The following is a 144,179-nucleotide window of genomic DNA, read 5'->3' on the forward strand; positions in this document are numbered from 1 at the left end:
CCCCTCATAGTACGGCAGTGTGTCTGATGGCGGGTGTGCACCACCACCGTCAGAGACACTTGATTGCACTATGAGGGACCCTGTGCCAGTGCCCGCGCCCTAGAGTCGGCCTAACCACCTATCCAGGGCAACGGCACTCGCACGGTTGCGAGCGCTAGGTGGTGACCCCGGCCATGGGGGAAAGGGGAGGCAGCCCAGTTAGGGAGGTTTACAAAGTGGTCTATGTTGATGTTGGACATTCAGCTGATGCAAAAGGCGAAATTGGTCAAGTCCCAGGAAGAGGAGGACCAAAGCAAGCCATTTTGCTGTCAACCTATGTGTCATCAGGGGAAGGTGGTACAAAATCCTTGGAAACCCATGCATGGTTCATTTTAATGAAGGTTAGATCATCCACATTTTGGGTTGACAGACGGGTCCTTTTTTCTGTCAGGATTGATCCAGCTGCACTGAATACTCTTTCCGATAGCACACTTGCAGCTGGGCAAGCGAGCTCCTGTAACGCATATTGTGCCAATTCAGGCCAGGTGTCCAGTTTAGCGGCCCAATAGTCAAAGGGGAAAGACCTGTGAGGGAGAACATCGACATGGGAGGAAAAGTTGTTTGTAACCAGTGCTGTCTCCTGTCATTTTCCATCGATGCAGTATAACCAGTCGTGTGAGTGGGACTTCAAAAATCAGTCCACAACATGGTCATGAAACCTCTGTCTCCAACGCCACTTCTGATGTGTGCACCACGAACACCTCTTCCAAGCTGCCCCCTGCCCCTACAGCTCGTGTGAGAACCATCACCGCTGCTGTGTGCTGGGAATGCCTCAACCAACCTGTTTACCAGAGTTGCTTGTTTGTTAGCCAATATTAGGTCAAGGTTCTCCTGTGGCATGATGTTTTGGAATTTGCCTTTATAGCGTGGATCCAGGATGCTGGCCAACCAGTAGTCGTCATTTATCATTTTGGCAATGCGGGGGTCCCTTTTTAGGATCTGCAAGGCATAATCTGACATGTGGGCCAATGTTCCCGGTGTCAATGATGTAGTGCGACTGCTGGGTGGAGGAGCACTTTCTGGCAAATCCACATCCCTCCAGTCACGCACAAACCCTGTACCAGACCTTGCCAAGCCAACATTTTCTCTGGACACATGAGAAGCATCCTCCTCCCCAAAATAATCATCCCCATCATCACCCTCCTCCTCCTCTTCCTCTTCTTCCTCCACCTCGTCCAGGAGAGGTCCCGGAGCAGACAATGGCTGACTGTCATCAATGATTCCCTCCTCCTCTTCCTCCTCGTCAACCTCGGCTGCAGACGCCTGCTCCTTAATGTGCGTCAAAGTTTGCATGAGCAGACGCATAAGTGGGATGGTCATGCTTATGATGGCATTGTCTGAGCTTGCCAGCAGTGAGCATTCCTCAAAATACTGAAGGACTTTACAGAGGTCTTTCAGCTTTGACCACTGCACACCTGTCAACTCCATGTCTGGCTTCAAAGTGCCTGTCCAGGTATCCTCCCACAAATGCATTATGGCCTGCCTCTGTTCGCACAGCCGCTCAACCATGTGTAGGGTGGAGTTCCACCTTGTTGCAACGTCGATAATTAGCCGGTGCTTGGGAAGGTGTAGCAATCGCTGCAGCTTCTGCATACGACTGGAGTGTACAAGCGATCGGCGGATGTGCGAGCACAGTTTCCGAACCTTCTGGAGCAGGCCTGTTAACTCCGGAAAATTATTGAGGAAGCACTGCACCACCAGGTTCAAGGTGTGAGCCAAGCAAGGTATGTATCTGAGTTTTGAAAGGGCTATGGCTGCCACAAAATTATGGCCGTTATCACTAACTACCTTGCTTGCCTCAAGATGTATACTGCCCAGCCATGACTCAGTTTGTTGCTGAAAGTAGTCGGCCAGTACCTCCGCGGTGTGTCTGTCGCCCAAACACAGCATCTTCAACACAGCCTACTGATGCTTTCCATTAGCTGATTGATTGGGGGGCACCTCGTGTGCAACACTGGCAGCTGCGGATGGAGTGCTGCTGCGACTGCGCTCTGGGGACGAGCTTTCGTTTCTGGAGGAGTAGGAAGGTCGAACGCCAACAGCCAACTCTTTCCTATACCGTGGGTAAGGCAGCACTGTCCCACCAACGCTGTCCCCTGTGGACCCTGCATCCACCACATTAACCCAGTGCGCAGTGATGGACACGTAACAGCCCTGGCCATGCCTACTGGACCATGCATCAGTTGTGAGGTGCACCTTTCCACTCACTGATTGCTTGAGTGCATGGACAATGCGGTCCTTCACATGAAGGTGGAGGGCTGGGATGGCTTTGCGAGAAAAGAAGTGGCGACTGGGTAATTCATAGCGTGGTACTGTGTAGGCCATGAGTTCGCAGAAAGCTGCGCTTTCCACCAACCGATAGGGCATCATCTCTAACGAGATTAGTTTGGCAATGTGGGCGTTCAAACCCGGTGTACGTGGATGAGAGGATGAGCACTTTCTTGTCCTACTCATAGTCTCTGGCAGGGTGAGCTGGACTTGAGAGCTGCCTATGGTGGAACTAGCGGTGGACAGGGTGGACTGAGAGAGGGTTGATGATGGTGATGGAGTTGGTGTTCTTTCTGATGGCCTAGATTCAGTCTTTCGTTGATATAACATTGTGATTCCCTGACAGCTTTGGCCTTGCAACGACACCTCAATATTTGCTGCTGTGCTAATCGGTGGGCTGACAGTGGGGGAAGCAATGTAGCGTTGCTGACTACCTTCTTTGGGAGCATTTGCACATGTGGTACTTGAGGTTTGTTGTTCCATGCATGCTTGCAAGTGTATGGTGGTTAAAAGTCTAAGCATGCAACTGGTATTCAAATTTTTCAGATTTTTCCCTCGGCTAAAGGTCTTTGCGCACTTCTTACAGATAACCTTTGCCTGATCATTAGGATTTTGTTCAAAAAAGTGCCACACTGCACTCTTCCTAGTATGGAAGACATTTTGCGACCTGGCACGCTGTGCTATTTTGACCGTCTGGCCAAGCAGTCCAGCAACTCTTTGGCTTTTTGTAACCCGTTTTTGGACTGCTCCGTGCCTGCCAGATAACAGCTGTTGCGATGTCGATGCCTGCTGAGGATGCTCCTCCTCCTCTTCTGAGCTATTGGCAGTGGCACCCTCTTCCCCTAATGGATGCCAATCTGGGTCAACAACTGGGTCATCCATCACCTCCTCTTCAATGTCATGTGCACCTTCCTCTGTGTCATCGTGTACGGTGGTGTACGGTGGGAAGGGGCACCTGAGTCTCATCAGGGTCAGAATCTTGCTCAGTACACTGCGAGGACAATGTCGTGCTCTGAGTGAATGTATCAGCAGAATCATCTATCAGTGGCTGTGCATCAGTGCACTCCATGTCAGATTCATCTTGGCCTGGGTAGTTCACCATTTCACTTGATAACCCAGGCATTGTATGTGAAAACAGCTCCATGGAGTAATCTGTAGTGAGGCCTGCCGCATCCTTCAATTTTGGTTGGGGTGAAGGACACAAAAAAAGGTGTGGTTCATGACCATGAGCCTCCAAAGACAACTCAGTGCTTTTATTTTTTTAAAAGTTCAGAAGAGGAGGCGATAGAGCTGGAGGCCAAGTCAGCAATGTAGGCCGAAACTTGTTCCTGAAGCTCCGGCTTTAAAAGCGGTTTACCTACTCCCTGAAAAGGGAGCCTTCGAGGCCTCGTGGACCCAGATGATGACGCAGGCTCAACACCTCCTGTATTAGGTGTTATTTTGCTTTTGCCACAACCAGCAGATCCACCACCAACACCATCATTACCAGCTGGCAACCCCTGCCCACTAACACGGCCTCTTCCACCACACTTCCTCATGTTTTTGAAAAATGTACCCAAAATTCCACCAACTATATGGAACTATAAAACAAGGTACAAGGTTTATATAGGACAGGGGAGAATTTAATTCTCCTACCACTTCTGGACACTGATGTATTGTGTCAGGCCCATTGTATATCACACTACTGTATCACAGGCTGAATTTGACAGGTGTGAAAAATGTTATATAGGACTGGGGAGAAATGGAATGTCCTTACACACTTCTGGACACTGATGTATTGTTTCAGGCCCAGTGTATATCACACTTCGTCTAAGGAAAAAGTGGAGGGTGGGCCAGTGCTCACAGTGACCAGACCCCAGTCAGCAGATGATGATGAGCTCAGCTGCCAGTTTCTGCTGACGAAAGTGTATTGGATGACGAGGTCCTTGACCCATCATGGCATGCTGAGGGGCAGCAAGCAAGTAGGGATAGCTCAGAGGAAGAGCTTGCAGGTGTGGCGCAGCGTGGCCGTCCATGTGGGAGAGGAAGAGGGAAAAATTGGTTGTCGGCTCCCTCAACTTCAGCACGTGTTAGGAGCAGGGCTCTTTTAAAGAGCACAAGGGGTGCGCCCAAGAGTTGTGGTGCATGGGCATTTTTTAACCAAGTTGCAGATGACGTTAAAGTAGTCAGATGCAAGCTTTGTCGACAAACTGTGCGGAGAGGGAAGAACATCAGCAACCTTAATACCACCAATATGTTGAAGCATGTCAGGAAGAGCCACCCTGTGGAGTGGCAGCATCACACCCAAGATGATTCGCCACCTGCAGCTGGTCCCCCACCTTCCACCTCTTCAGCCACAGTGGCCACCTCTTCCTCCAGCTCGCAAACAGCTGCTCCCGCTTCCTCGCCAGAATGCCAGGGTGCATCTGCAGGCAGTGTTGTACGGCGGTACACTGTCTGTACTTCGTCAGCATCCCAATCGCTGGCATCCTCACACTCCCAATCCAGTGTGCAGCCATCTGTCACACAGGTGTGGGAGAAAAGGCGTCCATACTCTGCAAAACACCCACGAGCATAGGGTATGAATTCTCGCATTGACTAACTGCTTGCAGTGGAAATGCTACCATTCTGGCTGGTGAGCAAGCCAGCCTTTATCGATATGTTGGAGTTTGCAATCCCACAATACAGCGTTCCTAGCCACTTCTGCTTCAGCAGGCAAGCCGTCCCCGCCCTGCAGCAGCATGTGCTACAAAATGCGGTTAGTAGCAAGGTCCACCTGACCACTGACGCGTGGACCCGTCAGCATAGCCAGGGACGCTACATTTCCATCACCGCCAATTGGGTAAATGTAGTTGAGCCTGGAACTGAAGTAGACAGTGCAAGTGCACGGGTCCTGCCAACTCCACGGATTGTAGGCCTCTCCTCCGTACAAAGTGACTCCTCCTCATGCTCCTCGTCAGACTTGCCTGCACCCAGATGTACCACAACAACCGATTTCAGCACTGCATCGGCCAAACATCAACAGGCCATGTTGAAATTGGTTTATCTGGGTGATGTTACCCACACTGAAACCGAGCTGTGGAACACGCTCAAGGAGCAGAGCGACATGTGGCTTGTGCCGCTCAACCTCCAGCCAGGTATGGTGGTGTGTGACAACGGCCGAAACCTGGTCGCGGCTCTGGGCCTAGGTGGTCTGACTCACATTCCATGCCTTGCCCATGTCCTAAACTTGGTGGTGCAGAGTTTCCTTAGGAACTATCCTGACCTTGAGGAGCTGCTGCACAAAGTCTTATACGAGTGCTCTCATTTGCGGCATTCAAGCATGGCTGCATCGCGCCTTTCAGCCATGCAGCGCAGATTGGTCCTGCCCGAATACCGCATCATTGTTGACCTCCCCACCAGGTGGAATTCGACTTTGTATATGCTGCGGAGGTTGTGTGAGCAGCAACCTGCAATTATGGAATTGCAGCTGCAGCAGGCGCAAAGTAGGCGACAGACATCTCATCCCTCCCACTTTACAACCACATGGGCATCCATGAAGGACATATGCACCATTTTGAAGTGCTTCGAGGACTCCACTCTGATGGTGAGCACGAATGCTGCCCTACTCAGCCTGACTATTCCCCTTATATGCCTTATAGAATCATCACTTAAAGGACTAAGGGATGACGTTTCTCTGGAGGAGGAGGAGTATGATGAGTCACTTACACCAACCAGGCAATCTTCATTGGCCCGGTTGGTACAAAGCTCTGTGGATACCACATAAAGGTCCAGGCAGGACACAGCAAGTGAGGAGGATGAGGAGGACTATGAGGATGAGCCAGAGGAGGAAACTACACAGCGCTAGTGTTGAGCATTCCGATACCGCAAGTATCGGGTATCGGCCGATATTCACTGTATCGGAATTCCGATACTGAGTTCCTATACTTTTTTCATATCGAATACCGGAATCGGAAGTTCCCATAATTCTATGAGCCCGCTCGATTTGATTCAGCCAATGGGAATCCTCAGAAGTGTGGGCACATCCTGTTAGGCATGTAGGCATGTTAACTATTGGCATGGCTGTGATTGGCTGCTGAAATGATGTCATGATGCACTATAAAAGCCGCCGCCGCCATTTCTGTTCACTCTACTGTGAATTCAGTTAGGGACAGGCTGCTGTTGAAGACTGTGAGGGACAGTTAGAAATAGCGATTATCAAAAAAAATTGTGCTTTACCCAGGCTACATAAACCACCACTGTAGCTTTCTTTTGCCTAGCAGCAGTGTTCTCAGCTGTCTGCAAGGGCTGTGTGAGTGCAGCTCACGCTGTGTAGTGGGTCCTTCAGCCACGTCTGGTTGTAGGCCGCCCAGCGTGTGTCACTGCCTCATACATATTTTTCTTTTATTGCTGCTTATTTTTCATAAATTCTATCTAGTGTGCTTCCATCCGTATCCATATAGGTTGGTTGCAAACACTAATAGTAGACAGCGGAGCCTTTCTGCAGCCTTTCAATGCTAGTGCCCACTTATCTGCACTGTTCACGGCTGTCTGAGAGGTCTCTGACTGTGTGTGAGTGCAGCTCATGCTGAGTAGTGTGTCCTGCAGCTACGTCTGGTTGTAGGCCGCTCAGCGTGCGTCACTGCTTCACACGTTTTTCTTTTATTGCAGCTCATTTTTTATTCTCCTATTAGTGTGCATCCATCCATATCCATCTACATTGGTTGATTGCAAACACTATATAGGAGTAGATAGAGGAGCCTTTTTTCTGGCTTGTGCCCTTCAGCTGCAGCCAGATTAGTATTACCCAATTTTTTTGGAGCCTCATCTTTTGCATTGTAGGTTACCTTCCTGCATTGTAATAGCTCCAAAAAGTTTGTGATACTATCACTTTCAAATCTTTGGTCATATCCTTTTAGTTTTTTTTCAAAAAACAAACAAAATAAAGTTCACTACATTTGACAGTTGTGTAGGCCACATTAGCTCCTATTAAAGTGTAGTCCACACACACTTCATAAAATTAGTGTTTCTTATACCTGTTACCAGCTGTTCAGGAATAAGCATACTACGCCCGCACTTTGTACTTTTCTGCCTATCTTTATCAGTCTAGCAAGATGGAGTAAGGCACGTGGGTGTGGGCGTGGAGTTTCAGCAGGGAGAGGATGTGGGGATTCTGTAGGGAGAGGACGTGGGGATTCTGTGCCTGCTGCGGGCACCAGTGAGTCAGCATCCCCCAGTTTTAGCAGGCAACAGTCCTTTATGCGCAGCTTTGTAGGACCTCGCCGTACCCCACTGCTGCGGAAGGAACAAATTGAAGCCGTTGTCGGATGGCAGCTAACGCATCGACTTCAATGACTTCCATGTCCTCTCAGGGCCAGAGCACCGAAGAGCAACCATCTGTCTCTTCACCACATGCCAAAGTGCCCAGGCAGTCAGAGAGCCCTAATAATAATCTTTATTTTTATATAGCGCTAACATATTCCGCAGCGCTTTACAGTTTGCACACATTTTCATCACTGTCCCCGATGGGGCTCACAATCTAAATTCCCTATCAGTATGTCTTTGGAGTGTGGGAGGAAACCGGAGTGCCCGGAGGAAACCCACGCAAACACGGGGAGAACATACAAACTCCTTGCAGATGTTGTCCTAGATGGGATTCGAACCCAGGACTCCAGCGCTGCAAGGCTGCAGCGCTAACCACTGAGCCACCGTGCTGCCCTGGACATTAGCCATCACAGTCTCTACTTCTGTTCTCTGAATCTGTTGACTTGGAAAGAGGGGGGCCAGCCAAGCAGCATTCAAGAATGTGAAGAAGAGGGAGTATGCAGTGATGCGCAACTTCTTTGTCCCTCGGAATCTCAAGAGGCGGGTAGGTCAGTGCCTATGGTCAGCACACCTCAGTACGCATCAGATGTTGACGAGACTCAGGTGCCACTTTCTGGTGCGTACGGTGCTGGCGAGACAACCCAGGAAAAGCAGGTGTTTGAAGAGGGGAGTGTAGATGATGAGGTCCTTGAACCATCATGGCGTGAGGAACAGGAAGGTGGTGGGAGTAGCTCTGAGGATGAGATTCCCCAAACGGCCAAAACAGGAGGGAGAGGGACGGGGCAGACTTGGTTGCCTGTAGCCTCCACTTCGGCACCCGTTAGGAGCATTCCTCTTTCAAAAGGCAAAACGGTCGCTCCCAAGACTTGCAGTGCGTGGTCCTTTTTTGACACAGTTGCAGATGACATTTGCTTTGTCAAATGCAAGCTGTGTCATCAGAGAGTCAAAAGAGGGAAAAATGTCAGCAACCTCAAAAGCACAAATATGTGGAAACATGTGCGGACCAAGCACGAGTTGGAGTTACACAGACACACTGAAAACGTAGGCCAATGTACAGCACCACCTACCACCTCTTCAGCTCATGTTGGGGCCTCTTACTCCAGCTCACACACAGCTGGTTCGGCTTCCTCACAGGATCGCCAAGGAAGAACCTCTGGCACTGTTGTCTGGAGACCCAGTGACATTCCACCCACAGCACCAAGTTCCCAGTCCTCCTCACACTCCCAGGCCACTCTACAGCCATCGGTAGCACAGGCATGGGATAAAAGGCGGCCATACTCTGCAAACCATCCCCGAGCACAGGCTCTGAATGCTGGCATTGCCAAACTACTGGCACTTGAAATGCTCTCATTCAGGCTGGTGGAGACTGACACCTTCCGGGACTTCATGGCATTGGCAGTCCCACAATACACCGTGCCCAGCCGCTTTTATTTCTGCAGGCGAGCTGTCCCTGCCCTGCAAAAACATGTGGAGGGAAAAATACAACATGCGCTACTAAATGCCGTCAGTAGCAAGGTCCACCTGACCGCCGATGCGTGGACCAGTAACCATGGACAGGGACGATACCTTTCCCTCACTGCCCATTGGGTCAATGTTGTGGAGCCGGGTACAGATCTGGAGAGTGGCGCTGTACGTGTTCTGCCAACTCCACAGATTGCAGGAATCCAGTCTGTACACATTGACTCCTCCTCCTACTCAAGTTCCTCAGAAACAGTGCAGCAGGAGCCCGTTACAACCGATATGAGCACAGCCGCGGCCAAACGTCAACAGGCCATACTCAAATTAATTTCTTTGGGGAATCGAAGCCACATGGTGCAGGAGCTCTGGAATGCCATCTAGCAGGAGAGCGACGTGTTATTTGTGCCAGCGAATCTCCAGCCGGGCTTGGTAGTGTGTGACAATGGCCGAAATCTGGTGGCAGCTCTTGGCCTAGGCAACCTCACTCACATCCCATGTCTGGCACATGTGCTCAACTTGGTCGTGCAGAGCTTTCTGAGGGACTATCCGGATCTTGATGCACTGCTGCACAAGGTCCGCATAGAGTGCGCTCACTTGTGGCGTTCCAGCATGGCAAGATCGCGCCTTGCTGCTCTGCAGCGCCGATTACGCCTTCCGGAACATCGCATCATATGTGACCTACCCACCAGGTGGAATTCAATGTTACATATGTTGGAGCGGTTGTGTGAGCAGCAGGCAGCAGGCATGGAGTACCAGCTGCATCAGACGCAAACAAGTCGCACTGTGCGCCGGTCACACTTCAGCACCACTGAGTGGGCCTCTATGAAGGACATCTGCCTCGTTTTGTGTGCCTTCGATGATTCCACGTGGATGGCAAGTGCAAATGATGCACTAGTCAGCATGACTGTCCCCCTTATCTGCCTGCTTCAAAAAACACTGCAAGCACTAAAGGAGGAGGTTTTGGAAGAGGTTGAGGATGAGGAGTCCCAAATGCCATCTGCTTCTGGACAGTCTGCGCTACGTGGTTCCTCACAAAGGCCTAGGCAGGGGACACTTTGTGAGGAGGATGAGGAGGATGAGGAGGAGTCGATGGAGGAGGAAGACATCTCTCCAGAGGAGGGAGGTACACAATGCTCTAGTCGGTATGTACAGCAAGGATGGGGTGATGCACAGTAGGCAGAAATGACGCCTCAAGCAGGGTAACAGCGTTTCTTTGGCAGTTGGGAGTCTGCAGCACATGGTTGATTTCATGCTGCAGTGCCTGAGAAACGACCGCCGCATCGCCCACATTCTCAATACGACTGATTATTAGGTGTACACCCTCCTAGATCCTCGCTACCGGGACAACTTACAAAGCCTTATACCACCGTTGAACCGGGAGCGTAAACTGCGGGAGTACCAAGACACACTGGTGCAGTCCATCATGTTCTCCATTCCACCCGACAGCAGTGCTGCTAGTGCTTTACAAAGCAGCTCTGTGCGTCGAGGCAGTGGAGGAAACTCGGCACAAAGAGGGAGCAGAGGCAGCGCCTCAGCACAAGGCAAGACCACTATGGCCCAAATGTGGCAAAGTTTTGTGTGTCCGCCACAATTGTTTACACCATCACAGACGGCTCCAGTCAGCAGGAGGCAACATTTCCGTCAGCTTCATCCTTGGCTCCAACAGCGCCAGTTGGTGTTCAGAAGTGCCGTCTTCACAGAGAAAAACACACTAGCTCCTGTGTTACTGTGGTTCAGTAACGCCAGCTGCTCCCCTGCTGTGTGGATGACAAAGTCTCCTGCTGCCTCCAAAATCACACAACATCTTATTTTTTACTCGCTCCAAGTAGGCCTCTGCCTGCTCCATGATTGATCCTGGGCTTCAACACAGCCAGTTGTTGCTTGGAAGTGCCGTCCGCACAGATAGAAACACTCACTCCTGTGTCAGTGGGGTTCAGTAACGCCAGCTGCTCACCTGCTGTGTGGATGGCAAAGTCTCCTGCTGCCTACACACTCACACTACTACTGATTTTTAACCATGCTCCACTTAGGCCTCTGGCTCCACTGTCTCTAGTATTTCCCCTGGCCTCAAACGCCGCCAGTTGCTGCTCTGAAGAGGCGTCTGCACTTTCCACACTTGTTCCTGTGTTACTGGGGCTCAGTCACGTCAGTTGACCCCTGATGTGTGTCCGGCAATGTCTCCAGCTATGTCCACATTCCCATTACTAGTAGTGGGAATGTGGACAGAGCAGGAGACCTTGCCGGACACACATCAGGGGATCCACTGACGTGACAGAGCCCCTGTAACACAGGAACAAGTGTGGATTGTGCAGACGCCACTTCAGAGCAGCAACTGGCGTGGTTGGAGGCCAGGGGAAATACTAGAGACAGTGGAGCCAGAGGCCTAAGTGGAGCACGGTTACAATCAGTAGTAGTGTACAACCGATATAAAACTTGCTTCAAGTAGGCCTCAGCCTGCTCCATGATTGATCCTGGGCTTCAACACAGCCAGTTGTTGCTTGGAAGTGCCGTCTGCACAGAGAAACCACATGCTCCAGTGTTAGTGGGGTTCAGTAACGCCAGCTGCTCCCCTGCTCTGTGGACGACAAAGTCTCCTGCTGCCTCAAAAATCACACTACATCTTATTTACTACTCGCTCCAAGTTGGCCTCAGCCTGATGTATGATTGACCCTGGGCTCCAACAATGCCAGTTGCTGCTCAGAAGTGTCTTTGGCACGGGTACTCCCTCCTGCCCAGCCTGGTTCCAGCGCGCCTGCTGTTTCTGGGTAGTGTCAACGTCACTTTGCCACCAATACGTTGCCCTGTCATGTAGCGGTCGGGTTAGCCAAGTCTATGGTGCCTGCAGTTTCGGTGCTTCCTATGTGGGCTGTGGGTTCTGTTAATAAAGGCTGGTTCTGTAGTGCCAATAGGACAAGCACCCCCTGTTGAACTGTGGGTTTCTGTAACTGCGTCCTGCTCGCGGCCTTGCAACTTTGTTGATTATGGATAGCTTGTGCCACCCATCTGGGTTCCAGCACCATCAGCTGGTTCTCGGCAGTGCCTTTGGCCTAGGTGCCTCCTCGGTATCCAAGTTCTAGCAACGTCTGCTGGTCCTTGGTAGTGCTTTGGAGCACAGGCACCTCCTGCTTTGTAACCGTGTTCCAGCACCATCAGCTGGTCCACGGTTGTGCCATTGGCTCTTGTTCCTTCTGCTGCCCCTCCGGGTTCCAGCACCATCAGCTGGTCCTCGCTAGTTTCATTTGCTCTTGCAGCTTCTGCTACCCATCCGGGTTCCAGCACCGTCATCTCGTTCTCGGCAGTGCCTTTGGCCTATGTGCCTCCTTCTCGGTATCCGAGTTCCAGCAACGTCTGCTGGTCCTTGGTAGTGCTTTGGAGCACAGGTACCTCCTGCTTAGTAACCATGTTCTAGCACCGTCAGCTGGTCCACGGTTGTGCCATTGGCTCTTGTTCCTTCTGCTGCCCCTCCGGGTTCCAGCACCGTCAGCTGGTTCTCGGAAGTGTCTTTGGCACAGGCACTCCCTCCTGCCAAGCCTGGTTCCACCACGCCTGCTGTTTCCGGGTAGTGTCAACGTCACTTTGCCACCAAGACGTTGTCCTGTCGTGTTGCGGTCGGGTTAGTCAAGTCTATGGTGCCTGCAGTTTCGGTGCTTCCTATGTGGGCTGTGGGTTCTGGTAATAAAGGCTGCTTACGTAGTGCCAATAGGACAAGCACCCCCTGTTGGACTGTGGGTTTCGGTAACTGCGTCCTGCTCGCGGCCTTGCAACTTTGTTGATTATGGGTACCTTGTGCCACCCATCCGGGTTCCAGCACCATCAGCTGGTTCTCGGCAGTGCCTTTGGCCTAGGTGCCTCTTTCTCGGTATCCGAGTTCCAGCAACGTCTGCTGGTCCTTGGTAGTGCTTTGGAGCACAGGTACCTCCTGCTTTGTAACCGTGTTCCAGCACCATCAGCTGGTCCACGGTTGTGCCATTGGCTCTTGTTCCTTCTGCTGCCCCTCCGGGTCCCAGCACCGTCAGCTGGTCCTCGCTAGTTTCATTTGCTCTTGCAGCTTCTGCCATCCATCCGGGTTCCAGCACCGCCATTTGGTTCTCGGCAGTGCCTTTTGCCTAGGTGCCTCCTTCTCGGTATCCGAGTTCCAGCAATGTCTGCTGGTCCTTGGTAGTGCTTTGGAGCACAGGTACCTCCTGCTTAGTAACCATGTTCCAGCACCGTCAGCTGGTCCACGGTTATGCCATTGACTCTTGTTCCTTCTGCTGCCCCTCCGAGTTCCAGCACCGTCAGCTGGTTCTTGGAAGTGTCTTTGGCACGGGCACTCCCTCCTGCCCAGCCTGGTTCCAGCACGCCTGCTGTTTCTGGGTAGTGTCAACGTCACTTTGCCACCAATACGTTGTCCTGTCGTGTTGCGGTCGGGTTAGCCGAGTCTATGGTGCCTGCAGTTTCGGTGCTTCCTATGTGGGCTGCGGGTTCTGGTAATAAAGGCTGGTTCCGTAGTGCCAATAGGACAAGCACCTCCTGTTGGACTGTGGGTTTCGGTAACTGCGTCCTGCTCGCGGCCTTGCAACTTTGTTGATTATGGGTACCTTGTGCTACCCATCAGGGTTCCAGCACCATCTGCTGTTTCTCGGCAGTGCCTTTAGCCTAGGTGCCTGCTTCTCGGTATCCGAGTTCCAGCAACGTCTGCTGGTCCTTTGTAGTGCTTTGTAGCACAGGTACCTCCTGCTTTGTAACCGTGTTCCAGCACCGTCAGCTGGTCCACGGTTGTGCCATTGACTCTTGTTACTTCTGCTGCCCTCCAGGTTCCAGCACCATCAGCTGGTCCTCGCTAGTTTCATTTGCTCTTGCAGCTTCTGCTACCCATCCGGGTTCCAGCACCGTCAGCTGGTTTTCGGCAGTGCCTTTGGCCTAGGTGCCTCCTTCTCGGTATCCGAGTTCCAGCAATGTCTGCAGGTCCTTGGTAGTGCTTTGGAGCACAGGTACCTCCTGCTTAGTAACCATGTTCCAGCACCGTCAGCTGGTCCACGGTTGTGCCATTGGCTCTTGTTCCTTCTGCTGCCCCTCCGGGTTCCAGCACCGTCAGCTGGTCCTCGCTAGTTCCATTTGCTCTTGTTCCTTCTGCTACCCATCCGGGTTCCAGTACCGTCAGCTGGTTTTCGGCAGTTCCTCAGCCTTCTTGTACCTTCTGCTACTTTTCAAAGTTTAAGCTTGTGGAAATGGTTTTTGATTCTCATTCTGGATCTCCCTGACAATGACCCTGAAGACGACGACTCTGAAGACCACACCGAAGAATACCAAAAAGATGACCCTGAAGGTGACCAAGAGGACAAAGAACATGAAGACAACCCCCAAGATGCAGAACAACAAGAGACAGAAGACCAAGAAGCATAAAAACCAAAAGCAGAAGAACATTAAGCATAAGACTAAAAATCTGAGCAAATTATATTATCTAAATTATAAACAGAAGAAGACTAAGCAGTGTATGGGGGTGAGTCCGTTCCTCCTCGTGGTGCCCCTGGAAAATGCCTGCTGCTGCAGGCCAAACTGAACGCGGACAAATCCTGTTGTAAATCTTTTGTGACAGGCAGAACGGAAGGTGTAATCTTCAAACTTTTATAGATAACAACTAAAAGAATGCCTGTCACAAATAAGAATATGATGAAGACGAAGAATAGGAAGAAGATGAAGAAGTAGAATATGAAGAAGAATAATAGATGAATAAGAAGAATATGAAGAATGTAAAAAAAAGAATAATAGGAAGAAGGAGAAGGAGAAGAAGAAGAAGAAGAAGCTGAGGATCATGAAGGAGAAAGTGTGGGAGAAGTAAAAAAGAAGGTGAAGAGCATGGCAGTAGTGAAACATACATATCTGACAAAATATTAAAGAGGTTAACATAGTCAATATCTTTGTAACTACGAACGTCTTAAAAAAAAAAAAAAAATTCCTGCTATTCCATTTGATTGGGCTAAACCTCTGTGGCTTTAATGTCTCCTACACCTCCCACAATACATTCTACATTATTATTAGTTGTTTTTCTTCATGTAGAATTAACCTTCAAGGAAAGAAAGGGTTTTTTCAATTCCGATATTTCTGTTCCATTGACTTGAATGGGACTTCCGGGATCGGAATCGGTAATACCCGATACTTTTTTTAGATCGGCCGATCCAATCCGATCCAATATTTTTCAATATCGGGTGGTATCGCAAAACACTACACAGCGCTCTACTGGTAGTCACCAGATAGAGCATGGATGGGGTGATGCAGAGCAGCCAGAGCACATTCCTCCAGCTGGTGACAGCGATGCATGGCCAGTTGGCAGCCTTCAGCATGTGAGTGACTTCATGCTGCAGTGACTGAGAAATGACCCACGCGTGGCTCGTATTCTCCACACAAATGACTACTGGGTGGCCACCCTCTTAGATCCACGTTACCGGGACAGCCTTTAAAGCCTAATTACACCATTGAACCGGGCACGTAAAATGCAGGATTACCAAGATGCACTGGTTAATTCACTCATGTACTCTTTTCCACTGCATAGCAGTGATGCGCGTGCACTAGCAGGCACATCAGTGCATCCTGGGCCCAGCGGAATCCATTCAGAAGCCGGTAGCAGAAGCAGTACATCTGCTATTGACAGGTTCCGTATACCCAACCTGTTCCAACGGTTTCTGAACCCGCAAACAGTTCGGGCACCATCAGCACAGACAGTGCAATGCCCTAGGAGGCAACGTTACCGTGACATGGTGGCACAATACCTCTCCACCCCTGTCAGTGTGCTTCAGGATGGATCTTCCCCCTTCAAGTTTTGGGTCTCCAAGTTGGATACATGGCCCGAGCTTAGCCAGTGCCTTGGAGGTCCTGGCTTGTCCTGGTGCCAGTGTGATTTCTGAACGCGTCTTTAGTGCAGCTGGCAATGTACTAACAGACCAACGTACCCGACTATCCGCTGCAAATGTGGACCGGCTTACATTCCTAAAAATGAACTAGGCCTGGATTTCTGGTGACTTTTTCTGCCCTGGGCCAGAGTAGACAGGTTACATGCATGGTTGGTAGCAGTATGCATGCTCTGTCATGTGCCTATGTTGCACACAGCATCATCTGTTATGCCCGTGCTCTGGCCTCTACTACCAACATCTAGCACCTAGTTCTGTGACTGACTCTTTCACCTCATACTGTTTTCCATGGGCTCTAGTACCGCCACCTAGTGCCCATTTCCGTGACTGCTGATTTCACAGCATGCTTTGTTTCTGGGCTCTAGTACCGCCAGTCAGTGCCCATTTCCGTGACTGCTGATTTCACAGCATGCTGTGTTTCTGGGCTCTAGTACCGCCAGCTAGTGCCCATTTCCGTGACTGCCACTTTCACAGCATTCTGTGTTTCTGGGCAGCAATACCACCAGCTGTACCTCGTTAGACCAAAGTGGAAAAAAGGATGACAGATGCCAAACACCTATAGGCAGAAGCACAAGAGGCGGGATCCAGCCACGGCGGCTGTTTCCTGGCAGTGAAGTGCGGACACAGGTGCCTCCCCCGAGGGGTAAACCGAGTTCCAGCATTGCCAGCTCGTTCTCAGGAGTGCCCAAGGGCGCTGGTACCTCCTGCTCGAAACCGTGTTTCGACAACGCTCGCCGTTACAAGGTTGTGTCCGCCGCACTGTTACACGCCCCTGTCGTACATCATTCCGGCTCTGTTTGCTGTTATCCATGGTGTTGGCAGTGTAGGAGCCCCCTATGTGGACTACGGGACCTGGCGCTCAAGGCTGATCTCGACAGTGCCAGTAGTCGCTGCTCCTCCCCTGCTGCGATTGCGAAGTAAAGAAGACTGTGTCCAGGTTGCGGGCGCAAATGTGGCTCTTGCACCTTCTGCCGAGAAGACATTACTCCGGTAGAAGACCCAAGACAAGAAGACAGATGCAGAAGACCCAAGACAGGAAGACAGATACAGAAGTCCCAAGACAGGAAGACAGATGCAGAAGACCCAAGACAAGAAGACAGATGTAGATGTCCCCATACTCCTGTCTTTTTGCTCTTGAACTTGCGTCATTGTGGGGGTTTTTTTGGTCTTCTCAGCAGTGCTTTTGGCTTATGTCACTAGTACATTGTGGTATCTTGGCTACAGTAATGTCAGCTGTTGCCCAGTACAGCCACTGGCACTTTTACTTTCTGATGCTTATCTGGGTTCCAGTAACGTCAGCTGGTTCTCAGTAGAGTCAATGGCTTAGGTCCCTCCTTTGTGGTATTCGAGTTCCAATAACGCCTGCTGGTCCTTGGTAGTGTATTCTGGCACAGGTACCTCCTGCTTAGTTAACGGGCTCCGGTAACGTCAGCTGGTGCCCGTTAGTTCCATTGGCTCTTATGCTGATTTCTGCTGCCTATACGGGTTCCAGACACACCAGCTTGTTCTCTCAAGTTCCTGTGCCTACTTTTACTTCTGTGTATTTCCTCTGGGTTTGGGACATTCTGCGACCAGCCAATAGCAGAATAACCATAGATGGAGTTTTAGGAAGCAGTAGTAGCAGATGTACATGAACCAAAAGCAGAATATCAATATGCAGAATTACTGAATAACAGTAATATAATCAGCAGAAGAAGACTAAGCATGGTTTAAAGGGAGTGTATCCGTTCCTCCACGTGGTGCTCCTAGAAACTCCCTGCAAAGCAAGGTGTGCTGAACGCGGACACATGTCAGTCAAAGGGCATATTGACACCACCACAGGCAGTTTTAAATTAATAATGTAAAATCACTAACTCTAACCCTAACTATCCCTAAACCCTAACCCTTAACCCTTAACCCTTACCACTAACCCTAACCCCTAACCCTAACCCTACTAACCCTGAACCTTAACCCTAACCCGTAACCCTGCTAACCATAAGCATAACCCTAACCCTACTAACCCTAACTCCACTAACCATAAGCATAACCCTAAACTCTAACCCTACTAACCCTAACCCCTAACCCTAACTCTACTAACTATAAGCATAACCCTAACCATAAACCCTGACTCTACTAACCCTTACCCTAACCCTACTAACCCTAACCCCTAACCCTACTAACCATAACCATAACCCCTAACCCTAATAACCCTAATCCCTAACCGTAACCCTATTAACCAAAAGCATAACCCTAACTAACTCTAACCTTTAACCCTTACCCTAACCTGTTATGAATGAGTCACCGGAGGAGGAAAAATCAAAAATGCAAGCTAAGTACAGAAAACCAGAGAGGTTGGTAGCTAGCAGATTGCAGACCCCTGATCCTATTCACAACAACTAGCAGTAGCCGTGGAGCGTGCCTACGGTGGTCCTAGATGCCTCGTCACAGCCGGAGAGCTAAATAAGCCTAAAGAAAGAAAGGGGAAATCTAAACTGCCCCAGAGCAGACCCCAAAGCAATAGACAGCCCCCAACATGTATTGACGGTGAAAAAAGATGAAAACACAAACACAGACAGAAAGACAGGCAGAGCAAACGATGGGGCCCAACTAACTAGAAAGGACAGGAAAGAAAAGCAACTGTCTGCAATCACGCAAAAACCCTGCCAAAAATAATGTCCAACACGTCTGATAGAAAAGGCCCTGAAGTCGCTAGACTTCAAAATCACCATATCAGCACTCAGGTATTTTCTGAAAACAGAGCCAAGAGATCAACTGATCAGAGACAAAAATGGAATTCAGCCAGTCCCAGCCAGGGCTGGCTGAACACAAACACTAAGTAAACCAGACAAAATCTCATGGAACAATAGCAGAGCAATAACTTAGCTTTGGAAGACAGGCACTGAACTGGAGGCCAGAGCTCAGAGCAGAGAAATCACCAGCAACCCAGGACCAGTTTTCCTGTTACAGCTTTTGCTCTGTGCATTTTTCTAGCAATTTTTTTGCTCCTCTGCCTCTGCAAACTCCTTCCCCATTATCCTGAGGTGTTTACTCTCCATTTTATCCATTATATAGCACTGTAGTGTTCATTTTGTAATTCCAATTTTTTTTCTCCCATTGACTTGCATTGATATTGGAAATCGGAAATTCTGATATCCGATATTTTTCAATATCGGAAATCAGAATTCCGGTACGATATTGGGCAATATCACTCATCCCTAGCTATAACTCATTTTCCCTCATCCTCATATGTTCCTTGTGAAGGCCTATTTCAATCGGAGTTTAAACTGTCAGCTCTTCTCCCTTCTCTGGAGATATTTTATGGATTTTAGCCTTTCTTTATGACTGTACATATGTGGCACCCCTGAGGGTTCAGTCGCCTCACAGGTACTGCACCTCCTCCTGAGATGTAGTATCCCACTCCCCAGGTAAGATGGTAGCACCTGACCAGACTGCAGCACCTACATCCAGCATAGACACCTTAGAACAGCAGAGCACCATTTATGGCAGTTGCTTTGGTTAATGAAGGGTGCTGGGTGGTGGGAGGAGCTTAGAAACACTAGAGGAGAAAGCTGACAGGAAGTTAGTCAGTTCCCCTTCGGGGGAGGGATGGAGATAGGACGTGTTTGCAGCAGCTCCCTGTGAGCTGGAGCTGTTGGCAAGGAAAGAGAAAGAAGGAAGGATCAGTTGTTCAGAAGGAAGATAGATAAGAACGGAACGTGAGGAGGAGAGACTGGGGATTAGGGCTAGTGCAGAGCCCTTTCCTAAGTTTAATGCACCAAAGCCGGGTGCCAGTATCGGAGGCTGTGTGTGATACTAATGATCCTACAGCAGAAACCAGAGGAATAGAAGTTGTGACCACTTTATTCCCACCAAAGACTCGAAGACACAGTAGCACCGTGTGTAAGCCGGGACATGATTGTAAGGAGTCCCCAAAGCAGGCTACAGCTACCTGTCATACAAGTGGAGTTATAAGTAACATCAAGAAAGAGGAACTTGAGTGTAATTCAGAACTAAAAGTACTTCTGATTAGCGCTAGAAAGGAGACGTTCAGGAAAGGCACACGAAAGGGAGTGCTGGAAGGGTGTACTCCATCTGCCTGGGAGTTGGCTAAGCCCCTGACCTGGAGGCTGCGGCACTGAAGCGGGCACCTGTCTGTACCAGAAACGTGAGTAAAAGAATTTGAACTGCATTCAGCTGTGTTATTGCCTCTTCTGCACCAACCCACTCAGCACTGCTACATCTCTGTGTCTTACACTACACCATCTACCTCAACACCTACTACTACTGCCCTGGGACTACAGCTCTACCTGTGGAGAGCTATTCCATCTTTGCTGCCTTATACCATCTGTCCCAGAGGATCTGTACCACAGCATTGGCTTAACACCTTCACTGCCGAGCACCACAGGTGGCATCACAAATTATCTACATATAAACTTTATTCAGCTTCATTCCACCTATTTTACATTGGACGCCCAGGGTCATGGACCGAGTCGCGGCCACCGCAACACATCCCTTTGAGATGCCAGCCCGGTACCGAGTAAGTGAGACCCCACATTTTCCCTGGGGATGATCCACATATATTCCATGCGTTGGAGTCTACGTTCACTGTGAATCCCCCACTAACTGGCCTAGTAATGAAAGCAGCTGTGGCCTCGTCCATCACTCGCCAGTCAAATGCATATTTGTCCTGATGATTGGATCAGCAGAGTGTTATTCCCATACAAATTGGTGGCAGTGGTTGGATCTGCATGTTCTCTCTGCTGTTCCCATGACACTACCCAATATTTTTCATAATTCTGTGTTTTATCAAAAAGTAACCAAATTTTCAAAATATATCAATCATTGTGGTAAAGACGAATCCTATTGCATCGCAATCCTGCCCCTACCTTGTCACAGAGGTTGACACCCTAATATCAGAAATGGCTCTCCACTCTACAGATGAGTGAACTAGTGGGGGAGGAACGGCCCCCGTCGAGTGTCCAGGCCGGAACCAGAGGAGCCGTCATCTGGGTTCCGGGGGAAACTGTTCCCGGGGGACAGGATTCGAGGACGGACCGTTGTGACTGACAGGTGGGCTGGGGGAGGGACCAGTATAAAGGAGGCGGGGAATTCCCCAGACGATGAGTCAGCAGACCGGGACAGACACAGCAGGAGAGCGTGGGAGCGACTGCCAGCTAGAGCGACTCACCAGCGCCAGGGAGGACGCTGACTGAGGACTCCAGAGGGACGGTATCCAGAGAGCCGTCCGAGACTTGTTGCCCCTCTCCAAACCGTGGCCATTGCGGCCCCAGCACGGCCTGCGGCCGCTGTCGCCTCCCCTCTGCCCGCAGCCTGTTCCCTGCCACCCATGGCTGCCCGGCTTTCACCAGTGGCCGGGGCCAGCACTGAGCCGTCGGCGGCCACGACTTTCCCGCTCCGGTCCGCAGCAGGAGCCGGGCCTCTCTTGATCGCGGACTCCCCGTCGCAGCCGTTAGCTGAGCAGGTGGCCTGTCACTCGCCACTATACATCGCTGCCGCCTGCCCAGGTCCAGGCGCTGCGACCCATCCGTCCAAGGACTCCGCCAGGGCCTCTGGGGCTCCAGTGTCCTCAGCGCGCTGGAGAGTGCGAAGACTGCGTCAACACCTCAGCAACTGGGCACAGCAACTATTTCGTCGAAAGACCACCAGCCCGAACGGCGAGGGACATCTGGACGGCTAAGTGGACTCTAGAGTTAAGGACCCGTAGTCGGCCAAACCGCGGCCCTATAGAGACCGGCCGTTGAAGGGAGTAGTCGTGTGCTGCGTTACTGTGTTTGCTTGTTTAGAGCCCCTGCTGTTGTGAGTTCATTTTCCCCTTCGTCACTGAGGTCTGGTGAACTCCCTATTCTGGTAAAGGAAGGTAATGAACCTGATTATCAGGCACCTGAGCCTAATGATGATGACTGGCTGAGTGGAGTCACTGACTGGATATAAGGCTGCCGACGCCCTTCTGCCCTGCGGGTGATTTCTCTGTGGACTTCTAGGACACCAGTCTGATTCCTGCTCCTCTAAAGCTAAGTTTTCTGCTTTGCCTTTTTGCATTTGTGTTTTGTTTTTGTTTGCCTTGCTTTTCTGGATTCTGCCATTCCCTGCTGGGGTGAGCTGAATCTCCTTTTGCCTGTTGCTCTGTCTTCAGAATATTCCTGAGTACTGACATAGTCTTTTTGAAGCCTAGTGTCTTCAGGGCCTTTTTCACTGTCAGTCTGTTGGCTCTTATTTTCATAGGGTTTTTCACAGATTGCAGACAGCAGCCTTCCTGTCCTTTCCTATCTAGTTAGCTTGGGCCCCGTCTTTGCTCAGTCTATCTTTCTGTCTGTGTTGTGTTCTTTCTTCTTGCTTCACCGTCATTATATGTGGGGGGCTGCCTTTTGCTTTGGGGTCTGCTCTGGGGCAGTTTAGATTTCCCTTTCTGTCTTTAGGCTATCTAGTCCTCCGGCTGTGATCGAGGGGTCTAGGGCATCGTAGGAACCCCCCACGGCTACTGCTAGTTGTGTTGATAGGTTCAGGGGTCTGCAATCCGATAGCTGCCAACCTCTCTGGTTTTCTGGACTTAGCTTGCATTTCTGTTTTTGCCTCCTACGGTGACTCAATCATAACACCCTGCGTGGGCAACCTGTGTTACCCCTGTTTCGGTGATCAGGCCGTGACTGAGGAAAGTCCTTTCAAGTCCCATAAACGTGTTCTTAAAAAGCACCGTAGTTGTCTCATGACTCGACACTGCATCCTGCGTACCTGCGAGTACCACATTTGGCGTAGTCGGCAGGATGCAGACTTTGAGCGCAGATGGTGGTGCACCTGATCAGAGTAGGGCTGCGGGCGCTGCGAAAAATGGGAGTCCCCGCTCCAGCATCTCCCTGGGGGCTATGCTAAGTAACTTGCCCCGGTTTTCTGGCTCCGATACCCTATTGTGGAGCTGGACCGAATGCATGCGGGGCCTCTTTCGTATGCACCCCATGACCCCCGATCTACAGGCTGAGGTGGCCCTTATGGCGCTGGATGGGGAGGCCCGGAAGTCGGTTATGTTGAGACCCCCGGGGCGTCGCAACACCTTCCCCAGGGTCTTACAGATCCTGGAAGAGACCCACGGGGATCCAACAGACGTGGGGGAGTTGAGAACCTGGTTGTTCAGTCGGATGCAGGGGGAGGGGGAGACCATCACCCAGAATATGAACGCCCTCCAGGAGCTACACACCACCATAGAAAGGAAGGACAGAATGGGGGTAGGGCCCATCAACATTACATTGCGTGACCTCTTAGTGACTGGACTCCGGGACCCGCTAATCAAGCAGGCAATGTGGGAACAGGTCCAAGTGAACCCACGTTTAGCCTTCTCCGAAGTGGGGAGTCAGGCCCGGGTGCGAGAGCAAGAGCAGGGAATGACGGCTCCTGTGGGGAAAGCCCAGAGCATGGAGTCCTCCATAAGCGTGATCGAAGAACCTCAATGGGTTGAGGAAATGAGACAGGAACTGAAGACTATCCGGGGTGAGCTGGCTGAAGTGAAGAAGAGAACAGAGCCTGCGCCCGGCCGACCTGACTGCAAGTCCGGGCCTTGGGGGCCTCGCAATACCCGGGGTGGCCGAGCCTCACCGCCCCGGTGTTATGAGTGTGGAGAACCGGGCCACTTCGCACGGGAGTGTCCACGGCGTGGGAGATACCCACCCCGGCGGACATTAAACTAGAGGACTCCGGGCATGGGGGACGCCGCTCAGAGCCGGAAGCCACAACGAGGGGTTGTGGAAGTCTCAAAGAACTGGTCGCAAAGTGCCCACTAGTATGGGCCGAAGTTGAGGGTCATGCTGTGCGGTGCCTAGTGGATATGGGGTCGCAGGTGACGACCATGCCGGCAACTTACTTCTGGCAGCATTTCCCGGAAGCGGCAAGGCCCCAGTGGGGGCCTATGATACGACTAGTGGCCACAAACCAACTGCCGGTACCCGTTGCCGAGGTGGTGTGGCTTCAGATGACATTCTGTGGAAAATTCCTTGGTCACCGGGGAGTGGTCCTAACCCAAGGAGAGACTAACGACTGTCACCCGATCATCTTGGGCATGAACATACTGCGGGAGTTCGGCAATCTACTCCTCAACGATACCACGCAGGAGACCCTAAGTTAGTGGGGTTCTCACACGGCTCAGGGGCAGGTCTTCCAGCGGTTGGTGCGGGAGGCGCGAGTGCTCCAGGAGTGTCAGGAGGGTGAGGCGCTGGGCAAGGTCATCGCACCGGCGGCCCCTCTGCTCGTGCTTCCTCCGGGGCAGACGGTGGTGGCTCTGCCGATCTGCGCCCTGATACCACTGGAGGGCGTGGAGGTGCAGGTGGAACCATGTTATTCGGAGCACCTGCACCCTGGCATCCTGGTGGCCCGCTCCCTGGCCACAGTGCGGGAAGGGACTGTCTTGGTACGTTGTGTCAACCTTGAAGATCAGGATATCGCCCTGAAGCCCCGGGCTGAGATGGCCAAACTAGTGAGGCCATTGGAGGAGATGCTGCCGGACCCCGCGGTCCAGTTGAGGGTGCAACCCGAAGATCCCTGGGCAGTGACGGTACAAACCCAACAGGCTGCCGCATCCTCGACCCAAGAAAAAGGTCGAGTCATCCTGGAGAGAATGCGGGCCGAACTGTCCGGCCTAGCGCCAGCCCAGCTTCTCCAAGAAGTGACACTTCTTGGACAATTTTATAGTGTCTTCACCAGCCACGAGGACGACTTCGGATGTACTATGGCCATCATGCATGGGATCCCCACGGCAGGAGCGGCCCCCATCCGGGAGCGATATCGGCAAATACCACTGCAGCTATACCAGGAAGTGAAATCTCTGTTTGCCCAAATGCTTCAGAAGGGGGTCATACGAAAGAGCCAAAGCCCTTGGGCAGCCCCTATTGTCCTGGTTCAGAAGAAAGATGGCACTTTGCGTTTTTGCATGGATAATTGGAAGTTGAATGCCTGCACCATCAAGGATTCGTATCCACTGCCCCGCATAGAAGAGTCTCTGTCCACCCTGGGGAACGCAACGTACTTTTCAACCCTTGACCTGGCCAGTGGGCACTGGCAGGTGCCGATGTCGGAGGAAGACAGGGCCAAGACGGTATTCATCCTTCCCATGGGACTGTTCGAGTTCAATCGGATGCCATTTGGGCTGGCCAACGCTCCAGGAACTTTCCAGCGGTTGATGTCTAGGAGACCTCAACTTTGAAGCTAAGTTGATATACCTGGACGATATTATCATCTATTCCGCCACGTTCGAGGACCACCTGAAGTGGTTGGGGCAGGTGCTCGGCCAGCTGCAGAAGATCGGGTTAAAGGTAAAGACCCAGAAATGCCACCTGTTCCGCACCCAAATCGAGTACCTGGGGTATACCGTCTCGGCGGAGGGCGTCCAACCATCCCTGGAAAAGGTCGCTGCTGTCCAGGGGTGGCCTACCCCCGAGACAGTGAAGGATGTGCGGGCCTTCTTGGGGCTGGCCGGCTACTACCGTCGGTTTGTGAAAAATTTTGCACGCCGAGCTCGAGCCCTGCAGGACCTGCTGAAGGGGGCTCCCGCCGGGGCAAATGGTTGGAAGACCCAGTGGCAGCAACCGCAAGAAGATGAGTTTGAAGATCTTAAGGCTGCGCTCTCGAACGCCTCGGTATTGGCATATGCGTATTTCTCGCAACCGTTCATCCTACATACCGACGGGAGCCTTCAGAGACTAGGAGCTGTGTTGTCACAGGTGCAGGGCGGCCGGGAGAGAGTGATCGCCTATGGTAGCCGGTCGCTGCACGACTCAGAATGCAACCCGGACAATTACAGCTCCTTTAAGCTCGAGCTCCTCGCGGTGGTGTGGGCAATAACGGAGCGATTCGCAGAGTACCTGGCGGGCTCCGAGGTAGTAGTGCGGACCGATAACAACCCGTTGGCCCATTTGGAGAACGCCAAACTGGGGGCCCTCGAGCAACGGTGGGTGGCTCGGATGGCCAAATTCAATTATAATATCATCTACAAATTGGGAGCTGAAAACGTGCACGCCGATGCGCTCTCCAGAATCCGACACACCACCCCAGGGAGAAGTCGAGATGATGAATTAGAGGCAGACGAGACACCGTTCGCCCTCACCACTGCCGTGCCTACAATCAACATGCAGGAAGCGCCTCATCCGGGACTCCTAGGAGGGATGTTGGAACAGCCGCGACAACTGGATCCAGCAGCAACAAGAAGATACAGAAATTAGACTCCTGCGCCGATGGGTGGCCACCGGTAAATTGCCCACGGGCGCACAAAGACATACTTTGACCCAAGATATGCTGCTGATGTTGCGCGAGTGGGAAAAACTAGCCATTAAAAAAGGACTTTTATATAGAAATGCCACGTCACGAACCACATCAGCTACGATATGGCAGGTGATCGTGCCCGGAGCCCATCTCAACCAACTGGCCCGGGAAGCCCATGAAAAAGGGGCTCATTTTGGTGCTCAAAAGACTTTACAATGGCTACAGCAGATAGTGTACCACCCATGCTTGCACGCTGCTGTAGAAGAAGTTTGTCGAACCTGCCGTTCGTGTGAGCTCGCTAAACCCCCGCGCAACTAGCCCCGGTGCAAACTGTCACGCCGTGCTCACCTGGGAGCGGGACCTCGGTCCCGACGTCATCTCTTCCGGAGCTGCGGTCACTTCGGGGGTCCCGTAGGGTGCGCACGCGCAGCTCTCGTCCCCGGGCCTCCTCCTACATGTCACGTTTGCGCTTGCGCGCTCCTGTCAGTGCTGTATAGGGCTCGGTCCTCTCTATGGTAATGGAGGACCTGACCCGGAACCTGTAGTGGTCATGTGCTTTCTGGCTAGGTCCTGACCCGGAACCAGTAGTGCTATATCAGACGACCTCCCCCTAGGGGAGGCGCCTGATTATTGTTGTGCTTCCTGGCTTGGTCTGCCGTGTCCCTGCCTGGCTGTGCGCTGTACTCAGGTCCTCTGCCTTGCACTCTGTTGTGCCTCTTGGCACACGCTCTGAATCTGCACTCTGCTTTGTACTTGGTTGTGCCTCCTGGCACACGCTCTGACCCTGTGTTCTGTCTCGCACTCGGTTGTGCCTCCTGGCACATGCTCTGACACTGTACTCTGTCTCATACTCGGTTGTGCCTCCTGGCACACGCTCTTACCCTGTACTCTGTCTTATACTCAGTCGTGCCTCCTGGCACACACTCCGATTCCGTGCTCTGTCTTATACTCAGTTGTGCTTCCGGGCACACACTCTGATCCTGTACTCAGTCTCTTACTCTGTTACACCTCCTGGCACACCTGCTGCCTGACTCAGTGCTCTGACGTGCTCCTTGCATGCTTCCTGCTTCACTCACACCCGGACGAACAAAGTCTCTGTATACCACGTGTTCCCGTGTCCACACTTTACACGTTCCTGCAGACACCCACACCCACTCGTGTCTCCTGTGAGCCGGCCACCTGGTGCCAGCAGTCGTGGTGCCTCACCCCCTGGGGCTTGCCCCTGACACTCCCTGTATAGGGGGTGGTCTTCACTAGGTCAGCTCGCCCTGGGAGGGTTGGTGTCACGACCCAGAGGGTCCACTCCAGGAGTCGTCACACAAACTATTGTAACATCGGCCCCTCTGGAGCTTCTTACGGTGGACTATCTAACCATAGGTCCTGCCTATCAGGGGTATGCACATTGCCCCATTATGGTGGACCATTTCATCAAGTTTGCCGTGGCCACCCCCACCCGAGACCAAACAGCTGAGTCGGCCGCCTATGCGATTTGTAAGAACTTTATTCAAGTACACGGCTGTCCACAACGAATACATTCAGACCAAGGGGCGTGCTTCCTGGGAAAAGTCATGGAAGAGCTACACCATCTTTACGGGATGATAAATCACTGACTACGCCATACCACCCGCAGGGAAATGGAGCTTGCAAGCGATTCAATCGTACGCTAATCCAAATTCTGCGCACCCTAGAGAGCGACCGCAAGGCCCGCTGGCCTGAATATGTCCCCGAGCTGGTGTGGGTGTATAACAATCGAGTACATCTAGTGACTGGTTACACCCCCTACTCATTGCTGTTCGGATGAGAAGGCAAAGGCATTACGGAGGTGGAATTGAACCCGGAGGAACCACAACCCTGGACCAGGGTATCCTCATGGGTCTGAAACCACCGGTATCGGCTGCAGACCCTCCACCGTATCATCCATACGACGCTCCAGGATATAGAACACCAAGGAGGAGCACTACCCCCACCCATTGACTTTCAAGCCGGGGATCGGGTACTTGTACTTGATCAACCCCCCCCAAAACAAGTTAGAACCCCGGTGGGAGGCGAACCAGTACCGAGTATTGCGCCGAATAAGCCCTGACGGGCCTGTGTACGAAATACAATCTGAAGGAAACAACGTGCCCCTCACTAGGGTTGTGCACCGTAACATGTTACGACCATGTATGTCTACCGATCCCCCGCGACCCGAACCGACCCCCCAGGTCCTTGACCCCCTGCCTATGGTCTGGGACCTGGATGACACTACCGTAGACCCGGAAATCCCACTAGAACCAACTAGTCGACCACCCTCCACCACCCCAGAAGACTCCACTACACCCGAGCTTCGATGCTCCGAGCGGTCAACAGCTGGCAAACCCCCTGACCGTTACGAACAGGACCAGTTCGTATGGCGACAAGGACTGTCATCCCAAGGAACTAACCCGAGTCTACAGAAACCCTCGCCTGAGGACTGGTGAGCATACAGGGCTGGGGAGTGTGGGAGGAACGGCCCCCGTTGAGTGTCTGGGCCTGAACCAGAGGAGTGAACTTGTCCGTTAGCCTCATAGGATCGTGCCCAGTGTAAACTCGATCTTCCAGCATATAACTAGATTGTGCTAAAACAGTGTGGCCATCTCCGGAGGCCCTATTTGCTAATCAAAATTGTTTGTGATAAAATTGTGCTTCAGTGAGAACTCAGAAGGCCAGATTTCCATGTGAAAATTGTTAGGCCTAATATTGGGGTGCAGCCAGGAGGCCTAATTTGCTAATCCAAATTGTTTGGGATAAAATGATATTTCAGTGACAAATCAGAAGGCCAAATTTCCACTTAAAAATCATTAGGCCTAATATTGGGATTCAGCCAGGAGGCCCAATTTGCTAATCCAAATCGTTTGCGCTAAAACTGTGTTGCAGTGACAAACTAGAAGGCCACATTTCCTCTTAAAAGTTGTTAGGTATAACAGTGTTGTTCAGGCACACTATCTAAGAATATATATAGTGATTGTTCATTTAGTGACAGATGACTGACAGTTGTGGGCCTTAGGTTGTGAAACAGCAGGTTACAAGAGGGAAAGGGTACATACAAAATGAATGGCAAAAAGCAATGTCGTGATGGAAGGGGGGAATAGGCTTGGTGTTCATGGGTTAGGTGTGATTGTTAATGAAAACTCAACTGAACAAACACAGTCTCATCCTATCCAAAGACCACTGACAACATCTGTTACTGTACTGGCTACTTGACTCCCTTTCTTTGGCAGCCACACAGTGGTACGCCTTGTAGATGAGGGCCAGAAAGAGCATAAGCTCCAGTGTCAGGGCAGGAAAAAGAGGATATCTCTTAGAGGGAGGAGTGAGAGAACAGAGATGATGATCATGAGGTTGTAGATCTCACTTGGTGAGAACCCAGAGGTACACAGCTGAGTAGCTCAGCAGAGGAGGTGGAGGAGGACGAATACGAGGATCTTACATTGTGCCTTCCCACACAGACATGAAATGATGCAACCATGACAAGCAGTGGATCCTTAGCCCCAACTCTGGATGTGGCCAGCACCAGTCGCAAGTGTGCAGTTCACAGGGCCGGCAAGGGTTGATATCTGATACCTGATATCTGATATCTGATACCTGACCCTGATACCTGACCCTGATACCTGACTGATACCTGACCCTGATACCTTATATCTGATACATGATACCTGATATCTGATACCAGATAACTGATACCTGATATCTGATATCTGATACCTGACCCTGATACCTGATATCTGATATCTGATACCGGAAATCTGATACCTGATATCTGATATCTGATATCTTATACCTGAAATCTGATACCTGATATCTGATATCTGATACCTGATACCTGTTACCTGACCCTGATACCTGACTGATACCTGATATCTGATACCTGATACCTGATATCTTATACCTGAAATCTGATACCTGATATCTGATACCTGAAATCTGATACCTGATATCTGATACCTGATATCTAATACCTGATAGCTGATACCTGACATCTGATACCTGACATCTGATACCTGATATCTGATACCTGATACCTGATATCTGATATCTGATACCTGACACTTGACTGCTATCAAACATCAAAATGCTTTTCAGATACAGTACTTGAGTGGTTTATTTCATAAGGGAAGACAAAGGATCCTTTCACTACCAACAGAGTTGATGGTTGAGTGGTTATGTTTCTGGTTTATGGAATAAAAAATGTGAGTTTGAGTCCTGTGCCTGTGAAAATCTTTTGTTTTTTTATATGTCACATTCTTCACTCTTCAGAGAGATGTTTCACTTTGAGTAGAAAAAGTCAAATATCATATGTCAATATGAAAATCAAAATGATCTTTCAAATCATTGAGAGTACTTAGATTTCATAGGCAAAGAAAATGAAAGCACATTATCACTTGGACTTGTGTAAAGGTACTGTCACACTTAGCGATGTACCAGTGATCCCGACCAGCGATATGACGCGGTCAGGATCGCTGGTACATCGCTAAGTGGTCACTAGTGAGCTGCCACACAGGCAGATCTCACTAGCGACATCGCTGGGGACGGGGGTCGCTACTTACCTGTCACACCAGGCGATCCTGCGTCCTCCCGCCCGGCTCCACGCGTCGCTCATCGTCACAGCAGGAAGCGCCGCAGGAAGCTGACGATGAGAAACAGTCCTGAACGTTGTCGCGCGATCAGCGATAACCAGCGGGGGAGCGGTCGGAGGTAAGTATCAGACACCGCGATATCGCTAGTAATATCGCTATAACGTCACATTTTATAGCGATATTGCTAGCGATATCTCTTAGTGTGACATGCCCTTTACAGTGGAAAGGCTGCTGTCTTGAGAGTGGGGTGTTTCATAATTTCAAATCCCATGTTGGAATTTTTTTTTCAGAATTATGCAGGTTAACATACAAACTCCAATCATGCTACACTTTTAATATCTGACATTCTTATTATCTTCCTCTCTTGTAATAAAATAATCTATAGTCTCAGGGTGAACTTTCTGCATTCCACTTTTAATATCTGACATTCTTATTATCCTCCTGATTTCTAATTAAATAATCTATAGCCTAAGGGTGAAGCATCTGCATCAAACATAGTTTTGGTTTAAAATAATAAGAAAAATTATAAAAGAAAAAAAATGAAGTTCCACTGCAGGGGTTTGAACTCACAACCCCTTGTTTATAACCCTACACACATTACATTACCACTAGAGTTGAGCAAAACAGGTCGAAAAAATTGAAAAGTCGCCGACTTTTGGTAAAGTCAGGTTTCATGAAACGAAACCCGACCCTAGGGTGAGGTCGGCCACGATGTCGGCGACTTTAGCGCCAAAGTCGCGTTTGAAATGATGCTTTAGCGCCCTTTTTCAGCCAATCAGGAACAACGCACACTGTGGACAACGTGATGAGATAGGCAGCGGTTCTCACCTTCTTTGAGAAGGACATACAAGTGATTGGCTTGCTTTGGGGGGCATCACAGGGGGTATAAATGGGCATGCATGCCGACCACCATCTTACTTCTGCTGATCTCAGAATAGGGCTAGCTGCTGCTGCTGCTGATTCTGTAGGGAGAGCATTAGGCAGGGAAGAAGAAAAAAAATCTGCTGCTGCTGCTAGCGATTTTGCCTGTACAACACACCAGTCACTGTGCAGTGCAAGGGGAGACTATATTTTGGTGGATCAGCTCTGTTGGTTGTTAGGCTGCCTTACAAGGCTACCTGGTAGCTGCATTGCTGTTTTCACACTGCTCTGCAAACTGCTTTTTTAAAAGCAATCCTTTTTTTCTTTTGTCCTGATGAGGTACTGAGCGTACATTTTTTCACACCGTACAGCGGTGTACGCTCATCACACAGTACTGTGTAACGGCTGTTATCACGGCCAAATTGAAGCTAAGTGTGTGACTCTGTAAGGATAAGTCGAGGAGTTGTTCTGTCCTTACAGACCTTCACTCTAGGGAGATTCCAATCCTGCCCTGTCCTATATAACATTTTTCACACCTGCCAAATTCAGCCTGTGATACAGTGGTGTGATATACACTGGGCCTGACACAATACATCAGTGTGCAGAAGTGTGTAAGGACATTCCATTTCTCCCCTGTCCTATATAACATTTTTCACACCTGCCAAATTCAGCCTGTGATACAGCCGTGTGATATACAGTCATGGCCAAAAGTATTGACACCCCTGCAATTCTGTCAGATAATACTCAGTTTCTTCCTGAAAATGATTGCACACAAATTCTTTGGTATTATTATCTTCATTTAATTTGTCTTAAATGAAAAAACACAAAAGAGAATGAAGCAAAAAGCAAAACATTGATCATTTCACACAAAACTCCAAAAATGGGCCGGACAAAAGTATTGGCACCCTCAGCCTAATACTTGGTTGCACAACCTTTAGCCAAAATAACTGTGACCAACCGCTTCCGGTAACCATCAATGAGTTTCTTACAATGCTCTGCTGGAATTTTAGACCATTCTTCTTTGGTAAACTACTCCAGGTCCCTGATATTTGAAGGGTGCCTTCTCCAAACTGCCATTTTTAGATCTCTCCACAGGTGTTCTATGGGATTCAGGTCTGGACTCACTGCTGGCCACATTAGAAGTCTCCAGTGCTTTCTCTCAAACCATTTTCTAGTGCTTTTTGAAGTGTGTTTTGTGTTATTGTCCTGCTGGAAGACCCATGACCTCTGAGGTAGACCCAGCTTTCTCACACTGGGCCCTAAATTATGCTGCAAAATTTGTTGGTAGTCTTCTGACTTCATAATGCCATGCACATGGTCAAGCAGTCCAGTGCCAGAGGCAGCAAAGCAACCCCAAAACATCAGGGAACCTCCGCCATGTTTGACTGTAGGGACCGTGTACTTTTCTTTGAATGCCTCTTTTTTCTCCTGTAAACTCTATGTTGATGCTTTTGCCCTAAAAGCTCTACTTTTGTCTCATCTGACCAGAGAACATTCTTCCAAAATGTTTTAGGCTTTTTCAGGTAAGTTTTGGCAAACTCCAGCCTGGCTTTTTTATGTCTCGGGGTAAGAAGTGGGGTCTTCCTGGGTCTCCTACCATACAGTCCCTTTTCATTCAGACGCCGACGGATAGTACGGGTTGACACTGTTGTACCCTCGGACTGCAGGGCAGATTGAACTTGTTTGGATGTTAGTCGAGGTTCTTTATCCAACATCCGCACAATCTTGCGTTGAAATCTCTTGTGAATTTTTCTTTTCCGTCCACATCTAGGGAGGTTAGCCACAGTGCCATGGGCTTTACACTTCTTGATGACACTGCGCACGGTAGACACAGGAACATTCAGGTCTTTGGAGATGGATTTGTAGCCTTGACATTGCTCATGCTTCCTCACAATTTGGTTTCTCAAGTCCTCAGACAGTTCTTTGGTCTTCTTTCTTTTCTCCATGCTCAATGTGGTACACACAAGGACACAGGACAGAGGTTGAGTCAACTTTAATCCATGTCAACTGGTTGCAAGTGTGATTTAGTTATTGCCAACACCTGTTAGGTGCCACAGGTAAGTTATAGGTGCTGTTAATTACACAAATTAGAGAAGCATCACATGATTTTTCGAACAGTGCCAATACTTTTGTCCACCCTCTTTTTTATGTTTGGTGTGGAATTATATCCAATTTGGCTTTAGGACAATTCTTTTTGTGTTTTTTCATTTAAGACAAATTAAATGAAGATAATAATACCAAAGAATTTGTGTTTGCAATCATTTTCAGGAAGAAACTGAGTATTATCTGACAGAATTGCAGGGGTGTCAATACTTTTGGCCATGACTGTATGGCCAAATTGAAGTTAAGTGTGTGACTCTGTAAGGATAAGTCGAGGAGTTGTCCAGTCCTTACAGACCTTCACTCTAGGGGGATTCCAATCCTGCCCTGTCCTATATAACATTTTTCACACCTGCCAAATTCAGCCTGTGATACAGTGGTGTGATATACACTGGGCCTGACTAGAGTTGAGCGATACCGTCCGATACTTCAAAATATCGGATCGGAATGGATCGGCCGATCTTTAAAAAAAGTATCGGTATCGCCGATGCCGATACCGGAAGTCCCATTCAAGTCTATGAGACTTCCGGTATCGGAATTGGAAAAACCCTTTCCTGCCCTTGTACAGCCTCTCGGGGGTCTGTACGGGCCTTCCGGGGGTCTGTGCCGGCCTGCCGGGGGTCTGTGCCGGCCTGCCGGTGGGCTGTGCGGACTGCCCGGGGTCTGTGCACCCTGTGGGGGTCTGTACCGGCCTGCCGGGGGGCTGTGCCGGCCTGCCGGGGGGCTGTGCTGATGTCCGGGGTCTGTGCAGGCATCGTCCGATGGGACTACAAGTCCCATCGGGCGATGCCTGCTACCATGACAGTGATTGACACATTAGCCAATGATGGGACAGTAGTAGTCCCATCATCCGGCTAATGTGTTAAATGTAAAAAAAAAAAAAATACTACATACATACATACTACATGCATGCTACATACATACAACATGCTACATACATAGTACATATATACTACATGCATGCTACATACATACTACATGCTACATACATACTACATATATACTACATGCATGCTACATACATGCTACATGCTACATACATACTACATACATACTACATATATACTACATGCATGCTACATACATGCTACATGCTACATACATACTACATACATACTACATGCTACATACATACTACATACATACTACATACATACTACATATATGCATCATACATAGTACATGCTACATACATACTACATATATGCATCATACATACTACATGCTACATACATACTACATACATACTACATATATACTACATGCATGCTACATACATACTGCATGCATGCTACATACATACATCATGCATGCTACATACATACTACATACATACTACATATATACTACATGCATGCTACATACATACTACATGCTACATACATACTACATACATACTACATACATACTACATATATACTACATGCATGCTACATACATGCTACATGCTGCATACATACTTCATACATACTACATGCTACATACATACTACATACATACTACATACATACTACATATATGCATCATACATACTACATGCTACATACATACTACATACATAATACATACATACTACATATATGCATCATACATACTACATGCTACATACATACTACATACTACATATATGCATCATACATACTACATGCTACATACATACTACATACATACTACATATATACTACATGCATGCTACATACATACTGCATGCATGCTACATACATACTACATGCATGCTACATACATACTACATACATACTACATATATACTACATGCATGCTACATACATACTACATGCTACATACATACTACATACATACTACATGCATGCTACATGCTACATATATACTACATACATACTACATATATACTACATGCATTCTACATACATACAACATGCTACATACATACTACATACATACTACATGCATGCTACATACATACTACATACATGCTACATGCATGCTACATGCTACATATATACTACATACATACTACATACATACTACATATATACTACATGCATGCTACATACATACTACATGCTACATACATACTGCATGCATGCTACATACATACTACATGCATGCTACATACATACTACATACATACTACATGCATGCTACATACATACTACATGCTACATACATACTACATACATACTACATGCTACATATATACTACATACATACTACATATATACTACATGCATGCTACATACATACTACATGCTACATACATACTACATACATACTACATGCATGCTACATACATACTACATACATACTACATGCATGCTACATGCTACATATATACTACATACATACTACATACATACTACATATATACTACATGCATGCTACATACATACTACATGCTACATACATACTACATGCATGCTACATACAATACATTCGTACAATACATACATAGACATACAGTACATATAACATAGAGTAACATACTTACCAATACTTGTCACATTGTTCCCCGAAGCCATTGTCGTCTACGGAATAAATATTAACATAACAAACCACAAAAATACTCACCCATGATCCAAAGCAGTCCACGAGTGTGTCCCACGACGATCTTGGGTAGAGAACTGCAGCATCAGCTGATGCTGCCGCTCTCTACGGGCTGCAGGAATCCAATGACGGAAGGTAGGTATCCTTCCGCACTGTATTCCTCCGCCACTTAAAAAAAAAAAGTCCCTAGTCTCACTTTATGGTAAAAGCTGTGTGGGAATTTCCCACACAGCTTTTACCATAAAGTGAGACTAGGGACTTTTTTTTTTAAAGTGGCGGAGGAATACAGTGCGGAAGGATACCTACCTTCCGTCATTGGATTCCTGCAGCCCGTAGAGAGCGGCAGCATCAGCTGATGCTGCAGTTCTCTACCCAAGATCGTCGTGGGACACACTCGTGGACTGCTTTGGATCATGGGTGAGTATTTTTGTGGTTTGTTATGTTAATATTTATTCCGTAGACGACAATGGCTTCGGGGAACAATGTGACAAGTATTGGTAAGTATGTTAATCTATGTTATATGTACTGTATGTCTATGTATGTATTGTACTAATGTATTGTATGTAGCATACATGTAGTATGTATGTAGTATGTATGTAGCATGTAGTATGTATGTAGCATGCATGTAGTATGTATGTAACATGCATGTAGCATGTAGTATGTATGTAGCATGCATGTAGTATATATGTAGTATGTATGTAGTATGTATGTAGTATATATGTAGCATGTAGCATGCATGTAGTATGTATGTAGTATGTATGTAGCATGCATGTAGTATGTATGTAGTATGTATGTAGCTTGTAGTATGTATGTAGCATGCATGTAGTATATATGTAGTATGTATGTAGTATATATGTAGCATGTAGCATGCATGTAGTATGTATGTAGTATGTATGTAGCATGTAGTATGTATGTAGCATGCATGTAGTATATATGTAGTATGTATGTAGTATGTATGTAGCATGCATGTAGTATGAATGTAGCATGCATGTAGTATATATGTAGTATGTATGTAGCATGTAGTATGTATGATGCATATATGTAGTATGTAGTATGTATGTAGCATGTAGTATGTATGATGCATATATGTAGTATGTATGTAGTATGTATGTAGCATGTAGTATGTATGTAGTATGTATGTAGCATGTATGTAGCATGCATGTAGTATGTATGTAGAATGTATGTAGTATGTATGTAGCATGTAGCATGTATGTAGCATGCATGTAGTATATATGTGGTATGTATGTAGTATGTATGTAGTATATATGTGGTATGTATGTAGCATATAGTATGTATGTAGCATGCATGTAGTATGTATGTAGTATGTATGTAGCATGTATGTAGCATGCATGTAGTATATATGTGGTATGTATGTAGCATGTAGCATGCATGTAGTATGTATGTAGTATGTATGTAGCATGTAGCATGCATGTAGTATGTATGTAGCATGTAGTATATATGTGGTATGTATGTAGCATGTAGTATGTATGTAGCATGCATGTAGTATATATGTAGTATGTATGTAGCATGTAGCATGCATGTAGTATGTATGTAGTATATATGTGGTATGTATGTAGCATGTAGTATGTAGCATGCATGTAGTATGTATGTAGTATATATGTGGTATGTATGTAGCATGTAGTATGTAGCATGCATGTGGTATGTATGTAGTATATATGTGGTATGTATGTAGCATGTATTATGTATGTAGCATGCATGTAGTATATATGTAGTATGTATGTAGCATGTAGCATGCATGTAGTATGTATGTAGTATATATGTGGTATGTATGTAGCATGTAGTATGTAGCATGCATGTAGTATGTATGTAGTATATATGTGGTATGTATGTAGCATGTAGTATGTATGTAGCATGCATGTAGTATGTATGTAGTATGTATGTAGCATGTAGTATGTATGTAGCATGTAGTATGTATGTAGTATGTATGTAGTATATACAGTATGTGGTATGTATGTAGCATGTAGTATGTAGCATGCATGTAGTATGTATGTAGTATATATGTGGTATGTATGTAGCATGTAGTATGTATGTAGCATGTATGTAGTATGTATGTAGTATGTATGTAGCATGTAGTATGTACTGTATGTAGCATGTAGTATGTACAGTATGTAGCATGCATGTAGTATGTATGTAGTATGTATGTAGTATGTATGTAGCATGTATGTAGCATGTAGTATGTATGTAGCATGCATGTAGTATGTATGTAGTATGTATGTAGCATGCATGTAGTATATATGTAGTATGTATGTAGCATGTAGTATGTATGTAGCATGCATGTAGTATATATGTGGTATGTATGTAGCATGTAGTATGTATGTAGCATGCATGTAGTATGTATGTAGTATGTATGTAGTATTTTTTTTTTTTTACATTTAACACATTAGCCGGATGATGGGACTACTACTGTCCCATCATTGGCTAATGTGTCAATCACTGTCATGGTAGCAGGCATCGCCAGATGGGACTTGTAGTCCCATCGGACGATGCCTGCACAGACCCCCGGACATCAGCACAGCCCCCCGGCAGGCCGGTACAGACCCCCACAGGGTGCACAGACCACCGGCAGGCCGGTACAGACCCCGGGCAGTCCACACAGCCCCCCGGCAGGCCGGCAGAGACCCCCGGAATGCCCGAAATGACGGCGCATCATGATGCGCACACACCGCGCATCATGATGACGTCATTTCGGCTGTCAATCAACTTTGAACTTCCGATTCCGATGCCCGATATTGAAAAAATATCGGATGTCGGTATCGGAATTCCGATACAGCAAGTATCGGCCGATACCCGATACTTGCGGTATCGAAATGCTCAACACTAGGCCTGACATAATACATCAGTGTCCAGAAGTGTGTGAGGACATTCCAATCCTGCCCTGTCCTATATAACATTTTTCACACCTGCCAAATTCAGCCTGTGATACAGCGGTGTGATATACACTGGGCCTGACACAATACATCAGTGTCGAGAAATGTGTAAGGACATTCCATTTCTCCCCTGTCCTATATAACCTTTTTCACACCTGCCAAATTCAGCCTGTGACACAGCGGTGTGATATACACTGGGCCTGACACAATACATCAGTGTCCAGAAGTGTGTAAGGACATTCCATTTCTACCCTGTCCTATATAACATTTTTCACACCTGCCAAATTCAGCCTGTGATACAGCGGTGTGTTATACACTGGGCCTGACACAATACATCAGTGTCCAGAAGTGGTAGGAGAATTAAATTCTCCCCTGTCCTGAATACACCTTGTACCTTGTTTTACAGTTCCATATAGTTGGTGGATTTTTGGGTACATTTTTCAAAAAAATGAGGAAGTGTTGTGGAAGAGGCCGTGTTAGTGGGCGGGGGTTGCCAGCTGGTAATGATAGTGTTGGTGGTGGATCTGCTGGTAGTGGCAAAAGCAAAATAACACCTAATACAGGAGGTGTTGAACCTGCGTCATTGTCTGGCTCCACAAGGCCTCGAAGGCTCCCTTTTCTGGGAGTAGGTAAACCGCTTTTAAAGTCGGAGCTTCAGGAACAAGTTTTGGCCTACATTGCTGACTCGGCCTCCAGCTCTATCACCTCCTCTTCTGAACTTTTAAAAAATAAAAGCACTGAGTCGTCTTTGGAGGCTCATGGTCATGAACCACACTTTTTTTTGTGTCCTTCACCCCAACCAAAATTGAAGGATGCGGCAGGCCACACTACAGATTACTCCATGGAGCTGTTTTCACATACAATGCCTGGGTTATCAAGTGAAATGGTGAATTACCCAGGCAAAGATGAATCTGACATGGAGTGCACTGATGCACAGCCACTAATAGATGATTCTGCTGGTACATTCACTCAGAGCACGACTTTGTCCTCGCAGTGTACTGAGTCAGATTCTGACCCTGATGAAACTCAGGTACCCCTTCCCGCATACTATACCACCGTACATGATGACACAGAGGAAGGTGCACATGGCATTGAAGAGGAGGTGATGGATGACCCAGTTGTTGACCCAGATTGGCATCCATTGGGGGAAGAGGGTGCCACTGCCAATAGCTCAGAAGAGGAGGAGGAGCATCGACATAGCAACAGCTGTTATCTGGCAGGCACGGAGCAGTCCAAAAATGGGTTACAAAAAGCCAAAGAGTTGCTGGACTGCTTGGCCAGACGGTCAAAATAGCACAGCGTGCAAGGTCGCAAAATGTCTTCCATAGTAGGAAGAGTGCAGTGTGGCACTTTTTTGAACAAAATCCTTATGATCAGGCAAAGGTTATCTGTAAGAAGTGCGCAAAGACCTTTAGTCAAGGGAAAAATCTGAAAAATTTGAATACCAGTTGCATGCTTAGACATTTAACCACCATGCACTTGCAAGCGTGGACGGAACACCAAACTTCAAGTACCACATGTGCAAATGCTCCCAAAGAAGGTAGTCAGCAACGTTACATTGCTTCCCCCACTGTAAGCCCACCAGCAAATATTGAGGTGTCATTGCAAGGCCAAAGCTGGCAGGGAATCACAATGTTTTATCAACGAAAGACTGAATCTAGGCCATCAGAAAGAACACCAACTCCATCACCATCATCAACCCTCTCTCAGTCTGCCCTGTCCACCGCTAGTTCCACTATAGGCAGCTCTCAAGTCCAGCTCACCCTGCCAGAGACTATGAGTAGGACAAGAAAGTACTCATCCTCTCATCCACATACACTGGGTTTGAGCGCCCACATTGCCAAACTAATCTCGTTAGAGATGATGCCCTATCGGTTGGTTGAAAGCGCAGCTTTCTGCGAACTCATGGCCTACGCAGTACCACGCTATGAATTACCCAGTCGCCACTTTTCTCGCAAAGCCATCCCAGCCCTCCACCTTCATGTGAAGGACCGCATTGTCCATGCACTCAAGCAATCAGTGAGTGGAAAGGTGCACCTCACAACTGATGCATGGTCCAGTAGGCATGGCCAGGGCCGTTACGTGTCCATCACTGCGCACTGGGTTAATGTGGTGGATGCAGGGTCCACAGGGGACAGCGGTGGTGGGACAGTGCTGCCTAGCCCACGGTATAGGAAACAGTTGGCTTTTGGCGTTCGACCCTCCTACTCCTCCAGAAGCGAAAGCTCGTCACCAGAGCGCAATCACAGCAGCACTTCATCCGCAGCTGCCAGTGTTGCACACGAGGTGTCACCCTATCGATCCGCTAGTGGAAAGCGTCACCAGGCTGTGTTGAAGATGATGTGTTTGGGCGACAGACACACCGCGGAGGTACTGGCCGACTACTTTCAGCAACAAACTGAGTCATGGCTGGGCAGTATATATCTTGAGGCAGGCAAGGTAGTTAGTGATAACGGCCGTAATTTTGTGGCAGCCATAGCCCTTTCAAAACTCAGGCACATACCTTGCTTGGCTCACACCTTGAACCTGGTGGTGCAGTGCTTCCTCAATAATTATCCGGAGTTAACAGGCCTGCTCCAGAAGGTTCGAAAACTGTGCTCGCACATCCGCCGGTCGCCCGTACACTCCAGTCGTATGCAGAAGCTGCAGCGATTGCTACACCTTCCCAAGCACCGGCTAATTATCGACGTTGCAACAAGGTGGAACTCCACCCTGCACATGGTTGAGCAGCTGTGCGAACAGAGGCAGGCCGTAATGCATTTGTGGGAGGATACCCGGACAGGCACTTTGAGGCCAGACATGGAGTTGACAGGTGTGCAGTGGTCAAAGCTGAAAGATCTTTGTAAAGTCCTTCAGTGTTCTGAGGAATGCACACGGTTGGTAAGCTCAGACGACGCCATCATAAGCATGAGCATCCCACTTATGCGTCTGCTCATGCAAACTTTGACGCACATTAAGGAGCAGGCATCTGCAGCCGAGGTTGACGAGGAGGAAGAGGAGGAGGGAATCATTGATGACAGTCAGCCATTGTCTGCTCCGGGACCTCTCCTAGACGAGGTGGAGGAAGAAGAGGAAGAGGAGGAGGAGGGTGATGATGGGGATGATTATTTAGGGGAGGAGGATGCTTCTCGTGTGTCCAGAGAAAATGTTGGCAAAATGATGAATGATGACGACTACTGGTTGGCCAGCATCCTGGATCCACGCTATAAAGGCAAATTCCAAAACATCTTGGCCCAGGAGAACCTTGACCTAATATTGGCTAACAAACAAGCAACTCTGGTGAACAGGTTGGTTGAGGCATTCCCAGCACACAGCAGCGGTGATGGTTCTCACACGAGCCGTAGGGGCAGGGGGCAGCTTGGAAGAGGTGTTTGTGGTGCACACATCAGAAGTGGCGCTGGAGACAGGGGTTTCATGACCATGTTGTGGACTGATTTTTCAAGTCCCGCTCACATGACTGGTAATACTGCATCGATGAAAAGTGACAGGAGACAGCACTTGTCAACTATGGTTACAAACTACTTTTCCTCCCATGTCGATGTTCTCCCTCACAGGTTTTTCCCCTTTGACTATTGGGCCGCTAAACTCGACACCTGGCCTGAATTGGCACAATATGTGTTACAGGAGCTCAATTGCCCAGCTGCAAGTGTGCTATCGGAAAGAGTATTCAGTGCAGCTGGATCAATCCTGACAGAAAAAAGGACCCAAAATGTGGATGATCTAACCTTCATTAAAATGAACCATGCATGGGTTTCCAAGGATTTTGTCCCACCTTCCCCTGATGTCACATAGGTTGACAGCAAAATGGCTTGCTTTGGTCCTCTACTTCCTGGGACTTGACCAATTTCGCCTTTTGCATCAGCTGAATGTCCAACATCAACATATGCCACTTTGTAAACCTCCCTAACTGGGCTGCCTCCCCCCTCCACCATGGCCGGGGTCACCACCTAGCGCATGCAATCGTGTGAGTGCCGTTGCCCTGGACAGGTGGTTAGGCCAACTCTTGGGCGCGGGCACTGGCACAGGGTCCCTCATAGTGCAATCAAGTGTCTCTGACGGTGGTGGTGCACACCCGCCGTCAGACACACCGCCGTACTATGAGGGGCCCAGTGCCAGTACCGACGCCCACGAGTGGGCCCCCCTTGCTTGGGCAGGGTCCCAGCATTTTCAATCTTTACCTCTCCCTGCTCCTCCGCTGTGTAGTCTGGGCTGTCAAATCCATACTGGGCCTGACACCATCTGAGCCTGCCTCCTGATCTATAGACATATATTTTTAATATGTAAACTGTGCTATCCATCCATGTTGTCCAGTGATACGGTACCATTTCTCACCTTTGTGCAATCACGTTTAATCCATACTGGGCCTGAGAATGGCTGGCGAACTGTTAAGCAAGCTACAGCACCTGTGGTTTGCACACGTAAGTTTTTCACTTTTTCAAGAATGACGGATAGGCCTAATTCTGGAACTGCTGTTGACCTGCACTTACTGGGAAATCATCATTCATGGGTAATAATTGTAATCCCAGATCCCCATCAGTAACGGTGCTCAGCGGGTTATTTGCACCTGTAAGCGACACACGCTGGCCCTTTCAGTATAGCGCGCATGCAGCCACAGACATGTGAAGGCATGACACACCAGTTATTGGCCAATCTCACGTGCCAGAGCCTCGCGTGTCCCTCTAGTAAGCTGGACGCGGACCGCGGGGGCATGACGGAGTCTCGTTCGTTAACTGAATTAAGCTTGCAATGTGTGCATCTTTTCGGTTGCTGGATGGTTGAGGTTGCCCTTGTTGAATCAAATTACGCCGCAGGCTCCACTCCTGGTGGTGCCCTTCTGGACATTCCTTTAAGGTTCAGCTTTGCAACCATACTGCCCACATAAAACAAACACTTTGCCTTCATGGATGCTGTTTGGAGGGTCATGACTCGTGGGAATAACGCCACCCAATCAGTTAACCTGCTAGAGAGATCCTTCGTTGCTCCCAAGCATGACATCACACTCCCTAGGAGGAAGCTAATGCCACTGTGGCGACCGTACTCCGGGGGCCGCCACAAGTGCACTGATGCCCAGCCACTGCTCGATGATTCTTCTGGTACCTTGACCCAGACCACTACATTCTCCTCGCACTCTACACAGCCTGAATCTGACCCTGATGAAACTCAGGTTACCCTTCCCATATACTGTTCCACCTTACACGGTGACAAAGAGGAAGCTGCAGATGAAAGTGTAGGTTCGGCCCACCCGCCGTCAGACACACCGCCGTACTATCAGGGACCCTGTGCCAGTGCCATTGCCAATGAGTGGGCCCCCCCTGCTTGCTCAGGATCACAGCACTTGCAAGGTTGAAATACTTACCTCTCCCTGCTCCACCGCCATGACGTCTTCCGCGTTTCCTGACAGTGATATTCTGATCAGAGAGCGCAATGACATCACGTCTGTATGCCCTCTGCCTAAACAGCCAAGTGCAGTGAGATGGAAGATGGGGACGATGAGGAGTCCAGACTAGTACAGGGATTCCCTAGCGAGGAGACTTATTTCATTGTTTTCAATGTTGGGACAGCAATTTTTGGGGAGCACTATACTCTGGAGAATGATAGATGGGGCCCACCATACACTGGAACATTGCAAAGGTGGACATCAGACACTGGAGCAGCATTTACAGGGCCCATTATACACTAGAGCGTTAGAAATGGGGCCCATTATGTATGGAGCATTATTTGGGCCCATAAGACAGTGGAGCTTCATCCATGGGGACCAACATATACTGTAGCATTATGTGGAGCTCATCATATACTGTTTCAAACATTATATGGGACCAATGATTCTGTATGGAGAAATAGATGGACCTCATTACTCTGTATGGCACACTATGCGGTGGCCATAATACTGAATGGATTAATATACTGTCCATTTTTGGAGCTATTGGAGAATTTAAAATGGATATCAGTCATGAGATGTAAAAAGTTAAGTATTTTTCATTGTAGTATACCACTATTTCTCTGCCGTATCGAAGCATCATGAGTTATAGTATGTGTAAAAGGGGCGCTCTTTGACCTAGGGCACATGAAAACCTGGAGCCAGCCCTACCCCCCCACAACTTTAGCCAAATAACCCCCATTTTTCAGTGCGTAACTAGTATTATGAGGTAAATAAAGGGTGACAAGCTTCAGTAATAAGAATTGATGCTTTTGGCATTCAAATGGACACTGTAAGCGTGTTTCCTGTCCTCCTCTCACTGCCGACTTTTCTTCCCAATTGACTTACATTGGGTTTCGTGTTTCAGTCGGACCCCCAACTTTTCCCTATAGTCGGCCGATTTCGTTCAACCCGACTTTTGCTTAAGTCGGGTTTCGCGAAACCCAACTCGACCCGAAAAAAGGCAAAGTCGCTCATCTCTAATTACCACTACACGATATTGGGAACTGTGCAGTTTTGGAGAATGAGTCTGATACTTGACTTCATTCAAACATCAAACGTCAAAATTTTTTGGTCTGATACCTGATACTTGACTTCATCAAACATCAAAATGTTTTTGTCTGAGACCTGACACTTGACCAGTCAAAGATCAAAATCAAAATGTTTTTCAGATACATCTCACTACAGTACTTGCATGGTTCATGTCATAAGGGAAGAAAAAGGGTCATTATTCACCCTGTTGAGCTGTTGGCTGAGTGGTAAAGCAACTGGTTTATGAAGTAGGAACTTGTGGGTTCAAGTTTCCACATTGATTTTTTTTTTTTTTTTAAATAGCGGATTACCACACAAAATCAAATCATGCTACACTTTTAATATCTGACATTCTTATTATCTTCCTCTCGTAATAAAATAATCTATAGTCTCAGGGTGAATTATCTGCATTCCACTTTTAATAGCTGACATTCTTATTATCCTCCTGATTTCTAATTAAATAATTTATAGCCTAAGGGTGAAGCATTTGTATCAAACATAGTTTTGGTTTAAAATAATAAGAAAAATTACAAAAGAAAAAAAAGTAAGTTCTACTGCAGGAGTTCAAACTCACAACCCCTTGTTTATAACCCTACCCACATTACATTACCACTACACTATACTAGCAACCATACAGTTTTGCAGAATGAGTCTGAAACTTGACTTTATTCAAACATCAAAATCAAAATGTTTTTGTCCGATACCTCATACTTGACTTCGTTCAAACATCAAGTATCAAAATTTTTGGTCTGATACCTGATACTGACTTCATCAAACATCAAAATGTTTTTTAGATGCAGTGCTCACACTGTTACAACCAGTTGTGTTGATGGTTGAGTGGTTAATCTTCTGGTTTATGGAATAGAAAATGTGAGCTCAAGTCCTGTTAAGGTCCTTTTTTTTATTTATGATGTCACTTTCTTCACTTATCAAAGAGATGTTTCACTTTGAGTAGAAAAAGTCACCTATCATATGTCAATATGAAAATCAAAATGATCTTTCAAATCATTTAGAGTGTGCATACATTTCATAGGCAAAGAAAATCAAAGCACTATATCATTGAAGCTTGTAGTACAGTGGTAAGGCTGCTGTCTCAGGAGTGGAGTGTTTTCTGAGTTCAAATCCCATGTTGACTTTTTATTTTTTTGCAAATTATGCAGGTTAGCATACAAACGCCAGTCATCCTACACTTTTAATATCTGACATTTTTATCATCCTCCTGATGAGCAAAGAGTTTCAGACATTCAATGGCTGCAAGCTCATAAGCACTAGGGGTCTCACTAATCCACTGTATGGGAGGCATGGTCCTTCTGTTGTAACACAAACAGGAGCTCTGAGTGTGTCCTCCACTATCTGGCTCTGCAAGGGACGTGCACGTGTTCATTGCCATCTCACAGATCTGCGGAGCATCGGTTCACCTTTTCCAAGTGTTGTGTTTTTAAAGTACCATTATATCTACAACCATAATTTCTCAAAGACTTTTCCTAAATTTTGTAGTCAAGCTAAGTGAATTCTCTAGCTAGCTTTCTGTTTTTTCTTAAGCAGTTCCAATGATCGGCAGCTTCTCTGAAATACTGAATCATTTTACTTCTTTTCAACAACAGTGATCTTGCTTCTAATTGTTTCTGTTCTAACTTAGCTTGTCTCATGACTTTTTATTCATTAATCGCACAAGGAAATTTCCATTCTCTATCAAATATGTAGCAGCATGTCTCCCCCATGTCAGACTAGGGTTTTTAGAGCCCAATAGACGAATGCGAAGGGTCACCCTTAGGCTATGTGCACACGTAGCATTTTTATTTGCATTTTCGTGGCTTTTTTTACATGAGGAATTGCCGCAAAAATGCAAAAAGAACGCATCCCATGCAATCCTATTGGATTCTGCAATGCTGTGCTAATGCTGTGTTTTTTCCCACTGTGGAATCGCATAACGGAGAAATGCTCATTCTTTTTGCGGAATTACTGTGATTACGCATGTAATCATGGCGATTCCGCACCCATAGGAATGCTTGAGATATGCTTACTTTCCGCATGGGGCTATTGCCCACCATGCGCAAACAGAGTGGATCATGTGTGGATGGTACCCATAGTCTGCAGGAGAGGAGACTCTCTTCCAGGCCCTGGGTACCATATTCCTGTTAAAAAAATAATTAAAAAATAAAAATCGTGATAAACTCACATTCTGGCTTCCCGCGCAGCCGTCCCAGTCATCGCCATGCTACCACCAGCTCCTGTTCCCAGTAATGCATTGCAGCAAGGTCCTCTGATGACGTAGCGGTCTCGCGTGCTGCTATGTCATGAGAGATCATTGTCGCAAGGCATCCCTGGGAACAGGAGGTGCTGGGAGCATCGCGAGGACTGTGATGGCTGCGGGTGACGCCGGAAGGTGAGTTTATCACGATTTTTTCTTTTTAACATTATATCTGTTCCCTATTGATGCTACATAGGCAGCCTCAATAGTAAAAAGTTGATCACACTTGTCAAACACTATGTTTGACAAGTGTGGCCAACCTGTCAATCACATTCCAAGCGATGCTTCAAATCGCTTGGAATGCGCTTGAATTCCGCCCACGAAAATCGCGTGAAAAACGCATGTAAATTCGCATGCGTTTTTCAAGCAGTGGTATTTGCAGAAATGCTTCGGAAATTTCCACAGCATTTCTGCAACGTGTGCACAGTGTTTTACCATCTGAAATTGCCTGCACTATTACAATATGTTTTTTTATTCCATACATCAAACAGCATAATAGAAAAGCAATCTAATTGGCTGATTTAAAATTTGTTTAGTGACTTCTCATGTGTGAAAATATTAAATAAAAAGTGTTCAATAACGTATAGACACTATATAGTCATATAATTAAAACGTAAAGGGTGTGTCACAAAAAAAGAGCTCTCACACAGAGCCAGAAATATAAAAAAGTGATATATTTTACAACATGGCAATGAAAAAAGCAGAATAAAAATGTTGTTAGTTTTTCTTTTTTACTAGTAAACACAAGTAAAGCTGTACTTGTTGTTGTGTTGCTGTAGTCATACTAACCTGGAAAAGGATATTAATCAGAACCTGTCAGCAGGATTATGTATAGTAACCTACACACAGTGTCAGGTCAATTGTGTACTGAATAAAATGATACCTTGGTTGATTAAATCCTTCTAGTTGGTGTTTCGGAATCTTTATTTTCAGTTATGAGATTCTTGTGTCCTAAGGTGGGGTTCATGTATGTGGTGCTGTGATTAGGTATTCATAATGCAGACTGCTGTCAGCTCACTGATCTCTTGGCGATCTCCGAGTCCTGCTACTGCACAGGTGCGTGCCACACCATCTTAGAAGAGGACTTTTTTATCTACTCTACCAAGATGGTGACGCTGGTACATGCGCATTATCAGCTGTTGGATCTCTGTACAAACCAAAAGATGCTACTATGCAGGCATCCCGGGCCCCAGTTACAGAATGAATAGTTTTACCTCACTCAAGTAAATCTGTAAAAGGTATTAAGTGCACAGTAACCATAACCATAACCACGGCCGGCACCTGCCTACATAATCTTTTATTTTGCTTTTTAATCAGTATGTGATTGTATTCATTATGTAAACTAGGGCGCCTGTCAGTGACGGATCAGTGAGCTGTCAGCAGTCTGCATTATGAATATCTAATCAGAGCACCACATACATGAACCCCGCCTTAGTACACGGGCATGTCATTAACACAAACCTGAAAATAAAAACAAAAAAAAACAAGATGGATTTCATCAACCAAGGTATCATTTTATTCAGTTTACCAGCGCCGCCCTGACACTGTCTGTAGGTTACTTTGCACAATCCTGCTGACAGGGTCACTTTAACAGGTCAGAACTAGTGTTGAGCGACTTTGGTCGGATCGGGTTTCATGGAACCCAATCCGACCAAAGTTGCTCAACTCTAGTTAGAACACATAGGGAACGGCATAAAAATAAAAGCCATTAAAATGTTGCTAAATTTAATTTTCTTTTTCAAATTGCACCTCATTTTTATTTTTTTTTGTGAATGCTCATTAACAAATGTATTATTGTTGATATTTTTTTTCTGTATCCTTTACAGGTTATATTTTTTATTAAATCTTTACCTCCATTTCTTAGGTATCCACTTATGTTATTTTTAAGTCCAAATTAATGTAGTTTAACCCTGTAATCCCCACCAATCTGTGTTTATATGCCGGTCACTAACGTCATGTATATAGCACCTTTGAATAATCGTTACATCGTATTATTATCTCTCATAAGTCAGCCTTGCTGCTATTTTAAATGCACAAATAAGCAGAACAACATATCTGGGCAGTTTAAGCACTTCGCTGGCACTGTCAATAGCAGCTGTTGCATTTAAAGAGGTTTTCCTTTACTAAATTCACCCCTTTTTTGTCGTAACTGATCCCAAGTAACACTTTCCTAGTATACTTCTACTAGCTGACCTGCTCCTGAAAGCTCATCTCTCTGTGGCTCCTATATTCTTTGGTTGTTGCTCTTGCTCTGTTATTTCCAATCTGGGGACCAGAATCATAGAAACTGAGCAGGGCACATCACTGGTGTTGGCGGGGTACCTTTCGGTGAGTGACAGCACTCTGGGTCTGCATGCTCAAATCATACTTCACTCTCCTCTCAGCAGGGCCGGACTGGCCATCTGGCAATTCTGCCAAATGACAGAAGGGCCTGTCTGGTCGTGTGCTGCCTTGTCTGCTAAGATGTTAACAGAGTCGGTATTAGGCTACTTTCACACGTCCGTCGGTAAAAGTCCAGTGGCGTGCGGCGAAAAGCCGGACTGTCAGAACTGGGCAGTAACGGAGGCACCGGAAGTAGATGCGGCGCAACTTACGGCGCCTGAAACTGGAGAAACGAAGTCGCTGTAGTACGGGGGATGATAGAAGGTAGCTGCAGGAGAGAGAGAGAGCTCTCTGGGCATGCGCAGAGGGCAAAAGCCTTAATGCGGTGGCCGGATCATGGAGGAGACTGATCCGGTGGCCGGATTTGCTCATTCACATTATACCACAGAGCGGGGAGCACCGCATCAGCGCATGTCCAGCTTTTTTCGCTGGATGAAAAAACGTTGTTGCTCGCGTTGTGTCTGGCCTCCAGAGCCGAGATTTCACCCGGATCCGATAAAAACCGGAAGAAACACAAGCAACTGCGGCGCGATCCATCGCAAGTTCTAATCAATGAGAAAAAAACGCATCCGGTGGTAAAAAAAAGGATCCTTTTTTTACACACATGCCATATCGCACCTGACGGCTAAAACCAGATGTGTGAAAGATAGAGTTGAGCGAAACGGATCGAAAAATTTCAAAAGTCGCCGACTTTTGGCAAAGTCGGGTTTCATGAAACGAAACCCGACCCTTGGATGTGGTCGGCCACGAGGTCAGCGACTTACGCGCCAAAGTCGCGTTTCAAAAGTTTGTTTTGCGCTCTTTTTCAGCCAATCAGGATCCACGGACACTGTGGGAAACGTGATGATATAGGCAGGGGTCACCACCATCTTTCAGAAGGGCATGCAAGTGATTGGCTTGCTTTGGTGGGCGTCACAGGGGGTATAAAAGGGCGTGCACGCCGACCGCCATATTACTTCTGCCGATCTTAGCATAGGGAGAGGTTGCTGCTGATTCTGTAGGGAGAGCGTTAGGCAGGGAAGAAGAAAAAAAAACTGCTTCTGCTGCTAGCGATTTTGCCTGTACAACACACCAGTCACTGTGTGTGCAGTGCAAGGGGAGGCTATATTTTGGTGGATCAGCGGTGTTGGTTGTTAGGCTGCCTTCTAAGGCTTCCTGACGGCTGCATTGCTGTTTACCCACTGCTCTGCAAACTGCTTTTTTAAAAGCAATCCCAATTTTTTTTTTTGTCCTGCTGAGGTACTGAGCGTGCATTTTTTCACACCATACAGCGGTGCACACTCCTCACACAGTACCGTGTAACGGCTGTTATCACAGCCACAGTGAAGCTATCTGTGTGTCACTCTGTAAGAATAAGTCGAGGACATGTTCCGTTCTTACAGACCTGCACCTTCTAGTTTTGTCTAGCTTTCAAACAGTTAAATATATTTGCTGTTTGATCACATTCAAAACTATAGAGAGACAGCGTGTGTCAGTCCGTATACTTAAAAAACACGGAGCTTGACAATTTTACGTACACTGGACAGCCGTGTACGTGCACGCCCCTCTCAGTACCGTGTAATGGCTGTTATCACGGCCACAGTGAAGCTATCTGTGTGTCACTCTGGAAGGATAAGTGGAGGACTTGTTCCGTTCTTACAGACCTACACTCTAGGGAGATTCCTATTCTGCCCAATTCTATATACACCTTGTAGTTTGTGATACACTAGCCAATTTCTGCCTGTGACATAGCGCTGTGATATTCAGTGGGCCTCACACAATCCAAAAGTGTCCAGTGTCCACTAGTGTGTGCAGAAATTCAAAATCTCCGTGATCCTGTAGTCACTTTTTTCACACCTGTGCCATCGAGCCTGTGACATAGCGCTCTGATATTCAGTGGGCCTCACACAATCCATAAGTGTCCAGTGTCCACAAGTGTGTGCAGAAATTCAAAATCTCCCTTATCCTGTAGTCACTTTTTTCACACCTGTGCCATCGAGCCTGTGACATAGCGCTCTGATATTCAGTGGGCCTCACACAATCCATAAGTGTCCAGTGTCCACAAGTGTGTGCAGAAATTCAAAATCTCCCCTGTCCTATAGACACCTTGTACCTTGTTTTACATTACTATATAGTTTGTTGGATTTTGTCTACATTTCTACCAAAAATGAGGAAGGCTGGTGGAAGAGGCCTTGGAATTGGGCGGGGGTTGGCAGCTTGTAATGATGGTGTTGGTGGTGGATCTGATGGTAGTGGCAAAAGCAAAATAGGACCGAATGCAGGAGGTGTTGAGCCTGCATCATCATCTGGCTCCACAAGGCCTCGAAGGCTTACTTTTCTAGGAGTTGGCAAACCGCTTTTAAAGCCAGAGCTGCAGGAAAAAGTTTTGGCTTACATTGCTGACTCAGCCTCAAGCTCTATCGCCTCCTCTTCTGAAGTTGTAAAAAATAAAAGCACTGAGTCGTCATTGGAGGCTCATGTTCATGAACCACACCTTTCCTTGTGTCCTTCACCCCAACCAAGATTGAAGGATGACGCAGGCCATACTACTGATTACTCCATGGAGCTGTTTTCACATACCATGCCTGGATTATCAAGTGAAATGGTGAATTACCCAGGCCAAGATGAATCTGACATGGAGTGCACTGATGCACAGCCACTGATAGATGATTCTGCTGGTACATTCACTCAGAGCACTACATTGTCCTCACAGTGTACAGAGCCAAATTCTGACCCTGATGAGACTCAGGTGCCCCTTCCCGCACACTATACCACCATACACGGTGACACAGAGGAAGGTGCACATGACATTGAAGAGGAGGTGATGGATGACCCAGTTGTTGACCCAGATTGGCATCCATTGGGGGAAGAGGGTGCTGCTTCCAATAGCTCAGATGAGGAGGAGGAGCATCCACAGCAGACATCGACATCGCAACAGCTGTTATCTGGCAGGCACGGAGCACTCCAAAGACAGGTTCCAAACATCAAAAGAGTTGCTGGACAGCTTGTCCAGAGGGTCAAAATATCACAGCGTGCTAGGCCGCAAAATGTCTTCCAAAGTAGGAAGAGTGCAGTGTGGCACTTTTTTGAACAAAATCCTCATGAGCAGGCCAAGGTTATCTGTAAGAAGTGCGCAAAGACCTTTAGCCGAGGGAAAAATCTGAAAAATTTGAATACCAGTTGCATGCTTAGACATTTAACCACCATGCACTTGCAAGCATAGACACAACACCAAACCTCAAGTACCACATGTGCAACTGATCACAAAGAAGGTAGTCAGCAATGCTACATTGTTTCCCCCACTGTAAGCCCACCGGTTAGCACAGCAGCAAATGTTGAGGTGTCGTTGCAAGGCCACAGCAGTCAGGGAATCCCACTGTTATATCAACGAAATACTGAATCTAGGCCATCAGAAAGAACACCAACTCCATCACCATCATCAACCCTCTCTCAGTCCGCCCTGTCCACCGCTACTTCCACCATATGCAGCTCTCAAGTCCAGCTCACCCTCCCAGACACTATGAGTAGGTCAAGAAAGTACTCAGTCTCTCATCCGCGTACACTGGGTTTGAACGCCCACATTGCCAAACTAATCTCGTTTGAGATGATGCCCTATCGGTTGGTGGAAAGCGCAGCTTTCCGCGAACTCATGGCCTATGCAGTACCACGCTATGACCTACCCAGTCGCCACTTCTTCTCTTGCAAAGCCATCCCAGCCCTCCACCATCATGTGAAAGACCGCATTGTCCATGCACTCAAGCAGTCAGTGAGTGGAAAGGTGCACCTCACAACTGATGCATGGTCCAGTCGGCATGGCCAGGGCCGTTACGTGTCCATCACTGCGCACTGGGTTAATGTGGTGGATGCAGGGTCCACAGGGGACAGCGGTGGTGGGACAGTGCTGCCTAGCCCACGGTATAGGAAACAGTTGGCTGTAGGCGTTAGACCCTCCTCCTCCTCCTCCTCCAGAAGCGAAAGCTCGTCCACAGAGCGCAGTCGTACGAGCACTCCATCCGCCGCTGCCACTGTTGCACACGAGGTGTCCCCCTATCGAGCAGCTAGTGGAAAGCGTCAGCAGGCTGTGTTGCAGATGATGTGTTTGGGCGACAGACACACCGCCGAGGTGCTGGCCGAGTACTTGAAGCGACAAACTGAGTCATGGCTGGGCAGTGTACATCTTGAGGCAGGCAAGGTAGTTAGTGATAACGGCCGTAATTTTGTGGCAGCCATAGCCCTTTCAAAACTCAGGCACATACCTTGCTTGGCTCACACCTTGAACCTGGTGGTGCAGTGCTTCCTCAATAATTATCCGGAGTTAACAGCCCTGCTCCAGAAGGTGCGAAGACTGTGCGCTCACATCCGCCGGTCGCCTGTACACTCCATTCATATGCAGAAGCTGCAGCGATTGCTCCACCTTCCCAACCACCGCCTCATTATCGACATTGCAACAAGGTGGAACTCCACCCTGCACATGGTTGAGCGGCTGTGCGAGCAGAGGCAGGCCATAATGCATTTGTGGGAGGATACACGGCCAGGCACTTTGAGAGCAGACATGGAGTTGACAGGTGTGCAGTGGTCGAAGCTGAAAGACCTCTGTAAAGTCCTTCAGTGTTTTGAGGAATGCACACGGCTGGTAAGTGCAGACGACGCCATCCTAAGCATGAGCATCCCACTTATGCGTCTGCTCATGCAAACTTTGACGCACCTTAAGGAGCAGGCGTCTGCAGCCAATGTTGACGAGGAGGGAGTCCTTGATGACATTCAGCCATTGTCTGCTCAGGGACCTCTCCTGGACGAGGTGGAGGAAGAAGAGGAGGAGGAGGATGATGATGGGGATGATTACTTAGGGGAGGAGAATGCATCTCATGGGGCAAGTGAAAATGTTGGCGTGGCAAGGTCTGGTACAGGGTTTGTGCGTGACTGGAGGGATGTGGATTTGCTAGAAAGTGCTCCTCCAAAAAGCACTCGCAGTGCATCATTGACACCGGGAACATTGGCCAACATGTCAGATTATGCCTTGCAGATCCTAAAAAGGGACCCCCCGCATTGCCAAAATGATGAACGATGACGACGACTGGTTGGCCAGCATCCTGGATCCACGCTATAAAGGCAAATTACAAAACATCATGCCACAGGAGAACCTTGACCTAATATTGGCTAATAAACAAGCAACTCTGGTAAATCGGTTGCTTGAGGCATTCCCAGCACACAGCAGCGGTGATGGTTCTCACACGAGCCGTACGGGCCGGGGGCAGCTTGGCAGAGGTGTTCGTGGTGCACACAGCAGAAGTGGCGTTGGAGACAGGGGTTTCATGACAATGTTGTGGACTGATTTTTCAAGTACCGCTCACACGACTGGTAATACTGCATCGATGGAAAGTGACAGGAGACAACAGTTGTCAACTATGGTTACAAACTACTTTTCCTCCCATATCGATGTTCTCCCGCACAGGTCATTCCCCTTTGACTATTGGGCCACTAAACTGGACACCTGGCCTGAATTGGCACAATATGCCTTACAGGAGCTCGCTTGCCCAGCTGCAAGTGTGCTATCAGAAAGAGTCTTCAGTGCAGCTGGATCAATCCTGACAGAAAAAAGGACCCGTCTGTCAACCCAAAATGTGGATGATCTAACCTTCATTAAAATGAACCATGCATGGGTTACCAAGGATTTTGTCCCACCTTCCCCTGATGACACATAGGGTGACAGAAAAATGGCTTGCTTTGGTCCACCTCTTCCTGGGACTTGACCTATTTCGCCTTTTGCATCAGCTGAATGTCCAACATCAACATATGCCACTTTCTAAAACTCCCTAACTGTGCTGCCTCTCCCCCCCATGGCCGGGGTCACCACCTAGCGCACGGCACCGTGCGAGTGCTGTTGCCCTGGACAGGTGGGTAGGCCGACTCTTGGGCGCGGGCACTGGCACAGGGTCCCTCATAGTGCAATCAAGTGTCTCTGACGGTGGTGGTGCACACCCGCCGTCAGACACAGCGCCGTACTATGAGGGGCCCAGTGCCAGTACCAATGCCCACGAGTGGGCCCCCCTTGCTTGGGCAGGGCCCCAGCATTTGCAATCTTTACCTCTCCCTGCTCCTCCGCTGTGTAGTCTGGGCCGTCAAATCCATACTCTGCCTGACACCGTTTGAGCCTGCCTCCTGATGTATAGACATATATTTTGAATGTGTACACTATGCTATCCATACATGTTATCCGGGGATACGGTACCCTTTCTCACCTTTGTGCAATCACGTGCAATCCATACTGGGCCTAACACCGTCTGAGCCTGCCTCCTGATTTATAGACATATATTTTGAATGTGTACACTATGCTATCCAAACATGTTATCCGGGGATACGGTACCCTTTCTCACCTTTGTGCAATCACGTGTAATCCATACTGGGCCTGAGAACGGCTGGCGAGCTGTTAAGCAAGCTACAGCACCTGTGGTTTGCACACGTAAGTTTTTCATTTTTTCAGGAATGACGGTTAGGCCTAATTCCGGAACTGCGGTTGACCTGCACTTACTGGGAAATCATCGTTCGCGGGTAATAATTGTAATCACAGATCCCCATCACTAACGTTGTTCAGCGGGTTATCTGCACCTGTAAGCGACAAACGCTGGCCTTTTCAGTGTAGCGCACATGCAGCCACGGACATGTAAGGGCATGACACACCAGTTATTGGCCAATCTCATGTGCCAGAGCCTCACGTGTCCCTCTAGTAAGCCGGACTCGGACCGCGGGGCATGATGGAGTCTCCTTCGTTAACGGAATTAAGCTTGCAATGTGTGCATCTTTTCTGGAGCTGGCATGGTTGAGGTTTCCCAGGTGGAGTTGAATTAAACTTAGGCTCCACTCCTGGTGGTGCCCTTCTGGACATTCCTTTAAGGTTCAGCTTTGCAACCATACTGCCCACGTAAAACAAACACTTTGCCTTCATGAACGCTGTTTGGAGGGTCATGACTCGTGGGAATAACGCCGCCCAATCAGTTATCCTGCTAGAGAGATCCTTCGTTGCTCCCAAGCATGACATCACACTCCCTAGGAGGAAGGTAATGCCACTGTGGCGACCGTACTCCTGGGGGCGACACAAGTGCACTGATGCCCAGCCACTGCTCGATGAATCTGCTGGTACATTGACCCAGACCACTACATTCCCCTCGCACGCTACACGGCCTGAATCTGACCCTGATGAAACTCAGGTTACCCTTCCCATATACAGTTCCATCTTACACGGTGACAAAGAGGAAGCTGCAGATGAAAGTGCAGGTTCGGCCCACCCGCCATCAGACACACCACCGTACTATCAGGGGCCCTGTGCCAGTGCCGTCGCCAATGAGTGGGCCCCCCCTGCTTGCTCAGGATCACAGCACTTGCAAGGTTGAAATACTGTGCAGTGAGATGGAAGATGTGAACGACGAGGAGTCCAGACTAGTACAGGGATTCCCTAGCGAGGAGACTTATTTCATTGTTTTCAATGTTGGGACAGCAATTTTTGGGGAGCACTATACTCTGGAGAATGATAGATGGGGTCCACCATACACTGGAACATTCCAAAGGTGGACATCAGACACTGGAGCAGCATTTACAGGGCCCATTATACACTAGAGCATTAGAAATGGGGCCCATTATGTTTGGAGCATTATTTGGGCCCATAAGACAGTGGAGCTTCATCCATGGGGACCAACATATACTGTAGCATTATGTGGAGCTCATCATATACTGTTTCAAACATTATATGGGACCAATGATTCTGTATGGAGAAATAGATGGGCCTTGTCATGAGATGTAAAAAGTGAAGTATTTTTCATTGTACTATACCGCTATTTCTCTGCCGTATTGGAGCATGATGAGTTGTGGTATGTGTTAAAGGGGCGCTCTTTCGCCCAGGGCACATGAAAACCTGGAGCCAGCCCTACCCCCCCACAACTTTAGCCAAATAACCCCCATTTTTCAGTGCGTAACTTGTATTATGAAGTTAATTAAGGTTGACAAGCTTAAGTAAGAAGAATTGATGCTTTTGGCATTCAAATGGGCACTGTAGGTGTGTTTCCTGTCCTCCTCTTACTGCCGACTTTTATTCCCCATTGACTTACATTGGGTTTCGTGTTTCGGGACGACCCCGACTTTTCCCTATAGTCGGCCGATCTTGCTCGAACCGACTTTTGGAAAAGTCGGGTTTTACTAAACGAATCTCGACCCTAAAAAACCAAAAGTCGCTCAACTATAGTGAAAGAGGCCTTATTAAGATACTGATACTTATAAGAGTTGTGTGAAAGCACAAAGTTGCTGACTGTCACTTACCCAAGCAGGCCCTGAGTATCATTAGAAATATTGGTCTTGTAGTAAATCTTGCTTTCCTCCTTGTATGGTAATATTAGTAATATATCCCCATCTGGTGCTTGAGGACGGGGACAGCATGGGCCTGTGTGATTTCAATTGCCAGGGCTGAATTTCAGCCCCAGGCCGTACCTGGTTCTCAGCCTGGAGCTTGGTTAACAGTAGGGTGCCTTCATCTGACAAGTGCTGCAGATTACTAGATAGTATCTCATCGGGTTTGTCTGCATAAAGCAGTTCAATGCTTTAGCAGACTCAGTCAGCACCACCCATGACTCTGCTCCACACCAGGCTTCACTCTCGTCTGTCTGAATGCTGGCAAGACTTGAGTAGACAAACCATATGATATACTGTAATGATTGGCACATTGCAGGACTTGTCAAATGAAAGGACTGCTCTGCAAAACAAGTGTCAGTCAAGGAGAGTGAAGTCTGATCTGCGCAGGCTTGAACTTACAGGAGCAGGGTAGGTAGTATCTAGTACATGTATATTTGCTTAATAAGTTAAAATGTCCACATTGAAATTTACGATTGTTACTTCCAATAGGTTGCACTAGCGTTCTAGTCCTCTTCCTCTATCAAGAGACTATTTGCATATTTGCAAAATTATATTTATAAAGCGTTAGGGCAAATTAAATAGGGTGACATTTATAGAGGAAAATCTCTATAAGTAATTTTCAGGGAGGAAATCCCTTTTCCTTCCCATTAGAACCCCATGACTAAAATGTCAAGCAGCCTGGGAGGAAAACAAGGCAGTAGGTCTGGCTTGGGTATATGCCTATCATGTGTCTGATGGTGACTGCCACTATAGCTTTTCTTGAACAAAAAAACTACATAAACCATATATCTCACTGAAGTCTTCTTTTATATTAGCAAAATGTGTATGCCCTCTACACCACAGTATTTCAAGACACTTTGGCAGTATGTAATTTCCAAAGGCAGGTGTCATACCTTTATAAAACAGGTCATACACATGGAGTGCTGGCTTTTGACCTAATTGAAGAAAAGTTATAATCACCTGTATTCTATGATGCTACATTTTGAACAACTCCACTTCCTTTGTCAAGCAAATAAAGCATCTGCCATGTGTACGGTAAAAACTGCAAACACTTGATGAGGCATTTGTAAGTTGTCACACATGGGGGCCAGAGTTACGTAAACCATGCTGAGACTTTTCTTACAGGGGTATCAGCCATGGTTGATAAGAAAATAAAAAAAAAACAAGGCATTTAAAAAAAAAATAAAATACAGTAACTAAAAACTAATGTGTTAATACATACTCTTGTGTTCTGACACTTCAAGGGATATTTAAAAGGGTAGCTCAACCTTGGAGCGAAAGCACAACTGTGCAGCAGTGCTTCTGAGAACACTCTGCACTTTCAGCGTTAAAGGGAACCTGTCAACAGTTTTGTGAACTATCAGCTAAAAAAATCACCTTATTCACCATCTGCTATGCTTTCCAAATATCCTTATACAATCCCCTGACTCCAATTGTATGAAGCAGAAAACCTTTTTTAATTTATCCCATGCTGCATGGTAATCTTCCCAGTCCAGTTTAATGGGCGTGGTGTCGGGCCTCTGCATCCCTCCCCCCGGCTTCTGCTCGACATCCTCCTGACATGGATAACGATCTACATCACCATACAACATGTAGCACCTTCTCAGAAATATCGCGTTTCACACCTGCACAGTTTGCTTTGCCCAACTACGGGCAAAGCTGAAAAGCAGAAGTGCGCATGCAGTGGCAAATGTAGTTCCTGTAAATGAGCCTGATGTACGTGTGTCGGTGCATGACACTACTGTTTTTCAGCTTTACACGCAGTTCAGAAAAGCATACTGCACAGGTGAGAAATGCAGTATTTCTGAGCAGGCATGAGATGTTGCACAGCGATGTGGATGATGCAAGAGGTGTCATCCACAAAGTAGAAGGGCAAGCAACAGCCAATGGGAGGGATTAAGAGGCCCGAAAACACGCACATTGGACAGGACTGAGACGATTACCATACATCACGGAAGAAATTAAAAATGGTTTTGTGTAGTATACAAGGGGAGTCAGGGGATTTTTAAAAGGATTTAGGGATTGCAGCGCTGATGCTTGAGTAAGAAGATATTTTTGGCTGCTATGTCACAAAACTGGTGACAAGTTTCATTTAACTTGCGCTACCCACCAAATCCACTTCAAGGTTTAAGTACCGTTCAATATCCATTGTGCATACCCATTCTCTTCTCTGTATGGAAATACAAAACCTAAAAAATGAATACTGAGGTTATTTGGACACCCACAATAAATCTGAAATTAACCATCTAGCAGCCAAATAATCAGGGTGTATTTCTGGCTATTGTGAGGCAGGGACTGGTGTTATTTGTGAGGATGGCTCTGTGTTTCCCCCAGAATGCACTCAGAAGCGTATTAAGGACGCGGGATTACTTTGCAGTCTGAGGTATAACTGTGGTTGCAATGTAGAATAAAAGTGAGTGTTGGCTTTGGGCAAGCTTTTTTTTCTATGCAGTTGTAGAAAAACCTGTAATGGGCTTTCACTTTGAAACAGACTACAGGAAGGAAGTGGGGTTGGTACGTTTAAAAAAGCATGAAGCTGGGTTTTGGTGTGTCAGTGTGGAGTTTGTAGCGAACAGAGGATTTGGCTCTGCAAAAGCTTAGCTTGTGTGAGTGGTCAGACTTACAAAAAACTCTCACGAGTCTCGCACATCAATACCTGGCGGTGCCGCCGGCACTTGGGACCAGAGTGTGCGGCTGCTTGTATTTCTATGCAGCCTCACACTACGTTCCCGAGTGTCGGCGGCGGTGCCGGTTATAGAGGAGCGACACTCTTGTGATTTTTTTGCAAGTCTGATCCCAGCCTAACACAGAGCCCAGCAGAGTGAACTCCTGGCACCCCGCATCAGGATACGTTGGTGCAATTGCGAGTTTTTGACAATGTTTTTGCTGTGAACTTTCCCACAGGTCACTGCCTGTCAAACTGCATCCACCATGCTGAACTACACTATTCTTGTTAGCTGATCTTATCTTTGTTATTAGAAGGCACTTTTACAAAATGTGACTGTGCAAAATATGGAAGAAATCCATGTGACTTCTGAATTTTTGTCATGACCCATTAAGTGCAATGTTTTCATAGTCCTTATTTGCAGGCAGAAATAGCACATGATTAGTGTTGAGCTTTCCGATACCGGGTATCGGGTATCGGCCGATATTAGCTGTATCGGAATTCCGATACTGACTTCCGATACTTTTTTCATATCGGATACCGGAATCGGAAGTTCCCATAATGCTATCAGCCCGCTCGCTTTGATTCAGCCAATGGTAATCCTCAGAAGTGTGGGCACATCCTGTTAGGCATGTAGGCATGTTAACTATTGGCATGGCTGTGATTGGCTGCTGAAATGATGTCATGATGCACTATAAAAGCCACCACCGCCGCCATTTCTGGTCACTCTGCTGTGAATTCAGTTAGGGACAGGCTGCTGTTGAAGACTGTGAGGGACAGTTAGAAATAGCGATTCTACCAAACATATTGTGCTTTACCCAGGCTTCATAAACCACCACTATAGCTTTCTTTGCCCTAGCAGCAGTGTTCACAGCTGTCTGCAAGGGCTGTGTGAGTGCAGCTCACGCTGTGGAGTGGGTCCTTCAGCGTTGTTGGAGCTCAGGAAGAGGCATGGAGCAGGCTGAGGCCTGATGGTGTGGGCAGGTGGAGGCAGCAGGACACTTTCCCGTCTCCACAGCAGGGGAACAGCTGGCATTACTGATCCCCACTAACACAGGAGGTAGTGTGTTTTTGTCTGTGAAGACGGCACTTCTGAACACCAACTGGCGTTGTTGGAGCCCAGGATGAGGCATGGTGCAGGCTGAGGCCTGATGGTGTGGGCAGATGGAGGCAGCAGGACACTTTGCCGTCTACACAGCATGGGAACAGCTGGCATTACTGATCCCCACTAACACAGGAGGTAGTGTGTTTTTCTCTGTGAAGACGACACTTCTGAACACCAACCGGCGTAGTTGGAGCCCAGGATGAGGCATGGAGCAGGCTGAGGCAAACTTGCTACACGTTTTAGAGAGGTTGTAGACTACTAATGATTGTAACCGTGCCACACTAAGGCCTCCGTCTCAACTGTCTAGTATTTCCACTTGCCTCCAAGCCCGCAAGTTACAGTTCTTAAGTGGCGTCTGCACAATCCACACTTCTTCAAGTGTAACTTGGCCTCAGTCACGTCAGTTGATCCCCTGATGTGTGTCCGTCAAGGTCTCCTGCTCTGCCCACATTCACATTACTAGTAGTGTGACTGAGGACTGAGCAGGAGACCTTGGTAGACACACATCAGGGAATCAATTGACGTGACAGAGCAACATTAACACAGGAACAAGTGTGAATTGTGCAGACGCCACTTCAGAGCATGAACTGGCGGGGCTGGAAGGCATGGGAAAAACTAGAGACAGTGGAGCGGCAGGCCATAGTGGAGCACGGTTACAATCTGTAGTAGTCTACAACCTCTATAAAACCAGCTGCAAGTTTGCCTCTGCCTGCTGCATGCTTGCTCCTGGGCTACAACAGAGCCAGTTGTAGCTTGGAAGTGCTGTCCGCACAGATAAAAACACTTGCTCCTGTGTTACTGGGGTTCAGTAATGCCAGCTGTTCCCCTGCTGTGTGGATGGCAAAGTCTCCTGCTGCCTCCCAAATCACACAACATCGTATTTTCTCCTCGCTCCAAGTAGGCCTCAGCCTGCTCGGAGCATTGATTCTGGGCTACAACACAGCCAGTTGTAGCTTGGATGTGCTGTCCGCACAGATAAAAATACTTGCTCCTGTGTTAGTGGGGTTCAGTAATGCCAGCTGTTTCTCTGCTGTGTGAATGGCAAAGTCTCCTGCTGCCACCCAAATCACACTCCAACGCATTTTTTCCTCACTCCAAGTTGGCCTCAGCCTGCTCGGAGCATTGATCCTGGGCTACAACACAGCCAGTTGTAGCTTGGAAGTGCTGTCCGCACAGATAAAAACACTTGCTCCTGTGTTAGTGGGGTTCAGTAATGCCAGCTGTTCCCCTGCTGTGTGAATGGCAAAGTCTCCTGCTGCCTACAAACTCACACTACTACTGATTTTCCACCATGCTCCACTTAGGCCTCTGCCTCTACTGTATCTAGTATTTTCCCTGGCCTACAACCCCGCCAGTCGCTGCTCTGAAGTGGCGTGTGCACAATCCACACTTGTTCCTGTGTGACTGTGGCTCAGTCACGTCAGTTGATCCACTGATGTGTGTACGGCAATGTCTGCCGCTCTGTCCCCATTCCCATTACTAGTAGTGGGAATGTGGACAGAGCAGGAGACCTTGCCGGACACACATCAGTGGATCTACTGACATGACTGAGCCACAGTCACACAGGAACTAGTGTGGATTGTGTACACGCCACTTCAGAGCAGCAACTGGCGGGGTTGGATTCCAGGGGAAATACTAGAGACAGTATAGCCAGAGGGCCAAGTGGAGCCCGGTTAAAATCAGTAGTTGTGGACAACCAATATAAAACTAGCTCCAAGTAGGCGTCAGCCTGCTGCATGATTGACCCCTGGGCTCCAACATCGCCAGTTGCATCTCAGAAGTGTCTTTGGCACGGATACTCCGTCCTGCCCAGCCTGGTTCCAGCACCGTCAGCTGGTTCACGCCAGAGCCTTTGGCCTAGGTGTCTCCTTGTCGGTATCCGAGTTCCAGCAACGTCTGCTTTTCCTTGGTAGTGCTTTATAGCACAGGTACCTCCCGCTTATAAACCTTGTTCCAGCACCGTCAGCTGTTCCACGGTTGTGCCATTGGCTCTCGTTCCTTCTGCTGCCCCTCCGTGTTCCAGCACTGTCAGCTGTTTCTCGGTAGTTCCATTGACTCTTGCAGCTTCTGCTACCCATCCGGGTGCCAGCACCGTCAGCTGGTTCTCGGCAGTGTCTTTGGCACGGGTATTCGCTCCTGCCCAGCCTGGTTCCAGCACGCCTGCTGTTTCCGGGTAGTGTCAACGTCACTTTGCCAACGATAGGTTGTCCTGTCGTGTTGCGGTCGGGTTAGCCGAGTCTATGGTGCCTGCAGTTTCGGTGGTTCCTATGTGGGCTGCGGGATCTGGTAAAAAAAGGCTGGTTCGTAGTGCCAATAGGACAAGCACTCCCTGTAGGACTGTGGGTTTCGGTAACTGCGGCCTGCTCGCAGACGCACAACTTTGTCAATCATGGGTACCTTCTGATACCCATTCGAGTGCCAGCACCGTCAGCTGGTTCTCGGCAGTGTCTTTGGCACGGGTACGCCCTCCTGCCCAGCCTGGTTACAGCATGCCTGCTGTTTCCGGGTAGTGTCAACGTCACTTTGCCAACGATACGTTGTCCTGTCGTGTTGCGGTCAGGTTAGCCGAGTCTATGGTGCCTGCAGTATCGGTGGTTCCTATGTGGGCTGCGGGATCTGGTAAAAAAGGATGGTTCCATAGTGCCAATAGGACAAGCACCCCCTGTAGGACTGTGGGTTTCGGTAACTGCGGCCTGCTCGCGGACGCACAACTTTGTTAATCATGGGTACCTTCTGCTACCCATCCGGGTGCCAGCACCGTCAGCTGGCTCTCGGCAGTGTCTTTGGCACGGGTACTCCCTCCTGCCCAGCATGGTTCCAGCACGCCTGCTGTTTCCGGGTAGTGTCAACGTCACTTTGCCAACGATACGTTGTCCTGTCATGTTGCGGTCGGGTTAGCCGAGTCTATGGTGCCTGCAGTTTCGGTGGTTCCTATGTGGGCTGCGGGATCTGGTAAAAAAGGATGGTTCCGTAGTGCCAATAGGACAAGCACCCCCTGTAGGACTGGGTTTCGGTAATTTCGGCCTGCTCGCGGACGCACAACTTTGTTAATCATGGGGACCTTCTGCTACCCATCTGGGTGCCAGCAACGTCAGCTGATTCTCGGCAGTGTCTTTGGCACGGGTACTCCCTCATGTCCAGCCTGGTTCCAGCACGCCTGCTGTTTCCTGGTAGTGTCAACGTCACTTTGCCAACGATACGTTGTTCTGTCGTGTTGCGGTCGGGTTAGCCGAGTCTATGGTGCCTGCAGTTTCGGTGGTTCCTATGTGGGCTGCGGGATCTGGTAAAAAAGGCTGGTTCCGTAGTGCCAATATGACAAGCACCCCCTGTAGGACTGTGGGTTTCGGTAACTACGGCCTGCTCGCGAACGCACAACTTTGTTAATCCTGGGTACCTTCTGCTACCCATCCGGGTGCCAGCAACGTCAGCTCGTTCTCGGCAGTGTCTTTGGCACGGGTACTCCCTCCTGTCCAGCCTGGTTCCAGCACACCTGCTGTTTACGGGTAGTGTCAATGTCACTTTGCCAACGATACGTTGTCCTGTCGTGTTGCGGTCGGGTTAGCTGAGTCTATGGTGCCTGCAGTTTCGGTGGTTCCTATGTGGGCTGCGGGATCTGGTAAAAAAGGCTGGTTCCATAGTGCCAATAGGACAAGCACCCCCTGTAGGACTGTGGATTTCGGTAACTGCGGCCTGCTCGCGGACGCACAACTTTGTTAATCATGGGTACCTTCTGCTACCCATCCGGGTGCCAGCAACGTCAGCTGGTTCCTGCCAGAGCCTTTGGCCTAGGTGCCTCCTGGTCGGTATCCGAGTTGCAGCAACGTCTGCTGGTCCTTGGTAGTGCTTTGGAGCACAGGTACCTCCTGCTTAGCAACCGTGTTCCAGCACCATCAGCTGGTCCACGGTTGTGCCATTGGCTCTTTTCATTCTTCTGCCACTCCGGGTTCCACTACCGTCAGCTGGTTCTCGCCAGTTCCTCAGCCTTCTTGTAACTTCTGCTACTTTTCCAAGATCTAACTTGTGGAAATGGTTTTTGATTCTCACTATGGATCTCCATGACAATGACCCTGAAGACGACGACACTGAAGACCACACAGAAGAATACCTAAAAGATGACCCGGAAGAAGATGACCAAGAGGACAAAGAACAGGAAGACAACCACCAAGATGCAGAACAACAAGAAACAGAAGACCAAGAAGCATAAATAACAAAAGCAGAAGAACATTAAGCATAAGACTAAAAATCTGAGCAAATGAGATTATCAAATTTATAAGCAGAAGAAGACTAAGCAGTGTATGGGGGTGAGTCCGTTCCTCCTCGTGGTGCCCCTGGAAAAGGCCTGCTGCTGCAGGCCAAACTGAACGCGGACAAATCCTGTTGTAAATCTTTTGTGACAGGCTGAACAGAAGGTGCAATCTTCAAAATTTTATAGATAACAACTACAGGAATGCCTGTCACAAATAAGAATATGATGAAGAATAGGAAGAAGTAGAAGTTGTAGAAGTAGTATAAGTAAAAGAAGAAGAAGAAGTTGATGAAAAAGATGCTGCTGCTGCTGCTGAAGATGATGAAGGAGAAAGTGTGGGAGAAGTAAAAAAGACGGTGAAGAGCATGGAAGTAGTGAAACATACATATCTGACAAAAAATTAAAGACTTAGTCAATATCTTTGTAACTACGAACATCTTTAAAAAAAAACAAAAAACCTGCTATTCCATTTGATTGGTCTAAACCTCTATGGCTTTAATGTCTCCTACACCTCCCACAATACATTCTACATTATTATTAGTTGTTTTTCTCCATGTTGAATTAACCTACAGGGAAAGAAAGGGGTTTTTTTTAATTCCGATATTTCTGTTCCATTGACTTTAATGGGACTTCCGGGATCGGAATTCGCGATACCCGATATTTTTTTTAGATTGGCCGATCCATTCCAATACGATATTTTTCAGTGTCGGGTGGTATCGCTCAACACTAGTTACAACACAGAGCAGCGCTGTGACCAGGACAAAAAAAAAAGGGGCGGTAAGTAAGACCATAATTTGCTTCTTACTCCTCCTCCTGACTCACCACGCTGGCTCGAGATCCTCGCCCCCGCTCATAGCGCTGGCTCCCATCTCTTGCTAACTTCTTTTCAGAAAACGCAGCTCAAGTTCTCTAACATTTTGAGTGGAAAATTGTGCATCTTACAAAGGAACAAATATGGTTAATTGTATGCAATTTGTAGAATTCAGAACTTTTATTATTCCTGTGTATAGTCGTGATTTGCATCATATTTTCTCTACATTAATGTACTTTTATATATTTATGTTTTGTTTTAGATTTATTTACAAAAGTATTTTTACACACTTTAAATTCTGCACTTATATCCGGCAATAGCATTTCATTCATTACATACCAGTTTCATTGGGCATGTTCACAAATAGACTGTGAGACCGAGGTGTTATGATTGAGTCACCGAGGAGGAAAAACAAAAAGCAAGCTAAGCCCAGAAAACCGGAGAGGTTGGTAACTTAACGGATTGCAGACCCCTGATCCTATCCACAACAACTAACAGTAGCCGTGGAGCGTACCTATGATGATCCTAGATACCTCGTCACAGCCGGAGAAATAAATAAGCCTAAAGAAAGAAAAGAGGAAATCTAAACTGCCCCAGAGCAGACCCCAAAGCAATAGACAGCCCCCAACATGTATTGTCAGTGAAACAAGATGAAAACACAAACACAGATAGAAAGATAGGCTGAGCAAACGAGGGGGCCCACACTAACTAGAAAGGACAGGAAAGGAAAGATGCTGTCTGCAATCACACAAAAGCCCTACCAAAAATATGTCCAACACGTCTGATAGAAAAAATCCTGAAGTCGCTAGACTTCAAAACCCTATATCAGCACTCAGGTATATTCTGAAGACAGAGCTAAAAAGAGATCAGCTGATCAGGGACAAAAACGAACTGAATCAATCAGAGACAGAAACTGAATCCAGCACAGCCCCAACCGGGCCTGGCTGAACACAAAAAACTAAGTAAACAGACCAAAACTCATATGTACAATAGCAGAGCAAAACTTAGCTTGAGAAGGCAGGGATCAAACTGGAAACCAGAATCCCCAGGCAGGAGAAATCACCAGCAAGAAAATAGGGAGTCGGCTGCCTTAAATCCAGTCAGAAACCCCTGATGTCCAATCGCAGTCCTCCTCCTCAGGTGGCAGTTCTTTGCCATTTAGATCAGCTTCGTTACCTCTTGTCACCAACAGAGGGAGTCCAGATAGAGAACTCACGACTCCTCTGTCAGCACAGCCAGCTACATCACCCTCACCAGAAGCCAGAGGCAAACCTGAAAATAAGTTCACAACAGTACCTCCCCCTTGAGGAGGGGTCAACGAACCCTCATCCATGCCACCAGGCTGATCAGGATGGGACCAATGGAAAGCATGAACTAATCTATCGGCATGAATGTCAGAGGCAGAGACCCAAGAATTGTCCTCCTGGCCATAACCCTTCCACTTGACCAAATACTGGAGTCTCCGTCTAGCCAGACGAGAATCCAGTATTTTCTCTACCTCATATTCCATATTACCTTTAACCAATACCGGGTCAGGAGGTGCTGCCATAGGAACTACTGGCTCAACAAACCTCTTCAACAACGACTTATGAAACACGTTATGGATCTTAAACGTAACAGGAAGAGCCAATCGAAAAGAAACCGGTTTAAGAATCTCCAAAATCTCGTACGGTCCAATAAATCTTGGCTTGAACTTTGGAGAAGCTACCTTCATAGAGATATTCTTAGATGACAATCAAACCATACCACCCACTTTAAACCGGGGACCAATGGTCCTATGCCGGTTGGAAAACCGCTGGGCCTTTTCCTGGGAGACAGACAACTTATCCACCACTTGGTCCCAAATTTGCTGCATTCTCTCTACCACAGTGTCAACACCTGGGCAAGCTGAAGATTCCACTTGCCCTGAAGAAAATCGAGGATGAAACCCAAAGTTACAAAAAAAGGGCGACATCAAAGTGGCAGCACTAGCTCTATTATTTAAAGCGAATTCGGCCAAGGGCAAAAATGAGACCCAATCATCCTGATCAGCGGATATAAAACATCTCAAATAGGACTCCAAAGTCTGGTTTGTTCTCTCAGTCTGCCCATTGGTCTGAGGGTGAAACGCAGAGGAGAAGGACAACTGAATTCCCAGCTTGGAACAAAAACCTTTCCAGAATCTGGAAACAAACTGAACTCCTCTGTCCGATACAATGTTCTCAGGAATCCCATGCAACCGAACCATCTTTTGTAAAAACAAGGGTACCAACTCTGAGGAAGATGGCAACTTTGGGAGTGGTACAAGATGGACCATCTTAGAGAATCTATCACAAATCACCCAGATAACAGTCATTCTCTGAGAGACGGGAAGATCAGAAATAAAATCCATTGAAATATGGGTCCATGATCTCTTGGACACCGGCAAGGGCATCAACAACCCACTAGAGCGAGTACATGGTTTAGACCGGAAATGCGTCCCACAGGACTGCACAAAATTCCTGACATTATGAGATAAGGCGGACCACCAAAAAGACCGACTCACCAAATCTCTGGTACCAAAAATACCTGGATGACCAGCCAATGCGGAGCAGTGAACTTCAGACATCACTCTCTTCCTCCACTGGTCAGAAACATACAATTTTCCCATAGGACTACGCTCAGGTTTGCCCTCCTGAAATTCTTCCAGAGCACGTCTCAAATCGGGCGAGATGGCAGAAAGAACTACCCCCTCACCTAAGATGGTAGTAGGCTTGGTCACAATAGGAGAATCAGCAAAGAAACTCCTAGAAAGGGCGTCTGCCTTAACATTCTTAGTGCCTGGAAGAAAGGAGACCACAAAATCAAAACGCGTAAAAAACAAGGCCCACCTAGCCTGTCTAGGATTCAAGCGTTTGGCCGACTCAAAGTAAATCAAATTCTTGTGATCAGTGAGGACCACCACTTGATGTCTAGCTCCCTCCAACTAATGTCTCCACTCCTCAAATGCCCATTTCATTGCTAAAAATTCCCAATTCCCCACATCATAGTTGCGTTCAGATGGGGAGAACTTTCGGGAAAAGAATGCACAGGGATTCATTTTAGACGTCACCAGATCTTTTTGGGACTAAACAGCTCCTGCACCAATCTATGAATCGTCAACCTCTACCTGAAAAGGAAGTGAGACATCAGGTTGTCGTAAAACCGGAGCAGAAGTGAACCTCCGCTTCAGCTCCTGAAAGGCCGAAACGGCCTCTGAAGACCAATTCAGCACATCAGCACCCTTCTTAGTTAAATCAGTCAATGGTTTGGCAATATCAGAAAAATTAGCTATAAATTCATGATAAAAATTAGCAAAACCCAAAAACTTCTGGAGAGCCTTCAAAGAAATGGGTTGAAACCAATCATAAATGGCCTGTACCTTGGCAGGGTCCATTTCAATAGTTGACGGAGACAAAATAAATCCCAAAAATGAAATCCTCTGTACCCCAAAAAGCCACTTCGATCCCTTAACATACAGGGAATTCTCCCTCAAAATCCGGAACACTGTCCGAACATGTTCCACATGAGAATCTCAATCACTGGAAAAGATCAGAATATCATCCAAATAGATGATCAAAAACTTATCCACAAAGTCCCGGAAAATATCATTCATGAAGGATTGGAAGACAGAAGGGGCATTAGTGAGCCCAAAAGGCATCACCAGGTACTCAAAATGTCCCTCCGGAGTATTAAACGCCGTCTTCCATTCATCCCCATGCTTGATGCGAATAAGATTATACGCCCCCCTGAGGTCAAGCTTAGTAAACCAACAAGCACCTTTAACTTTGGAGAATAAATCAGAAATCAGGGGCAATGGATACTGATATTTAACCATAATTTTGTTGAGGGAACGATAGTCAATACAAGGCCTTAATGAACCATCTTTCTTGGCCACGAAAAAAAAAGCCAGCACCTAAGGGCGAAGAGGATGGTCTAATGTGACCCTTCTCCAACGACTCCTTAATATAAGATCGCATAGCCTTGGTTCGGGTACAGATAGATTGAAAAGTCGACGCTTGGGAAATTTACACCCAGGCCTCAACTCAATTGCACAGTCATAACTCCAATGAGGAGGCAAAGATGCAGACTTACTCTCACTAAATACATCATAAAAATCAGCCAAATAGTCAGGAACATCATGTGACTGGGGAGAGGTGGAGAAAACAGGAGTGTCGCCAAGAGTACACCGACAACACTAACTCACCACAGACACAGATTTCCAATCCAAAACTGGATTATGGATTTGCAACCAGGGAAAACCCAGAACAATGGAATCATGCAAATTATGCAACACCAAAAATCTGCAATTTTCTTGGTGGTCTGGGGTGACCTGCATTATCACCTGAGTCCAAAACTGAGGTTTATTCTTCGCCAAAGGAGTAGCATCAATACCCCTCAAAGGAATAGGTGTCCGCAGAGGTGTCATAGGAAAACCACAATGCTTAGCAAAATCCAAGTCCATCAGATTCAAGGCCACTCCTGAATCCACAAAAACCTTAGTGGAAAATGTGGATAAGGAGCAAATCAGAGTAATTGCCAGAAGAAACTTGGGTTGTACACCACCCACAGCAAAATGTGTGTGCAAAACGTTTCTCTCGTCTAGGGCAGACAGAAATAATATGAGAGGCATCTCCACAGAAAAAACACAGCTTATTATGCCTTCTAAACTCCTGACATTGCGCCCTAAACAAAACTCTATCACATTGCATAGGTTCAGACATGTGTCCAAAAGGTGGCAACACCTCTCGTGTAGCCGATCAACTTGAATGGCTAATGACATAGAATCGTCAAGACCAGAGGGAACAGGAAATCCCACCATAGTATCTTTTACGGTTTTCTTCCGAAAGAGAGCTGCCAAGGCACCATCATTCCATGTAGTAAGGACCACCCACTTTCGGAATTTTTGACAGTATAACTGCAGAGTCCTGACACTGGTTCAATGCCAATAGGGCTTTCTCAGCTTGGTCAATAGCATTAGGTTCATCATACTACAACCCCAAGAAAAAATGCATCCACATTAAGAATAGGATCTTCAGGTGTCAAAGAAAACGCCCAATCCTGGGGATCGCCGCGCAGCAAAGAGATGACAATTTTAACCTGCTGCGCAGAGCTCCCCGATGAGTTAGGCTTCAAGGCAAGAAATAATTTACAATTCTTAAAATTCAAAAATTTAGACCGATTCCCAAAAAACACATCAGGAGTAGGGATCTTTGGTTCAGCAGCATGTGAATGAGCGAGATAGGCGGAAATTCCCCGCACTTCAGCAGTGAGCTGCTCCACACGATCAGACAATTGCTTAATCTCCATTAAGGGAAAAAAATCCTCCTACGGCCTCAGAGAATAAGAGGAAAAAATATACAAAAAAAAAAAATTCTGACACTTTTTGTTTCCTTTTTTTTTCTTTACAATTCCTTCCTGCTTTTGAGAACCCTAGAATCTGCGGTATGGCTGGTGATTCTGTTATGATTGAGTCACCGAGGAGGAAAAACAAGCAGCAAGCTAAGCCCAGAAAACCGGAGAGGTTGGTAACTTAACGGATTGCAGACCCCTGATCCTATCCACAACAACTAACAGTAGCCGAGGAGCGTACCTACAATGATCCTAGATGCCTCATCACAGCCGGAGAACTAAATAAGCCTAAAGAAAGAAAAGGGGAAATCTAAACTGCCCCAGAGCAGACCCCAAAGCAATAGACAGCCCCCAACATGTATTGTCGGTGAAACAAGATGAAAACACAAACACAGATAGAAACATAGGCTGAGCAAATGATGGGGCCCACACTAACTAGAAAGGACAGGAAAGGAAAGATGCTGTCTGCAATCACGCAAAAGCCCTACCAAAAATATGTCCAACATGTCTGATAGAAAAAATCCTGAGGTTGCTAGACTTCAAAACCCTATATCAGCACTCAGGTATATTCTGAAGACAGAGCAAAGAAGAGATCAGCTGATCAGGGACAAAAAAGAACTGAAATAATCAGAGACAGAAACTGAATCCAGCACAGCCCCAGCTGGGGCTGGCTGAACACAAAAAAAACTAAGTAAACAGACCAAAACTCATATGAACAATAGCAGAGCAAAACTTAGCTTGAGAAGGCAGGAATCAAACTGGAAACCAGAAGCCTCAGGCAGGAGAAATCACCAGCAAGAAAATAGGGAGTCGGCTGCCTCAAATCCAGTCAGAAACCCCTGATGTCCAATCGCAGTCCTCCTCCTCAGGTGGCAGTTCTTTGCCATTTAGATCAGCTTCATTACCTCTTGTCACCAACAGAGGGAGTCCAGATAGAGAACTCACAACTCCTCTGTCAACACAGCCAGCTCCATCACCCTCACCAGAAGCCATAGGCAAACCTGAAAATGAGTTCACAACACCAAGGCATGTCTATGTATGCTGAAGCATATTCATTATGTTGTATACATGTGCAAATTGAATCTTAGACTATTTTTTTAACATGAGAAACGGCCATCCAATCATTACACATTCCTTTGTTGATAGTCATTCCTTCCCAAAATACTGCATTGCAATACAACATAGCCCAAAAAATAATCTCCCTTTCATAGTGATGGACTATACAGATACTATGAATATTATTCTTCTTACTTATTCAGATTAAAACAATGCATATCAAGACCGCACAGCTCTCATCATCAGGCATTTGCCTGGCGGTAAGCGGTACATGTTAGTTTAATATTAAGGAAGAAGAATAATATTCATCAAATCTGTTGAGTACAGTACATTAGAGTCATCTTTTTTTGGTTTGATTTAAACTTTTTTTAACATGTAATGTTATATACAGGGTTGGCCATTTACAGACAATTGCCTTCAGATATGTGCAGCATCTGAAACAACGAATACTGGAAGCCTGTTCTGGCCTTTCTTCTGCGGTGTTGCTATCAGTGTGTCAGGAGTGGGAGAAGAGGGTTGCATTGACAATCCAACACAATGGTCAGCACTTTGGACACATTTTATAAGTGGTAATAAACTTGTAACGATCTCATGAAATAATAAAGTTACGTTAAAACCAGGTACACCATTGTTTTTCTTGTGAAATTCTCAATAAGTTTGATGTGTCACATGACCCTCTTCCCATTGTAAAAAAAATTAGTTTAATCCAAAATGGCCAACTTCAAAATGGCTGCCATGGTCACCCAAGTTTTCCCCCTCCCATACACTAATGTGCCACAAGCAGGAAGTTGATATCATAAACCATTCCTATTTTATTTCGGTGTATCCTTATAAATGGCCCACCCTCTACTTCATTAGGGAAAGATATTTCTTTGCCATAGAAACCCGGAAATAGAGAATTTTTTTGATAAAAACTATAACACCATTGTTTTGGGAGTCAATCTTCAGTGTGTAATGTGCACAGGCTTCCAGCTGCCTCTTATCACTGCCCCAGTCCCTGACTATGTCCAGGCCATATGCCCCATCACTGCCCATCACCCTGTCCATCTGACGGGTTATACACAGGCTTGTTCTGCACTGGAATATTGAATCCTGACGACAGATTCTCCTTAAAAACACTCAGTTAGTGCCTTGCTGAGAAAGACATTAAGTCTTTACCGATTTTGTTTATATGTGTTAGATTCCAAATCCTGGTATTTATGGTAAGCATAAAAATGCTCATTCTGGCAGATGATTAGTATTTTAGTGTAGAATGACCACCAGCACTTGAGCACAACCGCTATATTTTGTTGGATTGATTATTTACTTGTTAAAGTTCATTAACGTTCAATTCTCAATGTTTGCCAATAATTTTATTGTCTCTGAATATTTCATTAAAGGTTGAACTTCAGCCCTGGTCACCAGCTAAAGGATTTCGTGCCATGCATAGAAGAGTCAGAGATGAGAGAACAATACAGCCTTGCTATAGGTCAGTAATGTGATTACAAATCCATTTTATTTTACATCGGAAAAAAGGATAGTTGTAAAATTGAGCAACATAAAAGCTCCTCTGTCAGCTGTTTTCACAAAGACACATTGCGGACAGTCCTGTTTAGACATATGGGTTTTGTTTTTGGTCCTGCAGGTGCCCTAAAGACGGTTCCTCAATCTGTGCAGAAGTATTAGGCCACGTTCAGTATTTGATCAGTATTTCACATCACTATTTGTAGCCAAAACCAGGAGAGGATAAAAGAAGTGGTGACGAGTTTCTATTAGACTTTTCCTGTGATTGTTCCACTCCTGATTTTGGATACAAATACTGATGTGAAATACTCACCAAATACTGAACGTCTATCTGCTTTTCATTGGTTTACAAGACAAACTTTCTGCTTCTGACTACCGAATGCTTGGCTTTGAATTATTTAGATATCATTTCAATGAGATTGGATGTTGGAGATCTCTTAGGCTACCCTCACATCTGTATGATGCTGTCTGATTGGTCAGTTTCCTATTTGTGGTAAAGTGATTCCTGAACTGATCCCATCATTTTCCCTGATAGTGTTCTAGCACTTCTGGTGTCATGCCCGATGTCTAACTGCATCAGACTTACAAGTGCTGCTTCAATCTTGGCTGTAAAGGCTTTCACAAAGAATTCAAGATCGTGGTCTATCAGTAGTAATCCATCAAAGCAACTGTACTTTTATGTTTTCCTTGACAATTCCATGCCATTTATGTAACTGAAGAACATTTTTAGATTAGTTTTACTTGCTCTGGAAATGAACCTTTCTCTGTCCACTTTGAATGGCTTTATCTGTTTCTTCAGTTTTTTGTTCCTTACAGTGTTTTAGTGCTTCCTCACTACCTTCCTTGTTTTGTAATGTAATTGCTTGCTTTGTCACTTTTATTCTCCCCCTTTACATTTCTATTTATCCACATTGCCTTTTTACCTGTTCCCAACTAGTGATGAGCGAGTATGCTCGTTGCTCGGGTTTTATCGACCATGCTCGTGTGGTCTCCGAGTATTTTGGCGTGCTCGGATATTTATTTTGTGCTGCCATAGCTGCATGATTTGTGCCTGCTAGACAGGCTGAATACTTGTGTCGATTGCCTGTTAGGAATTCCACAAATGCATTCAGACTGTACAGCAGCCGCAAATCATACAGCTTATTTCACAAACACTAAATCTCCGTGCACTTCCAAATACTGTCAGATCATCCAAACATGGTCGGGAAAACACGGGCAATGAGTATGCTCGCTCATCACTATTCACAACCATTGTATTCCTATATGGTGTGTATTGTTCACAATGCGATTTTTGTATGCTTTGAAAAATTATCTGAGTTAGTTTATGCATTTTATTTTGGAGGACTTTGCCCCACTTAGTGAGACTTATTGATTCTCTAAGCAGCTGAAATTTTCTTTGCAGAAGTTCAGTGGTTTTGTGCCTCCCTAAAAAAACAACATTTTGAATGACAATTGCAAGGTTATTATGTTATGATCACTATTTCCTGCAGCCTGCACATGAGTGGTTCTGTCCGGGCTATTAGTTAATGCTCAGTCCAGTTTTGCAGTCCCTAGAGTAGAATATTTCTCCAATTAAACGATCTTCATTTATTCACAAGAACCTGTTTCCTCTTTGAAATTTACAGGTTTCATTTTCACAGTTTATATCTGAGTACTTTAATTCCTACATAATAATGGCTCTGGCTGTCTCATCTATTTACTTTAGTGGTAGATTTTCTAACATTTCATTTCTATCCACAGTGAATCAACATTTTCATTCTATTCACAATTCATTATGGAGTGTGTGCTTTAGACACGGCTTGCCTAAAGTCCAAATACCTCCCTATTTACATTTTGTAGGGGCGGCACGGTGGGCTCCTGGGTTCGAATCCCACCAAGGACATCAGCAGGGAGTTTGTATGTTCTCCCCGTGTTTGTGTGGGTTTCCTTCGGGCACTCTGGTTTCCTCCCACCTTCCACAGACGTACTGATACGGAATTTATATTGTGAGCCCCATCGGGGACAGTGATGATGTGAGCAAACTGTAAAGCGCTGCGGAATATGTTAGCGCTATATAAAAATAAAGATTATTATTTGTCACATCCTTTATAAATTGACTTTAAACATTTATGTTATCTTACCACTCTGAGATATTTTCCAGCCATGTATCAGTTAATCTCACTATGTCAGTCTTCCTCAGACATTACTAAGTCCAGTTAATCACTTTTATTGGTGAGTCTTCTGACATTAGTATACATACATATAAGATTTTTGGTAATATTATTTACTTTACACTTTTCCTTTTGAACTGTTCCAGGCCCCCCCTCCATTCCACACTCAATTCCATACTTAGCCCATGGTCACTATCTTCCTCTCCTAGAATGCACTTAACCTCTCCCCCTACTGCTTAATTTAGCCATCTCCTCTGCCACCTTCCGTCTCTGAGATAGAGCCTGTACATTACAGAGAAGTCTGCTTAGTTTGCCAAGAAGCAAAACCCCTCCTTCCTACACTAGTTTTAAAGCCACCCCAAATAATAGTAGATCTCAGATCTTATTCTCATCTCCCACCCTCATGTAGTAGCAGACCTCATATCAGACTCCCACTTCTCTCCTCTGCCTATGTATCTGCTAAACTCAAATCAGATCCATCCCTGCCTCACCCAACATGTTCTAGCAGGTCTCAGAAGTGATTCCCCTTCATGCCCTCCCTTCCGGTAATAATAATATATATGTGAACGTGCCAAAAAAATTACCTTTAGTCTGGTCTTCCTAAGGCCGCAGTGCTGCACTGTGACCTGACACTGCACAGTGTCACATTATAATACATGTGTATGTGCACATTCAGGACGCTTGCACTAAGGTGGCTTGGACGAAAACCTGAGAAAGCTAAGAATCTTACTTCCCTGCTCCCTGTTTACCTGTCTACTATTCCGGCACAGTGCTAATGGCTCCCTGCTTCACTGCTCCAAGAGGACAACACTTCCCCACTGCTTGACTCCTTTGCTTCATAAGACACATTTCCATTTTCTACCTAAAAGTGTTTTATGATCAAATAAATACCGCAATTGATAATAGCAACTCGTTGCATATATTTTAATGCATATATAATTGCATTTACAGAAATGATGTACATCAGGCAATGAAACTATTTGATGCTACTGGCTTGCAGATGAGAACACCAGGGAAATGCAAAATAGAGAGAAAAAATTATTTCTCGAAAGGTCCCAATGATGTTTGGCATATAGATGGTAAGCTTTAATTTGTACTCGATATAATTTCCTATAAATACACACATATATATATTATTGTGACACCATGTATTCCGTAGCGCTATACATGTGAAAAGGGTCATATAACTTCACTATTTTTTTCCTCAGGCATTGACAAGCTTAAATTTTATGGAATTTGGGTTCACTTGTGTATTGATGGGTAAGTAATAGTTTGTTTTCTAAAACTTTTGGATGATTTATATAAAAATTTAGCAAGCTGTATTTAAATATTTATATAGGTTTTCACGTCGCATCATTTGGTTATAAGCTGGAACCTCAAACCGAAAACTTGGATTCATAGCGAGATACTATCTGGATGCTGTTATTCGAGAAAATGGTGGTGCTTACTAATTAATAAAATATGGTAATATAGTGACATTGTTTGTCAAGCTGATAAACTACTGTCTCCTAGACTAGTATAGCTTGGTACTCACAACAATTGTCACTCTGAATAGGCTGTATCACTCTGTTAAGTGCTACAACCTCCTTGCATACATTTCCAGTGTCTGTGCTTCATATTGTAGCCCATCTCTATTTGCTTTAATGGAGCTGAAATATGTCTATATCATGAGTGTGATGTTGTTGTCCTTGGAACAGGCCATGGCACTAACTAGTCTATTAAGATAGATGATTGGATGGGTTGATGGGAGATATATTTCTACACTGATCTTTTGCTAATGACCTATCCTGGGGATAGGTAATAATTATTGAATACTCCAAAAGCCACTTTAAGGAAATCATGCCTTTCAAACAATCTTGCAATCTGAATAAGTCCTTACATCAACAACCTTTTTTCCAAAATCTAATAACTCTAAATTAGTTTATCAATTACCAATCAGAAACTTTATTTCCTTTTAACATTTTTTTTTACAAAGGTTTTCCACAACTTGTGAGGGCAGACAGAGGAAAAGAGAATAAATTGGTGGCATTGTTGCAGACAACGCCATTGTGACAGTTTGGCTGGAATCAACAGTTTTCGATATGGAAAATCAGAGCACAATCAGGTAACAGCTATATGTTTGCAAATTGGTACATTATATTTACAAGTGTTAACGAGACAATTTTGTACTCTTCTTACAAAATTATTGCTATCGTCTTTAAATATACTTGTAAATTCTATTTGATTTAACGTTTACATTCTATTTGATTAAAACGTCATGCTTCTTAAATATTTATACTAGGTGGATGCAAAAACTCACACCCATTTTCTTAACATAAACTATGCAAATTTTCTCTTTAGAGAGGAAGAAGAGTAAAACTCTAGTGCCACCTAATGGAGGGAGCAATCCTAGAAGTCAATGTTGTACTTTAACGAACCTTGTCACATGACTTAGGATAAAAGTCAAACTAGAATCTCAATTTGCAGACACTATGTGTTTCGGGGTACTGCCCCTCGTCACTGCAAAGTGTGAGATGGCGCTAGAGTCCTAGTTCTCTTCCTCTCACACTTAGCACTGATGAGGGGCAGTACCCCAAAACATAGTGTCTGCAAAGAGAAATTTTGGTTTAGCTTTTATCCTAAGTCATGTGAAAAGGCTCGTTAAAGGGTCGACATTGACTTTTAGGATTGCTACTTCCAATAGGTCGCACAATAGTTCTAGTCCTATTCCTCTATGAAGAGACAATTTGCATATTTCCCAGAGGATCATTGCGGCTTTAAGTCTACTCATCTCAGCATGCTTAGCATGTCAAGGAGAAGCAATACTTCTTGGATAGCAAACAAGAACTTCAACTTTCCATATGTGGAAATATCTAGTCCATCCACTGCACTCTAACTGTATAAAAAAAAAATTGTGGTGTAAAAAAAACATAATGTGCCAAAAACGTGGCAAACACGGTAGTGTCCATACCCTAAATGGCAACTCCAGTGCTTGGCTATCTCCAAAACCAAACAGAAATTAATGTTTAACATGTCATTCCTGCCTAATCCACGTCAGGGTGGGGACTCCACATAATCATGGCCGCTGTTCCTGTGATCATGGTGTTCCCAATGGTTAGACAACTAATAATCTCATAATTATCCACTCTTCGGCAGATATGGGATCTCTATGTATAAGTGAAATGCCTATGGTAATTAAGGCACTTTCACATGCAGGAGGGTGCCTGAGCAATAGGTTCTATTTTGCTATTGTCATGTAAAGTAGTATTATATATGTTTGTCTCTGTGCGTACAAGCTTCTATGTGATACACATTAAGCCCCTGTTACACACTGCGATATCGCTAGCAATATCGCTGTAAAGTCACCGATTTTGTGACGTAGCAGCGATATTGCTAGCGATATCACTACATGTGATACTTACCTCCGACCGGCTCCCCCGCTGGTTATCGCTGGTCTCGTGAGAAGGTCCTGGATCATTTCTCATCGTCAGCTTCCTGCGGCGCTTCCTGCTGTGACGACGAGCGACGCGTGGACGTGGGCGGGAGGACGTCAGGATCGCCGCGTCTGACAGGTAAGTGGCGACCCGCAACCCCTGCGATGTCACTGGTGAGATTTGCCTGTGTGGCAGCTCACTAGTGACCACTTAGCGATGCACCAGCGATCCATATCGTTGTCGGGATCGCTGGTGCATCGCTATGTGTAACGGTGCCCTTAGACTCACTGGTTACTGCTCACTCACTGCTCACATTATTCCACAAGTCATTTTGGACTGCATGGTGTAACATTGATAAATTATACTGAAGGCCTGTCATTTTTTAAATGATTGCATAATTATTTTGTACATGTCTATAACTGAAATTCATTCCTTTATTTTTAGAGAGCGGAATGTTTTAATTCATATTTGAAAAAATCTTGGATTTGTCTATGGCAAGAAAAATTTGAGGTAAAAATAATTATTTTCATATTTTGTATTAATACCAAAACATCCTAACAAAGTTAAACATAACTTTAAGAAAGCAAAATTAATATGAAGAAAACTATGTCAGTATTATGAATTTGAAAAATCACACATTGCACATTTTTCATTCGCATATAACACTACAGTATATCTCTAAATGTTACTATACATTAGTATTTCATTTTTTTAGAAGATGGTTGGAAGTGAAGAAAAGAAAAACTGAAAAATGACATGGTCATAAGTATTCAGACCCTTTGCTCAGTATTGAGTAGGAGCACCCTTTTATAATAATAATAAATTTTATTTTTATAGCGCCGACATATTCCGCAGCACTTTACATTTCAGAGGGGATTTGTACAGACAATAGACATTACAGCATAACAATAATCACATACAGTAGATTATAGCAAATACCAAGAGGAAAGAGGGCCCTGCTCGCAAGCTTACTGTCTATGAGGAATCCTGAATGCTATCTATGTGTTTTCAACTCTGCAAGCTTATATCTGGTATATAGTTTTTTTCAACTTACTCTGCTTGTCCCCTTATGTTGTGAGGTCAAGAAACTTTTCAAAGTGCTTTATGATCCATGTAGTGCTGGACATGTGTTTATTTGACCACAACATTTTATTGGGTCCTGGTGTCTCAATTTAGTGTGATTGATTAACGAGCAGAGAGAGCCACAAAAAAAAAACTTAGCCTTAACCTCCTATATATTCAGACCTTGCTAGGGGGAGCATTTATGCAGGGGTGGCATTTATGCACATGTAATCGAAGTACATGTATCAAAGTACTTCTGGCAGTTATAACATGGCAGTTAAACAGGGCAGGAGACAGGTAAGACATTTATATACATCTACTCTCTGTACATTTGGAGTACAACAAATATATACCATATGCATTTGTGTAATTTTTATCCTGGCCGCTGCATTCACACACATCCACCGCCCTGGCATTAACTCTCCACACTCCATCCATATTGGCCCCTCGCTTCTTTCCTCTCCTATGTATAGCACTCATGCTCTTTTCACATTGTTAAATTGCACAGATCCTGTCAGTCCCACCATTCAACACCAGAGACGCTCTCACAAATCACTTAACCATCTGCTCACTCTTTCTATCCTCCTTCTCCTAGTTGCAGGAGACATTGCTCCCAACCCTGGTCCCCCATGTTATAGAAAGTCAAACCCCCCCACTGCTACACTCAGAAACCCCTCTAATCTTATTAATATTCCCTGCATGCCATCTGTCTCTCTTAATTGTGCACTTTGGAATTCTCGCTCAGTGTGTAACAAACTCTCCTTCATTCATGACTTCTTCCTTTCTAATTCTCTTAACCTCCTGGCTCTTACTGAAACCTGGATCCAGCAGTCAGATACTACCGCTGCTGCTGCTCTTTCATACGGGGGCTACACTTCTCTCATACCCCAAGATCAGACAATAGAGCTGGTGGAGGCGTTGGTCTGCTCCTATCACCAAAATGTACCTTTCAGGTTATCCCTCAAGTACCCTCACTTGTCTTCCCTTCTTTTGAGGTCTATGCCGTCAGACTCTACACCCCCTTCTCCATGCGAGTGGCGGTGGTGTATCGTCCTCCCGGCCCCTCCCATCAGTTCCTGGATCATTTTGCCACTTGGCTTCCACATTTTCTCTCCTGTGACATCCCTACCCTCATCATGGGAGATTTCAACATCCCCATTGCTCTTCCCCTCTCCCCATCTGCTACTCACCTTTTATCTCTAACCTCCTCATTTGGCCTTTCGCAGCTTACTAATTCTCCAACGCATGAAGACAGAAACTCCCTCGACTTGGTCTTCTCTCGGCTTTGTGCAGTGGATGATTTTGCAAACTCCCCTCTCCCGCTCTCTGACCACAATCTTCTTTCATTCTCTATAAAGAACTGCCAGGCTGCTCAGGTCACCCCCACTGTCCAGACTTATAGAAACATACAGGCCATTAACACCCAGAAACTTCTGAAGAACTTGCAGTCTTCATTGGCCCCTATCTCCTCCCTCTCATGTCCTGATTCTGCATTGAAGCATTACAATGAAACACTTCAAAGTGCCCTGGATGAATTTGCACCCCCTATAAATAGAACACCACAACGCAGACGGCGACAACCCTGGCACACGGTGCAAACACGTTTCCTGCAGCGGTGCTCCAGGTGCGCCGAACGTCTGTGGAGAAAATCCAATCTACACGAAGATTTCATCCATTTTAAGTTTATGCTTAGAACATACAACACTGCCCTTCACCTCTCTAAAGAAACCTATTTCAACACCCTCATCATCTCACTGTCCAATAACCCGAAACGTCTCTTTGACACTTTTCATTCTCTACTCAATCCAAGAGTACAGGCCCCAACCACGGAGCTCCGAGCTGACGATCTGGCCAATTACTTCAAAGAAAAAATTGACCAGATCCGACAGGAAATTATCTCCAAATCCCCTCATACCATGCACTGTCCTCCCTCCCCCACTGCATCTAACTCACTCTCTGATTTTGAACCAGTCACAGAAGAAGAAGTAAGCAGGCTCCTTGCATCTTCTCGCCCAACTACTTGCACCAGTGACCCATTTCCGTCACATCTCCTCCAGTCCCTTTCCCCTGCTGTCACCCATCACCTAACTAAAATATTTAACCTCTCTCTCTCTTCTGGTATTTTTCCCTCCTCATTTAAGCATGCCATCATACATCCACTACTTAAAAAAACATCCCTCGACCAAAACTGTGCCGCTAACTATAGACCTGTCTCTAATCTTCCCTTCATCTCTAAACTCCTGGAACGCCTGGTCCACTCCCGTCTTATCCGCTATCTCTCAGAAAACTCTGTTCTCGACCCTCTCCAATCCGGTTTCCGCTCTTTACACTCCACTGAAACTGCCCTCACTAAAGTCTCTAATGATCTGCTAACAGCTAAATCAAATGGTCATTACTCCATGGTAATTCTCTTGGATCTCTCTGCAGCATTCGACACTGTGGATCATCAGCTCCTCCTCACTATGCTCCATTCCATTGGCCTCAAGGACACCGTTCTCTCCTGGTTCTCCTCCTATCTCTCCGACCGCTCCTTTACTGTTTCTTTTGCCGGTTCCTCCTCCTCTCACCTTCCCCTTACTGTTGGGGTTCCTCAAGGATCGGTTCTAGGCCCCCTCCTCTTCTCCTTGTACACTGCCCCTATTGGTCAAACAATCAGTAGATTTGGTTTCCAGTACCATCTCTATGGTGATGACACCCAATTATACGCTTCTTCTCCTGACATCACGCCAGCCTTTCTAGAAAACACTGGCGATTGTCTAAACGCTGTGTCTAATATCATGTCCTCACTATATCTGAAACTGAACCTGTCAAAGACTGAACTCCTTGTGTTTCCTCCCGCTACTAATGTACCTACACCTGACATTGCCATTTCCGTGTGTGGTTCCACTATTACTCCCCAGCAACATGCCCGCTGTCTTGGGGTCATACTTGATTCCGAGCTTTCCTTTGCCCCCCACATTCGATCACTGGCTCGCTCTTGTCATCTGCACCTCAAAAACATTTCTAGAATTCGACCTTTTCTTACTTTTGACTCTGCAAAAACTCTTACTGTTTCTCTTATTCATTCTCGTCTCGACTATTGTAACTCTCTTCTAATCGGTCTCCCTCTTACCAAACTCTCCCCTCTCCAATCTGTCTTGAATGCTGCAGCCAGGATCATATTCCTCACCAATCGTTACACCGATGCCTCTACCTTGTGCCAGTCATTACACTGGCTACCCATCCACTCCAGAATTCAGTATAAACTTATTACCCTCACCCATAAAGCCCTCCATGGCTCAGCACCACCCTACATCTCCTCCCTTGTTTCAGTATACCACCCTACCCGCGCCCTCCGTTCTGCTGATGACCTGAGGTTAGTATCCTCAATAGTCAGAACCTCCCACTCCCGTCTCCAAGACTTTACACGTGCCGCGCCAATTCTTTGGAATGCACTTCCCAGGTCAATACGATTAGTCCCCAATCCCCACAATTTTAAGCGTGTCCTGAAAACGCATTTATTCAGACTGGCCTATCGCCTCAACACATTAACCTAACCTATCCCTGTGTGGCAGAGCCAAAAGTTTTACCATAACCAGGTTCCCAGCATCATGTTCCCACATGCTTTATGCATCCATTAGCCCTCTGTGTCTGTACTGTTACACACTTAACATTATGGCTGGTCCATACAATCAGGGCAACTGTTACCACCCACCTTTCGTGTCTACCTCTTTCCTCATAGACTGTAAGCTTGCGAGCAGGGCCCTCACTCCTCTTGGTATTTGTTATAATCTACTGTATGTGATTATTGTTATGCTGTAATGTCTATTGTCTGTACAAATCCCCTCTGAAATGTAAAGTGCTGCGGAATATGTCGGCGCTATAAAAATAAAATTTATTATTATTATTATTAAGTGGCATTTTGGATATATCAAACCCCATCCACATGTAAGTTCTACTGTGAATATATAGAGAAATTGTTAACTTGTTATTCTACAAGGGTGCCCTCGGTATCTAGAAGAAATGTGTGACTTTCTTTTCAGACATTGTTTGCAGTTCAGCTTTATGAAGCTGATACAAAATGAACTAAAATTGGAGAGTATAGAGTGGAACAACCACAACATCGGGAAACAAAGAGGTGCTGCTGGCCCATTTGGGAAACCAGAAATGTTCTATTATTCTCCGCCAGAAGGTGAACTTTGGCCGGTAAATTATACACTTGTGTATTACCAAAATATTTGTAAATTGTGTTTTAATGGTATATTGCAAAGGAGCATCACATACAAGATTGGAATAGAAAAAACTCCTCTGGCTACTAGTCTGCACTTACATTGATACTTCTGTTAGGATAGACATGCACGTATCATAGACATGTTTGAATTTCCGACTTAAAGCAACCTGACAACAGCCCTGGCTGGTAAGTATATGAACTAATATATCAGTGTAAAACTATTTCCAGACTTTTAGTCTGATCCCCCCCCATTATTAAATTAAGGTTATGCTTCTGTCTTCTTGGGTGGAAGTATTTTAGTAACAAAATAACACCCTTAACATAATTTCTACTTTAAATATCTGTAAAGCTTTCAAGTCTTTATCTACTTTCCTTCTTTCGTCATGTTACATATTTAACTGTTTCAGTTAGGTCACCCATTCCCTTCAAGATTCAGTTCTTTAAAGGGAATCTGTCAAGAATCCAATGTACTGTATCTGTTATCATTTTCCTATTCCTCTGGTGATGTGCTTTCTGTTAATGTATTCCTTTTATTTATACTCACCCCCTATCCTATGTAAACTGCAAGCACACAAGGAGAGTTCAGTGGAAATCAATACCGGGTGCATTAGTCTCCATTTTTTTTCTTGTATTAACTTCTGGGATTTTCTTCCTGTTATCTGAGATGGTAAAGTTTGCAATCTTCAAGTCCTGCACTGTGTTCCTCTGAGGCGGAGGGAGCGCTTGAGGCAGTCAGCAGCTTTTCAGAGTGACTGACATCAGCACAGAGGGGAGGGAGGGAATGCCAGCCGAGGTAGAGGTGAAGATTTCATTACTATTTACATATTGTCGAGTAGTTGTCACATGCAAGTACTGGGGAACCCTAGTGCAGCCGGTTACATGCCTGGTCTGAAGATACATGTCAAATGTAGTGTGCTTTGTGACTACATGAATTATTTTGGACACACTGAACTGCACTTTCTATTCTTCAGACAATTTTATAGTCAAGTGAAATATATTTCCATGTTATTGATGCAGGCAGTAATATGTACCCTTTTACACAAATTTGTGTCATCAGCAAACTGAGAAAAATGTCTTCTACACCTTCTCTTATGTCACTTACAAAAGCATAAAAATGAATAGGATCAAGTACAGACACTTGAGGTCCACCACTTAGAACTTGACTCTCCTCAGAATGGACAACATTGACTCCAACATTTTGATATCTATTTATCAGCCAAGTGATAATCTATTTAATTATCCCTTGATTAAGATTAATCTTCAAGAATTTATCAGCTGCTTATGTGGTAATGCACGGAAGGGGACTTAGTAACATAGTTACTGATAGGCTGAAGGAAGACCTTATGTCCATCTAGTTCAGCCTATTTTTTGTGCAGCTGTTCTGCATTGTTGATCCTGGGGAAGGCAAAAAACCCACAGAGTAGAAGCCAATTTTCTCCTTAGGGAAAAAAATTCCTTCCCCTAAGCTGGGTCAACCATCTACCTATAATATTCTGTTATTCGTAACCTTCTATACTGTTACTCACAAGAAAAGCATCCATTCCTTTCTTACATTCATTCAGAATTGGCTTTCCTGATAGCTGTGCCTAGACTCTCACAGCCAAGTACTGTCGCCACGCCGTCTCTGGCTGTTTAAACACCTTATTGATGCGATCCGTATCAATTGCGGTATTTATTGAATTTTGAGAGGGATCGCGCTACCTCTGTCCTACGATCGGTGGCCCCGTCGATTGTGAGGGCCAGATCACCATAGTGACCCAAGGTCATAATGAACACTAACTGGCAGCATTATCATTGAAGCTTCTGACAGTGCAGCTTTGATAGCAGAACTGCATTGCAATGATCGTGAATTGTAAAAAGTAGTTAGGAGTGCTCAAATCAAGAAAATGATAAGGGTGCCCATACTTTTGCAGCGGTCAAATTTTGTTTAAATGCAGATTGCACATTTTCTGTTAGTACAATAAACCTCATTTGAATCCAGAAATATAACTGAGTCCATCAGTTATTAGATATATGAAACTGAAATAGCTGTTGCAAAAACCAAGATTGTTATAAAGAAAAAAGGTTAACATTAATAGGGGTGCCCAAACTTTAACATATGACTGTATACATCGGGGGTTTCACCTCAATCATCTAGATTGAAACCCGAACGTAAGTGCCTCGCATATAGCACTGGATAATTGTGAGCTGATACAAAATGATCTGTTCCCCAATTGCACGTAGGAGTAGGTCCTTGGCTGTTTCCCTCCATTAGATGTGGGCTCACTCACTGAGTGCGTATCATTCCCCATGCATGGCAGCTGATCTCATAAACCGTCATGTACAGGCATTTCTTTGTTAACTTCTTAGATTGCGCTATAAAACACTGACAGTGTGATCTAACATGCACCAACAGGGAATGCTCCGTTCCCTCCACCATCGCTGACCCAAGGATGCAATCAGAGGTTGCCGCTACATTGCCATTACATTGCGGGATCAGATGAGTAATCCTGACGCTGTCCTGTGGGTGGCCGGTGATCGCCGTAATCCACAGAAAGTGATAATTTCTGGAGCACAGAGGTATAGTTTTTTAGTTGTGTACAAGCATGACAACCTATGGATTTCAGCCTCATCGTAATCCCTGGATATGAGCAGTGTATGATCTGATTGCAAAATTAATCAAGCCCCCATAGGAGCCAATATGCAAAATCACAATATATTCCTAAGTGCCTTGTATTATCTTTCTGTACATGATGAATGCCATTTGTTGAAGTGACACATCTGTATTAAAGGGTACACTTGTCCAAAAGTTTGACTGTACCTATCTTTTAATTTATCATTTGCCAAAAATCTGACATTAAAGAAAAAATAGTATTATATTATGAAATTATGTTCTTCAAGTTGAATTTGTATTAAACATACACAATGTAAAACTAGCAGGTTCCCATCGTCCGATTTCATAAAGGAAAAAAAAAGTATGAAATTTACATACACAGAGAAATAAAGATGAAAACTAATAGAAAATTTTCGTGTGGGTGCTAAAATATTACAATGTAATTGTACGCATTTTCAGAGTAAATGTATTAATTTCAATCAATCTGATAATTTGCTAGTTAATATATTGAACTCTATCTTTTCTTAGGTTCAAACAATCAGTTCCAATGTGTTGACAAGGACCTCCTGGAATATGCCACAAACTATTGTTGTGATGCAGATGAGCCTTTTCAAGTTGGAAATAAATCTTTTAGATGGCTGTGCAGCACACAACTTCATGGAACAACATTTGAGGATCGATCGACAATTCAAAATGCCACAACTAGCTCTATACATCTACCATCCTATTTTATGAGCAAACTCAAGATAATGAAAGCAGACATTCCTAAGAACTTTAGTGAAGCCAATTCTATCTATACATTTATTGGACAGAATGTGAAAGTGTAATGTTCTATTGTGACATTTTGTTTTTTGTAAACAGTCGGATAACCACATAGTACTTTGTATATCATAATAATATAAATAAGTAATAAAAACATAAATATGTATTTTTACTCAGCTGCTTTGGCCGCTATAAGATGCAGCCACCACCTATCAGGGCTTATCTACAGCATTCTATAATTCTGTAGATAAGCCCCTGATCCGACCTTCAAGATAAGAAAAATAAGATTTATTTTACTCACCTGTGAGGCGGTCCGTCCAATGGGTGTCGCGGGTCCAGGAACGGCGCCTCACATCTTCTTACAATGCCGTCCTCCTGCTTGCTTCATCGCTCCCCGGCATCGCCCTTGTGCGCAGGTGTACTTATCGGCCGCATTGGCGGCAGAGCAAATTCCGGCTGTGCGTAGGCGCTGGGCCTCTCTGACCTTTCCCGGTGACTGCGCAATGCAATACTCTACTCTGCCCTCAACAGGGCAGATAAGTACGCCTGTGCAGGAGCGCTATGGCCCCGGAGCAATGAAGCAAGCAGGAAGGTGGCGTAGCAAGAAGATGGGAGGTGCCAGACCAGGACCTGTGACGCCCATCGGACTTGACCGCACCCCTGGGTGAGTATAATACAAGTTATTTTACTTATCTTTCAGTTCTTATTGAGGGCTTATCTACAACATTATAGAATGCTGTAGATAAGACTTCTAAGGCGGTGGCCGCATCTTATACTGGCAAAAACTGCTGACAGGTTCCCTTTAAGAACAATTAAGGTGTATTGTGAGAAATGTAATAAAAATAGAGTAGAATGGTTATGTTGCTATAGACTTTATAAACAACACATGGATACTAAATCTGAATGTAAACTGTTTTTACATTACCCTTTATACTTTCAACTAGGGACTAAAGTGAGTAAGGTCATGCCATTTTATGGTCCTCAACATAAAGTATCTTAATACCATACTTCATATTTGTAACAAAGTAGTCCTATAGTTACTTCTGCCGATTACGTTCTCTTTTCTTTTTAGGAATGTTATAAATCATTTAAATAGTTAGATACCTCTAGAAGTAATTATGATGTTTTGGAGGGTCGCACTTATTTATGTCTTACAGAATTCCCTATACTGAACCCTTGTAAATAACCTTGTAAATAATCCTTTTTAGATGCAATTTGGGCTGTATAAATATAACTATGCCCATTGCAAACATGCCCTCAGGTCAAGCACCAGGGTCCAATAGTTTTTCCATAGAGTTATATGGTAGATTCCGAGATATTTTAGTGCCTCTCCTAGTAGAGGTATGCTTACAGACATCTGTGGGGGATTCTCTTCCCAAGTACTTTTATCAGTCATCCTACGAATAAGAAATCCAGAAAATGGATTTATGCACAGGATAAGCATGTCTATTAATATTATGAGTTTTCAGTCCATTGTACAATATAGTTCTGTAATACATCTTAATAATTTGGCCGTGCCCTTCATTGGACCCGTCTAAGGCTTTTGACTGCCTGGATTTACCTTTGATATCCACTTGTCTTCAGTAGTCTTCGTTTGGTCCCAGATTCCATTAATGGATTCATATGTTGTATGTGTCCCACAGGTCTGAATTGTAATTATTAATGTTGCATCTGAACCCTTTTTAGTAGAAAGATGAAGGCAACAAGGATGTCCTCTGTCCCTAGCTCTTTTTGTTCTTGCTATTGAGCCACTGGCAATAAGGATATGGTCCAGCGGAAGGTTATTACTATAGCGGATCAGCTACATAGTGTTGGCTTTTATGCTGATGATATGGTGCTCTTTAGGTATAAAGTGGAAGAAATGGTACCTGGTGTTATTTTAACAATACATATGTTTACTAAACACTACGAATTATACTTAAATAGGGAAACATCAGCATTACTGCCCCTCTCCTTTCTTTGTAAAGGTTCTATGAATTATTAACATTACATTTTTAACACGGAAAGCAATGTAACGACACATTCTTTATTGATGATATGGTACTGTTTGTACTTGTTTTGCAATGTTTGTGAATAAAACAAATGAAAGAACACATGCTACTTAGCTAAAAAAACAAATAGAGTAATATCTTATTTTGTTTAATAGATGGCTTTGAATAAAAAAGTTTATTAGGATAGCTAATTTAACTTGAACACTACTTGTACAACACCTTACCAAGCCCCTTTTGTGCCCTCATAACACTGAAAAAAAACGATCCTCCACTCTGGTGCGAGCGTGGTTCCAGCGATGTCTGAAGTCACATACCTAGGGCTAACTTTACAGAGTTATGACACATGTGCTCAGTGACCAATCACCGCTCAGCGTTTGCCTCTCCACCTTGGTAAGCTGAGCAGGAAGTGAGCTGCAGTGCCTACTTCCTGTTAACAATCCAAAGGTGGGGAGGGAAATGCCAGGCGGGGATTGGTTGTGTTGCATGAGTGTCATAACTCTGTAAACTTGCCCCTAGGTATGTTACTTCAGACAAGGCTGGAACCATGCTCGCACCAGAGTTGAGGATAGGTTTTTGTTTGTTTTATTTTTTTTAAGAATGCACATGGGAATTCAACGTGGTTTTACATGTCTTGGACAATCCCTTTAAATACATCTGTATATATATATATATATATATATGAAAAAGTCCAGAAGAGACACAATAAATCTTCTAAATTTAATGGGGCCAATGTTTATGTATGATATATGTTCTGGGAGCCTTACCAGCACATACAACAGATAGCAATCCCCCTAAAAAAATAAACTTCAAAGATCCTCCGTAAACAAAAATGAGGTAAATAATGTCATAATGCTAGCATGAATATCCATAATGGGATTGTAAATTAACTCCCTCCATACATTTAATTTGCCCTATTATATCTGAAGGGGTTGGTCTATCATTTGCATTGTATGCAAAACAATTTTTTATAATTGTTAAAATTTTGCTATTTACAAAAGCCGCTGCATATGGTGGTATTTCCGATTTGAGTGCCACACATAAAATTCCCTGGCATTCCTTGTGGCCCAAGGTTCTTGGTTACTAAATAATTCAAGCAGTGTTGCTTCAAGTGACCACACGTCAGTCTTCATGTTTGTAAGCTCATACGGAATCACGTATTCTGGTGCCATATACATGGCCGTTCCTCCAATAGGCCCAATTTTATGAGAAGAGGACCGGCTTTTTAGAATCACTGTATCTCTAATGTTCGCCATTCCCCAGGCTGTGAGAAAGGCTTTTTTAGATTTTTGTTCAATCTGAAAAAATGAAGAATATATTCAGTACAAAAGCATTACCCATTTACAATAAGTTTGTATAAATATACAATAGTATATGTCAGTAGGAACAAAACTGGCTTTTAAACATTTTTGCAAATTGTTCAGAAATGAGTCGTTGAAGTTGAGAATGAAGACAAAAAGTTTAAATAAATGATTGTGCAAATTTTTTATATCAAATATACTCTCTGCAGCAACTATGATGTTTAAAAAATGTTAGTCACACAATACACTGCAAAACCTCGAACAATAGAACAGTTTGGTTAACCAAAAAAACACTTACGTACATCTATGGTTTAATCAGCATGCAATAATTAAGCTTTATTTATGAAATATTTTAATGAAAGTGTTTATGCGCGGGTCTCATTTGTTCTACTCCTTCAACAACATGGCCATACATGTATTGCAAAAGCCAGGGTTTTACAGATGGCGCTTGCTTATAGATGCATTGGGCAGATCTGCCAGGTGCATGCTGTTTGAAACAGCAGATACAACTGGCTAATGTCTACAATAAACCATAATGCAGATCTCCCCATCCTGGTATATATGTCCCCATCCTGGTATATATGCCCTCCATCCTGGTATATATGTCCCCATCCTGGTATGTATGTCACCTATCCTGATATATGTGTCCCCATCCTGATATATATGTCCCCATCCTGGTATGTATGTCATCATCCTGATATATATGCCCTCCATCCTGATATATATGCCCTCCATCTGGGTATATATGTCCCCATCCTGGTATGTATGTCACCTATCCTGGTATATATGTCCCCATCCTGATATATGTGTCCCCATCCTGATATATATGTCCCCATCCTGATATATGTGTCCCCATCCTGATAATAATGTCCTCCATCCTGATATATATGTCCCCATCCTGATATATATGTCCCCATCCTGATATATATGTCCTCATCCTGATATATATGTCCCCATCCTGGTAAATATATGCCCTCCATCCTGATATATATGTCCCCATCCTGATATATATGTCCCCATCCTGGTAAATATATGCCCTCCATCCTGATAAATATATGTCCCCATCCTGATATATATGTCCCCATCCTGGTAAATATATGCCCTCCATCCTGATAAATATATGTCCCCATCCTGATATATGTGTCCCCATTCTGATATATATGTCCTCCATCCTGATATATATGTCCCCATCCTGATATATGTGTCCCCATCCTGATATATATGTCCCCATCCTGATATATGTGTCCCCATCCTGATATATATGCCCCCATCCTGGTATATATGCCCCCATCCTGATATACATGTCCCCATCCTGATATATGTGTCCCCATCCTGATATATATGTCCCCATCCTGATATATGTGTCCCCATCCTGATATATATGTCCTCCATCCTGATATATATGTCCCCATCCTGATATATATGTCCCCATCCTGATATACTGTATATGTCCCCATCCTGGTAAATATATGCCCTCCATCCTGATAAATATATGTCCCCATCCTGATATATATGTCCCCATCCTGATATATGTGTCCCCATCCTGATATATGTGTCCCCATCCTGATATATGTGTCCCCATCCTGATATATATGTCCTCCATCCTGATATATATGTCCCCATCCTGATATATATGTCCCCATCCTGGTATATATGTCCCCATCCTGATATATATGTCCCCATTCTGATATATGTGTCCCCATTCTGATATATATGTCCTCCATCCTGATATATATGTCCCCATCCTGATATATATGTCCCCATCCTGATATATATGTCCTCATCCTGGTAAATATATGCCCTCCATCCTGATAAATATATGTCCCCATCCTGATATATATGTCCCCATCCTGGTATGTATGTCACCTATCCTGGTATCTATATTATATTCCACATCCTGGGCATATCTGGGACAATATGCCTCCTGTTATGCTGCACACACACAAAAGAATATAATGCTACTGACCTTCCTTCCGCTCCAGAGCTAGGCTGCATTGTGTGCTAATGTTGCCAACACTAACAGCAGTGTGAATAATGATAACAGTGTCAATAGATGGCCAGAATTTAGGGGGGTGGTGAGCATTATAGACTGTTCATGTGTTTGTCAGTGGGCAAACCAACAAAATCAGCAAGGGATCAAATACTTATTTCCTCCACTGTATTTCCCACATCATGGACCCATCCAGGTCTCCCGAGTCACTGGCAGCTTGCAACGGCAACCCTACTCCTGCCTCTTGTGAGCCGCTAGACAGCTGCTTACAGCCTATCACAGTGAGCTAAGTACATCCGCACTACAAGACGCACCTCAGCGCCCCTTACAAATCTGGGGGTAATAGGCCAAAAAATAGGGTATTACAGTGGCAAAGCTTTAGTAAAATACAACACATTCAGTTGTCTTGGTGATAGCACTTGAATTCACAGACAAAAGGTCAATTTACAAAGACCAATGATAATAGCAGATTGTCTGGAATAAACATTTGTATAAACCCATAATTATTTCTTCTACACAAGGCAGAAATCACATGATGAATGAGCAAACACTCCGTCATGGGGTGATTTTGTCATTCTGATTGGCCCAAAAGTCAAAACTAGGATATGCTCCAGAAGAATGTTGAAGATAAACTGAACCCTCATCTATAACGACAATGAAACAGTTATCCTGATAGACGGGTTCATTGGCAAAAATCTGCTACATTATCTTCAAGTGTACAATTGTAAGCATTATTCCTGCAGAGCTCTCCAGCTATTTAAATGGTTTTTATACTTTGTAATAATAATGAGTCCTCGTTGTCAGGGTGCAGATCCGCTCACCGTGCACAGTCACCTACATTGGATGGTTGCTTTGCTTAGTTTACAGCTAAGGTGCATAGACAGGAATGAGTCTGAGGCGCAACAAGGATTTGTGACCGATTTACGGCGGCATCACCTGTCTAAGAAAAGGCAGCGGTGGTCAGGGATCAATCACCTAGCCTCTTCATACCGTTGTACCACCGTTTTGATAAAAAAGACCTATCCTGAGGAATGATGGGCAGCACGGTGGCTCAGTGGTTAGCCTGGGTCCTGGGTTCGAATCCCACCAAGGACAACATCTGCAAGGAGTTTGTATGTTCTCCCCGTGTTCGCGTGGGTTTCCTCCGGGTACTCCGGTTTCCTCCCACACTCCAAAGACATACTGATAGGGAATTCAGATTGTGAGCCCCATTGGGGACAGTGATGAAATGTGTGCAAACTGTAAAGCACTGCAGAATGTGTTAGCGCTATATAAAAATAAAGATTATTATTATTATGATTCATCATTATTAACAACTGGATAACCTGTTTAACCTTGTCAGAGGACTCAGAGAACCAATGCAATGCAAACCTTCTTTCAGCTCCTTTTTAAACTCATCATATTTTGCAAACACGTCTGACTTTTCCTCCATGGTATCAAATCTGTTTAAAAATACAAGAACAATTTAAGCAACTATAGGACTGTGATGTAATAAATTACCTGTGATTTGTCCCATCGTGCGATAATGATGGATGTAATCATTGCAAAAGTGCAAAAAAGCATTGGATAAAAACGGAACCAAGTGTATGATTGAAAGTTATAGGCTTTTTTTTATGATTTTTATACATTTATAATAAGAATAGTTTTTATTTATATAGCAAAAAAAAGTGACTCAGCACTTTAGGCTATATGAGCACATTGCAAATTTGCTGGCAGAAAATTTCTGCCCGTCTTATGGATGTCTTGGCAGAAAATGCATTGGAAATGCCACAGATTTTTTTGTGCAGATTTCATGCGGTTTTGATGTGGATTTACATGTAGATTTGGATGTGGTTTAGTCTGCAGGTTTGTTATGTTAATAAAGATGTACTACGGGAAAAAAAAAATTAATAAAAAAATAACGTTTTTCAAGTCTTCCTTCCATTGTTGATTCTCCTCCCACATACTCTTCTTCATTCTGATACATTTGCATTTTAAAAATCCGCTGCAGTATTTCAGTGAAATCTGCATGAAATCCGCACACAATGTTACACCTGCGGGTTTGTTGCGGATTTGAGTGCCTTATTGAAAGTCAATGGGTGAGAAATGCTGCAGATGCGCCAAAATAATAGACATGCTGCGGAAAATAAAACGCTGCGAATCAGGACGGAATTTTCTGCACCATGTTCCAGCAATTCAGTAATGCTATTGCTTTAGTAATCATTTGTGGATCTGTTGCAATTCTGCTCAGAAAACCCGCTGCAGATCCACAACAAATCCGCAACATGTGGACATAGCCTTCCAATTCAGAATGGATATGTACAAACAATATCAGACAATACAGAGTAACAGAAAATGTAACAGATACCAAGAAGAGTGAAGTTCCTGATTACAAGAGCTTACACTCTATGAGGAAATTAGGGGAACAAAAGGGAAATGTTAAAAAGAGACGTCATATATGCTCCAGCCACCAATATAATAAATAGGGGATTCACATAACGCTTCATGAACCGGTCATCAGCCAGGGTCTGTACAAGTCAGATAAAGTGCTATTACGATCATGGAGGGTGCAACGAGATGATACAAGGGACCAGATAGTTTTGGAAAATAAATTGTAAGGGGCAGAATGGGGATAGTTAGATATCCTTCCTCTAGTGTTAGCTTTCTGTTACTCTTTCTTATGTTAACGGGTCGGTTTTGACCCGTGTCTTAAATCACCCCTAGGATACCCTAAAAACAGTTATTTATGATCCAATTTGTTTCTTACCTCTTAGTTACCTTGTTAGGGTTTCTCATCCATGGAAGGATTGATTTTAATATTTTTGTTGTGGCCCCCTGGGCCTTTCATTTGAGAGCATACCCTTCATTTTCAATATAAAAATATTGTCAAATGAACCTCAAGAGAATAATATAAACGTAAAAAAGTTTGTTATATTACCTGACTATTACTGAAGGGTTTTAGAACACATTTCTTAAAAGTAAAAAAATATACATATATATATTTTATATCATTAACTCTAGTAACATCTATGGTGTCAATTTTGACCCATATCTAACTACTTTATGAAAAAGGCAAAAAACAGATTTTTTTTTTATAGAACTTTAATACAAATAAAAGATGAAAATTATATTAACATTAATAGCAATAATAATAAAAAGTAGCTTTTCTAGGTCAAACAAACAAACAACAATCAATAAAGCAAATCAAATCAACAGAAATCAAGTACTTGTTTTTAGATGCATTAGTATTTAGATGCATGTGTGGCAAAAAGTGACATTTTTTGTGTGTTCTTTGCAGAGGTATTTTTTGCAGGCGAAGCACGATGTGTTTGTCTTTCTGTCCTTATTGCTAGGGCAGACCTGACACCTCTTTCTTTTAGAATCAGGTGGTCCCACTGGGGTTGTGGCTGTTGTGGTTGATGTTGAGGCAGGCCTGGTTGAGGAGGATGCTGGTGATGATGCTCTATGTGTTGCTGTGGGTGTGGACGAAGCACTTGTTGAGCTCTGGAGTTGTCGGACCAAGGCTGCAGCGGCTGGGTCTCGGGGCACTCGTCCCCTTTGGTCAATGTGCGCCTTGACAAGGGATCTTCCTAGTTCCTCAAGAAACATCCTCCGCTTGCTTTTTTCCCTTGAATTCCATCCTTGGTGAATGTGGGTCCACAACACAAATGAATTGCATGCTGACTAGTGTTGAGCATTCCGATACCGCAAGTATCGGGTATCGGCCGATACTTGCTGTATCGGAATTCCGATACCGACTTCCAATATTTTTTCAATATCGGAATTCGGCATCGGAATCGGAAGTTCAGTTGATTGACGGCCTGACGTCATCATGATGCGCGGTGTGTGCGCATCATGATGCACCGTCATTTCGGGCCTTCCGGGGGTCTCTGCCGGCCTGCCGGGGGGCTGTGCCGGCCTGCCGGGGGGGCTGTGTGGACTGCCCGGGGTCTGTACCGGCCTGCCGGGGGGCTGTGCCGGCCTGCCGGTGGTCTGTGCACCCTGTGGGGGTCTGTACCGGCCTGCCGGGGGGCTGTGCTGATGTCCGGGGGTCTGTGCAAGCATCGTCCGATGGGACTACAAGTCCCATCGGGCGATGCCTGCTACCATGACAGTGATTGACACATTAGCCAATGATGGGACAGTAGTAGTCCCATCATCCGGCTAATGTGTTAAATGTTAAAAAAAAAAAAAAAAAAAAAAAAAAAATACTACATACATACTACATGCATGCTACATACATACTACATGCATGCTACATACATACTACATATATACTACATACATACTACATACATGCTACATACATACTGCATGCTACATACATACTACATACATACTACATGCATGCTACATACATACTACATATATACTACATACATACTACATACATGCTACATACATACTGCATGCTACATACATACTACATACATACTACATGCATGCTACATACATACTACATACATACTACATGCATGCTACATACATACTACATATATACTACATACATACTACATACATGCTACATACATACTGCATGCTACATACATACTACATACATACTACATACATACTACATGCATGCTACATACATACTACATGCATGCTACATACATACCACATACATACTACATGCTACATACATACCACATATATACTACATACATACAATACATTCATACAATACATACATAGACATACAGTACATATAACATAGAGTAACATACTTACCAATACTTGTCACATTGTTCCCCGAAGCCATTGTCTTTTCCGGGATAAATATTAACATAACAAACCACAAAAATACTCACCCACGATCCGAAGCAGTCCACGAGTGTGTCCCACGACGATCTTGGGTAGAGAACTGCAGCATCAGATGATGCTGCCGTTCTCTACGGGCTGCAGGAATCCAATGACGGAAGGTAGGTATCCTTCCGCACTGTATTCCTCCGCCACTTAAAAAAAAAAAAGTCCCTAGTCTCACTTTATGCCATTGCTGTGTGGGAATTTCCCACACAGCAATGGCATAAAGTGAGACTAGGGACTTTTTTTTTTTTAAGTGGCGGAGGAATACAGTGCGGAAGGATACCTACCTTCCGTCATTGGATTCCTGCAGCCCGTAGAGAACGGCAGCATCATCTGATGCTGCAGTTCTCTACCCAAGATCGTCGTGGGACACACTCGTGGACTGCTTCGGATCGTGGGTGAGTATTTTTGTGGTTTGTTATGTTAATATTTATCCCGGAAAAGACAATGGCTTCGGGGAACAATGTGACAAGTATTGGTAAGTTTGTTACTCTATGTTATATGTACTGTATGTCTATGTATGTATTGTATGAATGTATTGTATGTATGTAGTATATATGTGGTATGCATGTAGTATGTATGTAGTATGTATGTAGCATGCATGTAGTATGTATGTAGCATGCATGTAGTATGTATGTAGCATGCATGTAGTATATATGTAGTATGTAGCATGCATGTAGTATATATGTAGTATGTATGTAGCATGTAGTATGTAGCATGCATGTAGTATATATGTAGTATGTATGTAGCATGTAGTATGTATGTAGCATGCATGTAGTATATATGTAGTATGTATGTAGCATGTAGTATGTATGTAGCATGCATGTAGTATATATGTAGTATGTAGTATGAATGTAGTATATATGTAGTATGTATGTAGCATGTAGTATGTAGCATGTAGTATATATGTAGTATGTATGTAGCATGTAGTATGTATGTAGCATGCATGTAGTATATATGTAGTATGTATGTAGCATGTAGTATGTATGTAGCATGCATGTAGTATATATGTAGTATATAGCATGTAGTATGTATGTAGCATGCATGTAGTATGTAGCATGTAGTATGTATGTAGCATGCATGTAGTATATATGTAGTATGTATGTAGCATGTAGTATGTATGTAGCATGCATGTAGTATATATGTAGTATGTAGCATGTAGTATGTATGTAGCATGCATGTAGTATGTAGCATGTAGTATGTATGTAGCATGCATGTAGTATATATGTGTTATGTATGTAGCATGTAGCATGCATGTAGCATGCATGTAGTATGTATGTAGTATATATGTGGTATGTATGTAGCATGCAGTATGTATGTAGCATGCATGTAGTATATATGTAGTATGTATGTTGCATGTAGTATTTATGTAGTATGAATGTAGCATGTATGTAGTATGTAGTATGAATGTAGCATGTATGTAGTATGCATGTTGTATGTATGTAGCATGTAATTTTTTTTTTTTTTTTTTTACATTTAACACATTAGCCGGATGATGGGACTACTACTGTCCCATCATTGGCTAATGTGTCAATCACTGTCATGGTAGCAGGCATCGCCCGATGGGACTTGTAGTCCCATCGGACGATGCCTGCACAGACCCCCGGAGCCTGCACAGACCACCGGCAGGCCGGCACAGCCCCCCGGCAGGCTGGCACAGCCCCCCGGAGCCTGCACAGCCCCCCGGCAGGCCGGCACAGCCCCCCGGCAGGCCGGCACAGCCCCCCGGAGCCTGCACAGACCACCGGCAGGCCGGCACAGACCACCGGAGCCTGCACAGACCCCCTGGCAGGCCGGCACAGCCCCCCGAAAGGCCCGTACAGACCCCAGAGAGGCTGTACAAGGGCAGGAAAGGGTTTTTCTTATTCCGATACCGGAAGTCCCATAGACTTGAATGGGACTTCCGGTATCGGAATCGGCGATACCGATACTTTTTTTAAAGATCGGCCGATACCATCCGATACGATACTTTGAAGTATCGGACGGTATCGCTCAACTCTAATGCTGACACATCAAGGATGTTGTAAAATACAACCGTTGGCCATCTCCTAGTCATTCGCTGGCAAGTGTAGGTGGCAGTCAGCTTGTCCAGGTTGTCCACTCCTCCTTTGTTTTTGTTATAGTCCAGGATGATTCTGGGCTTATTGTCACTTCCTGATGACACAGCTGCATCTTTGTGAAGTGTGGACATCAGTACCACATTCCGTCATTTTTTTGGGCAGTATGAAACAGCAGTGGTGGTGTCTGTAAAAACAAACTTTGAGGAAAGTGGAGCCCTGTCCTTCATCTGCAACAATTCAGCGGGCAGCTCAGGTTTGTTTTTTTTCACTGTGCCCACCATGGTGATTTTCCTCCTGAGAAGTTCTTGTCCAAGGTCATAGCTGGTAAAAAAATTGTCACAAGTAGAGTTGAGCGACTTTTGGTTTTTTAGGGTCGCGTTTCGTTTCGTGAAACCCGACTTTTCCAAAAGTCGGGTCGAGCAAGATCGTCCGATTATAGGGAAAAGTCAGGGTCGTCCCGAAACACGAAACCCAATGTAAGTCAATGGGGAATAAAAGTCGGCAGTGAGAGGAGGACAGGAAACACACCAACAGTGCCCATTTGAATGCCAAAAGCATCAATTCTTCTTACTTAAGCTTGTCAACCTTAATTAACTTCATAATAAAAGTTACGCACTGAAAAATGGGGGTTATTTGGCTACAGACTGTGGGGGGGGAGGGCTGGCTCCAGGTTTTCATGTGCCCTAGGCGAAAGAGCGCCCCTTTAACACATACCACAACTCATCATGCTCCGATACGGCAGAGAAATAGCGGTATAGTACAATGAAAAATACCTCACTTTTTACATCTCATGACGAGGCCCATCTATTTCTCCATACAGAATCATTGGTCCCATATAATGTTTGAAACAGTATATGATGAGCTCCACATAATGCTACAGTATATGTTGGTCCCCATGGATGAAGCTCTACTGTCTTATGGGCCCAAATAATGCTCCAAACATAATGGGCCCCATATCTAATGCTCTAGTGTATAATGGGCCCTGTAAATGCTGCTCCAGTGTCTGATGTCCACCTTTGGAATGTTCCAGTGTATGGTGGGCCCCATCTATCATTCTCAGACGGTGTTAGGCCCAGTATGGATTGCACGTGATTGCACAAAGGTTAGAAAGGGTACCGTATCCCCAGATAACATGTATGGATAGCGTACACATTCAAAATATATGTCTCAGGAGGCAGGCTCAGACGGTGTTAGGCCCAGTATGGATTGCACGTGATTGCACAAAGGTTAGAAAGGGTACCGTATCCCCGGATAACATGTATGGATAGCGTACACATTCAAAATATATGTCTCAGGAGGCAGGCTCAGATGGTGTTAGGCCCAGTATGGATTGCACGTGATTGCACAAAGGTTAGAAAGGGTATCGTATCCCTGGATAACATGTATGGATAGCGTACACATTCAAAATATATGTCTCAGGAGGCAGGCTCAGACAGTGTTAGGCCCAGTATGGATTGCACGTGATTGCACAAAGGTTAGAAAGGGTACCGTATCCCCGGATAACATGTATGAATAGCGTACACATTCAAAATATATGTCTCAGGAGGCAGGCTCAGACGGTGTTAGGCCCAGTATGGATTGCACGTGATTGCACAAAGGTTAGAAAGGGTACCGTATCCCCAGATAACATGTATGGATAGCGTACACATTCAAAATATATGTCTCAGGAGGCAGGCTCAGAAGGTGTTAGGCCCAGTATGGATTGCACGTGATTGCACAAAGGTTAGAAAGGGTACCGTATCCCCAGATAACATGTATGGATAGCGTACACATTCAAAATATATGTCTATACATCAGGAGGCAGGCTCAGACGGTGTTAGGCCCAGTATGGATTGCACGTGATTGCACAAAGGTTAGAAAGGGTACCGTATCCCCAGATAACATGTATGGATAGCGTACACATTCAAAATATATGTCTCAGGAGGCAGGCTCAGACGGTGTTAGGCCCAGTATGGATTGCACGTGATTGCACAAAGGTTAGAAAGGGTACCGTATCCCCAGATAACATGTATGGATAGCGTACACATTCAAAATATATGTCTATACATCAGGAGGCAGGCTCAGACGGTGTTAGGCCCAGTATGGATTGCACGTGATTGCACAAAGGTTAGAAAGGGTACCGTTTCCCCGGATAACATGTATGGATAGCGTACACATTCAAAATATATGTCTCAGGAGGCAGGCTCAGACGGTGTTAGGCCCAGTATGGATTGCACGTGATTGCACAAAGGTTAGAAAGGGTACCGTTTCCCCGGATAACATGTATGGATAGCGTACACATTCAAAATATATGTCTCAGGAGGCAGGCTCAGTCGGTGTTAGGCCCAGTATGGATTGCACGTGATTGCACAAAGGTTAGAAAGGGTACCGTATCCCCAGATAACATGTATGGATAGCGTACACATTCAAAATATAAGTCCAGGAGGCAGGCTCAGATGGTGTTAGGCCCAGTATGGATTGCACGTGATTGCACAAAGTTTAGAAAGGGTACCGTATCCCCAGATAACATGTATGGATAGCGTACACATTCAAAATATATGTCTATACATCAGGAGGCAGGCTCAGACGGTGTTAGGCCCAGTATGGATTGCACGTGATTGCACAAAGGTTAGAAAGGGTACCGTTTCCCCGGATAACATGTATGGATAGAGTACACATTCAAAATATATGTCTCAGGAGGCTGGCTCAGATGGTGTTAGGCCCAGTATGGATTGCACGTGATTGCACAAAGGTTAGAAAGGGTACCGTATCCCCGGATAACATGTATGGATAGCGTACACATTCAAAATATATGTCTCAGGAGGCAGGCTCAGACGGTGTTAGGCCCAGTATGGATTGCACGTGATTGCACAAAGGTTAGAAAGGGTACCGTATCCCCAGATAACATGTATGGATAGCGTACACATTCAAAATATATGTCTATACATCAGGAGGCAGGATCAGACGATGTTAAGCCCAGTATGGATTGCACGTGATTGCACAAAGGTTAGAAAGGGTACCGTTTCCCCGGATAACATGTATGGATAGCGTACACATTCAAAATATATGTCTCAGGAGGCAGGCTCAGACGGTGTTAGGCCCAGTATGGATTGCACGTGATTGCACAAAGGTTAGAAAGGGTACCGTATCCCCGGATAACATGTATGGATAGCGTACACATTCAAAATATATGTCTATACATCAGGAGGCAGGCTCAGACGGTGTCAGGCACAGTATGGATTTGACGGCCCAGATTACACAGCGGAGGAGCAGGGAGAGGTAAAGATTGCAAATGCTGGGGCCCTGCCCAAGCAAGGGGGGCCCACTCGTGGGCGTCGGTACTGGCACTGGGCCCCTCATAGTACAGCGGTGTGTCTGACGGCGGGTGTGCACCACCACTGTCAGAGACACTTGATTGCACTATGAGGGACCCTGTGCCAGTGCCCGCGCCCAAGAGTCGGCCTACCCACCTGTCCAGGGCAACGGCACTCGCACGGTGTTGTGCGCTAGGTGGTGACCCCGGCCATGGGGGGGGAGGCAGCACAGTTAGGGAGTTTTAGAAAGTGGCATATGTTGATGTTGGACATTCAGCTGATGCAAAAGGCGAAATAGGTGAAGTACCAGGAAGAGGTGGACCAAAGCAAGCCATTTTTCTGTCACCCTATTTGTCATCAGGGGAAGGTGGGACAAAATCCTTGGAAACCCATGCATGGTTCATTTTAATGAAGGTTAGATCATCCACATTTTGGGTTGACAGACGGGTCCTTTTTTCTGTCAGGATTGATCCAGCTGCACTGAAGACTCTTTCCGATAGCACACTTGCAGCTGGGCAAGCGAGCTCCTGTAAGGCATACTGGGCCAATTCAGGCCAGGTGTCCAGTTTAGCGGCCCAATAGTCAAAGGGGAATGACCTGTGTGGGAGAACATCGATATGGGAGGAAAAGTAGTTTGTAACCATAGTTGACAACTGCTGTCTCCTGTCACTTTCCATCGATGCAGTATTACCAGTTGTGTGAGCGGTATTTGAAAAATCAGTCCACAACATTGTCATGAAACCCCTGTCTCCAACCCACTTCTGCTGTGTGCACCACGAACACCTCTGCCAAGCTGCCCCCGGCCCGTACGGCTCGTGTGAGAACCATCACCGGTGCTGTGTGCTGGGAATGCCTCAAGCAACCGATTTACCAGAGTTGCTTGTTTATTAGCCAATATTAGGTCAAGGTTCTCCTGTGGCATGATGTTTTGTAATTTGCCTTTATAGCGTGGATCCAGGATGCTGGCCAACCAGTAGTCGTCATCGTTCATCATTTTGGCAATGCGGGGGTCCCTTTTTAGGATCCGCAAGGCATAATCTGACATGTGGGCCAATGTTCCCGGTGTCAATGATACACTGCGAGTGTTGGGTGGAGGAGCACTTTCTGGCAAATCCACATCCCTCCAGTCACGCACAAACCCTGTACCAGACCTTGCCACGCCAACATTTTCACTTGCCCCACGAGATGCATCCTCCTCCCCTAAGTAATCATCCCCATCATCATCCTCCTCCTCCTCTTCTTCCTCCACCTCGTCCAGGAGAGGTCCCTGAGCAGACAATGGCTGAATGTCATCAAGGATTCCCTCCTCCTCTTCCTCCTCATCAACATTGGCTGCAGACGCCTGCTCCTTAAGGTGCGTCAAAGTTTGCATGAGCAGACGCATAAGTGGGATGCTCATGCTTAGGATGGCGTCGTCTGCGCTTACCAGCCGTGTGCATTCCTCAAAACACTGAAGGACTTTACAAAGGTCTTTCAGCTTCGACCACTGCACACCTGTCAACTCCATGTCTGCTCTCAAAGTGCCTGGCCGTGTATCCTCCCACAAATGCATTATGGCCTGCCTCTGCTCGCACAGCCGCTCCACCATGTGCAGGGTGGAGTTCCACCTTGTTGCAATGTCGATAATGAGGCGGTGGTTGGGAAGGTGGAGCAATCGCTGCAGCTTCTGCATACGAACGGAGTGTACAGGCGACCGGCGGATGTGCGCGCACAGTCTTTGCACCCTCTGGAGCAGGGCTGTTAACTCCGGATAATTTTTGAGGAAGCACTGCACCACCAGGTTCAAGGTGTGAGCCAAGCAAGGTATGTGGCTGAGTTTTGAAAGGGCTATGGCTGCCACAAAATTACGGCTGTTATCACTAACTACCTTGCCTGCCTCAAGATGTACACTGCCCAGCCATGACTCAGTTTGTCGCTTCAAGTACTCGGCCAGCACCTCGGCGGTGTGTCTGTCGCCCAAACACATCATCTGCAACACAGCCTGCTGACGCTTTCCACTAGCTGCTCGATAGGGGGACACATTGTGTGCAACAGTGGCAGCTGCAGATGGAGTGCTCGTACGACTGCGCTCTGTGGACGAGCTTTGGCTTCTGGAGGAGGAGGAGGAGGAGGAGGGTCGAACGCCTACAGCCAACTGTTTCCTATACCGTGGGCTAGGCAGCACTGTCCCACCACCGCTGTCCCCTGTGGACCCTGCATCCACCACATTAACCCAGTGCGCAGTGATGGACACGTAACGGCCCTGGCCATGCCGACTGGACCATGCATCAGTTGTGAGGTGCACCTTTCCGCTCACTGACTGCTTGAGTGCATGGACAATGCGGTCTTTCACATGATGGTGGAGGGCTGGGATGGCTTTGCGAGAGAAGAAGTGGCGACTGGGTAGGTCATAGCGTGGTACTGCATAGGCCATGAGTTCGCGGAAAGCTGTGCTTTCCACCAACCGAAAGGGCATCATCTCAAACGAGATTAGTTTGGCAATGTGGGAGTTCAAACCCAGTGTACGTGGATGAGAGACTGAGTACTTTCTTGACCTACTCATAGTGTCTGGGAGGGTGAGCTGGACTTGAGAGCTGCATATGGTGGAAGTAGCGGTGGACAGGGCGGACTGAGAGAGGGTTGATGATGGTGATGGAGTTGGTGTTCTTTCTGATGGCCTAGAATCAGTCTTTCGTTGATATAACAGTGGGATTCCCTGACTGCTGTGGTCTTGCAACGACACCTCAACATTTGCTGCTGTGCTAACCGGTGGGCTTAGGCTAATTTCACACTTGCTTTTTTTTGCAGCGCGTTTTTCCCGCAAAAAAAGCATTGAAAAAACGCATACAAACGCATACAAATGCTGTGTTTTTTTCAAGCATTTTTATGAGCATGCATGAAAAAAACGCAGCGTTTTTATGCGTTTGTATGCGTTTTTAGTGCGTTTTTACCGCGTTTGCGTTTTTTCCAACATTAGGTGGCCCATCACACTAACCCAAACCATGACTTTACTAACCCTAACCCTAACCCTGACCCTAACCCTAACCCTGACCCTAACCCTAACCCTAACCCTGACCCGAACCCTAACCCTAACCCTGACCCTAACCCTAACCATAACCCTAACCCTGACCCTAACCCTAACCCTGACCCTAACCCTGACCCTAACCCTAACCCTTAACCAAACCATACTAACCCTAACCCTAACCCTGACCCTAACCCTAACCCTTAACCAAACCATACTAACCCTAACCCTGACTCTAAACCCTAGCTAACCCTAACCCTAGCCCTAAACCCCCTTAACTAACCCTAACTCTAACCCAAACCCCTAAATTCCATTGTCCAACTAATGTTAAAAAAAAAAACGCATGCGCAAAAAAACGCATACATAAGCATGCCAATGCGCACATATGCGCACCCATAGACTTATAATGGGTGTCTTGCTGTAAAAAAACGCATTGCGCGCGCATGCGTTTTTTGAGGCAAGTCGGACGCCCAAAAAATGCAACAGGATGCATTTTGTGCGCCCGAGCGCATACCGCAAAAAAACGCATGCGCGGAAAAACGCATACAAACGCATGTGTATGCGCACATAAGCGCATCCCATGCAAAGTATAGGAAAAAAAAAGCATGCGTTTTTTAGCGCTAAAATCCCGCGAAAAAAAACGCAAGTGTGAAACCAGCCTTACAGTGGGGGAAACAATGTAGCGTTGCTGACTACCTTCGTTGTGATCAGTTGCACATGTGGCACTTGAGGTTTGGTGTTGTGTCCACGCTTGCAAGTGCATGCTGGTTAAATGTCTAAGCATGCAACTGGTATTCAAATTTTTCAGATTTTTCCCTCGGCTAAAGGTCTTTGCGCACTTCTTACAGATAACCTTGGCCTGATCATGAGGATTTTGTTCAAAAAAGTGCCACACTGCACTCTTCCTACTTTGGCAGACATTTTGCGGCCTAGCACGCTGTGATCTTTTGACCCTCTGGACAAGCTGTCCAGCAACTCTTTTGATGTTTGGAACCTGTCTTTGGAGTGCTCCGGGCCTGCCAGATAACAGCTGTTGCGATGTCGATGTCTGCTGTGGATGCTCCTCATCTGAGCTATTGGAAGCAGCACCCTCTTCCCCCAATGGATGCCAATCTGGGTCAACAACTGGGTCATCCATCACCTCCTCTTCTATGTCATGTGCACCTTCCTCTGTGTCACCGTGTATGGTGGTATAGTGTGCGGGAAGGGGCACCTGAGTCTCATCAGGGTCAGAATCTGGCTCTGTACACTGCGAGGACAATGTAGTGCTCTGAGTGAATGTACCAGCAGAATCATCCATCAGCGGCTGTGCATCAGTGCACTCCATGTCAGATTCATCTTGGCCTGGGTAATTCACCATTTCACTTGATAATCCAGGCATGGTATGTGAAAACAGCTCCATGGAGTAATCAGTAGTATGGCCTGCGTCATCCTTCAATCTTAGTTGGGGTGAAGGACACAAGGAAAGGTGTGGTTCATGAACATGAGCCTCCAATGACGACTCAGTGCTTTTACTTTTTACAACTGAAGAAGAGGAGGCGATAGAGCTGGAGGCTGAGTCAGCAATGTAAGACAAAACTTTTTCCTGATGCTCTGGCTTTAAAAGCGGTTTGCCAACTCCTAGAAAACTAAGCGTTCGAGGCCTTATGTAGCCAGACGATGACGCAGGGTCAGCACCTCCTGCATTCGGTCCTATTTTGCTCTTGCCACTACCATCAGATCCACCACCAACACCATCATTACCAGCTGCCAACCCCCGCCCAATTCCACGGCCTCTTCCACCAGCCTTCCTCATTTTTGGTAGAAATGTAGACAAAATCCAACAAACTATATAGTAATGTAAAACAAGGTACAAGGTGTCTATAGGACAGGGGAGATTTTGAATTTCTGCAGACACTTGTGGACACTGGACACTTTTGGATTGTGTGAGGCCCACTGATATCTGAGCGCTATGTGACAGGCTCGATGGCACAGCTGTGACCAAAGTGACTAGAGGATAAGGGAGATTTTGAATCTCTGCACACACTTTTGGACACTGGACACTTTTGGATTGTGTGAGGCCCAATGAATATCTGAGCGATATGTGACAGGCTCGATGGCACAGCTGTGACCAAAGTGACTAGAGGATAAGGGAGATTTTGAATCTCTGCACACACTTTTGGACACTGGACACTTTTGGATTGTGTGAGGCCCACTGATATCTGAGCGCTATGTGACAGGCTCGATGGCACAGCTGTGACCAAAGTGACTAGAGGATAAGGGAGATTTTGAATCTCTGCACACACTTTTGGACACTGGACACTTTTGGATTGTGTGAGGCCCAATGAATATCTGAGCGCTATGTGACAGGCTCGATGGCACAGCTGCTGTGACCAAAGTGACTAGAGGATAAGGGAGATTTTGAATCTCTGCACACACTTTTGGACACTGGACACTTTTGGATTGTGTGAGGCCCACTGATATCTGAGCGCTATGTGACAGGCTCGATGGCACAGCTGTGACCAAAGTGACTAGAGGATAAGGGAGATTTTGAATCTCTGCACACACTTTTGGACACTGGACACTTTTGGATTGTGTGAGGCCCAATGAATATCTGAGCGCTATGTGACAGGCTCGATGGCACAGCTGTGACAAAAGTGACTAGAGGATAAGGGAGATTGGATTGCTTTTAAAAAAGCAGTTTGCGGAGCAGTGGGTAAACAGCAATGCAGGAATGTCAGGAAGCCTTAGAAGGCAGCCCAACAACCAACACCACTGATACACCACTATATAGCCTCCCCTTGCACTGCACACACAGTGACTGGTGTGTTGTGCAGGCCAAATTGCTAGCAGCAGAAGCAGTTTTTTTGTCTTCTCAGCAGGACAAAAAAAAAAAATTGGGATTGCTTTTAAAAAAGCAGTTTGCGGAGCAGTGGGTAAACAGCAATGCAGGAATGTCAGGAAGCCTTAGAAGGCAGCCCAACAACCAACACCACTGATACACCACTATATAGCCTCCCCTTGCACTGCACACACAGTGACTGGTGTGTTGTGCAGGCCAAATCGCTAGCAGCAGAAGCAGTTTTTTTGTCTTCTTCCCTGCCTAACGCTCTCCCTACAGAATCAGCAGCAACCTCTCCCTATACTAAGATCGGCAGAAGATGGCGGTCGGCATGCACGCCCTTTTATACCCCCTGTGACGCCCACCAAAGCAAGCCAATCACTTGCATGCCCTTCTGAAAGATGGTGGTGACCCGTGCCTATGTCATCACGTTGCCCACAGTGTCCGTGGATCCTGATTGGCTGAAAAAGAGCGCAAAACAAACTTTTGAAACGCGACTTTGGCGCGTAAGTCACCGACCTCGTGGCCGACCTCATCCTAGGGTCGGGTTTCGTTTCATGAAACCCGACTTTGCCAAAAGTCGGCGACTTTTGAATTTTTTCGACTCGTTTCGCTCAACTCTAGTCACAAGTAATGTTGTGACCCTGCAGTCCAGTAGTCATATCGAGGACTACACGTTTCCCTTGTTTTTTTTCAGGGATGCCGCTTGCAGACTTGCCTGTGCAAATCTGTAGATTCCATGCATAGCTAGTTTTTGCATCACAGGCTGCCAAGATTTTTATGCCGTATTTGCCTGGCTTACTTGGCATGTATTGCCGGAAGGGGAATTTTCCGCGGAAAGGGAGAAAACGTTCGTCTACTGTCACCTCTGGCCCTGGGGTGAACATCAGTGGAAGGAGCTGCACCCATTTCTCCCAAACATCCCTGATGGGAGCAAGTTTTCCAGATTTTGTTCTCGTGTCTCTGTTGTCAAATCTGAGGACTCTTGACATCATTTGAAACTTTTGAAGTGACATTGTTGCCCGGAAAATATTCCTGCCTGTCGATGCGTCCCAGAGACTATCAGTGGCCTCATTGCAGGATTTGTACACTCCAGCAAGGAGAAGAACACCATTGTAGGCATCCAGGACATCATCATGAAGGTCACTCCACATGTTGCCGTGGACTTTTTTCCTTCAAGGTTTGTCATAGCAATAATGACTTTATTTATTGACAATGGCATAAACAGATCAAAACATGTCTTGACGTCACTTACTCTTGTCACAGCAAACCTTGTGATCCCAGGGGTCATTTTTATGACATTTGCAGAATCTGTTCTGCCATGTACACCTGGAGGTACTGAGCTCCAACTGATCTTGCCACTTTTGGATTTGAATCTTTCAGCGGGAGCAGCTTCAGCACCAGTGACCTCCTCATCAGACTGATCAGAACTGTCTGTGTCTTCCGGTTGATACTCCACATCATCTTCCTCCTCAGAAACCTGTTCATCTGTATCAGTTTGCTGCTGTGTGTCCTCTGATTCATTATCATCTAAGATATAGTCCAGAATTTGGCTTACATCAAATCTTCTCCTCATTGTTGCATGTGTAAACTGGAGATGTATACTCTGCAAAGTACCAACTCTAAGCTGATTTGGCCATGCATACCTGGACATGTCCCTAACTCAAGTTGTTGGAGGTAGAGCTGGCTGTGGGCTGTTGGTTTATATTGTGTTTATGAGTTCAGTTTTGGGCCTTATTATTGTTTTTTTACTCTTATATTAGACCTGGGTCTAAATTGACCCCAACAACACAAATGTTATAATTTTAATAAGAGCATTTTACAATTTAGTAAAATAGTTTTATTTTATTGTATTTTGTTTAAAAATAAGTTCCTGAAAAAGTCAAAAAGTCTTGATGCAATAAACAAATGTATGTAGAATTTGTATGCATTTAAAACCTAAAACGGGTCGTTCACGACCCTAACACTAGAGGAAGGATATGTCAAGTGAGGTATAGGCAAGTCTGAAGAAATGCGTTTTTAAGGCATGATTAAATTGTGGGTATTGGTAATTTATCCAATTGTTATTGGTAGAACATTACAGAGCATTGGTGCAGATCGTGAGAAGTCTTGGAGACGAGATTGGGAGGTTCGGATTATTGAGGATTTCAGTCTTAGGTCATTAGCGGAACAGAGGGAACGGGTAGGGTGATAGACAGACAGACATTTATATGTTATAAGATATCAGTTTACAATATGTTATTAAAAGCAATTAATATTTTTGGCTTGATGTGGAATGCTTTTATGTAACACAGCAAAAAAATGTATTGGATAGTTTTGAAACTGCATGCAGCCAATATTTTTAAACCAATTTTATTTTACACATGTAATTTTCCTCTTTATAACACTCACTGTGTTGTAAGACTCACACAGTACACTATCTCATGTCACTGGGCACATAAACATAGAGAATTACGGAAAAAAATAAGGTGGAGGAAGATTGCGGACTGCACTGCCAGGACATGCACTGAAGATTTCAGTTGTTTGACCCTATAATTAACTTTGGGACATCGTGCACCTGCAAGGGAGATATCAACAATGTCATATAACGTATCAGTCTTGATAAATGTCCCCCCAACAGTGTATTATGAAATGTATAGTGCAGTAGCGTAGCTACTGGGGGGGCACGCTCTGAGGGGGCCCACCCGGAGTTACGCTATAGCTCTCAACCGTACCGGAATTTGCAGGAAAGTCCCAATGTTGCCCTGCCCACCTGGGATTCCCCCCTCACTTCAGGGAGATAAGCCGCAGGGCCCTCCCCCTCCCCATCCTCGCCGTCCCAGAGCCCCCCTCCCGCAGATCCTCACAGCCAGCAAAGACATCGGTAGGCTGTTCTTTCTGTGTGCACAGGCCCTGTGATGAGGTCACAGGAGGGGAGGAGTCAGGGGTCACATGATCAGGAGCCTTGGTGTCTACAGGACTCTGCTTTGCTGGTTGTCATTGTGCTGGATGAGGGGAAGTTTCTGTGTGGGGTCAGGAGGGGTTTATAGGGTGGATGTAGCAGAGCTGTGTGTGTATGATGTGTATGGAGTGGATCCGTGTGTGTACAAGGTGTACAGAGCGGAGCCGTGTGTGTACGAGGTGTATGAAGAGGAGCCGTGTGTGTACTAAGTGTACGGTGCAGAGCCGTGTGTGTACAATGTATATGGAGCGGGGCCATGTGTGTGCGTGATGTACGGAGTGGAGATGTGTGTGCACAAGGTGTACAGAGCCTAGTCGGATGTGTATGGAGCGGAGCCAGATGTGTACGAAGCTGAGTCGGATGTGTACGAGGTGTATGGAGCGAAGCCGGATGTGTACAAGGTGTACGGAGCAAAGATGTGTACGAGGTGTATGGAGTGGAGCCGCGTGCGTACGAGGTGTACAGAGCGGAGCAAGATGTGTACGAGGTGTACGGAGCGGAGATGTGTACGAGGTGTATAGAGCATAGCCGTGTGTGTACGAGGTGTATGGTGCAAAGCCGCATGTGTACAAGGTTTACAGAGTGGAGCTATGTGTGTATAAAGTGTATATAGCGTGGCCGCATGTGTACAAGGTGTACGGAGCAGAGTCGTATGTGTACGGGTTTTATGGAGTGGATCCAAGTGTGCGCGATGTGTGCGTAGTGTAGCCCTGTGTGTACGAGGCATACAAAGTGGAACTGTGTGTGTATGAGGTGTGCAGAGCTGTGTGTGATGAGACGTGTGTGGGTGTGAGGTGTACGGAGCGGAGTCGTGTCTGTTCGAGCCATACAAAGCGGAAACATGTGTGTATGAGGTGTGCAGAGCCGTGCATGTACGAGGTATATGGTGGGGACAGTCCTGATTTTGAGAGAGAGACTGCCCCAGCCGGGAGCTTACTTTTCCCACGGACACAGAAGTACATGGCAGAGCCACAAGGAGCACTTTAAAACTCGGACGTGACGTTACATCGGAAGTGACGTGCTGGAAGATGACCGGAAATTAGGTAATTTCGGGAGGCGATTGTGACAGAACCATGGAGGCACTTCAGGGAATGCTCCAGATGCATCACCGTGTCCTCCTCCGACAGCGCGGACAGCGAAATCGCCTTTGAATTGGTGATGCCAGCCATGTGAGCCGATCATGATATTTCCTGCATCGGGAGGCTCAGGTTGGCACTACAATGGGAGCCGGGCTGCTATAGTATCTTTATAGAATATTTCTTTCTTTCTCGCTGTTTGTTTCTTTTTTTTTTTTTCTTTCTTTATCTCTCTCTCTGTTTTTCTTTTTCTCTCTGTTCTTTCTTTCCTCAGTACTTAGTAATTACATTCTGCAGCAGAGCAGGGAGAATAGATCTCCCTGCTCTGCCGCCAGGTCGCTATGGGGCGTTAGGGGCCCCTGCCTCCGGTCAATGATCATCATTTATTTCCCCAGCGTTTGTACTGCGCATGTACCTAAAGTTAACTTGCACGGTACAAACGCGATCACAGGAAATCAGATGGAAAAGGCAGGAAAAGTGAACGATTCCATCAGAAAGAATGTCAGCTGTAAATCACCATCTGTATCTGTGCTCTGATCTCTTATACGGTATATACTGTAAGAATGGTATCTATCACTCACTATATGGCGGTAATATCAATATTGGTCTTTATTTAGAAATTATATTCAGCAACATCTCGGTCATCTGCTGAGGTTGTCTTCCACTATTAGGGTGCGTCACCAAGTTGTAATCAAGGATACCTGGTCAGGGGCCCACTCAGAAGTTTCGCCCCCCTGAATCAAAACCCTAGCTACGCCTCTGGTATAGCAACACGAGGTTGACCTAAATTTCGCTTGCAATTAACAGAAGAAAACTGAGTTGAGTGATGAAAAAGGTGGAAAGGGTATGCAAAGATTTATAACAAATAGCAAATCTAGGTTTATACATATTTTTACGACATTAATCAAAAACTTTACCATGATTTTTTTTCAGTACACAACAACACGACCAGCCATTATCAGGGGAAGTTGTGAAACAAAAGGGGTTTAATTGGTTGTGGGACATCCTGGTGCATGTACATTAAATTACTGTTTTGCACATGTACTGATGGGTAAAACACTTGTTCCTTGAGCATCAGAGCAAAAGGAAAATATTTTGTTGCAGCTGTAGGGCTGCGTTCACGTGTAGCATTATTTTGCGGCTTTTTTAAACGTGCAATTTTAACATGAAAACGCAAAAAAAACCATCCCATGCATTCCTATGGGATTCTGCAATGCTGTGCTAATGTTGCAGATTTTTCTGCGTCGGAACTGCATCGCGGAAAAATACACAGCATGCTCATTAATTTTGCGGAATCGTCGGAAAATCCCTAAAATTCGCACACATAGGAATGCATTGTTCTGCTTACTTTCCGCATGTGGCTGTGCCCAACATGCGAAAAGTAAGCAGAACATTTGAGGATGGTACCCAGGGGGTGGAGGAGAGGAAACTCTCCTCCAGGCTCTGGGTACCATATGCCTGTAAAAAATTGAATTAAAATAACAAAAAAACCTTATATTCTCACCTTCCGATGTCCCTCGTAGCGTCACCAGGCCTCCACGATCCTCCAGGCGGATTCCGTTCCCAGAGATGCATTGCGCCAATGCCCTTAGATTATGTCGTGGTCTCACGAGACCGTAGCGGGCTAGCGAGACCGCGACGTTATCAAAAGGCATTGGCACAATGCATCTCTGGGAACGGGACATGCCTGGAGCATCACGATGATCGGGGACGCTGCGTTGGACGTCAGAAGATGAGAATATCCCGATTTTTTACTTTTTTTTATTATTTTTAACATTAGATCTTTTTACTACTAATGCTGCATAGGCATCCTCAATAGTAAAAAGCTAGTCACACTCGTCAAACACTATGTAATTTCGCTTGCAAAATGCTAGTTTTTCCATGTGAAATTTGCGTGAATTAAAATGTGATTTGCTCGCATATTTCCTGCGGAATGGAATTCCGGAATTCCCGTGGCAATTCCGGAACGTGTGCACATAGCCTAAGGGTGACCCTTCGCATTCGTCTATTGGGCTCTAAAAACCCTAGTCTGACACGGGGGAGACATGCTACTACATATTTGATAGAGAATGGAAATTTCCTTGTGTGAGTAATGAATAAAAAGTCATGAGACAAGCTAAGTTAGAACAGAAACAATTAGAAGCAAGATCACTGTTGTTGAAAAGAAGTAAAATGATTCTGTTTTCATCAGTATTTCAGAGAGCTGCCGATCATTGGAACTGCTTAAGAAAAAACAGAAAGCTAGATAGTGAATTCACTTAGCTTGACTACAAAATTTAGGAAAAGTCTTTGAGAAATTATGGTTGTAGATATAATGGTACTTTAAAAACACAACACTTGGAAAAGGTGAACCGATGCTCCGCAGATCTGTGAGATGGCAATGAACACTTGCACGTCCCCTGCAGAACCAGATAGTGGAGGACACACCCAGACTTCCCGTTTTTGCTAAAACAGAAGGACCATGCCTCCCACACAGTGGATTAGTGAGACCCCTAGTTCTTATGAGCTTGCAGGCAGTTGTTAGGTGGATGCAAACAAAAAAACTCTATAAAGTAATTTGAAAATTAGACCGTTTCCTATGACATTAAATGTACAGTCACTTTGAAATAGATATATAGCAAATTAGTGCCTCCCAACCAATTTCTTTGGCCATGTGATTTACCGTGTAATCACATTGAATGTCTGAAACTCTTTGCTCATCAGGAGGATGATAAAAATGTCAAATATTAAAAGAGTAGGATGACTGGAGTTTGTATGCTAACCTGCATAATTTGAAAAAAAAAAAATTCAACATGGGATTTGAACTCAGAAAACACTCGACTCCTGAGACAGCAGCCTTACCACTGTACTATAAGCTTCAAAGATACAGTGCTTTGATTTTCTTTGCCTATGAAATGTATGCACACTGTCAATGATTTGAAAGATAATTTTGATTTTTATATTGACATATGATAGGTGACTTTTTCTACTCAAAGTGAAACATCTCTTTATTCCATAAACCAGAAGCTTAACCACTCAGCCATCAACTCAACTGGTAGTAAAAGTGTTCTTTGTCTTCTCTTATGAGATGATCCAGATAAGCACTGCATCTAAAAAACATTTTGATGTTTGATGAAGTCAAGTATCAGGTATCAGACCAAAAAATTTTGATGTTTGATGTTTGAATGAAGTCAAGTATGAGGTATCGGACAAAAACATTTTGATTTTGATGTTTGAATAAAGTCAAGTATCAGACTCATTCTCATAAAACCACTCAGTTGCCAGTATTGTGTAGTGGTAATATAATGTGCGCAGGGTTATAAACAAGGGGTTGTGAGTTCAAACCCCTGCAGCAGAGCTTAATTTTTTTTTCTTATTTTAAACCAAAACTATGTTTGATGCAGATGCTTCACCCTTAGGCTATAGATTAATTAATTAGAAATCAGGAGGATAATAAGAATGTCAGATATTAAAAGTGGAATGCAAATGGTTCACCCTTAGACTATAGATTATTTTATTACAAGAGAGGAAGATAATAAGAATGTCAAATATTAAAAGTGTAGCATGATTGGAGTTTGTATGTTAACCTGCATAATTTAAAAAAAAAGATTCCAACATAGGATTTGAAATCATGAACCACCCCACTCTCAAGACAGCAGCCGTTCCGCTGTACTACAAGGCCAAGTGATACTGTGCTTTAATTTTCTTTGCCTATGAAATCTATGTACACTCTCAATGATTTGAAAGATCATTTTGATTTTCATATTGACATATGATATGTGACTTTCTCTACTCAAAGTGTGAAGAATGTGACATATAAAAAAAAAGATTTTCACAGGACTCGAACTCACATTTTCTATTCCATAAACTTAACCACTCAGCCATAAACTCAATTGGTAGTGAAAAAATCCTTTGTCTTCCCTTAAGAAATGAACCACTCAAGTACTGTATCTGAAAAGCATTTTGATGTTTGATTTTTGATAGTAGTCAAGTGTCAGGTATCAGGAATCAGATATCAGGTATCAGGTATCAGATATCAGATATGTATCAGGTGTCAGATATCAGGTATCAGGTATCAGATATCAGATATCAGGTATCAGATATCAGATATCAGAGTCAGGTTTCAGGGTCAAGTATCAGAGTCAGGTATCATGGTCAGGTATCAGAATCAAGTATTAGGGTCAGGTATCAAGTATCAGATGTCAGGTATCAGAGTCAGGGATCAGGGTCAGGTATCAGGTATCAGAATCACGTATCAGAGTAAGGTACCAGGTATCGGAATCAGGTATCAGATCTCAGGTATCAGGTATCAGGTATCAGGTATCAGGTATCAGATATCAGGTATCAGATATCAGATATCAGATATCAGATATCAGATATCAGGTATCAGGTATCAGGTATCTGGTATCTGGTATCAGATATCAGATATCAGGTATCGGATATCAGGTATCGGATATCAGGTATCGGATATCAGGTATCAGGTATCAGGTATCAGGTATCGGATATCAGGTATCGGATATCAGGTATCGGATATCAGGTATCGGAAATCAGGTATCGGAAATCAGGTATCGGAAATCAGGTATCAGAAATCAGGTATCAGAAATCAGGTATCAGATATCAGGTATCAGATATTAGGTATCAGGGTCAGGTATCAAGTATCAGATGTCAGGTATCAGGGTCAGGTATCAGGGTCAGGTATCAGGTATCAGAATCACGTATCAGAGTAAGGTACCAGGTATCAGATATCAGGTATCAGATATCAGGTTTTAGATATCAGAGTCAGGTATCATGCTCAGGTATCAGAATCAAGTATCAGGGTCAGGTATCAAGTATCAGATGTCAGGTATCAGAGTCAGGTATAAGAGTCAGGTATCATGGTTAGGTATCAGAATCAAGAATCAGGGTCAGGTATCAAGTATCAGATGTCAGGTATCAGAGTCAGGTATCAGAGTCAGGTATCAGGTATCAGAATCAAGTATTAGAGTCAGGTACCAAGTATCAGAATCAGATATCAGGTATCAGGTATCAGATATCAGATATCAGATATCAGATATCAGATATCAGGTATCAGGGTCAGGTATCAGAATCAAGTATCAGAGTCAGGTATCAGGTATCAGAATCAGGTATCAGATATCAGATATCAGATATCAGGTATCAGGGTCAGGTATCAGGGTCAGGTATCAGAGTCAGGTATCATGGTCAGGTATCAGGTTTCAGAATCAAGTATCAGGGTCAGGTATCAGAGTCAGGGATCAGGGTTTGGTGTCAGGTATCAGAATCAAGTATCAGAGTCAGGTACCAGGTATCGGAATCAGGTATCAGATCTCAGGTATCAGGTATCAGGTATCAGGTATCAGGTATCAGGTATCAGGTATCAGATATCAGGTATCAGATATCAGATATCAGGTATCAGGTATCAGGTATCAGGTATCAGGTATCAGGTATCAGATATCAGGTATCAGGTATCAGGTATCAGATATCAGGTATCAGGTATCAGGTATCAGGTATCAGGTATCAGGTATCATGTATCATGTATCAGGTATCAGGTATCAGGTATCAGGTATCAGATATCAGGTATCAGGTATCAGGTATCAGGTATCAGATATCAGGTATCAGGTATCAGGTATCAGGTATCAGATATCAGGTATCAGGTATCAGGTATCAGGTATCAGATATCAGGTATCAGGTATCAGGTATCAGATATCAGATATCAGATATCAGGTATCAGGTATCAGGTATCAGATATCAGGTATCAGGTATCAGAGTCAGCTATCAGGGTCAGTTATCAGAGTCATGTACCATGGTCAGGTATCAGGTATCAGAATCAAGTATCAGAGTCAGGTATCAAGTATCAGAATCAGGTATCAGATATCAGGTATCAGGTATCAGGTATCAGGTTTCAGAAATCAGGTTTCAGATATCAGATATCAGGTTTCAGGTATCAGATATCAGATATCAGATATCAGATATCAGATATCAGGTATCAGGTATCTGGTATCTGGTATCTGGTATCAGATATCAGATATCAGGTATCGGATATCAGGTATCGGATATCAGGTATCGGATATCAGGTATCAGGTATCAGGTATCAGGTATCGGATATCAGGTATCGGATATCAGGTATCGGATATCAGGTATCGGAAATCAGGTATCGGAAATCAGGTATCGGAAATCAGGTATCAGAAATCAGGTATCAGAAATCAGGTATCAGATATCAGGTATCAGATATTAGGTATCAGGGTCAGGTATCAAGTATCAGATGTCAGGTATCAGGGTCAGGTATCAGGGTCAGGTATCAGGGTCAGGTATCAGGTATCAGAATCAGATATCAGGTATCAGATATCAGGTATCAGATATCAGGTATCAGATATCAGATCTCATATATCAGGTATCAAGTATCAGGTATCAGATATCAGGTATCAGATATCAGATATCAGGTATCAGAGTCAGGTATCAGGGTCAGGTATCAGAGTCAGGGATCAGGGTAAGGTATCAGGTATCAGAATCAGGTATCAGAGTCAGGTACCAGGTATCAGAATCAGGTATTAGGTATCAGATATCAGGTATCAGATATCAGATATCAGATATCAGGTATCAGGGTCAGGTATCAGAGTCAGGTATCATGGTCAGGTATCAGGTATCAGAATCAAGTATCAGGGTCAGGTATCAAGAATCACATGTCAGGTATCAGAGTCAGCTATCAGAGTCAGGTATCAGGGTCAGGTATCAGGTATCAGAATCAAGTATCAGAGTCAGGTACCAGGTATCAGAAAGCAGGTATGAGGTATCAGATATCAGGTATCAGGTATCAGATATCAGGTATCAGATATCAGGTATCAGAGTCAGGTATCAGGGTCAGGTATCAGGGTCAGGTATCAGGGTCAGGTACCAGGTATCAGAATCAAGTATCAGATGTCAGGTATCAAGTATCAGATGTCAGGTATCAGAGTCAGGTATCAGGGTCAGGTATCAAGTATCAGAATCAAGTATCAGAGTCAGGTACCAGGTATCAGAATCAGGTATCAGACAGAGTATTTCTGATGTTTGATTTTGATATATGATCATGTCCTAAAATGGACACTGTAGTTTACAAAGCGGTTAGGGTGTAAGGATAGAAATTTACAGAGGACATTATAGGTACCAGACCATCCTGCTAATGTTGACAGTGCAGGTGTAAGATTCATTAAGAGGCGCACTGATCATGTAATGAATTAGGCACATCTTACCACTGGTGTGCGCCTTGCCAAAAGTCTACATTTCTGGATTAAGTTAGGCCACTAATGTATTGTAACTTTTGAAGAATTTGGTTGACGGGCTTTGCCATACCACTTGCCGCCCATGTTCTTCCTACTTTGGTGTGTCTGACTAAGACTGGGTGAAAATGGCAAAAGCCACAACATTTTTTTTAATAACTTTGAGATGTGCACAAATTTTCTGACTTTTCAAAGTGTATTATGCCAGAATTCTAGCAAAAATACTTTGATGAATTGTGGCCTACGTGTATTAGTGGATTCAGTACACAAGTAAAACTAAAGTTTCTTAGGCATTTGTCATCTCTGTATATCAATCTTCCATTATGTGTGACTGTACACACTGGGGTGTTACTGCAAGAAGGCATGTGATTATAAGCATAAACAGGTTAAGGCTGGCATCTCAGGTAGCATTTGTTGTGTGTAACACTTTACGGTATGGCTGCTAAGTAGTAGAATTGAGCAAATACGTTCGGAATCGATCACCGAATCTGAGTTTGCCATATTCGTGCCATAATAGTACCAACATATTCGGTCATTTCTACTCCCATTGACTCCAATGACATTTCGCGGTGTTCAGCGAATATTGCAAATTAGAGATGAGCGACTGCCTTTTTTAGGGTCGAGTCGGGTTTCATGAAACCTGACTTTCTCAAAAGTTGAGTCGAACGAAATCGGCCGATTATCGTGAAAAGTCGAAGGTCTGACTGAAACACGAAACCCAATGCAAGTCAATGGGGAAGCAAAGTCGTCAGGGAGTGGAGGACAGGAAACACACCTACATGCCGGAACGCTTTTTTTAAAGTGCACGAAAACTCTTTCTCTCTCCCCAGACGCTGCACATGTCATCTCGTTGCCCACAGTATACGTCCTTGCTCAGTGGCTGAAAAAAGTCACGTGCAAGCATTCTGGGAAATCCAACTTTGGCGCTCGGGTCGGCGACCACATGGCCAACCTCACGCTATGGTCGGGTTTTGCTCAGCGAAACGCGACTTTAGCGAAAGTCGGCGACTTTTGAATTTGACCAACCCGTTTCACTCAACTCTATTGCAAATACAATATTTGCGGCTGATCATAATCGGAACCGAATTTTGAAATATTCAATCAACTCTACTAAGACAATTTAAGTTTAGTATGTATGAAATGGTTTCTTATCAGTTGCACCTTGGATGCGCACTACTCACACTGAATGGTATGTGAGACCTTAGTCTCTTTAACAAAAAGATGGGCCACCCCTCCTGGGCCAGTGCTTTGTGTTTGCCCCCCAGGCTAAAATTTGCCAGCCAGCCCCTGCCAGGGAAATAGGGAAGAATCACGCAGGGATGGGGCTCCCTGAATGATTCCCTGAGCCCCTCAGAACAATGTGATGTGCTCGCATTGTTCCAAGGGTGTCCTTCCTGCAGGACCCCGGATCGAAGATGGCTGCAGGGGCCTTCAGGGTCCTGCAGGAAGGTGGCATCTCAGTGACTGCTGTGCACTGCAAAGTGTCAGATCAGCGATCTGACATTATACAGTGATGTTACACACTGGGACAATATAATAAAGTAAAGAAAAATAAAACAAGTGTAAAAATATTTTTTTTTAAATTCCTAAATAAATAAATATAAAAAATTGCCTAATATTTTTTTTTGTAAATAAAAAAAACAATAAAAGTACACATATTTAGTATCACCACATCCGTAATGACACGCCCTATAAAACTGTCTCACTAGTTAACACATTTAGTGAACCACTTCAAAAGAAAAAAACAAGACAAAAAAACAATGCTTTATCATCATACTGCTGATCAAAAAGTGCAATAACACGCAATCAAAAAGACGGATATAAATAAACATGGTACCGCTGAAATTGTCATCTTGTCCCGCAAAACACGAGCTGCCATACAGCATCATCAGCGAAAAAATAGAAAGTTATAGCTCGCAAAATAAAGCAATGCAAATATAATAATTTTTTATATAAAATTGTTTTTATTGTAGAAAAGCGCCAAAACATTAAAAAAATATAAATGAGGTATCGCTCTAATCGTACTGACTCAAAGAATAAAACTGCTTTATCAATTTTACCACACGTGGAACGGTGTAAACATCCCCCTCCAAAAGAAATTCATGAAATGCTGGTTTTTGTTCATTCTGCTTCCCAAAAATTGGAATAAAAAGCAATCAAAAAATGTCATCTGCCCGAAAATGGTACCAATAAAAACATTAACTCGTCTCGCAAAAAAATAAGACCTTACATGACTCTGTGGGTCAAAATATAGAAAAATTATAGCTCTCAAAATGTGGTGATGCAAAAACTACTTTTTTTGCAATAAAAATCATCTTTTAGCGTGTGACAGCTGCCAAACTTAAAAACCCACCATAAATAGTAAATCAAACCCCCATTTATTACCCCCTTAGTTAGTTAAAAAAAATAAAATTAAAAAATATATATTTATTTCCATTTTCCCATTAGGGTTAGGGTTAGAGTTGAGATTAGGGTGTGTTGGGGTTAGAGTTGGAGTTAGAATTGGAGGGTTTCCACTGTTTAGACACATCAGGGGCTCTTCAAACGCAATATGGCGTCTGATCTCAATTCCAGCCAATTCTGCATTGAAAAAGTCAAACGGTGCTACTTCCCTTCCAAGCTTTGCCATGTGCCCAAACAGTGGTTTACCCCCACATATGGCATATCATCCTACTCAGAACAAATTGCCCACCAACTTTTGGGGTCCAATTTCTCCTTTTCCCCTTGGGAAAATAAAAAATTGGGGGCAAAAATATCATTTTTGTGGAAAAAAATATGATTTTTTTATTTTTATGGCTCTACGTTATAAACTTCTGTGAAGCACTTGGGGGTTCAAAGTGCTCACCACACATCTAGATAAGTTTCTCCAAAAGCGACATGACACCTGCAGACCATTCTATCAAAGTCTGCATTCCAAAACGTCACTACTTCCCTTCCGAGCCCCAACGTGTGCCCATACAGTAGTTTTCTCCCACATATGGGGTATCAGCATACTTAGGACAAATTGGACAACTTTTGGGGTCCAATTTCTCATGTTGCCCTTGGGAAAATAAAAAATAAAAAAATCGGGGAATAAAATATTATGTTTGTGGAAAGAAAAATTTGATATTTTTTTTCTTTTTATGGCTCTATGATTTAAACTTCTGTGAAGCACTTGAGGGTTAAAGTGCTCACCACACATCTATATAAGTTCCTTGGGGGGGTCTAGTTTCCAAAATGAGGTCACTTGTGGGGGTTTCCACTGTTGAGGCACATCAGGGGCTCTCCAAACGCGACATGGCGCCCGATCTCAATTTCAGCCAATTTTGCGTCAAATGGCACTCATTCCCTTCCGAGCTCTGCCATGCACCCAAACAGTGGTAAATCCCTACATATGTGGTATTAGCATACTCAGGACAAATTGCACAATAACTTTTGGGGTAAAATTCATGTGAAACACCTTAAGGGTTAATAAACTTCTTGAATGTGTTTTTTTGTATCGTCCGGGGTGCAGTTTTTAGAATGGTGTCACTTTTGGGTATTTTTTATCATATAGACCCCTCAAAGTGACTTCATATGTGATGTGGTCCCTAAAAAAAATGGTGTTGTAATAATGAGAAATCACTGGTCAACTTTTAACCCTTATAACTTCCTGACAAACCAAAAAAATTGGTTCCAAAATTGTGCTGATGTAAAGTAAACATGTGGGAAATGTTACTTATTAAGCTTTTTTGCGTGCCATATCTTTGTGATTTAAGGGCATAAAAATTCAAAGTTGAAAAATTGTGAAAATTTCAAAATTTTCACCAAATTTCCGTTTTTGTTTAAAAAATAAACGCAAGTCGTATCAAAGAAATTTTACCACTATCATGAACAGGGGGACACTGACAGTTTGTGGCCCCTGTGCAAGAAATGTGTCTGGGCCCCCCTCCTTTTATGGCGGCAGAGCTATGTGTACAGTATATATATATTTATTATGTATATTACCATCTCTTATTATACTAGTGCCCTCTCTTGTTATGTACAGTACCGTCCCTTACATATTGGATTATATAGAGCCCTGTTTTTTATTACATATCGTTCTGTCTAGTTAGCTGTATAATGCAATGATGGCTTATGGAACATGGGAAAGCTTCTTTTCTAATGGAAGAGCTGATGGACTAGTCGTCTGGTCACCGGCTCCTCCATCAGCAGTCATTTTATAAAGAGAGGGGACTATGTAATAAAAGAGGGCGCTGTGAAAAACAAAATTAACAAGAATACACTATGTAAGAGACAGTACTGTACATAACAGAGGAACCTATATAATAAGGGATGGCACCATATATAACTAGAGAGCATGGTACATAATAAGGGATGATGTTATACATAATAAAAGCGGAAACTATGTAACTAAGGATGGTGTTATACAGAATTAGCAAGTACACTATATGCTAAGGGACTGTGTTATACATAGTGTTGAGCGATACCGTCTGATACTTAAAAGTATCGTATCGGATGGTATCGGCCGATCTAAAAAAAATATCGGGTATCGCCGATTCCGATACCAGAAGTCCCATTCAAGTCTATGGGACTTCCGGTATCAGAATAAGAAAAACCCTATTTTTGCCTTGTACAGCCTCTCTGGGGTCTGGACGGGCCTTTCGGGGGGCTGTGCCGGCCTGCCGGGGGGTCTGTGCAGGCTCCGGTGGTCTGTGCAGGCCTGCCGGTGGTCTGTGCAGGCTCCGGTGGTCTGTGCAGGCCTGCCGGTGGGCTGTGCCGGCCTGCCGGTGGTCTGTGCAGGCTCCGGGGGTCTGTGCCGGCCTGCCGGGGGGGCTGTGCCGGCCTGCCAGTGGTCTGTGCAGGCTCCGGTGGTCTGTGCCGGCCTGCCGGGGGGCTGTGCCGGCCTGCCAGGGAGCTGTGCAGGCTTCGGTGGTCTGTGCCGGCCTGCCGGGGGGCTGTGCCGGCCTGCCGGTGGGCTGTGCAGGCTCCGGGGGTCTGTGCAGGCATCGTCCGATGGGACTACAAGTCCCATCGGGCGATGCCTGCTACCATGACAGTGATTGACACATTAGCCAATGATGGGACAGTAGTAGTCCCATCATCCGGCTAATGTGTTGAATGTAAAAAAAAAAAAAAAAAAAATTTACATGCTACATACATACAACATGCATACTACATATATACTACATGTAACATACATGCTACATATATACTACATGCAACATGCATACTACATACATGCTACATACTACATGCATGCTACATACATGCTACATACTACATACATACTACATGCATGCAACATACATACAACATATATACGACATGCATGCAACATGCATACTACATATATACTATATATACTACATGTAACATACATACTACATATATACTACATGCTACATACATGCTACATACTACATACATGCTACATACATAATACATATATACTACATGCATGCAACATACATACAACATATATACTACATGCATGCAACATGCATACTACATATATACTACATGTAACATACTTACTACATATATACTACATGCTACATACATGCAACATACATACTACATACATGCTACATACATAATACATATATACTACATGCATGCAACATACATACAACATATATACTACATGCATGCAACATGCACACTACATATATACTATATATACATGTAACATACATACTACATATATACTACATGCTACATACATGCTACATACATACTACATACATAATACATATATACTACATGCATGCAACATACATACAACATATATACTACATGCATGCAACAAGCATACTACGTATATACTATATATACTACATGTAACATACATACTACATATATACTACATGCTACATACATGCAACATACACACTACATGCTACATACATGCAACATACATACTACATACATGCTACATACATACACACTACATGCTACATACATGCAACATACTACATACATGCTACATACTACATACATGCTACATACATACTACATATATACCACATGCATGCAACATGCATACTACATATATACTGCATATATACTACATGCATGCAACATACATATATACTACATACAATACATACATATAGACATACAGTACATATAACATAGAGTACATACTCACCGTCACTTGTCACTTTGATCCCCGAAGCCATTGTCCCCTTGAGGAATAAATATCAAAATAAAAAAAACACCAATATACTTACCACGATCCGCAAAAGTCCACGAGGGTCCCACGTCCATCTTGCGTGGAGAACAGCAGCATCAGCTGATGCTACCGTTCTCTACCAGCTCCAGGAATTAAATGACGGAAGGTAGGTATCCTTCCGCACTGTATTCCTCCACCACTTTAAAAAAAAAAAAGTCCCTAGTCTCACTTTATGCCATTGCTGCGTGGGAAATTCCCCCCATATGGACCAAAGTCCCACGTCCATCCTACATTTTTTGGTCCGCTGATATTCTGAATAAATATTACTAGCAATTACATGAATTTATTGCTTGAAATTCCTATGAGTGTGCCGAGGTTTTTTTGCATTACATTTAGGAATGCAGCCATTCTTCTACAAAGCCTCCTTATTTCAGGGGATCAAAATCAATTGGACAAATTAGTTTTATCATAAACAGGATGGTAATTATTAACACTTTGTAGAGAATCCTTTGCAGCAATGACTGCCTGAAGTGTGGAAGCCATGAACGTCACCAAACGTTGGGTTTCCTGCTTTGTGACCCTTTGCTGGCCTTTACTGGTCAGCTGGTCGCTCAGCTCCACTGACCTGAACAGGTGGAGATGCAGCACAACGTACACACCATGAGGACAGGTGGAGCTGTTTATGAAAGATCTCTGGCAGATATAATCCCTATATTAATCAGTCGGGGCTCACACCAGTTGGCAATGTTACAAATAATTTTGTGGGAAAACTGTAAAACAAACGTACCTTAAATCATGTGATATTGGGTCAGAATTGCTCCTGACTTGGGTTACCTGTTATGAAAAGAAATAATTAATGACTCCATATACTCGTGTATAAGCCGACCCGTGTATTAGCCGACCCCCCCCCCCCAATTTTGCCATAAAAAACTGGGAAAACTTATTGACTCATGTATTAGCCGAGGGTGGTGCTGCACAAGGGTTATTGATGGACCAAAAAGATGCTCCATAGATAAATACCCCATAAAATGCTGCAAAAGGGTTAATGGTGGCCAAGATGCTCCAAGGATAAATACCCCCATATATTGCTGCACAAGGGTTAATGGTGCCCCAAGTAGATGCTCCATACATAAATACCCCCCATATGCTGCACAAGGGTTAATGGTGTCCCAAGTTGAAGCTCCATACATAAATACCCCCATATGCTGCACAAGTGTTAGTGGTGCACCAAGTAGATGCTCCATACATACATACCCCCATATGCTGCACAAGGGTTAATGGTGGCCCAAGTAGAAGCTCCATACACAAATGCCCCCCATATGCTGCACAAGGGTTAATGGTGGCTCAAGTAGAAGCTCCATACATAAATACCCATATATGCTGCTGCCGCTGCTGCTGCTATAAAAAAAAAACATACTCACCTCTCCGTCGCTGGGGGCCAGGTGCCGGTGTAGCCGCTGGCTCAGGCCCCCGGCACTGGCTATATTTACCGTTCCCGGTTCCATCGCTGTTTCCCGGGTCCTGTGCAGTGACGTTAGCAGAGGGTGCACACTGACTATGTCATCCCACCCTCCACTAATGTCACAGCCAGAGGATCCAGAGACAGCGATGGAACGGGGAGCGTTAATTATTGTTCTGCTCCCCCAACATACTCACCACCCCTCTCCTGGAGCCCGGTCTCTTCAGCTCCTGCTTCCAGCATGATGTCGGCATCCCAGGCTGTTCCTGCATTCAGCGGTCATGTGGTACCATTCATTAAATATGCGCATATTCATGAGTTTAATGAGCGGTATCACATGACCGCTGAATGCAGGAACAGCTGGGACATTGAGATCATGGGGGAAACAGAGGGCTGCAGAGACCGTGCCAGGAGAGGGGGAGTATGGTCTCTGACACCCACCACTCCCCCTCCCTTGCCGACTGTGATGAACAGCCCACCGCTGTTCGCCCAATACGGAGACTAACGGGGGTCCCGCTGCCACCAAAACGCAACGGACAGCGGACCCTGTGTCACCACTATGTCACAATCCCACCACTGACACGGGTGTATCAGCGGACGGAGGGACGTGACACACTGCCGGCACACGGCTATCACAGGTGCAGTGGGGCTTATCTTAGTTATCCCACCACTGGCACCATGTGACAAAAATATCCAGCAAGCTAATCTCGCTCTACAATTTGCTACAGGGGGTATTTTGGATGCCCCACCACTGCTATCAATCTTCTAAGTACTGCGGGGATTTACATACATCCCACTTTCTCAGTTCCACTTTGGAAACTCGTAGCTCTCAGGCGCCCCCCTTACCCTCAGGTCATTCAGGGAACTGCACCTAGAATAATTAGTCGCCGGACGGGCTGCTTGTTGTGAACCGGCAATTAGGCTTCTGCAGTCAGGGAATTATCAATGCTGTGGCCGCAGCCCCTCACTCAGCAATATAAGACCCTTCTGGACTCCCAGCAAGCCGCAATAACCATACACAATGCGCTGCCACCATCCACAGTTTACTTAATTCACAGTGTTAAATTAAGAGGGTCCGTGGAAAACCCCTTGAATTAGTAGCGATTATCTAACAAAGGCGTATAGTTCGATTCTTAGAGCATGGAGACAGAACTAAATATTAAATCATTTATTCCCCAAAAGAGGGCAGTGATTATACAGATAAAAGTTGTTATAAAATTGAGACATTACATATCTACAGTTGCAAATATAAAATAAAAGATGGATGAACATAGAAAGTAACACTCACGGTTGTTCATGAATCTTTAGGCAAAACCATGTGGCTGAGTTGGGGGAAGGAGAAGGCGGAGCCACATGTCTCCACTCATCTGGGTTCTGCTCAGCACGGACTCTGCAGCTGCTCTGAGCTGGTTTTTCCCAAGGGAATGCCTTATAGACTCTGCTATGTGACATCACGGAGACATGCATTCTGGGGTAGTCCCACCTCTCTCTTTCCAAGGTAGAAATCTTACCAAACTCTATAATCGTCATAACTTAATGAGAGAAGCCCGCACAGACACATCATATGGCATCATTCGTTGTAATTTGTCGAGTACAATCATTCAAGCCCAAATATGAAGTATTTCTGATACACCGTTTAGCAGGAACCCATATCTCAGGTTCTGATGATCCGAGAGTCCCGCAATAGGCACCACAGCGAAGCTGGGTCCACTCGCATCAAAGAAATATGATCTCTGTTTCTCTGTCATGTATGGTTTGCGAGCTAGGCTTCTTTTAATATTTCCTATATTGATCCAAGCACATTATCAGAGAACAAAGAGATCTTTTCCCCCTAGCTAATTAACATTCTTGCTCTTCCAGAGGGAGTGGCAGAGTTGATAACACTTGGGAGGGAAGGGATTCCTACTACCTACAGTTTACAGTGTCATAGAATGGAGGATCTCTAGCACATTCCAACAGAAAACATATTTTGCAGACATTGTATATCACATCGACCCCTGTATATGACTCCTATAAGCCAAGAGGGGGACTTTCAGCCCTAAATAAGGGCTGGAAATCTTGGCTTATACACAAGTATATACGGTATTCAGAAATTCACGTCAGCTGCTGCAGAAACTCATCATACGCAATCCTACTGCTGCAGAACCTCATATTAAGCACCTCAACTGCTGTAGAATATTATAGACACCCCAGCTGCTGTAGAACCTCATTAACCCCTTTCTGCCTTATAACGTACTATCCTGTCCATGTGCACTGGGACTTAATGCCCAAGGACGGGATAGTGCGTCATAGCGATCAGTGGTGCTCATGGGGTGAGCGCCGCTGATCGCGGCCGGGTGTCAGCTGACACTACCGACACATTAACCCCTGGCACACTGTGATCAAACACGATCGCAGTGTACTGGGGGTTTAGGGAAGCATCGGCAGGGAGGGGGCCTCCTTCCCTGCAGGTCCCTGGATCCAAAATGGTGGCGGGGCCCTGCAGGGAGCCGGCTTCCTCAGTGCCTGCAAAGCGCAGGCATGAGGAAGCACTCTGCGCTGCCTTTTTTCAGATCGCTGATCTGTCACAGTGATCTGTGATGTGACAGATCATTGATCTGTCACATGACAGTGATGTCCCCCCTGCAACAATGTAATAAAGTTAAAAAAAGTGTAAAAATAATTTAAAAAATCGCTAAATAAATTTTAAAAAAATATTCCCTAATAAATTCATTTTTTGGAAATAGAAAAAAAAAACAATAAAAGTACACATATTTAGTATCGCCGTGTCCATAATGACCCCCTCTATAAAACTGTCCCATTAGTTAACCCCTTTAGCGAACCCCTTAAAAAATAAAAAACAAAGCAAAAAATATTGATTTATTATCATACCGCCGAACAAAAAGTGCAATAACACGCGATCAAAAAGACGGATATAAATATCCATGGTACCACTGAAAATGTCATCTTGTCTCGCAAACAACGAGCAAATACTCAGCGTCATCAGACAAAAAATGTCATGTGCCCGAAAATGGTACCAATAAAAACGTCAACTCGTCCCGCAAAAAATAAGCCCTCACATGACTCAGTGGGTCAAAATATGAAAAATTATAGCTCTCAAAATGTGGTGATGCAAAAACTATTTTTACAATAAAAAGCTTCTTTTAGCGTGTGACAGCTGCCAAAAATAAAAACTCGCTATAAATAGTAAATCAAATCCCCCGTTATCAAATTAAAAAAATTAAAAAAATGTGTGTATTTCCATTTTCCCATTAGGGTTAGGGCTAGGGTTAGGGCTGAGATTAGGGTTAGAGGTGTGTTGGGGTTAGGGTTGGAGTTAGAATTGGGGGGTTTCCACTGTTTGGGCACATCAGCTGCTCTCCAAATGCAACATGGCATCTGAGCTCAATTCCAGCTAATTCTGCGTTGAAAAAGTCAAATGGTGCTCCTACCCTTCCGAGCTCTGCCATGCGCCCAAACAGTGTTTTACTCCCACATATGGGATATCAGTTTACTCAGGACAAATTGGAAAACAACTTTTGGGGTTCAATTTCCCCTGTTACCCTTAGGCTAGTTTCACACTTGCTTTTTTTTGCAGCGCGTTTTTCCCGCAAAAAAACGCATTGAAAAAACGCATACATAAGCATACAACTGCTGCGTTTTTTTCAAGCATTTTTATGAGCATGCATGAAAAAAACGCAGCGTTTTTATGCGTTTGTATGCGTTTTTAGCGCGTTTTTACCGCGTTTGCGTTTTTTTCCAACATTTTTAGGTGGCCCCTCACACTACCCAAACCATGACTTTACTAACCCTAACCCTGACCCTAACCCTAACCCTGACCCTAACCCTAACCCTAACCCTGACCCTAACCCTTAACCAAATCATACTTAACCCTAACCCAAACCCTAAACCCTCCCTGGATACATCCGTCATGATCACATATACAGCACCCCTGAGGTAGACTCAACCACAGGGATGGCGCCTACACCGCTGACGAGCATGCGTCGCTTTCATGGAAGACATTCCGACTGGCTCCGTCTTTCACTATCAACTCATGGTGGCAAAAGCAGTAAGCGCTTGCTTTTACGCTTGCCAAGAGTCTGACGACCCGGGTTCGAACCCTGTCATGGCTGGGAAGTGATATGTATTCTGTGGACTTAGAAAATGTTTTACCTGTGACAGACTTCCAGGTGGTCCGTTTTTCGTAAAGAACACGCCCGCTTGGGTGCTGGATCTCCAGAAGGCGACAATGGAGATCTTGGTGGCGACAGATGTAGGCCGTGTTTTGTGCATGCCAGCCCCGTGGGTAGCCCTCCAGCTAGGAGTTCCCCTTACCGTTTGGTCCGCGTCTCCTAGGGGGACTCTTTCTGGTTGGCTGCCCGAGTCGGGTGCACATTCCTGGGTTACTCAATCCACGAATCCTTCTGCTTGGGTGCTGGATCCTCCAGAAGGCGACAATGGAGATCTTGGTGGCGGCAGACGGACAGATGTAGGCCGTGTTTTGTGCATGCCAGCCCCGTGGGTAGCCCTCCAGCTAGGAGTTCCCCCTACCGTTTGGTCCGCGTCTCCTAGGGGGGACTCTTTCTGGTTGGCTGCCCGAGTCGGGTGCACATTCCTGGGTTACTCAATCCACGAATCCTTCTGCTTGGGTGCTGGATCCTCCAGAAGGCGACAATGGAGATCTTGGTGGCGGCAGACGGACAGATGTAGGCCGTGTTTTGTGCATGCCAGCCCCGTGGGTAGCCCTCCAGCTAGGAGTTCCCCCTACCGTTTGGTCCGCGTCTCCTAGGGGGACTCTTTCTGGTTGGCTGCCCGAGTCGGGTGCACATTCCTGGGTTACTCAAGCCACGAATCCTTCTGCTTGGGTGCTGGATCCTCCAGAAGGCGACAATGGAGATCTTGGTGGCGGCAGACGGACAGATGTAGGCCGTGTTTTGTGCATGCCAGCCCCGTGGGTAGCCCTCCAGCTAGGAGTTCCCCTTACCGTTTGGTCCGCGTCTCCTAGGGGGGACTCTTTCTGGTTGGCTGCCCGAGTCGGGTGCACATTCCTGGGTTACTTGAGCCACGAAGCCTTCTGCTTGGGTGCTGGATCTCCAGAAGGCGACAATGGAGATCTTGGTGGCGGCAGATGGACAGATGTAGGCCGTGTTTTGTGCATGCCAGCCCCGTGGGTAGCCCTCCAGCTAGGAGTTCCCCCTACCGTTTGGTCCACGTCTCCTAGGGGGACTCTTTCTGGTTGGCTGCCCGAGTCGGGTGCACATTCCTGGGTTACTGGAGCCACGAATCCTCCTGCTTGGGTGCGGGATCTCCAGAAGGCGAAAATGGAGATCTTGGTGTCGGTAGATAGACAAATGTAGGCCGCGCCCGGCTGAAACAAAACGACTGTTCCTTTGGGCGGGACAACTATGACCGAGGTGGATCACTTTGGCCGCGGCCGGGCTGTGAACTCCCGACCCCCAGCTCAGACCCACCCTGAGTAGATTCGGAAGGGGGCTTAATGGTCGGTTGGCGGGCTTAATATTCGTCCTGTAGCGGTCGGTTGGTGGGCTTAATATTCGTCCTGTAGCGGTCGGTTGGTGGGCTTAATATTCGTCCTGTAGCGGTCGGTTGGTGGGCTTAATATTCGCCCTGAAAGCGGTGGCTGGAAGTCAGAGAGTGAAATATATGTCTGAGAGTGTCCCAAATGAGGCCCCAAACTGGGGGTGAAATTTCTGGATCCTGGGCGGAAGGTTGAATTTTGGGTGAAAAAACCGAATTTTGGGACTTAGAAAAATTTCGAGATGTGACAGACTTCCAGGAAGGGGAGCGTCTCGGGAGGTGTACCCAGGAGGCTTCCAGGAGCCTGGGTACACTTTTCAGAAAGTACCGTTGGGACTTAGAAAAATTTTCAGGATTTTTGGACTCAGTGCGTTTTTTGGATTTTTGTGCAAAAATCAGATTTCCCCTTCTCCCACCGCTCTGGGGCGTCAATATGATGTGGGGACCCGAGGGAGAGTGCCTCCCATGAGGGTAGAATGTGTGGTTTTTGGGGGGAAAGTCGAATTATGGAGCAAAAACCATTTTTTGGGACTTAGAAAAATTTCGAGATGTGTCAGACTTCCAGGAAGGGGGCGCCTCGGGAGGTGTACCTAGGAGGCTTCCAGGGGCCTGGGTACACTTTTCAGAAAGTACCGTTGGGACTTAGAAAAATTTTCAGGATTTTTGGACTTAGTGCGTTTTTTGGATTTTTGTGCAAAAATCAGATTTCCCCTTCTCCCACCGCTCTGGGGCGTCAATATGTTGAGGGGACCCGAGGGAGAGTGCCTCCCATGAGGGTAGAATGTGTGACTTTTGGGGGGAAAGTCGAATTATGGAGCAAAAACCATTTTTTGGGACTTAGAAAAATTTCGAGATGTGTCAGACTTCCAGGAAGGGGGCGCCTAGGGAGGTGTACCCAGGAGGCTTCCAGGAGCCTGGGTACACTTTTCAGAAAGTACCGTTGGGACTTAGAAAAATTTTCAGGATTTTTGGACTCAGTGCGTTTTTTGGATTTTTGTGCAAAAATCAGATTTCCCCTTCTCCCACCGCTCTGGGGCGTCAATATGTTGAGGGGACCCGAGGGAGAGTGCCTCCCATGAGGGTAGAATGTGTGGTTTTTGGGGGGAAAGTCGAATTATGGAGCAAAAACCATTTTTTGGGACTTAGAAAAATTTCGAGATGTGTCAGACTTCCAGGAAGGGGGCGCCTCGGGAGGTGTACCTAGGAGGCTTCCAGGGGCCTGGGTACACTTTTCAGAAAGTACCGTTGGGACTTAGAAAAATTTTCAGGATTTTTGGACTTAGTGCGTTTTTTGGATTTTTGTGCAAAAATCAGATTTCCCCTTCTCCCACCGCTCTGGGGCGTCAATATGTTGAGGGGACCCGAGGGAGAGTGCCTCCCATGAGGGTAGAATGTGTGACTTTTGGGGGGAAAGTCGAATTATGGAGCAAAAACCATTTTTTGGGACTTAGAAAAATTTCGAGATGTGTCAGACTTCCAGGAAGGGGGCGCCTAGGGAGGTGTACCCAGGAGGCTTCCAGGAGCCTGGGTACACTTTTCAGAAAGTACCGTTGGGACTTAGAAAAATTTTCAGGATTTTTGGACTTAGTGCGTTTTTTGGATTTTTGTGCAAAAATCAGATTTCCCCTTCTCCCACCGCTCTGGGGCGTCAATATGTTGAGGGGACCCGAGGGAGAGTGCCTCCCATGAGGGTAGAATGTGTGGTTTTTGGGGGGAAAGTCGAATTATGGAAGAAATTGAGTTTTGAGGACAAAAAAGTGTTTTGAGGACAAAAAAGTTTCTTGAGGACAAAAAAGTTTCTCGAGGACAAAAAAGTGTTTTGAGGACAAAAAAGTTTCTTGAGGACAAAAAAGTGTTTTGCGAACAAAAAATGGAATTTTGTGATTTTGTGTAAAAATAAGTAATTTCCCCTACTTCCACCACAGGGGGGCTTCAGTATGTTGTAGGGCCCCCAGGGAGGGTCCCCCAACTGGGTTTAAAGTTTGTGGATCCTGGGCAGAAAGTTGAATTTTGGATGAAAAACCGAATTTTGGGACTTAGAAAAATTTCAAGCTGAGCAGTGACAGACTTCCAGGCAGGGGAGCCTCTCTGGAGGTGTACCGAAAACAGTTCCAGGAGCTGAGGTCATTTTCGAACATTTTTTGTTCGCTCAAATTTTTTTTGTTTTTGAGCTCTAAAAAGCTGTTATTATCAATTGGCTCAAAAATTTCAAGTGTCATGAGCTAGTACATGTTGGAGGAATACGTTTTAGGCAAAAAATTGCAAAAAAAAAAATCCAAGTGAAAAAGAACCGGAATGGGGAATTTCTGACTGCTGTAGCAGCCGCACAGTTCCAGGAGGTCGGATACATTTCCGACTTTGTCCCGCTCATTGAAGTACATTGTCCCGCAATGCAAATACATAGTAATGCGCACCTGCGGGAGAATATAGGAGAGAGTGGGCTCTCTCTACCCCGATGTATGGCGGTTGTTCCTATGGTTCTCTGGCTCGGGTAGGCGACTTAGAAGGTGGTCCCTCTTGTCGTGGAAGTTGCAAAATACGGCCGAGACTGAACTTCCACGGCTCCAGGAGGGACTTTTGCTGGTCGTGCGTCCCAAGTGAGAGAGGCGATCCTGGGGTACCTGAGCCTGACCAGACCCTCCCTCGGTGGTCCCTGGTCTTCTGAAGGGTGATGGCATTCAGGGGGGCAAATCTGGAGTCCGTGGCCGAGTTTGGGCTCTAGAAGGCGGACGCCCCTTCTGACCATGTCCCCTCAGAGCCGGCTGGATGGTTCATGGTCCGCGGCTTTGTCTGGCGGTCTGTGCCCAAGCCGGAGAAGCTGTCCTGGGGTACGTGAGCTTTGACCAGACCCTCCCTCGGCGGTCCCTGGTTCTCTGGAGGTGATGGCTGTCAGGGGGGCAAATCTGGAGTCCTCGTGGGAAGGAGGGCTCTGGAAGGCGGACGCCCCCTCTGACTATGTCCCCTCAGAGCAGGCTGGATGGTTCACGGTCCGCGGCTTTGTCTGGCGGTCCATGCCCAAGCCGGAGAAGCTATCCTGGGTACCTGAGCTTCGACCAGACCCTCCCTCGGTGGTCCCTGGTTCTCTGGAGGCGATGGCTGTTGTCAGGGGGGGCAAATCTGGAGTCCTCGTGGGAAGGAGGGCTCTGGAAGGCGGACGCCCCCTCTGACTATGTCCCCTCAGAGCATGCTCGATGGTTCTCAGTCCCTGGCTTTGGCTTTTTGGCCATCCTGGGGTACATTCTTGCCAAAAAAAACGACTAAGTGAAAAAGAACCGGAATGAGGAATTTTCTAGGTGCCGCATCCGCCCTACAGTGACTTGAGGCCGGGTACAGTTCCGACTTCGTCCCCTTAAAGTGGGGACGTTGTCCCGCAATGCAAATACATAGGAATGCGCACCTCTGGCAGAATGTACTTGAGAGAGTGTCGTCTCTCTACCCCGATAGAAAGCAGTTGTTTCTCTGGTTCCCCGACTCGGGTAGGCGACTTGGCATGTGGTCCCTCTCGTCTGGAAGTTGCGCACTCCGGCTGAGACCGAACTTCCACAGCTCCGAGAGGGACTTTTGCTGATCGCGCATCCCAAGCGAGAGAGGCAATGCTGGGGTACCCAAGCCTGACCAGACCCTCCCTCGGCGGTCCCTGGTTCTCTGGAGGTGATGGCTTTCGGGGGGCAAATCCGGAGTCCTCGTCCGAAAGGGGGGGCTCCGGAAGGCGGACGCCCCTCTCGTCCACGTCCTCTCAGAGCGGTCTTATCCTCCGATCGATCTGGCACGGCGCTCCCGGGTGGGGAGGTGGTGCTGCTCGCTCGACCCGGGCTTTGGAGCTCGCGTCGGTTTACGGTGAGCGGTGTCCTTCCTCCTGTACCCCCGGGCTTCCACCACCTATCTTTGGGCGCGCACGCCGGCCGTCACCTCCCGTTCGAGGACGGAGGCGGCCGAGCTGTGGGAAGTTTGAATCGCACCGAACGATGAACAGTGGTCTGACGACCCACGCGGGCGAACGGCGGGGCGCCCACCCACCCCGGTGTGGGGGCCAGCCGTCCGAATCGCTCCCCGCGTGGGGAAGCACAGTGTTAGCAAGGGCGGCCCTTTTCGAAGTTCCAGATGCGCAGCCCTGCCCGCGGAGGTCCGTGCCACGCATCGCCCGAAGGGCGGCCTCCGCGGCGGGCACCAGCGAGAGCGGCGGCGGTGGGTGGCGTTTCCACGCCGCTGCCGAGCTCCGCGCCACTAGTCTTTCCCGAGCCCCTACGTTAGTGGGGGGGATGACAGAGCTGTGGAGGCAGGCGAGGGGGGGTTCTCACTGCGCGGTGTGCCCCCACCCGACTCGCCATCGCCTTCCGCTCCTCGTACGTCGTCCTCCGAGGTGGCTCGGAAGGGAGAGGGAGAGGGAGAGCGAGAGAGCGAACGCCCCCCGAGCGAGGGGAAGATGGAGAAGGGAGCGATTTGAATGGGGCGAGAGGTGAAGGGAGTACGGCAGAACGCTGCCCTGCGCACCCCCCGTGTTCCCGCCAGGCAGGGGAACAGCCCTGGGAGGAAAAGCCGCTTGGGCATCCCTTTGAGGACGGGCAAGAGCCGGGTGTAGGGACTACGCTGGAGGGCGACGCCGATACGGCCAGGCCGACTACGCCCCGCGCGACCTCTGAGTCGCTGGGGCTTGTGCCGGAGCCGCGGCGGACCCCGACGGCCAAACCCCCTCTCCCAATCCTCGCGCCTGTCCGCTGGTCGGTCGAGGACCCCCCGCGATTGAGGCAGGTCTAAGCCAGACGGTGGCGCCGCAAAGGCCCCCCACGCCCCGGCCCCGCTCCCCAGCGACTCTGTGTGTCGCCCAAGGAGCGTCGGGTCGCGCGGCAGGGCGGCCGCGGTGTCTTCGCAGGCCAGTCACCTTGCCCCTACCCGTGCAAGGGGTGTATTCCAGACGCCTTCTGCTTCGGGCTCTGCACCGTACAGCGAGCTGCTCTTCCGACGCCCCCGCGATTGAGGCAGGTCTAAGCCAGACGGTGGCGCCGCAAAGGCCCCCCACGCCCCGGCCCCGCTCCCCAGCGACTCTGTGTGTCGCCCAAGGAGCGTCGGGTCGCGCGGCAGGGCGGCCGCGGTGTCTTCGCAGGCCAGTCACCTTGCCCCTACCCGTGCAAGGGGTGTATTCCAGACGCCTTCTGCTTCGGGCTCTGCACCGTACAGCGAGCTGCTCTTCCGACGCCCCCCGTGCTCCGCTGTGGGCTCCCCCTGCCCCGAGGGTCGGCCCGACGCCCTCCCGGAACCCCGCAGGTACGCCCCTGCGCGATGCCGACGACGATGTTTCTCCGGGCGCCCCGCTTTCCGCCGAGGGGGTCTCCTCTCTCTCGTCTCTCGGACCTCTCCCTCGCCTCAACGCGGTCCAGTCGTGTTGGGGAGCTACCTGGTTGATCCTGCCAGTAGCATATGCTTGTCTCAAAGATTAAGCCATGCACGTGTAAGTACACACGGATGGTACAGTGAAACTGCGAATGGCTCATTAAATCAGTTATGGTTCCTTTGATCGCTCCAAACCGTTGACTCGGACAACTGTGGTAATTCTAGAGCTAATACGTGCAAACGAGCGCTGACCGCCAGGGATGCGTGCATTTATCAGACCAAAACCAATCCGGGGTCCCGGGCGCGGCGTCGGGATGGTCCTCCGCGGCCTCCCCCCTGCCGCGCTCTCCCCGTAAGCGTTGCGACTCTGGATAACCTCGAGCCGATCGCACGTCCCCGTGACGGCGACGATCCATTCGGGTGTCTGCCCTATCAACTTTCGATGGTACTTTCTGTGCCTACCATGGTGACCACGGGTAACGGAGAATCAGGGTTCGATTCCGGAGAGGGAGCCTGAGAAACGGCTACCACATCCAAGGAAGGCAGCAGGCGCGCAAATTACCCACTCCCGACCCGGTGAGGTAGTGACGAAAAATAACAATACAGGACTCTTTCGAGGCTCTGTAATTGGAATGAGTACACTTTAAATCCTTTAACGAGGATCTATTGGAGGGCAAGTCTGGTGCCAGCAGCCGCAGTAATTCCAGCTCCTCCCAGACAGGAAGTGGAGAGGGCGGAGCGCTGCTGCTGCTGCTGGTGGGATCGCTGCTGAGTTCTCCTGGGAAGGGAGGATTTTCTACCTGGACTCTTTCACCTGCCCCCTTCCCAGGCAAGGAGAGACCTCCCTGGGACTGAGCGTCGGGGCTAAGCCCCTGGCTCCCCCCCCGGCAAGCCTGCTGGGGGTGGGGGGCCCAGTTACCATCTACCTACCACCTAGCCAGTCCCAGGGATGGGGAAGAGAAGGACCCAGGGTGGCCAGATGGGAACTCCAGGGACCAAGCCTCCCGGAGGCAGCGACATGGCGGCCACCCCCCCCGGAGGTGAGGCCTCCACCAGCAGGGGTGCAGCGGGAGCCCCCCCTACCATCTGGGGCTCCAGGATTGCGGGGGAGTCGGCTGCAACCTTCGCCTCCCGCATCCACGCTCACCTCGGCGAATACAAGGAGGCCGGTGGCGACCTGATAAAGCTCCGGGGGGAGCTGCAGGGAGCCCGGGCTATCGCCAAACAACGGCTCCCTGCGGAGCAAAGAACTGGAGTGGCCGCCATGGTGAAGAACCTGATGAGGGAGGTCAAGGCCCTGGAGGAGAGGAGAGCGGCCATCCTGGACGGCAGCGGTCCCTTCCGGGAAAAGCTCTGCAATGATGACCGGTTTAGGGCCCAAACCGGTGGGCCTCCTGGGGGGTCAGGAGACTCTGCCCAGGTGGGGGAGGAGGAGGAAGATGGCGGGTCATCGGCGCCAGCCCCACCTGAAGACCTGGTGTGCAGCAATAGATCCCAGGTAACATATAGCGGGATTGCCCCTGAGCAAGTGGCTCCCCCACTGGACTCCAGTTACTCGGAGGAAAGTGGGTGCGAGGGGGAGGACGGTGGTGGTAATAGCAGTGAGGGGGGCTGCCTCGTCCTGCAGCAAGTGAGGCAGATCGAGTCCCCAGAGCGGTTTGGCACGCTGCTGTTTGGGGACGAGGTCTGCCCAGAGGACGGGGCAACCGGGAAGAGGAGAAAAAAAAACAAAAAAAAAACTACAGCTAAACCGGCTGAAAAGCTGGTTTTTGCTCCTCTTTCCGGGGCCTCCCTGTCCCGCAGTATGGAACCCGCTGCCCACCCCGGCTCGGGCCCTGTGGTGGGTCCGCAGCGAGGGAGCGGGCAGAGTGATGTGTGCCTGGACTCAGCTGTCATGTCTAGTGGTGGCAGCGGGAGTTCAGGCAGCGACATGGAGGTGGTCGGTGCTGGTGCCAGTGGTGTAAAAGCCGCTGGCGGTATATGTGGTGATGTCCGGGCTCAGTCCCCGGTGGCAGGGGGGGCTGGCCCGGCGTCAGGTACAGCCAGGGCCGCACCTCCGGCGGCGAGTGCTGGGGCTTCTGGGCCCCCCACGTGCAGATCCGTTAAGTCTGGATCGTTTATGGGGGTCCAGAGGCCTAAAAAGGGCGAGCTAGTAAAATCTCAGCTCAGGCGGTGTAGGGTACTGGTGGCTCCCCTATCGGCGCCCGTGGTTAGAGCGGGGTCCCCGGCGCGTCGCCCCAAAAAGGGGTCCGTGCGGGGGGCGCCGCCGCCACTGGGTGACGTGGGGGAGTGGCCAGCCTTGCCCGCCTCGAGCGGTGGGCGCAGAGTGGTGGCGGTGGTCCGTGGGGGGGGCGTGGCCTCCCCGAGTGTTGTGCGGCCTGCAGAGGCTGTGGCATGCGGGGGGGGCGTGTCCTCCTCGGCCACTGTCCCGCCCGCTAAGCCCGTGTCACCCGGGGGGGGCGTGGCCTCGCAAGGGGCCGCTGCTCTGCCCGTGGTGGCTGTGGCTGGCGGGGGGGGCGTGGCCTCGGCGGTCGCGGCTCCGCCCACTGCGCTGACGTCACCCAGGGGGGGCGGGGCCTCGCGAGAGGTCGCTGCCCAACCTGGTGGGGCTGAAGCCGGTGGGGGGGGCGTGGCCTCGGCGGTCCCGCGGCCCTCTGTCCCGCCCACCCTTCCCAGCAGCGTGCAGCAGACCCCCAATGCTGGTGGGGAGTTGTCGGGGTCCCCGGCCCACCTACCGTCATCTGGGGGTGCGGGGGCTCCGGCGCTTCCTGTGGTGCCAGCGGCGGGGGTGGAGCGAGGAGGATCAGGGCAGGGAGCGGTGCCAGTGGCCGTCCCTGCCCTAGAAAATAATGGAGGAAATAATGATGATGACGAAGTGGAAAAAAAAAAAGAGCTGGAGAAGCCAGGAGCTGCTGCTGCTCCCAGAGCCAGCCGGGAGCATATTCTGAGCCTCCAATACATGGAGGCTCTTAAAGGGGCAGCAGCACTCCTGGCCAGCAAGGACACCGGCCCAGGACTGGCACAAAGAGGGCCCCCAGCAGGTGGGGGGGTGAACTGCAATGTAAATATTGATGTAAATAGTAAGAGAAATGTAAATAGTGGTGTCACGGGTGTAAGTTTGAGTGAAAGTGAGTATGAGAGTGATATTTTTGAAGAATTATTTGCAGATGTGAGTGGAGATGTGAGTGACATGGATGAGGGAGTGAGTGCGAGTATGAATGGGCCTGAAAGGACTAGGGGGAATGCTGGAGTGAATGCAGGAGTGAGTGCCAGGGTGAATGTCAATAGTAAAGGAATAAATGGGAGAGTGAATGGGAGAATAACTGGTAGAGTGAATGAGGGTTCAGGCACGAGTGGTGGTAGTGGTGGGAGGGCTGGCCCGTCTGCCCCCCCAGCCGCGAGGCCCCAACGTAGTTATGCGGGGGCTGCGGCTGGGGGTCGGGGTAGTCCTCAGAGTGGTTCCAGGGTGGTCTCCTCGCCTTCGGGCTCCGGGGACGGCGTTTTGCACCGCCGTTTCCTGGAGGCCCTCAAAAGAGGGGAGCGATCGATAATTGTAGAGGGGAGGTCGGTGGACCTGTCTTTCTGGATAGAGAGACATGGCCTGGCCGCCTTCCAAGATCAAAGGGAGGGAGGGACTGTTTGGTCTCTCCCCACAGCCGGGCAGGGGCCGCCGAGAAGGAATGTGGTCCGTCTTAGGTGGGGGGGCAATGATGCTTGCCCGCCTA

This window comes from Dendrobates tinctorius, unplaced genomic scaffold (genome assembly GCF_039654945.1).
Source record: "Dendrobates tinctorius isolate UK_male_01 unplaced genomic scaffold, ASM3965494v1 ptg000192l, whole genome shotgun sequence".
NCBI classification, from domain to species: domain Eukaryota; kingdom Metazoa; phylum Chordata; class Amphibia; order Anura; family Dendrobatidae; genus Dendrobates; species Dendrobates tinctorius.